The 144,179-nt window shown below is 38.0% G+C and overlaps 1 protein-coding gene across 1 annotated transcript; it reads left to right on the forward strand.

The window, feature by feature from the left end:
• Window positions 1-14,052: 14,052 nt before the first annotated feature.
• CLIC5 (chloride intracellular channel 5) lies at window positions 14,053-70,528 on the forward strand. The gene is made up of 6 exons (XM_081314826.1): window positions 14,053-14,380; window positions 39,048-39,157; window positions 39,500-39,625; window positions 40,828-40,934; window positions 63,340-63,521; window positions 69,987-70,528. Exons 1-6 carry the CDS (start codon window positions 14,318-14,320, stop codon window positions 70,152-70,154), a joined length of 756 nt encoding a protein of 251 aa, XP_081170952.1. The 5' UTR covers window positions 14,053-14,317; the 3' UTR covers window positions 70,155-70,528.
• The last annotated feature ends 73,651 nt before the right edge of the window (window positions 70,529-144,179 follow it).

Below are 144,179 nucleotides of genomic sequence, written 5' to 3' on the forward strand. Positions count from 1 at the left end.
ATTGATTGAACTTTATTTTTAGTCTCTCACAGTGGTGAAGGAAGGGATGGGGGACCGTGTTGGAGCTGGAAACAAGGTGCTGTGTGGGGGTGGGGAGGAGCAGTGGCAGCAGGGCACTTCATGCAGGGGGGATGGAGCGGCGGCAGCAGGGCACTCTGTGTGCGGGGTGGAGGGGAGCAGCAGCAGCAAGGCACTCCGTGTGAGGGGGTGGAGGGAGCGGCAGCAGCAGGGCACTCCATGCAGGGGTTGGGGAAAAGCAGTGGTGGCAGGGTGCTCCATGCGGGAAAGCGGCAGCAGCAGGGTGCTCCGTCAGGGGGGAAGCAGCGGTGTCAGGGCGCTTCATACAGGAAAGTGGCGGCAAGGCATTCCGGGGGGGGGGGGGAAGTGGTGACAGCAGGGCATTCTGTGTGTGTAGGAAGCGGTGGAAGCAGGGTGCTTTGTGCAGGGGGGAAATCAGCGGCAGCAGGGCGCTCCATGCGGGGGTAGCGGCGACAGCAGGGCAGTCCGTGCGGGAAAGCAGCAGTGGCAGGGCACTCCGTGCGGGGGTGGAAGCGGCGGCGGCAGGGCATTCTATATTGGAAAGTGGCAGGGCACTCTGTGCAGGGGGGAAGCAGCAGAAGCAGGGCGCTCCATGCGGGGGGGAAGTGGTGGCAGCAGGGCGTTCCATGCGGGAAAGCGCCGGTGGCAGGGTACTCCGTGCGGGGAAGTGGGGAGGAGCAGTGGTGGCAATGGAGCATTCCGTCGGGGTGTAAGTAGTGGCTGGCGGTGGGGCACTTCTCACTGTGTTTTTTCTCCCAGACCTTTAAACCATTTTTAAAAGCACAAGAGTTGTATGTATCACAGAAAAGGCAACCCATGGCTGAATAGAATACGATGGCCTCCTTGAACTTACCATCTTACCACACATCAGAGCAAAGGCTTTCCCACTAACAATAACTAAGATGGGTGTTCCCCGTTCTAAAGTAACAAGCCCACAAAACCCCCACCCTTCTCCCCCAAAACACCACCTGCTTGCCTGTGAAGCTGACGCTTAATCAGAAATTTGCCCAGACCCCGCCCCAAGGTGAGCGCCCGAGGCTTTGCCACATCCGGAGCTTCAGGAGTGGATGAGAGCTACCTTTTAAATGAAGGCTGGGGGGGAGGGGAGGGTGAAATTCTTTGGTCCATAGCTTTTCTCCTACTCGCGTTCCCTCTGTTTTTAATCCCATGAAGGTGTTTGGTTATTTTATTAAGCCATAGGTGGTAGCCTTCATAGCGCTGTTAACATCATGGTCTGTTTAATAATTTATGTGGTTGGCTCCCATCCCGTCACTCCCCCCATCACTTCTGCTGAGGTACATCTTGGTTCATATTTATTCATGTTTATCTTGCCATTATAAATAACTCAAGCCTAATACTCTTTCCTCGACCTATTTTCCCCACAGCAGTGACAACCTTGTGAGATGAGTTCTGTTGTGAGGGAATGACTGACCTAAAGTCGCTCAGAGTGACTGACCTAAAGTTCATGCCTAAAGCGGGACTAGAACTCGCAATCTCCTTGTTTCTAGCCTAGTGCTTGCCAACAACCCAAATTGTCTTTCATGTTGTCCCCTTGTGGCTCCCTGGTTGAAATTCGAGCAATGGAAGTGTTTTATTATTATTATTATTATTCTGAGATCAGTTTAAAAGAGAAGAACTCTTGATTGTGAGACCATTTTAATCTTTCCATTTAGGATTATTGTAATTTGGGTGAGTTGGAAGTACTGTAGCACTTGCTCCATCCTTAGCAACACTGAAAATTGCTTATTGGTTGGAGAGCTGGTCGCCACTGGTCATTTCAGCCCCTTCGAGGGTCTTGCCCTTGGCCTGCCGGTGGGGCACATTCCCCTTGCACATCTCAGTACCTACCGCGGCCGGTAGATACTGGTATAATTTCAATTTGAAACAAAGGTTAATTTAAGAAATTACATTATATCATAACATTAATATGAAATGAAGTAATTACCATGACTTCATGGTTTGAGTAGGAAGATATCTGTAGGCTTAATTTGAAAGGAGATGGTACATATTGAAGAAATTTTTTACAATCTGGGATTGTAAGGTTAGAGTCATCTAAGACTACAGATAGGAAATAGCGGTTTTCTGAATTTATAGCTTGGTTCTCGGCTGTAGAGGCCTTTACGGAAGGCCTCTGAGAACAAAATAAAGGCCAGGGTTGTCGCACACGTCAATCTGGAGCTCCATTCTCAGCTGCAGAGGCATTTCCTAAAGGCCTCTGACGGTGAAATGGAGGCTGGGGTTGACATGCCCAAGTGGTGGCAAGTGGCTGCAGAAGAAGTGGGCAGGCTGGGCGGGGCTGTTGATGCTGCCACCGTGAGGTGAGACTGTGAAAAAGACACACACACCTTGAAAATAAGACCTGGTGCATCTTTTGGAGACAAAAAAAAAGACCAGGTCTTATTTTCGGGGAAACATGGTATTACTATTATTCTTCTAATCTTTCCTATTACTTATCTCCTTATCTACTTATGACTATACCTTTGTTGCCTGTATCTTACAATTTATATTGTTTTATTTAGTATCCTAGTATAATTTATGTTGATTGCTTATTGAGTTATTGATTGCTTATTGCCTATGACTATTACTAAGTGTTGTATCTTATGATTTATGATGAATGTATTTTTACGATGACTATGATCATGATTTATCACTTATTGCTTTTATGTACACTGAGAGATTATGCACCAGAGACAAATTCCTTGTGTGTCCAATAACACTTGGCCAATAAAGAATTCTATTTCTATTTTCAATAAAGAATTCTATTGCTTCAAATTATCTAACATTACACCAACTTGAACTACCAAAATTCTGGGCATTAACATGTATCCTATGGAGAATCACAACATTTATTTTGAGCAAGCTTCTTCCTATTTATTTTTAATGGACTCATAAGTTATCTTATTTTTAATACAATTATTTAGTTTATTTTCAAAGCCAATTCAGTCTTACATATCTCTCCCATTATAGCCTCCCCTTATCCAAAAAGCCATTTACACTCATTTCCTTTAAAGCCAGGTATATAACCTTTCTCCTGTTAAGAGCCATGCTAGGTTTAATGTGGCATGTTAAAATTTAACAAGTTAAAGTTGGCAAGTAGAAAATATGTATGGATGCACTTTATATACAATTAAGCATCAATAGTACTTTGGAATTAATTGATTATTTTTCATATTTATTTGAAATGCCCTGTGTGATGACGAAATGCTTTAGAGTTTTTCTATGTGTGATTCAGAACCATTACCAGTTAAGGAAGGTCAGATAGACAATGATTGTTCTATTTATCTAGTTCAGAATTGCATCATCATCTCCTCCAGGATTTCTTGGAAGCAAATTACTTCTAGTTTACATTATTTAATTACTCCAAGGTTTACATTATTTAATAATATATGCCAAGAAGTAGCTATTTCTAGCTTTGACTTCAGTCCTTTTTTGAGCTTGGCCGGTCAGTAAGTTAGAACAGGGAACCCCAACCCCCGGTCCGTGGACCAGCAGCAGTCCGTGGCATACCAGAAACCAGTCTGTGCAAACAAGCGAAGACCCATCCATAGGAATGCAGGTAGCACACAAAACCACACCCCCTCCAGTCTACAGAAAAACTTCTCTCCAAGGAACTGGTCCCTGGTGCCCAAAATGTTGGGGACCTCTGAGTTAGAACACAGGTCTTAGGACTCTGGTGGTCACCACCTATTTCCTGAAAGCCACAGGAATTTTCATCTTTTCCTTTCTTGTAATGCAGCTGGAGCTCTACTACAGATTGCTACACCTTTCAAAAGGAATCAGAGGAGTTAGCATAGAGTTACCATACACTTGAGATTTCACTGATAAGCTGGTTTTTAAACTTGAATGCCCATTCAGCAAGGAATTTAAGATCTAAAATGTCTAAGAGGGTAGCACAGCCTTGTTCCCAACCCCTTCCTCTCTTCCTTCTCTTCCCAGGTCTGTGTCCCTCTCTGTTGTCATGGTACAATCTCTTCATTAAAACATATGCCATTCCAGAATATTGTTTTTTATAAAAGAATAATACATGAAAATCCTAACTTGGTACCAAGCAATGAATTCTTCTCTGACTCTCAGATCTTGATCCTTGCAAGATTGTACATCCTCCAAGAAAACTTCAGTATTTGTTTACTGCTCATTTTCTGTGAGCCTTCCTTCCTTCCTTCCTTCCTTCCTTCCTTCCTTCCTTCCTTCCTTCCTTCCTTCCTTCCTTCCTTCCTTCCTGTAATGTATTGGGCTTTGTTTTACTGAGTGTATCACGTGGGTTTTGATTGCTGGAAGGTTGCTTAAGCAGGGAGCTGGCTAACAGCTCCCAGCTTCTCAGACAACCCATCACCAGCGCCGCCATTGGCTGTTTCTAGGGCGGCAATAGGTTGCTTTAAACCTATTGGCCGCCACCTGGAGGCCAGGGTATAAATAGGGTATAAATATAAATACATTCACAGCCCTGTTTCCCCAGTTCAGTTCCTGCAAGCAAATAAAGAATGTTTCTGACTGAACCCACTCGCCTCGTCTCTTCGCTCAAGCAAAGAACTCAGTACACAACACTTCCAACTCCTGTTTGCTACATGCTCACCCTTGTTACAGATAAACTATTTACTGAGAAATTGGCCATATTGTATAAAAAAATGTTCCTGTTTAGGCATCCCACTCCTTTGAATTTCTTTGTTTTTTTCAGACCAATCATTTAAAGCAGTAAAACAGTGCCCTCTGCAGGTGTTATGTTAGACAGCAGCAAAAAAATAAATGAGTTTTTTTTTTTACTGTGATAGAATCTGTTACTGGTACTAAATATTTTCTAAACATTTAATTTGGACATTTTATTTTATAAATACATCGATAACATTCCTGTGGCTTCTTTGTCATGATATGCACATGATCAGAGAATCTGTGTCCTAATTCAGAAGATGGAATCAGAGATCAGCCTCCCCACCTCACATGCATACATAATAAAGAATGGAGACAACTTTCATACAGTATTCATGATAGTAGGGTGCTTTATTTACAATACTTTACAGGGAATCTGGTTAACTGCACCCTTCAATATGATCTTATCAGTTTTTTCTACATTACCTTCATATATGGGATTATAAAAATAACGTGGCTATTATGAGCTTTAGAGTAAGAATTTGATATATTTTTTACCTATATCTGTAGCAAAGTTGGAAGCAATGTTTTTGTTTATTTTCTTTTCTTCTTTTTGCACTTTTAACTTGCTTTTTCCTGACTTTTCCTTTTTTCAGTTCTTTTTCTTCTTGTTTTATCTTTTATTCCTGTATTTTTTTTAATCCAATAAATTACATAGAAAAAACCAATTCACATGAGATGGTGAAATTTTAATGTTAACGATCTTACAAACTTTTGACTATTTCTTAAAACATAAATAAAAATGATTTAATTTTGAGGTTTGCTATTGCCCTTTTAAAATGTTGAGAATCTCTCGTAAACTGCAACAGAAATAGAATTAAGATTGGGCCATACAGTAGATTACGAGAATAAGTTCTCCGCCTCCATCTCTTAGGTTTTCCACTCATGCCTCTGCAAAGTTTAATTTCATTTCCACCACAGATTGAATGCAACCTCAGGATATGGCAGCTCTCGATAGTACAATCTTCACAAATTCTCTGTTGCTCTGAGCTGTGCCACTGTATATTGCTCAAAGAATAAGGGAGGCTGGAAAAAGGCATTACGCTGTTACAGGGTTAATGTTTACCACTGTTGGCTTTTTTTCCATTGCCCAGCAGTTTTGCAAAGCATGAAATCCACTGGATCTCCTCTGTTTATAACTCCCAGTAAAAGATATGCTATTGTTAAAAGGAAGTTGCTATTAAAGTGAATTTATTAGACAATTACATATGTGGCTTCATGCTCACCTTACCAAGAATTAATCTTCACTCTGAAGCAAGCCATATCTTAGGCTCAAGAAATATGAGAGAGCCTTAAAGATAAGATACAATAAAGCTTTCTTGAACAAAATGTTACAACTCCACTTCCAGAGCTGCTGCTCTGTTTTATTATTAATGGGTTGGTGTGATCATGTTCAGTTGTCTACTCCTTAGAGGAGAAACTATAATGAAACTCTTGCAAAAGCAAGCCCTAATATTCATTTGTGATGTGTAATTTTAAACCTTTGTAGTTCTGGATTGATAGGTGATACCCTGTCTTTCTAAATGAAGTTATTTCTTACAGTAACTTGAGAACGCACTATTTGTTTCCTTTCCACATTGAAAGTAATGTGTTGACCAAAGTAGAATTGATTACCATAATGTGGCAAACCTTTTTTTTGCTGATATTTTTACAATTTACTGTTGTTGTAGAAACAAGTCAGGAATTGGCACCAATAAAAAACAGAAGCAGCTACTGTAAATGAATAGACAAGCTGAAATTTGAAAAGGAAAGGAAAAATATGAAGCTCCTTGAAAGTTTGACATGCTCGATTGATGGTCTGTTGGTGGCTGTAACTCACATTTCTGAATTGTATACAAAGTGTCACACTATGCTTCTTCCGGTCCTGTGCAGCAGCACAGCAGTCAAGGCAAGGGGTTTGGGACTCCATGCCCTTCGGCTGAGTTTCTTCCTGTTAGGGGACCCTAAATGGGCTAGAAGCTGCCCCGAAGAGGTGGCGAAGAAGGAAAGAAGTCCCAGGGACCTCGGAGAGATGGCATTTGACCTGATCGGTGCAGGAGAAGCCTTCCAGGAACCAACAGGAGAAAGGCTAGCCTAACTTCAGAGTCTAGCCCAAGCTGCAAGCAACTGAAATCAAAAGCACTATTTTAAGCTGATTGTAAACAGCACATTTGAATCTGAGTAAGAACATAGATTTTCTCTATCCTACTTATCAACTTTTCTGAAGGAAAAAAAAATTCCAGGAAGCAAAAAACCTCCGGAAGTGAAGGAGGGGGATTTTTGCCCCACCCTTTTACTAACGGAAGTGGCTAATTAAACCTTTTATGGAGGACCAAAACTTATTTAAATGAAATAAAATGACTATAAAACCTAAATTTGGGTAAGTTTGAAGTTACTGAATGGTTAAGATTCTCATTTTAAAGCAATTTGTTCATTTTGAAAATTTGAAAAATAAACCAGTGCTGACATCTAGTGGTGGATAAAGACTACAACAGCTATGGCTTTCATGCAGGACTTGGCAAAATCTGGAAGAAACTAATATCTACTTGTGACCTTCAAATCTCTAACAATAGAGGACAGCTGTGACAAAAAGAAAACAATCTGGGCTGCAGACAAAATGAGACTTACAAACTTCAGGTAACAAAAACAACAACCCTTTTTTGAACTTTCTGGATTACGAGTATCTATTTAACTCTGACCCCAAAGTTATTTGCAGAGAAAAGAAAATTTGGATTCTTGGTCATCATGAAAAATCAGAGATTTATAGAAAGAACCTATCAAGAAAAAAATAAATACTTTTCTAGAGGAGACATATGATATGTTGCAACTAATTCAAATAACAATGATTTCAAACCACAAAGAAATCCAAAATAATTTTGAAAATATAAACCAATTCATCTCCAATTTAACTTTACAACAACAAAAAAAAAAATCCCAGGAAACAACAGAGAAGGAACAGATAAAACAGACGACTGAATACAAATTTCAAGATAGAGACTAAAGATGGAACTTAACAAAACAAAGAAGTATGATTTAACCCAAGTGGAAAAATTTTTACAAGAAATACTGGATTTGGAAAATACAACGTACCGTATACTTTAACACCACAAAACAAATTTGACGATAAGAAAAAAGATTGGACAAAATGGACTGCAGAGATGTCAGGAAAAACACTAGAACTGGAGAGAGAAAAAATAATAAGAGAAGCAGAAAGAAAAAGATAGAAAAAGAGTTTCAACAAAAATGAATGGGCAAATGCCTCTCACAAAGATATTGTACTTGACTTACCTTTTATATCTACAGTAACACCTACAAGAATATGGAAAGATTCTTTGACTCAGCAGAACATATTGATTAAGAAAGATACTGGGCAAAAGAAAAAGGCTAAAGTGAAAATTAAGAAAATAGACAATGGGGCCTATCAGAGAGAATATTTTAAAAACAAACACCTGTTCGAATATGGTTAAAGAAATAGAAAAATTTGGGATGAGAATTTGACTTTAAGAGGGAAGAGCTCCTCAAGTAACATAGTACTTTCTTTTTCTTCTTTTTTATTTTATTTCTTGATTTGAGTAATATAAAAGAGTTGGAATGGCTTATATAAAGGAAATGTTTTAGATGTCTAAAGGTGATTGACTTTAAGAAAATTATACTGCTAAAAAAATAAAGGGAACACTTAAACAACACAATGTACTGTATTTAATAGTAGGATGTCTTATTTTCTGTTCCCTTTATTTTTTTGAGCAGTATACAATGGATTAAAAATGTTTTGAATAAGAGTTAAAAGATTAAAGGACTAGATTTATTAAATGGAATATTTAAAGATTAAATATATTTTTAATTATGGTAAAAAAGAACAAAACCTTTTTGGAAATAAATATGTATTAGCTTATAGGAAATAGGGATTTTAAGTAGCATACTATCTTTTTATTTTTTATTCTTATTTTTTCTTTTTTTTAGTCTTATTTATTCCTTAAGAAAGGTAAAAGTATTGGGTTGGCTTACATGAGAAAAAACAGACTCAAATATTTAAATGTAATTAACTTTGAAAAAATCTTAACCAGTAAGAATGTTTTGAACATTGTGGGAAACACAAATGTAAACAAGAGCTGTAAACAGGATCTATGATGAGACAACCAGAATGACTAGATAGAAAAGGTATATTATATTGATGTGATTATTATCTGTAGAAATATTAGAAAACTTTTATACTCAATCATCATTCATTAAAACAACAAGAATTGTATTAACTTAAGGTTGGTAAAAGAGAACATTATGGGGAAAAGAGGAAATCAAGTAAATTTATTATGTGGATTATAGATTATAGAAATCAACTGTTAGTGAATGTTTCTAAAATGTAAACCCAGACAACACACTGTTTACCAAATATTAAGGTGATTGTGTTAAAAATAATAAAATATATTAAAAAAAGATGTCACACTATGCTTCTAATGTAGTCAGATTTGCAAATCCTTTTAGCATCTAGATGTATACAAGCCATATCCAGATGATCTTCAATTTAGAAATGAGCAACATTGGAACAAAGATTCATGCTTTTTCACTGAATCCTCTAAAAGTAACCCATCATCTGTATAAGCATTGTTAAATCTAGATTAAGTAGCTGCCATCTTAGATGTAGTTACCTGAAAATGATTTCTATTGACATTTATAAATTATGCTGTGAACAACATTCTTTCAACATGATACCAATTGGTGCCTTTGTAATGACTTAGTTAAATCTTTTAAATTATCCTTCTGCAGTCATATAAAATAAAATGTTTGTTTCATATCAAGGTACTGGAAGTTCTCTGAAAAGCATAGGGTAAGTGATTTGTGTTGAGGAGATAGGGAGTATTTTCACTTTGCAGGGATATACAAAACTGCTCAGATTAAAGTTCTTGAGTTGTTAGGGAGGAACTCAAGAACAACAGATATTTAATTACTGATCTTAGGTAACTGCTGAATCTTAGCATTCTAAAAGATTTTCTTATTTAGTATAATTGTTTAATTAAAAATCTGATTCCAGAAGAAACATAGAAAGCCCTGTAAGCATTTTGATCTGTGCAGTTTCTAAAAAGCCTTTCAGACTACAGAACTGATTTGGATCTGTTTGGTGAGATTAAAATGAGCTGGACATTTATACCTTGTTCAGCAAGGGACAACAGAATAAAGCAAAAGTGGGAGCACCTTTACTACTGGTACACTCAAATTGAGTATATTTCTAAGGTAGTTTGTTTATACATTTCACTAATAATGACTACATGTAGGAATAGTATGCCAAGATATGCTATATTTTTGTGGCGGTGTAGAATGATGTGAAAAGTTGGATGTCATCCATGTAAGGGTGATACTAGACCTCAAACCTTAAATGACGTATTCCCACAATATCATTAGATAGAACATTAAAATCAGCAACCAACCAAGATATTGAATAAAAGTCCTAGATATCACTTTCAAAACATGCTATTCTTATTTGGTGGGCCATCAGCAATCATTCATGTGCTTTTGGGTTATTGTTGAATTTTTATAAAACCTTCATTCTTTTGGGAGAAGTGATAGATTCCAAATGAAAGTGGTAGTATGAGCTCAATGGGTTAGGACGCTGAGCTTGTCGATCAGAAGGTCGGCAGTTTGGCGGGTCGAATCCCGAGTGCCGTGTAACAGAGTGAGCGCCTGTTACTCGTCCCAGCTTCTGCCAACCTAGCAGTTCGAAAGCACGTAAAAATGCAAGTAGAAAAATAGGGACCACTGCGGTGGGAAGGTAACAGCGCTCCGTGCGCCTTTGGCGTCTAGTCATGCCGGCCACATGACCACGGAGACGTCCTCGGACAAGCGCTGGCTCTTCGGCTTTGAAACGGAGATGAGCACCGGCCCCTAGAGTCAGAAATGACTAGCACGCATTTGCGGGGGAACCTTTACCTTATGCTACTGAACAAACATCTTAATTAAATGAAGAAATTGTGAAGTTATCCTCTTTTCACTGTCTGCAGTTGCTTTGGATAAAAGTAAAAAGAAGCTGTGTTAAAAGTGGCTGTAATATGAGAAAATGGAACATGCAAAGAACAAACAAAGCAGAACAGTGATCTCCAGTACATTTTTTTAAGAAGTATGCACAAGATGAAGAGAATAGAGACTCTTTTCTCACTCTTGAAATTTGTCCTATCCTCAAGAAACCTGAACAATGCTTTGATGATGTTCTTAGCTGATTTTCTTATGGGGATTCCATTAGTTCTTGATGCACTCTCCCTATATATATGCAGATGGATTATACCAAGAGAAAAGTTGGATCTTCATGGTCTTTTGGAAAGCCAATAGGTGGGACCATCCAAATTTCAGGGGTTAAGCTGTTCCAAAGGGCAAGTGCTACAACAGAGAAGGTTTGCCTCCTGAGCCTGATAAGATGACAGTGTTTTATAGAGAGGACACAGAACATGCTCAACTTTCAGATTTTGTGGATAATTAAAAAACAATTGTAAAAAGGCAGTTCCGCAAATAGCCTGGCCCTTGGATCGAGGAGTGTATAGATGGAATTCAGCAGCCTGAATTGTACTCAGAAGCTTAGTGAGTACAATTCATAAAACCAGGATATTACATTGATGTACCAAGATGTGCTTTTAGTGATTCATGTCACCACATTGTATAGTTCAGTTAAGCTTCTGGATGATGCTCAATGACAGTTCCATGTACAATACATTGTAACAGTTCAGTTTGAAGATAAGCAAAGACGTGGATGATTACGAGAAGAGCTTCCTTATCCAGGAATGGCACAATCAATTTAGCAATTGCGCTTATACTTAGCACTTATATACTGCTGCACATGCTTCACACCACTCTCCGAGTGCTTTACAGAGTCAGCATATTACTCCCAACAATCTGGGTCCTCATTTTTCCGTCCTTGGAAGGCTAAGACAACCTTGAGCTCCGTCAGGATTGAACTCCAGACTGTGGGCAGAGTTAGCCTGCAATGCTGCATTCTAACTACTCTGCCACCCGGGCTTTTATTAATTTAAAAGAATTTGTGCAAGGATTTTCTTGCCATGGCTCCCATTTGCTGCTTCAGATATTAAATATATCACTTAGAGTGGCCATTAATCATCTTAAGTAAAGAGGGCACAGCAAAAATATGAGCTTTTTTTAAAAACCAGTTAAACCGCAGTCCCATCTTAAAAAAAACAAACACCAAATAAACTATTTAACTTTAAGCTTAATTACTTTTGCGGTCAGAAAACTCCAATGCTGAATTATTACAACCTACAGCTTGTAATCCTACTGTCAGCCACCAAAAGGAAGAAGTAAGACTTGGAAACTTGTCTCATAGCTCAATCATTTGATTGCTTCATTCACTTGTTACTGCCTCACCAATGCAGTGAGTCAGTCTTGCCCTCACAGGCACTTCTGCCATCCCCATATCTTGTCCCATGGGAAGTCAAGGGAAAGTAAGATGACTCAATTTGAGCTTCAAAAATCTGATTGATCACTACTGTCCCACACAGGCAAAAGGAATTTAAATTTGTTTTGGACAGCACTACTGTCTTCCCTGTGCTAGCCTGATCAATCAGTTTTTTGGTTTGTTTTTAAGTTGCTTGTGGTCCCCTGGGATTCTGACCCACAGTTTGAGAATTGTGCGTTAAATGCATAGGCATCCAAACATCCTATTTTAAAAAAAACTCTTTTTGAAGAGGTACATTTAGACAGAAAAGGCAAAAGCTGAAGACTATCCTAATAAAATCTAATAATAAATAAATAAATCCTCCACCAAAAAATCAGCTACTTACGTAGTCTGTAACAATAATTGTGCTTCTCCCCAAGATCTTCAAAGGATAGAGCTTTATGGGCTAAGAATGTGAGACTGAATCTAAGAATCTGAAGCAGGGCATCAGTTCATTGCTCCTCCATCACTTACTGGCTCTAAAGATACTGGTAGATTTCTCTCCCTCACCTGAATGCCACTTTGAAGGAGGAACTCCTTCAAAGACAGTTTTGAAGGATAAATCAAAACGTTTTTTAGGCTGCTGCAGTCTATCTCTGCTGCTTCAGATGAAGGATATGCTGGTTCTATCTACAGCTGGACTGGCCATGGACTCTTATTTCAGCACTGCCAGTAGAGTGGTGTTGCATTACTCCTGAAGGTAAAGATCAGCTCAGAAGAGCAGGCCACAGGGTTCTGGGAGGTTATGAAGCCTGAGGTGGATTCCTCATTTTGCCTAATAATTCTGATTTTAATGTTTTTGTGAAGTTTACATTTGTAAATCAAAATAATTACCTACTGAAATGTGAAAAAGTCAAAACAATTAAGGCACATCTGGGAAGTTGATTCAGATTTCCAGAGTTGTTACTTGCAATCTGCAATGCAAAGTGGCAGCTTGTATGTGTGGAACTTTCTCCCCAAAGACTTATCATTTCACATTCCTTCACTGGAGATGGGTTGTTGGCCTGCTACTACATGAATAAAGTTACAGTGAGGATACTCTTAGAGAATATAGTCTGGGCTCTATTTAGAAGCAAGCATTATGTTCCATCTTCTGTTTGAGAAGGAGGAAAAGTAGTGTATATATGGAAGAACAGTAACACAAACTATTTTCATAAAGCTTTTACTTGAACTCACCCCATTTACTCAAGCCTGTACCCTCCAACAGTGTTTTTCACCTTACTAACTTAAGGTTCAACAGGTAAAAGAAACCCCCCAATGGCAACCAAAGCGGTAAAAAAGAAGGGATGGAGCAAAGATGTCTACCACCTTCTAATACCAGGAGCATTGCAGCAATTAGACTGAAGGAATCACCCAGAGTTGATGGACTGGACCATAAAAATTATGAATGCAGGAAGAATTCGTGCAGATGATATGTTGTGGAGATGTGGCCACATGAGGGTGTCTTATTTCTCATCTCTGATTGTTGTGAACACAGAGTGTAATTGCTTACCTTCCTTTCTCCCAGTCACATTGTCTTCCATTCCCTACTGCCCAGTTTGATATTTGGATTTTACACAAGTTTTCTTTGATACCAGGATTCAATTAGCACCCTTTGGTGAGTGAGTGAGTGAGTGACTGAGCCTTTGGCTTTTTGCTTTCTGTGCCAGGAAAATGTTCTGCGTTTGCAACGATCAGAGCAATCAAGCTGTGTTTACCTCAACCAAATATGTTTGGAGAGTAAATGAAGACTTGGGGAAGGCTCTCATACTGTTTTTCAAAAGAACTGCATACGAGAATGCTGGAAAGGGGAGTGCAAGAAATAACTATTTTGACAGAATGGGATTAAAAGAAATGGTTTGTTCTGAGGTACCACGGGCTGTGCATTAACCCCACCCTCCTCTCTTGCACTTGGCTATTTTGGGCTGGCAGCATGAGCCAGAGCTCTGACAGATGAGCACTCAGAAACACAACACAGCACTGTAGCACTTGTTGCTCTGAACACCAGTGTAAGCTTCTCCTGCTTTGCCTTTCTTGTCCTTTCTGGTTTATTTTGTTTACAGTTTCATAATTAGGAAAATTATTGTCTGAGTTAGTGGAAGTTTCAAAAGCAGCAGGAGGAGCAAAGGGATTGTGTAGAGAAGGAGCAGGAAGCCTCCCAAGTCCTGTGGGTAAAAGGCGAAGCTGTGTTGGCCCTGGACCCTTTACAGAGCAAGGATAACAGCTCCTTGCCTGGGGCGATCAGAAATGAGCGACTCGTCTCCTGCCAATGGAGAAGGAAAAGACCCTGAAATTGAACTCTTTGTCAAGGTAGGTGAGACTTTTCTCTAGTCAGCTGCAGACATTCACAGTGTCCAGAGTACCATTGTGTTTTAGTGCAGAATTTTTCCTTTTTCCCTCCCCTTTCTTGTTTGCTTTCCCTCCTGCTGTTGGCTTTAGTCTTTGTTGCTCCAGAGCCATCTCCTCAATCAAATGCCAAGCCAGCCACAGTGGTTTCCTCTCTGAATTTACTTTGAGGAAGGAAAGCAGACCCTGAGGCACACAAGAAGCCTTGTAGCATGCAGGATGTTGGGGAAAACCTTTATGTATGCAGTCAAAAATCTATTAGCACAGAAAGCAACATGACATTTGGAACGAGCTCATACTTGCGTGTATATAATCTGATTTTATTCAAAATGTGACTAGTAGCAGTTAATTATGTGGACTATCCGCTCATATAAAGATGCCAAATGAGGCAAAGTGAAAGATTTTTTTAGCAGTATATTTCCAATTACTTGTTTACATGTGCAAGCCATTATCACCTATATTTGCAGTCATTGGGTAATCAAAAATCCCATCTGTCAGAGAAGGATAACCATGTAGGGTATGTGTGTGAGAGAGAGATAGAAAGCCTGTGGTCTTTCAGACATTGTGAACTTTATCTCTCAGTAGCCATAATTAAAAAGGACAATAGGGAACCTTGCTGGAAGTGCAGACTTCATGGTATTTTAACCATCTTCACATAAAAATAGTAACAACAATGCAAAACAGTAAGGATGGTATATGGCATGCTGCCCTCCAAGCATGCTGGAGAGGAAGGGAGAAAATGCAAATGAGGGCAAAAATGAACTCATTTGGAATATGAGAAGGTGCAAAATGTATCATTTCCAATCATACATGAACAAAAGCTGGTGAAATCAGAATCGAATCTAAATAAAATTACTTTGTAACCTACAAGAATAATGCAAACACTCCCCCACTGCATGTTCACACGAGCATTTTACTATTGTAGAATCCATTGCAGGGACGGTGCAGATGCTCTGCTCCTTGAGAAATTGTATTACCCCTAAGAACAAAATTCCCAATGCCACTATTTCTAGAATTATCCATGGCAGCATTTAGGGCAGGGGTCTTCAAACTTGGCCTTTTTATGACTTGTGGACTTCAACTCCCAGAATTCCTCAGCTAGCATGCTTGGCTGAGGAATTCTGGGAGTTGAAGTCCACAAGTCATAAAAGGGCCAAGTTTGAAGACCCCTGATTTAGGGCTTTGGAGCTATTGATCAAGAGACCAGACAAGCTCCTTCTGCCCCTCTGTTCTGCTGATGTCCAATCCTCCCACTCTTTTAAGGAAAATTAGGTAGGCCTTAAGTAAGTAGCAGGCTTGATTGCGGAATTGGATAAAATGTTGTCTTGGTTATACTGCTGGCATTGGTGTATCACCCTAAATATTTATCCTTAGCGAGAATAGATCAGTCAACAAAATATTTTGCTAAACAATGGCAATCTTAGAGAATGTTGGTTGAAAGTGATTCTCTGTCTCCCTTGCCTTATTGGTGGGCCATCTTAGGGTAGATAAATTTAGTCAGTTGAGTAGCCAACTATTGCCAAATAATCTACAGGTATCACTTTGTAGACAGTGGCTTATCCTATTTTAACGGCACCATTTCAATTCATTCCGGTATTTTATTACTGTAAGAAAGGTGTGATTGGTGGTGTCCTAGTTCTGATTCTTTGAAACCAAGATGTAGACACAGTGCAAAAAGAGATTCTTCTAAGAAAACTGTATAGTGGATGGCCATTATGATGACGTTGATGGGTATGTCTGTTTGGGGTTTTTTCACAAAGACTCTAACTGATAGACCTCATCACAACTTGTGGTGTAAAGTGAGTTTGCTAGGTGCTGTGAGCTTCAGAGCTTTCATGAAGAGGTGCTCTTTTCCATCTTCCTGCAATGTTGTTGGCCGCCATGAGTTTTATTTTGACACAAATGCATGTGCTTGCTTGATAGTATTGCATAAGTTACCTCCTCACGGGGATAACAGTGAAGCTGTAGTCAATGTCACAAGGAGATGTTTGTAACTTTACAGATTACAAGAGTCATTCCAGAACAGTAAATGTCACCAGGATCATCTGACTTTGCTTCTCTAAATATGCAGGGGGATCAGCAAGGAGCACTATAGCACATGAATAACCATGATATATTGCTGAGATATAGATAGATAGATAGATAGATAGATAGATAGATAGATAGATAGATAGATAGATAGATAGAGATATAGATATAGATATAGATATAGATATAGATATAGATATAGATATAGATAGATAGATAGATATAGATATAGATATAGATATAGATATAGATATAGATATAGATATAGATATAGATATAGATATAGATATAGATATAGATATAGATATGCCATGGTGAGTCATGGCATGTCATGTTTGAATTAAATGTTAGAAACTCCTGACTTTTTAAAGTTACAATTGCAAATGTAGTGAATATGTGGCAAGGTTGATCTAGACCAGTGGCACATCCTAATTATTCAAGAATACTTGCATATTATTATTGCCCAGATTTGTTACAAGATCACTTCTTATGTCTGCAAACATATATGTAACGATAGCAGAATTGGGAACAATAATACCTGGCCAGATTTGAATAATACTGGCTGTCTCAATAGAGAATGACATGCTTTTTGTGGTACACTTCTATTATTATTATTATTATTATTATTATTATTATTATTATTATTATTATTATTATTATTATTATTATTATTATTATTATCCATTGCACAGTCAGCCAGATGTTCAGACGATTTGGCATTATTGTCCACCTATCGAGTTCTTACCAAGGACCTGGGATAGGCAGATGTGGATGTTTGATGGTATTACAGATATCATTGCAGGATGGAAGCAGTTTCTCGTAAGGCCACCTTTTGCAATTAACTAATGGCGAATTTGTCAATGTCAGTGGTGTTCAAGTGGTGCTCCAGCTGTTTTGGGATTGCACCCAAGGCGCCTATTACTTTTGGTACTACCCTTGCTTGCCTTTGCCACAGTCTTTCTATTTCTATTTGTAGGTCTTTGTATTTTGTTATCTTCTCCAGTTTTTTCTCGTCTATTCTGCTGTCTCCAGGCACTGCCATGTCCACTATCCAGACTTTTTTGTCTTTTTATCAACAATTGTTAAGTCCGGGGTGTTATGTTGCAGGTGCTTGTGTGTTTGAATTCAGAGCAGTTTAATTTTATCATTTTCTGTGACTTTCTTTATTTTATGATTCCACCAGTTCTTGCTCACAGGCAAATGATATTTCTTGCAGATCTTCCAATGCACTATTGTTGCTACTTTATCATGCCACTGCTTGTAGTCACTCTGTATGATCTTCTTGCAGCAGCTTACCAGGTGGTCCACTGTTTCTTCAGCTTCTTTGCATAGGCGGCACTTACTGTCTGTTGCTGTCTTCTCAATTTTGACTTTGTATGCATTTGGTCTTGTGCAGCCAGAATTAGTTCCTCGGTCTCTTTCTTCAATTTTCCTGCTCTTAGCCATTGCCAGGTCTTGTTATTATCTGCTTTCTGAGCTATATTTTTAATGTACTGGTCATGTAGTGCTTTGTTTTCCCATGCCTCTATTCTGTTCTTCATTTGGTCTTTCTTGTAGGCCAGTTTGGTCTCTCCAGTAGTCAGTAAGCCTTCCTGATATACTAATTTCAGTGCATCTTCATCATTGTCCTTCAGATATTCTTCCAAAGCCATTTCTTCTTCTTCAACCATCTGATGTACTTGCTGCATTCTATGCCCACCTATTTGCCTTGATAAATAGAGTCTGTTAATGTCACTGCGTGGATGAAGGACATGATTCATTGTCATTTTTTTCTGGTCTTCCTATCCATTGCTTTTAGTTCTGCTTGAGTCCAGTCCACTATTTCAGCTCTGTATCTAATGACTGGAATTGCCCAGGTGTTGATTGCCTTCATGGTATTTCCTCCATTGAGTTTGGACTTTAAGATCTTCTTCACTCTCTTGATGTATTCACCTCTAATCTTTTTCTTGACTTCAGTGTGCTTGATGTTGTCAGCTTGAAGGATACCCAAGTATTTGTAATAATCTTCCTCATCTAGACTCTTAATGTTATTTTCATGGGGCATCTTAATTCCTTCAGTTTTCACTATTTTTCCTTGTTTGGTATATATACGGACAGTGCTGAACAGCGATTCTATTTCAGATTATGTTTTTCCAGATCATCCAAGTAAAGGAGGTGGGATAGTCTGGCAGATGTTTTTGATGTTTGATAGAGTTATTCAATATTGTTGACAGAGGAAACAGTGCAATAACAAATAGTAGTGGTGATAATGAATCTCCTTGAAATATTCCTCTCTTGATATTAACCTCTTCGAGTCTTTCACCATTGACCTGCAACTGTGTCTTCCATTGTGCCATCGATCTTTGCACAAATTTTCTGATGTTTCTACTGACTCCTGTTATTTCTAGGCACTTGATTATCCAGTCATGTGGCAGAGAGTCAAATGACTTTTTGTAGTCAATCCATGCCACATTCAGGTTGGTCTTCCTTTTCTTGCAGTTTTCCAAGATCATTTTGTCTATTAGGAGTTGATCTTTTGTTCCTCTGCTATTGGGGCGGTTTCCTTTCTGCTCAAGTGGAAAGACATTGTTTTCAACCAGATGCTGTTGTACTGCATCAGCTACCACACCACTTAGCAATTTGAAAGTTGTTGGTGAGCAGGTAATTGGCCTGTAGTTGCCTGGTGTTGCCCCCTTTACTGGATTTTTCATTATTAGGTAGGTTTTCCCAGTTGTTAGCCACTTTTCAATTTCTCTTCCTTGTAGTATATTGTTGAACTGCTTGGCAATGAGTGGGCATATAACAGATGTTTCAACCAAAACCCATGCAGTTCATCTTTACCTGGTGCTGACCAATTTTTGATCTTCCTTGCTCTTTTTTGTACCATTTTTGTTGTTATTACTAGTTATTTTCATTTCAATTTGTTTTATTTGCATCCACCTCTTTTAACCAAGCCACATCCTTGTTGTATTTCTTTGTATCAACTTCCTGAACTACACTGTTTCTTCCTTGTCAGGTACTGACTGATTCATTGCAGTTTCTCCATTGATGGATTGGTAGAAACATTTCTGATTGGATTGAAATTGGAGGTTCTGCCTATAATTTGCAATTCGAGCTTCATATCTACTGATTTTCCTGGCTATAGCTGTTATTTGCTGCTTTATTATTTCCAGTGCTTCCTTGACCTTCCTTGTTTCTAAGTGGTATTTCTTGATTAGGTATTCTTTGGTCTTCTTGTTCTTCAGCTTCTTTTCTTTCATCTGTTCTAGCTTGCTTGCTTGTGATCTTAACTTGCTGATCTTATTTTCTAGTCTAACCTTCCATTTTTGTGGTGCACTGTTTGTTTTTCTTCTTTGTTGATTTTGCATCCCAGGTATTCAGTTATAACTACAGCTGTGCTGTACATTAGTTGGTTTGTTTCTTGCAGTGAATTGGTGCTTATACTTGATATTGCAGTATTTGCATCTTTTAATGCTTGTGCTAGCTGTTTCTTTGGAACAAGCTTCAATGCATGCGGCCTTATTCTGTTGTTTTTGTGCTGTTCTAGATGCTCAGTTATTCTTTGTTTCAATTCTTTTATTTCTTTAGAGGGCCTTGTTCTTCCTGAGGAAGAGGTGCCTGGTTTCCAAATGAGAACAGTTGTATATCTCTGCTGGATTCTTTCACTGCCAACTCCCCCTGGCTTGCCTGTATATTCTGAATTACTTCTGGCAAGGCTTTGATTTCTTTGCCCTGGGTAAACCTTTGCAGTTCGTTCATCCAATTCTGTTTCTGTGAATACTTTATTTCGTATTATAAATCTGCGTTGATCTGCTAGTCTCTGTTCTGTTATTTCTGATTCTGGATATTGTTCTTTCCAGAACTAGTGCATTCATTTCAGATATACTCTTCTTGTTGGACTTGATGTGTAATAATATATCATTATTTCTTTGTTTTCAATCACTGTCTATTTGCGACGGGTAAACACCTTTTCTTCCAGTAGTTCTGCAGCTACTGGCCCTGCTTGCTCAGCCAACAGTCCAGAGTCCTGTAACCCATTTTTCACCAGATATCCAGGCACTCCAAAATCTAGCACAGACCTTGTTAACCCGGGCGACATCCAAGCCGGTATGGCTTTCTGAAATTTACGTCTCACCATAATTTTTATGGAGAGACGCTCTTTGTCTGAGTCCTCTAATGAGACCTGTCCAGTATGGTTGAACCTCTGGCATAGCTCTCATCTTCCTCAGAGTACACAAGCCCCACAACCATGTCAAGATAGTGCTTCACTGGGGGTTGTTGTTGTTATTTAAAGAAACTGATTTCAGTTCACTATTTCCCTGCTGGACAACTCCTTTGAAAACCTTAGATTTTTTTTTTTACCTAGAAAACAAAATACAATAAAAGTTCCAAAACTGAATCTCACCACTAATGTGCACAAAATTAAACAGAAAATGAAACAGCTTTATTTTAAGTTCCATGCTCAAAAGATGTAGGAAATTTCAAGTTGCCATGGTACTGCATGTTAGCATTAGGATATGCTCTTGGCCTGTGATCCACAGGTTGTATAATAATAAAGGTGGAACTTTTTCTTACCGTTTCTCTATACAGACATGTTCAGAAATATTTAGAGTAGCTTGTTAGAATAACAATCAGAGATATTGGCAAGAAATTACATTTAACATACCAGCTAGAGTTGTTCTTAGTAATCCAATTAATTTAAAGTGATTTTTTTCTCATTCAAGTGGATTTTAACCCTTTGCTTAGCCAGTCCTCTGGAGCAAGTAGATTTAAGAATGAAAGAAAATGAAGTGTGTTTCAAATATATCAGCACCTCTGAGTTTCTCAATAACAGCAATCAATGGGTAGTATAATTGATACCAAAAATAATTTCTCAGAAAATATAATCAGTAATTTACTTATACAAGATTACAATTAGTTTTCTAAATGCTTAGATTTTTTTATTATTGCTCTTTATATAGTTTTCTCACATATTGACGTTGGCTGAACTAAAAAAACCCTGAGAAGATAAGGGAAAGAAAAGGCTAAGAAGTATTTAGATGGGAAAGTAGTCAGTAATCACAAGATGATAGGTTAGTCAGAGAAGTTGGAAAAAAAACATTCTGGAATGTTTTTGGGAAGCAGTGAACCACTTCTGTATTGTTTCCAAGTGAATTATATAGCTGTAGGACACAGAGTGTCCATTTGAAGTTTTTTTAATCTAACCTATAATATTATAGTTTTTATTATGTATAACTTTTATTATATAACATACTGGTCTGGAAAAATAATAGGTTCAATTCATATATCATGCTAAGCCATAATGAGGTTTGAGTTTATCTTAGGATATTGTATGAAAGGCAGTCAACTGCATCTTCTTCTGTAAACCTGACTTAGTGCAATGTATAAAGTCTTCTATTGGGTTTAAGTTTCAAAAAGTCTTTGTTTAACTGGTGCCTGAAATTGCTTTTAACATAATATAATGTAAAAAAGAAAGCAATAAGAAAAAATAATTTCATCAACAAAAGCTATCATGACATGCTCCTAGAACAGGAATTAAAGCTTAGTAGAGAATGCATAAAAATGTAGATAACTACCGTAATCTTTTTTTAATATGATTTATATCCAAATGTGGTTGTTCCTAGAAGCACAGAGAGAAAGAGAAGGATGACATTAATAGAGTAATAAGCTATATTCAATTATTAGTTCATAAATCAAAATGATTAACATTAGTATAATTAATACAAACTATAATTCTTGCCTATTCAAGGATCTCTTGCAAAAGTAACACTGAACTGTGGTTTATCACTGCATGTATGAACCTCTGGTTCATGTATCTTTTGGATGCAGTTACACTAAGGAGATTAGAAGAAGCTTTCCCTACCTTTTTCAGTTACTATGCTGTTATGTCAAAATCTTGAACTGGGGTTAATGTTAACTGCTGTTTAGATTTTCTTCCCCCCTCCCTGCTGTCATAAATGATACTGATTTCTCTAGGGTTTCAAACATGCAAATAGACTGAGGTGAAAATAGTGAAAATGGAAGGAAAATCTCAGATCTTTTCTTGAAAACTTTAGGAAATGTTTTTCCTAACCACTATGATACATTTTTGTCTCCTACCAGCAATAAATACTGCTGGTTCAATGCATTCATACTAAGGGCCATTTTCCATATGAGATTTTAATTGTTTTATACAAAATATTGGGCCAGGAGCAAACAGGTGCTACTGGATTCTGACTGTGACATGCTTATATCCACATTAATGGATCATGCCATTGTATTTTAAAAGAAATTTGCTCCATATTTCATTTCCTAATACTCAGATTCAATCTTGAATTATATTTACTGTTGGAAATAGGGTTTTCTTTTCATTACTTGGCTATACTTTCATGTCATGCTTTCATTTGAAAAAGGGATGTTTTAGAGTTCAGCTTTTTGACATGCTGTGCTACAAGTGAGCCAAAGATTGATGTGGAAAAAATGGAAACAGACTTGCAATATGTTAAATCCTGATAAGAGAATATAATTCTGTTCATTCAGAAAGGTGGGCATTTCACATTCCTAACAAATCTGCTACTAATGAGATCAATCTTAATGCATATCTGTACTTCACGTTTAAGTTGCTTCTGTCCTATTCTGATGCCAGCTTGATTCTATACTGATTTATTAAAATCCTGTCTAGACTGAGATGCTTACAAGGTATCCCATTCAGACAAAAACTACCACATCCTGCTGCTGTCCCCTTCCATTTTTCTGTTCAGGAAAGCAATGGACAATTGCCTTCCTTCTTGTTACTGTCTTTACTGGATATAAATATTGTACTTTTATACGGGTGTATATGGATGTATATAAGATAAGATAATCTTTATTGTCATTTTTTACTGTGGGCACAATGGTGCACATCAAAAATGAAATTTAGTTGCCCTCTCTCAAAGTGAGACACATACATGACATATATGTGTGAATACATACACACACACACACACACACACACACACACACACACACTTAAAGCATCCAAATGTATATATGATCTACGCAGGGACAACAATCAGATTGAAAACAAAAGTCCCTTTCTTGTGTTTTCCTGTCTTTACTGACTAAAGTCCACTGCCACGCCTTGTTATAGCAGACTTCTCACTTTCTAAAAGTCCACATGTTTTAATCATGAGACTAGCGAGTAATACTTGCAGTGACAAAGGTTGCAGTAGACCCTGTTGAGGCCAGGGACCACTCCTATGTTTAGAAAGTAGCTAAGTAGCAGTGAGATTAAAGTGCAGCAGGCCAACCTGATGACAATTCTCAAGATGACAGAAGCAGTAAAACTGCTTTGAAAGCAGTACTGGAAACATACTCAGAGGTCATAGGCATAGTGGGTGGAGGGGAATGAGTGAATTTGACTGGACTCCATAGTTGCACCTGCTGTCGCTCGCAGTTTGCCAAACAGCAAGGGGGATGGGTGAATGCCTAAGGAGGGAGGGAAGCTCCGGAATGCAAGAGTGCCTTCTGTTGCCGGTGAGACGTTAGACACCAAAGTGAAGTTTTGAAATGTTTGAGCAACACAGAGAGTCTTTCCCCAAAATAAAAGAACTGAGGAGGAAAAGAGGTTTTAGCTATGGGGTTTTCACGGGAAAAATCCCAGAACTGACTTTGCTTCTGTTGTATCTAGATGGATCTTTCAATAAAGCTGCACTCTTGGTAATTTAAAAGAGCTGAGAGTTTCTTTGGTTGAATGTGCCAAATGGGATGGTTGACAGTGATGTGTGTTTCTACCTTCCAAAAATGATTGCTAGCCCATATTGATGATGGGTCAACCTGGCAGAATAAATAACCCTTAATAAAATCACTGAAAACCATTTTTTCTCTTGCAGTGCTAAAGATTGCCTGTTAATATAATTTACTATTTGAATTTATAATTCAGATATGCTTTTTTATTTATTTGAACAATTATTGGAACAATTTATAATCTATCCCCATCGTTGCGAGAAATGTAGGTGACACACACTTAATAAATAAAAACAAACCCCAAAAATTCAGTTGAGGGAACCCCAATACTGCATTTGCTCTTTTTTAGTTTGAGGCCTGCTTCACGCAGCCTCTGCAGTATGTCTCTGAGCTTCCTTGCTAGCACCTCTGTGGATTCTCCGGCAATAAGCATGTCGTCAAAATAGGGGCAAACCCCTGGAATGCCTTTGAGTGTGCGTTCCATGATTCCCTGGAAAATGCCCAGGTCTACACTGACCCAAAATTGCAAGCGCTTTACTCTGAAAGCCCCCATGTGGGTCACGATTGTTTGTGCTGTGGCCGTGGCCTCATCAACCGGTAGTTGCTGATAGGCCTGCACCAAATCTTATTTCGAATCCTGCCTCTCCGTTGCTCAGGGACTGGTCCTCTGAGCACGTGGTTGCTAGCATGGCTTAGCTAGCCGACTGTAGGGGGGGGAATTGCTTTTCCCCCAGGCATGCGCTGCCTCTCCCCTAGTGACTTTCAGCTCCGATGGAGAAGCAGGTTCCCACCTTTGTCACCAGTGTTGTGTACTGGGTTCGTTGCGCAGGAATGAAGATGAGGCGAGTGAGTTCAGCAAAGATCATGGTTTATTGCTTGCAGGATCTGAACTAGAGAACAGGGCTGCAGATGCAGCAATTTATATCCTGGCCCCTAGGTGGCGGCCAATAGGTTTGAAGCAAACTATTGCCACCCTAGGGGCAACCAGAGCAGTGGTGGAGCAGTGGGCTAATGCCTCCTTAAGTAACACCAGCTGCCTGCAATTAGTGCAGGTTCGCATCCCACCAGGCTCAAGGTTGACTCAGCCTTCCATCCTTCCGAGGTAGGTAAAATGAGGACCCAGATTGTTGGGGGCAACTAAGCTGACTTTGTAATAATGCCGCTTGGTGTGTGTGTGAAAGCCCTAATAAGCAGGCATATACATAGAATGAAGGCTACTGCTAAGCTTGTAAGCCGCCCTGAGTCTTCGGAGAAGGGCGGGATATAAATGGAATTAAAAAAAATAAATAAAAATAAAAATAAAAACCAATAGCAGCGCTGGAGACGGGTTGTCTGAGATGCTGGGAGCCGTTAGCTAGCTCCCTGCTCAAGCAGCCTACCAGCCATTACCATGTGGTGTTAACAATCAAGCCCAATACATTACACCAGGAATGCTACTTTATTGGCTGTAGAGAAGAGTAACAGAATCTTGTCAGCCTGCCAGAACGTCTCTCTGCCTCATCTTAAGCCAAACAAAATCAAGTCAGGGTTATTTCAAGTCTGCTTTCCCAGGAATTAATTGTTTACTTTCTCTCAATGATCTTTCAATGGCCTTTCAGAGAAAACCATTCCTTTATCAGGACTGTCTGAACTCCTTGACTATATTACTAGTGGATTGGATGAGTACTGATAGACTGAAAATAGAAGTAACACAGAAAAATGAGCAAAGCTCATATTGTTCTATTTGTTTTTAAGGAAAATGTAGTTTGAAGGATCAAGTTTGAGAATCATCTTGAATACTAAGTTATGTCAAATCATACACTCCAGACTGCTAATGTAAATGGGGAAAAAACTGATAAGGATTATGTACTGTATTTGTCTTTTCCTTTTTACTGCCTTTGATGTTACATCCATTTCCTGATGTCTTTTGTGTTGATACTAAGATAGCCAAGGCTTGATTGGCATAAGCTTGCTTTTTCTTTGTTCCATCTATAGCACTACTCTATTTGTCAATATACCAGGAGCAAGTATTAAGAATAAAATACCCACAGTGGAATTGTTGCTGGTGAAGAAAACAGAATTTGCAGAGATTACAAAACTGACTTGTTTGATTAGAGAAAAGACAGTAACTACATCAGACTTTTTGCTGAAACAGAAAAAAACCCTACGATTTATAGGCTTGATGATTAGAATGGGTGGAATATGGAAAGAAGGCAGCTGCAGTGATAACCACAATCACGATGAGAAAGAGAATAAAATATAAATGAATTTATAACTATGGTAAAGAAGACTAAAATCCACTTCTCTATATATAATCTTTTCTATTATCAGATTTCTTTTACCGTATTTTCCGGCGTATAAGATGACCCGGCGTATAAGACGACCCCCGACTTTTAAGAAGATTTTCAAGGTTTTTCGTCTTATACGTCGGAAAATACTTACATGCCAGTTGCCAAGTGTCCGACACAAGCCCGATTCAGCCCCGTCTGATGCAGATGGTGCAAAGCCTCCCTTTTGAAGCCCAAAGGGGCTTTTCCTTCCACCCACCCATTTGAGAGCACATTTGCAGACGGAGCAGCCGCGCGTCTGGAGCCAAGCCCCGCCCAGGAGGCGGTCAGCCAGGTGGGCTCGGAAGACGCGCTGGAGAGGCGGGCTTGGGGCGGCCATGCCGAGGCCAGCTGGAGAGGGCCGCTGCGTGGTCTGCGGGCGAGAGGGGCGCCAGGCCCGCCGGAAGTCCCCGGAAGTTCCTGGAACGGGCTGGCAGGCACGCTCTTCCCCGGCCCGCCGGAAGTCCCCGGAAGTTCCCCAAACTTGGAATGGCCTGGCGGCGGGTGGGCGCTCCCTCCCCGATCCGCCAGGGAGCGTCTCCCAAAGCGTAGCATCTGGCGGCCAGGAGTCCGTCGGCCTGGTTGCTGGCGAGCTGGCCCGCGGCTAGGGCCGGGGCCCAGGAACAGGTAGCTGGGTGTGGGTGGGGGGAAGGAAAGCCGGGCGCGGGCTTCTGCGGCTGGTTGCGAGGCCGAATGCGGGCGTCTGCCGGGAGAGATAGCGGGTAGCAGGGCGCGCTCTGCTTATGCTCAGATGCCGCTTGGGTGAGGGGGAGGGGCTTCCTGCCGCTCCCGGAGTCTGGCGTTTGCAAGGGGGAGGGGAAGGGGCTTAGAGGCTCTTGGGGGTGGGAAGGGAGAGTCACGATGGAGGGGGGACTGGACTAAGGAGGCTTGAAGTTGCTTTGCAAGAACGGGGACGCTCGACTGATTTATGGTTTTTTTCCGGCGTATAAGACGACCCGGCGTATCAGACGACCCCCCCCAACTTTTGAGAAGATTTTCATGGGTTCAAAAGTTGTCTTATACGCCGGAAAATATGGTACTTTTTTATGCTTCCTTCCCCTTTTCTTTAAATTTGTATTGTTTTTATTCTGTAAAAGCACATTAATAAAAATAATTAAAACACAAGTGTTCTGGCAGTGGTAATATGCCAAATTTAATATTGTACAAGCCTATCCATGCTGCTATATCTGCATATCTTCTGAAGTATAACATAATTTTCTTTGATCTCTCAATTTCCCTTCAAATGTGCTGTAGTTCAAATGGCAGAATTCCAAGCCTTTGAAGGTTCTGGAACTTGAAACCCAACACTTCTGAAAGAGAACAGATTGTGAGGAAACTGCATTATTTCATAGGGCTCTTAAATGACCACATCCTAGGACAATAGGATTGTACCTTTAGGTTTCAGAATTCAAAGCCAAAACATCGTTTGTCTGAAGCAAATTACACTGAAATCAGGACAGAATTCTAAGGAATTGTTTGAGATAAAGATGCCAGATTAAATAGTAGTTTGACTGTAAATAAAATACTGTTTCTAATTGTGCTAGCAATGTCATGGAATTTCAATAAATAATTCAGTATCTTCTCTTATTACATTTTCAGAATTGACTTTCAGTTCTTGGTTGCCATTAATTTTAGTTTGTCTGAAATAGTATTTAAAATGATTGAAATGTGGTTGAGATTCATTCCCACTTGCAGGGATGCTCAAAAAGCAAGGTGCCCAGGGATTCTAAACCTTAATTGAAATTCTGAAGCACGTAATTTATATTACATGCATAATAACTGTTGCTAGTGAATTCCAGAATTGCTTTGTGAAATTAAAAAATGGTTGCATTAGCATAGTAAATCATCTCTGCTAAAAGTCATTCCTACAATTCGTTCTCATATGAGCATTTTTAGCAACTTAATGCACTTAAAATTTAATAATTGTAACAATAAATAAAATAATGGTAAATGTGTACTTATTTAATCTATATAAAATGCTAATGTTTCTGCTTTTTTTTAGTTTTCTGTTGTCCAGCTACTGTTTGATGTCTTTTCCCTGCTGTTATGTCCAATCATAGCGATATAGGATGCAGAATGCATGATAGTTGTCCTTTCTATTCCTTTCTTATTTGTGTGTGTGTTCTTTGGACCATTCTGAATTAATTTGGCACCATTTTTAGCATAAATCGCCCATTGTTCTCCAAATCGTTTTCCCATTTGTGCCTAACAATCATATAATCGGCCCTATTTGGACCGAGATGCCCTACGTACAGTCACTCATGCGCTCGTGACCTCTTGGATTGACTACTGCAATGCTCTCTACATGGGGCTGCCCTTGAAGTCCACTAGGAGGCTCCAACTGGTGCAGAATGCGGCCGCGCAAGTTGTGATGGGGGTCTCCCGATACTCCCATGTAACACCTCTGCTCCGTGAGCTGCATTGGCTTCCAGTTGTCTTCCGGGTGAGATTCAAGGTGCTTGTGATGACCTATAAAGCCCTAAATGGCATGGGTCCGGATTATTTATGGAAGCACCTTCTGCCAGCGTCAACCTCCCATCGTCCTGTGTGCTCCCACAGAGAGGGCCTCCTCAGGGTGCCGTCGGTCAGGGAATGCTGACTGGCAGCCCCCAGGGGGAGAGCATTCTCTGTGGGGGCACCTGCCCTATGGAACCAACTCCCTGTTGAGCTCCGGATGGCTCCTGACCTTCGCTCCTTTCGCCACGACCTGAAAACTTGGTTATTTGAGCTGGCCGGCCTGGACTGAGGGTTTGGGATTTTAAATTTTTTAATTTTTAAACTTTTAGAATGTGTTTTACTTATTAGGGCTAATTTAATTTAATTTATTTTAACTTTGTATAGTGTATATTGTATATTGTGTTTTAATTGCCCTGTACACCGCCCCGAGTCCTTCGGGAGAAGGGCGGTATATAAATCCAATAAATAATAATAATAATAATAATAATAATAATAATAATAATAATAATAATAATAATAATAATAATAATAATAATAATAATCATGCTGTGTCATGATGACATTGCTGTCACCTTATAACTGATCAACATTTGAGGCACTTCTTAACTGTTCTGATATTCAAGTAGTGTTTGTCCCTTCAGGAAGCAAGCCAGAGCACTTTCACTGTGGCTTGTTGCCAGATTAGTAACAAACTGGTGAAGCTGACATGCTTCACTAGCTACTCACTGTTGCATTCACTGTTGACTTCCGTAGGAATAGGATCAACACGTGACTAGGTTGCTATAGGTAAAGCTCCTCTCATTTGATCTCTGGCCACTCCCTTTAGAGCTATTTCAGTTTGGGCAGGACCAGAATTTAGTTCTTTTATCTAAATTTCCCATCATAATTTTGCATGCCTGGGCACCCTGTTACACTGTAATTTATATGGAGATAAAGTTTCTACTAAATCCTATTAAATCCTGTCTGAAAAATTGACTACTCTTAAATAGTATCATTCTATCCAATATATTTAGCTAGAATAGAGCTGTTAAGAATCTTAAACTTAGATGAGGTAAGTAGAACAAGAATCTGCTTCTTCTGTATATACCCAAATGACAAAATGCTCTTTCTTCTGAGATTCAAGTAGCAGTTCTCTGACAATTTTTTAAAGGACACTGAAGACATAATTATTTTGCAGAATTTTGAAGAGTTGAAGAGAAATTATGTAATAAAATGCCAGGTTTAAGTGAGGATGAGGATGCATTTACATATAAATAAACATGTAAAGTGACCTTCAGATTGAAGTTAATAATAATATTCACAATTTACTTTGTGTAGGGTCCGGACTAGTACTACATTCATGTCAGAAGCACCTACCACGTATTGAAAAGATTAACCTTTCAAAGGGGACACCTGAGAGGTCTCCTTTCATGTCTCTGTTACCTTTCCATCAAAGTGGTACCTATTTATCTACTTGCATTCACATGCTTTTGAACTGCTAGGTTGGCAGGAGCTGGGACAAACTGATGGGAGCTCATTCTGTCATGTGGTTCATGCTCACTGTCGACCTCTCAATGGTCTTCTGACTCAGTGTTCTAACTATGAGAGTCACCACATCCCTTAAGCCTCTGGAAAGCAATAGAAAAATTGTTGGCCAAATTCTTGCCTCTACACCATGGCAAAATCCAGTTGGACCAGGTTTAATTTTTGCTTTCTGAAAAGTCTTTTTGAAAATGCCCACAACCTTTGACTAATGTAAAAAAAAATCCCATGAAAATGTATGATAAATTTTTTATGAATAAATATTCATTTTTATGTTATCAATTCAATCCAAAGAAGAAATCCATATAGTAGTATATATTAGGTTTGTACAAGCCATTTGGAGGGGCTGCAAAGAACATTAATGTAGCTGTGAAGTAGCTGCAATAAAGATTTGACAAATAGCTGCTGTGGCCAAATTCACAGCAAGTTATCCTGTGCAAGGAGGAAGATCAAGGAATTGTACATGCAAGAATTATTTCCAAAAGCTTTGGATTTCATACGCTGGAGAAGTTGGGGGAGTGGAAACCACAGTCTTTCTAATTTCTTATTTCTCTGCCTCACTTATGAGGCACTGAAGTATCCTGCTTTTATAACAGTCTACCATTGTTTATCAAGTGTCAAAACATGCTCCACTGTTTTGACTGTCTATGGAGATTCTCAGCCATCCAGGTCATGGTTGTCCCAAAGGTATGTTTTTCAGGAGGCAATTGGATTTTTGTGTTCTTCTTTCAACAGATGAACTTCTTTGTTAGGACTAAGTCTAAGTCTTCCTGCCAATTTTCTTCTCATTGTTGGTTACAATTATTATTCAATGCAAACCCCACACTTTTCCTTCACCATCAGGGGCATCTCTTAAGACAGTTTCAAACATGAAAAAAGAAAATTAAGGCTGCAACAGGTCAGGGAACAGGAGCAGAATATAGCTTTGCAGATAAAGCAAGATGTTAAACAGCGAACAGATGAACACCTGAAGTAGTTGGCCGAAGAACTGGAGACAGAATGTCAGAAAACACAGGATGAGAAGATGAAAGGTCTGGAAAATCTATACCTGTCAAGTTTAAGAGCTGTGGGAGAAGGGCATAAAGAGGCAAAGGAAAATAGGCCTGATTTGGAGGCACTGGCAAAGCAAGCAGAAGAAAAGAAAGAAACAGCAAAAAAAAGGTATAAGGAAGCACTGGGGAAAAAAAACAGAAAAGTCGGAAGGAGAAATTGCTGAGAGAACAAACCAGGCAAGCAAATGCACGAAAGCATTCATTTGAGGTAGAAAGAGAAAGAGCAGCTAGAGTTGCAAGCCTGTCTCCTTCTCCCCCCCCCTTTTGAAAATATAGAATTGAAGAATATACCTGCAGTGAAAATTAGTGATGTTGATAATTTTTCAATTTGTCGGCACCATATCTTTTGACTCATATGTGGACAGAGAAATGAGCACAGAACAGACGCTCGGTTACTCGTTCAAAGAAAAACAAGAAAGGCCAGTTGCCTCCTGAAAAAGCACCTTTGGGACACTGCTTTGACTGTACTGTGGTTGGCCTGAAGTGTAAATAATAAAATGATGTATCAGGTTTTTTTAAAATGAAAACTTTACTTATGCTTTCTAGAAGAAAATTACTCTAGTATGAATTTCAATGCAGTGTCTCAGCAGGAAATTTCAGCAGTTGTATATTAGTAAGGAGTGGGAGATGGTCCATTAAGGATTGAGAACAAGTGATGATTTCCTACAGGTTCCGGTGCTATTTTTTTGTCCTAAATTATTTCTCTATACTTCTGCTTTTAATCAGCGTGCATCTTGAAAGCCTGATTCAATCAATCATTGCAAATTTCCAGTGTTATTTTCTTCCCTCTCTTTTATTTTTCATTGCTTTCCTTGAATAGTATCATAATTGTTTTTTTTAAACTGTACAAACCTTTTCTATTTTTCCACTATTTATAACACGGTATAATCCAGTCTTGGAAAGAGACAGGAGATTGTTTCCTGGTAGGACTCAGTTCCGCTATCGGAGATTTTTCAGTATACAAAACACTATATTGATTATTTTTAGCTTGGCAAAAAAAGAAGGGTAGTTAATTTATTCCTGTTGCAGTAATCCCAATTATAACAATTGTTGCTCCCTTCTTAAGAAGTTAATCCTTACCCCTATCTTAATTTAATGTTGTTGATGATTTTAAAACATTTAATAGAATGATTTAAATAAAATATATAACATTAAAAAAAAGTAATACAGAATTTTTAGGGATACAATCCTACCCCAAACCTGCTTGAGCCTAGCCACAGAATTTCCATTTTACTTTGAGTTTTATTATATTAGCCCTCATTCTGATCTATTATTAATTACCAATTTTCAACACAATATAACAGCTTAGCTGTACATCTATCCTGATTTGACACCCACCCATACCCCCAAGCATGGCTCTCTGCAATATGAATTTCTAGACACTTCATCCTGAATCTACAGAGAAGAGGAGGCTGAACGGGCAGAATCCCTAGGAGAGATGCCATGAGGTTCAGCTCTGGTCTCCTACTGCCACCTTCTGGAATTGACTCTTCAAGTATGGCAAAGACCACTTAAGGACAGTGTCTCAGTTCCCAACCCAGGCAGGTAATCAGAACAATCGGAGATAGTGTCAAAATCCAAGCTGCTTTACAGATCACCAGCAGTATTACTTTGATTAACCAAAGAACTAAAGTGCAATAAATAATAACTCCCAATTCTTAAAATCAAGCAGCAACCATCAATCTTCCACAGTAAACTGCAAGCAAAATTCTGGAAGATTTGTTGCATTTTATTTTTTTTTGGCAAGAAGTTAGCGTTCATGTTTCATCCATTCAAATGGGAATGATACAGTACTGCTCCTGTGAGTGAAAGAGATTCATTACACCCAAAGATCTTTTCAGAAAAAAAAAGAAATAATCCTTTATTTTTTAGAGCTACATCTTTAAGATTAATTTTCAAATTGGTGCAGGCAACATTACCAGGAGCACAAATAAAAGGTGTAAAATAGAGGAAAAAGATTTTTAATTTCATTGGTTTATATAAGTAGCGAGATGAGAAGAAGCCTTGATCCCAGAAAATGGCTGTTTGGAGCTATGTTAGTTTCTTTTTAGATTCTTGCTCAGTGATTCTTTTTTATATTGGGACATTACGATGGGTAATTTCCAGTTTAATCTGCACTCATCTACTTTAATCAAGCCCTACCTCCAGATCAGAGCAAGTAATCAGTTCAGCTAGCAAAATGATAAGTTCATGTTTCTTTATAACTGGCAAAAGGGCAAAAAGGCAGATAAAAATATGGAGAGACAGATATGACCATTAGCATGAATTTACATTATCTCTATGTCAAAAGCATATAAAACTTTCCAGAAACAGTACTGTGAGTAATGAGGAGACAGTTCCAAAAGGAGCAGCTTTTGGTCATTCTAATAGCAGAACAAAGAGGGAAAGTGTGACCCCAGGTGACTCTTCCTCTATTCTGCACCATTTAAGAAACAATTTGGTTGGGTGGGGACAATGTATCCAACATTGGTATTACAACTGTTCATTTAGTGACCATTCAAAGTTACAATGGCACTGAAAAAATGAATTATGACCATTTTTCACACTTACAACCATTGTAGCATCTCCATGGTCAAGTGATCAAAATTCAAATGCTTGGCAACTGGCATATATTTATGACATTGCAATGTCCCAGTCATGCGATTACCAGTTGTGACCTTCTGTTGTGACTAAACTTTATGTGGAAGCCAGATTCATTTAACAACAGTGTTACTAACTTAACAACTTCAATGATTCACCTAACAATTGTGGCAAGAAAGGTCATAAAATGGGGCAAGACTCACACTGCCAAGCTTAGCAACAGAAATTTTGGGCCCAATTATGGTCGTAAGTCAAGGACTACCTGTATTCCTCAAATAGATGTTTGGAAAGGGTGCAGCTTTCCCTCTCCCTTACAAACTCTTTAATGCTCTTTTCTAACAACTTTAGCAATGTATCTGTAGGTGTATGCAATAAACAACATGCATATTGAAAAATAGAGTGCCAATTAAAAGGGTGATCTTTTGATATTGCTTAATAGTTGAAAACAATTGGCATTCAGTGCTTGATAATTAACAGGTAATGCTAGCTAGACTGCCATTATGTGGCCTTTGAGACCAAGGCAGTGGAGAGCCCTCATCTCTCTACAAGGTTAGAGATTTCTTCCCTGGTGCTTTATGAGGTTGGAAAATTCCAATCTTGGAAAGTGATGAAAGGAAATGTAGAGTCCTGGATAGGGTGGTAAGGAGCTTTGGATCCAATCCTCGCATAGTCTCCCACCACATTCCCAAATTAGGACAGAAATATGGACAGCATAAGAGCTGCTCTAAATTAATTTCTCTTTTCCTGCAAAGGGAGCTACATTTTAGGAGGATATTTCCATCGCTTTGGTCTGTAGCTGACAGAGCATTGGCTATATTGGTGTGCTTTGACCTTGGCATGAGCCCATAACTGCCAATATCAAAAAACATTTCATCGTTGACACACAGTCACTCTTACATGCAGTAAGCATTTGCTTTGGCTGAATCTTCAGTTAGTAACCAAAATGGACACATCAAAGCTACTCCAACCTCTTCCAATATGTCTTTTATCAAAGATTTGGAATCATTTCAGAGCTTCAGAGAGTGCTGTTTTGGTTCCTGTCCACCCAATATATTTCTGAACTGTCTCTCAATTCTTCGTAGAAAGAAAATATCAAGTTGGGAGTAAGGAAACAGAAGAATGTAGTCTGTTGATCAGCCATATCATCCAGCCATATAATTCACTTCAATTTAAATTTATTTATGGTTGCAGGTAAAAATTTTGTTTAAAACATCCAGCAGCAAACCATACAATAAAGTAAAAATGCCTAAAAGGTAAAACGGGTAATTAATTGCTTTTTAACATAGAAAGCAGTCTGTCAGATTTTATGTATACTTAGAGTTTCTTTCTATTTTGAATTTTTTTTGAATTTCCAAAGAATTTATCAGGTAATAGGAAATCAGAGTATTAGTTTCATAGAATAACTAGAGCAGTTCGAAGGGATGGTATTAATTCTGGAGACCCTGGATGGGCAGCTCAACAAATAGGTAGCACTGATTCAAGCACACAGATTCAAGTATCGGGACAGTTAAGTCTTCAAAGGTTACTTTATTTCCCTCCCAGAATCTTGATGAAGCCTGATGAAAGTAAATGTCTATGGTGAGAACAGCAAAGATGTCATAAGCACCCTTAGGAATGGGGGTGGGGGTGGGAAACCAAATTTACAGGGGTAATAAATTCTGCTGCTATTGTTCTGCAAATTTCCATCTGGGACATGTTGCTTTTCTAAAACCCTCAGGCCACAGTATTCTGAAGGATTAGATAAGAATCTACAAAAAAACAAATCTATGCTATTTCCATGAGGAATCAAAACTTGTCGACAAGGATTACCTGGTTTAAGAATCTGTCAGGCCCAAGAACCACACCTGAATAACAGAATAATAGAATTGGAAGGGACCTTGGAGGTCTTCTAGTCCAACATCCTACTCAAGCAGGAAACCCTATACTATTTCAGACAAATGGTTGTCCAATCTCTTCTTAAAAACCTCCAGTGTCACTTATGAGTAGTTTCCTTTATTGTTCTTCACCTGCAGACAGAATCTTGTCAGACTAAAGCAGCTGTTTGCATAACTACAGATATACCCTTAGAACGTCTAGAGTAGATCCGTTTTAACCCTCTTCCTGCTTTCCAAGCTTCACTGACTCTTTGCCTCTGGAAAGCAGCCTCTCCCTCCTGGAAAGCGAGATTATGTTCCACCACAGAATCTCTACTCACCCCAAAAAATAATTTTGGCCAGTATTTCAGAACATAACTTAAGGCTGTGCAATGTGTCCTTGAGTCTGAAAGAGTGTTCCTAGCTGGACTCTTAGGAGCAGAAACTTTGAAAGAGTTGTGACAGTGATAGCAGCTAGTTGATTTTGTGTAATCAAACATGTGAAATCAAGTTTAATTATCTGTTAAGATTTCTAATATTTAATTAGAATATAATAATATTAAGTAACAGTAGGGTGGAGACATTAATGCTAAGTAATCAGCTGAAGACAAAAGCCTTTACTGCATAGCAAATATTTTGATACCATCTGCAGGTTTTTTTTAATGTCATATTCAGTTTTTGATAAAAAGCTAAATAGTCTTACCATAACCATTGATATTTTAAATCATAATTAATAATGATTTAATATTTCTCTCCTTTTATCTTTTATCTAAACATTATTGTTACTAACCTTTAGTCAGTTCTGTACAAATGCAACTATATCCAAATAACATAAAGGATTATGTAGATAGGTTTTACAATAATATAAGAAAAGAATAATTATAACTTGGAAAACCTAGGATCAAATATTTCAAATACAGTTTGAGCCAATTGAATGAAAAACACTTTATGTTCTCTAAGTGTATAGGATTGTTTTCCAATTCTTGAGCCAATGCTCAGCAGCTTTTGTGGAACAACCTGATCTCTATCTAATTTTCTTAATATTTAATATCAAAACCAAATTTTTGTATGAAAGGAAAAAAGTATATATAAAAGAGAGATGCTTCTAATAATTTTGCTTTGAACATCCAATTCTACCTCCAACTTAGATTTATCAGTACAAAATCATACCAATAAACAAAACAGGGCTAGCCAGTTCAGAACCAGACCAGGGGGATGCATATTTAATTAGCAAGCTTCCATAGAGCATGATAGAGCATATTTACAAGTCAAAGAGTGTGCCAGATTAGTGAGTTAGGGAGAGAAGCAAAAGCAGATTGGTGATACGTGGAGAAAAGAGGAAGAATGCAGCGCAAGGGGAAAGGGTGGTAGCCAAAAGCTCTAACCAAAAATAAACTAGCAAACCAGTGGAAAGGAGGAGCAGTTCTTAACAGCATCACAGATTTGAAGGGCAGAAAGAAAGGCATGTTCTCAGATCGCAAGAGAGCTTGAGTTGGGCAGGAGTGAGGACACAGAAGTGTAAGTAGAAATAGGAAGGTCTTCCTAACAAACGTTTTACCTGCCACAGTAAGACTCCATATACAATAATTTACTTGTCCCAGTGAATCAACTAATGTTTCTGTGTACTACTCCTTGTCTTTTTCTGATGCTTTCCCCTTTAGGAACCTTTTCCTTTGCACCATCATTCAAACATCCAGACACGGCACCTTGCTTCTTCTTCTTGGAGGAGAGGAATGCTTTGCGTGATCTTTTAAGGAACTATTTTCTCCAACTTTTCAAAGTATCCATACCTCAGTCTATCTCTACAATATTGCTTTTGCCCGCAGTAGACTTATTTACTCACTCATTCAAATATTCTCTCTCCTCACCCCACCTGCCATTTGGAGACCGCTTTGAACAGCTGATGGGATTTCTAAGCCTTTTGTCTACTGTCCATTTGGCTCAGTTACTCTTTTGTTCACAGTTCTTTCCCTTGTCACTCTTATTCGGTCAGATTCCAAAAGCTTCCTCTTACATTCTCAGCGGAAATCAGACACCAGCTATCAAAGGATTTTCATTTATTTGACATTAGGCAAATCAATAAATTATTTACCGATGAGAGGAGGCGAGACAAATGACAAAGAAGTTCTTTTCCTGTTTTCTATAGAGTGTTTTTTATTTATCACTCCCAGGATCCCCATATGCCAAATGAAATGAAAAAAGGACCTGTGAACAGACAACAATGGGCCAGCTTGGAAGCAGCAACAATTACAACAGAAATACCTAACATCTTGGACTTTGTGTAGAAATTTTTTAAATAAATGTTCTCTTTCTCTTTTTTTCCTAAAAAGCCTAATTTCCCTTCATTTTTTTCCCTTGACTTGAAGCCTAATGTTATATCTACTTAATAGCTGTTTACAACATCTGATCCACCTTCTCCAAGTCTTGAGAATGCTCACTGCCAGTTTATAATACATTGGCTGGCAATGATATGTAATACCTCTATTCTAGCTGGAGTTTTGTTTGGGGAAAAAAATATTTATATGCACAGAATAAAATTAATCGAAAGAATCCATTGTCAGGACCCACCCCAATCCACGTCTTAGGAAAACAAAAACTCTTGGAGTCAGTTCTAGTCCAAAAGGAATTTTTACTAGGACATGTTTGGTTGTGGAAATACAAGACGGGACCTGGTATTGTTTTACAGATTGAGACTTTATAAGGAGTTCCCGGTTCAACCCCCCTTCCCTCAACCCCATTTGGTCAGCCCCCCATCATTTACTTCGTGTCATCCCTTTCGTGGGAAAAAGGGATCTTCGGATCTTTTACGGTTGTTGCCTTCTTCCTTTACAGATTCAAATGGAGACACAGGCCAGATGCCTTCTTCCCTAACCCTCCCCTTTGTTCCCCCAGTTCAAAAGGTTTCCCTTGGTCTTTGAAATAACCTAAGGCAGGCTGAATCCACATTCGCTCCTCCTTCCTCGGGAGATGGCAGAATCCAGGAGGGGGGGATAATGTTTTAAACATACATTTATGAATGTGATATAAATGGATTCTGACATCCATGTAGCTATCTTAAAGGAATCCAGGGTTTACTTTTATTGATAAGTCAAGCTGTGCTTTCTTAAAGTAATTAATTATTTAATTTTCTGTTATTTCCTATTATCTATAGGCTGGCATAGATGGAGAAAGCATTGGGAACTGTCCATTCTCACAGCGTCTTTTCATGATACTTTGGCTCAAAGGGGTTGTATTCAATGTAACCACAGTTGATCTGAAAAGGTAAATGTTATCAATTAAAGTAATACTATAAGTTTCTGACTCTCTTGGAAAGATGTTTGTATAATGATATTACATTAATTTATTCCCATCTTTATTAGGAATCTTGATTTTCTCATGTTGATAAGAAAATCTTACCCTTTTTAATTATATGGGACTTATTAAGATATGCTATTCAGAAAGAGGCAAAGAACTGAATCATTACAAAAGAGGAATAATAATAATAATAATAATAATAATAATAATAATAATAATAATAATAATAATAATAATAATAATAATAATAATAATAATAGAGCATACATGATTAAACATATAATAATGTATTCTTCTTGGTTTCCACAGAAAGCCTGCTGATTTACATAATTTAGCTCCAGGGACCCACCCACCATTTCTGACTTTTAACGGAGAAGTCAAGACTGATATTAACAAGATTGAGGAATTTTTGGAGGAAACTCTTTCACCTCCAAAGTAATATATATTATCTTTGTTTTTGAAATATTTTATTATACTTACTTTAAGATTGCCAGGCACTATATCAAAGTAAATGACAAATATACTAATAACTTTGCTTATAATTAGTCTGCCTTTCTCATAGCTTGTCAGTCAGATTATAAATCTAAGTGTATATCTCTTTTCTCTATCCTCTGAAGTTATATTTTTCTGAATTTGAGTTGATGGCCAGAAACCTTAGCTATGAGCTCTTCTATTTTTAAGAATCTTCATCTGAAGTATCTTGTTTCATATTAAACCACAGTTCCTGGGTCTCCAATTGGGAAATAAACTCAGATTCATTGTCCAAATAGAGTACATAATTAGTTCATTTCTCCAGTAGCTGAATGTCATTCAAGCGTATTAGACCCAGCAGATGTAAGTATGAGTATTTATGTCATGCTGAGTTGTGGGATACATCTTCCCCCAGTATATAACATGACCACTCACCAACACTTTTATGATCTGTAGAATAACTGCATTTGATTTCAGGAACTGCATGTTGTAAATTTTATTCAATGGTCTTTGGTGGCAGCTGGCAGCAGATACTAAAACGTGATTAATCTTTTAAGATTCTGATTCTCAGCCCACAGGAAACTTTTTAAGAATTAGAATGCACTTTTCAAAATTCAATTTCTATGTAGAACTTTAATCACACATCTCTTTAAGTGCACACATACTGGGAGCCCCCCTCCACTTTTTTCTGTTGCTACACTGAAAAGAACTATTATAGCTTGGATTGATTTTTCTCCAGAGGGAATTAAGCAACAGGCTACATTTACAATGAAATGAAGCTGTGTACTGCCAAACTCCTCCGTATCATCAAAGATATATGGCTTATTCTGATATAAAATTACAGTTCTTTGGTTTCTTTGACTTTAAGCATTGGTGCAATTAACCTTGTCATAAAACCATGGCGGTGTGACTTAAAACTAGTTGGCTTCCCGTGGCACCAATCATTCTCAGCAGGGTCCTGTAAGGCTGACCTGCTGAGATAAGAGGCAGTTTTAAAACAAAAATTGGTCCACAGAAACATTGCTTCGTGTTCAAGCAGCACTTGCCAGGAACAAAATGTGTCTTTTAATAGTGTATCTTTTTGTGCATGTATTTGTAAAGTTTTTTTTTACTTTCCTGGGAACATTATTATTATTATTTTTAAAAAAATCTCTTTCTATTTACAGATATCCTAAGCTTGCAGCCAAGCATCGTGAATCCAATAGTGCAGGCATAGACATATTCTCCAAATTCTCTGCATTTATCAAAAACACAAAGCAGCAGGACAATAACAGTGAGTTGTGAGAGGAGAAGCCACTGCATCTGCTTCCTCTGCAGACTTATAGAATACTGTCTTTCTCTGATGATTAAACATTCTCTTCACTTCTCCATGTCACATGTATGCATCCTTTCCCCCTGGCTTCCCTCCCCAATCCTCAGCCTTCTCAGGGTAAAAGCTGCCTCCCGTTTCTTCTCTCTCACTTTTTTGCAGTTCATTAGACATATGAAAACGGCCACTCAGATGGGCATTTTTAGTTGGTGCATGTATGCATAGTGTATTTTGTAGATAAGAGAAGAAATATTATTGCCATTTGTGAAGATGTAGTGAGCATTTGCGAGCCATTTTTAGTTTTTTTTTTAAATTTCTCAAGTTGCTTTCTTATAGTAATTTGGATATGGATTTGATTGCTGAATATGCCTAAGCTGCAGGGAGTTTTCTTCCAACTGCCAACTGTAGGGTTGTGATAGAATAATATTGATTGCTCAGCCAGCTGGACCTTTGGGTAAACCTTGCTTAAAACAGATTATGAACTGATGTTGGTGGCTCTTAAACTATCCTGATAGGGGCAGAATGCTGCTGAGAATGAAATATGCCATGCACACCTCCCTTCTCTTTCTTTTCTTAGATTGAAGGAATTTGCAGCTTCATGTTCTGCATTATTTGATATTTTATTTATATTATTTTTTACCTCTTTTCATAAAGAAATTGTGAATGTTGCCAAATTCTCAACTCAGTCTAACATCCCCATTTTGAGATGGTGGAAGAAGGAACATAATTATGTTCAAATAGTGATAATATGAATGTGATGGTGAATCCACGTTAGGATGATGAAATTACTTTCACTCAGTTGAGCCTTACAGAAATTCATGTAATAGTTTCCTGGATTTTTGGTTTTTCTCTCTCTTTTGTTTGATTAGGTTTGCTGCCTTGAAATATTCTAGTTGAAAGGTCTGGAGCAGCCTGGCTAGGACTGTAAACCCAGAAGCAAACACATATCAAAGTTCTGCAACTTTTAAGCATCTTGAAAGTGAAGGAATTGATTCCAGATTTTTCAAGTTGTGGCAAGCTGTGTTTAAAGAAAGTGCGCATATTTATTATTTCAAGCCAGTTCAGTTACAGCCAACTTGATTCCATCTACCCCCAACATCACCCAAATCATTTTAATAACAGGTTTTTCTAAGGCATGATCTTCACCACATACCATCATAGACTATGCTTTGACATTCTCTGTATAGTCCTAGTGCTGTGGTTGCCATGAGTATAACTTTTTTTTCCATTTCTGATCCAAGAACAAAGAATTCTAGGGAGATGTGGAGATACATATGGGAGGATACTCAAAATCAGTTTCTTAAAATCTCTTTGAGTGTCAACTCCTAGAGTTCTTTCTTTCTTTCTTTCTTTCTTTCTTTCTTTCTTTCTTTCTTTCTTTCTTTTTTTCTTTCTTTCTTTCTTTCTTTCTTTCTTTCTTTCTTGCTTGCTTGCTTGCTTGCTTTTAATGTAGCAGGTCAATGTACCCTTTTAAAACACTAATAAATAGACTGAACAGCCACAACTTATTCATACTTATCAGTCATATTTTAAATATTGTTTATTTGCTGCTAAGGAGGAAGGTATATAGTAACAAGCTCTTTCCAGTTAACTAATCCTTCTTAATGTTGTACTTATCTTGGCATGGAGAATTAGCTCTTTGATTTCATTGGAGGCTGTTTTTCAATTTGCTTCTGAAATTACTTTAAAGGGTGTCCAGTGTGGGTGGCTGCATTCATTAAGGTATTTCACTGGGTTATTTTCACTGCAAACTGAACTGGAAGACCACCTGCATGATTTCTTTCAGTGGACTTTCCAGCTGTCTGACCAGAGGAATCTTCAGGCCTGGCCTGAATTCAAATCAAGGCCTCAAAATAAAAAAAAACATTAAATCATTAATTGACATTGGATTAAAACTTTCTCTCTCCTCCTCCTGTTCTAACAAATGTTGTGGCTACGTGATAAATGGAAGAATTCTTTGCTGCTATATAGAACAAAATGAGGATGTTGGCCAAATGGTGTGGGACATGTTTCTCCATGTAGTTGTATGAATTTTATTCCAGTTTAGGCCTGCTGACTTGGATGTATTTACAAAATGTCTACAAATATTTAGATTCCACTTATGCTACTTCTTTAATTAAGCAATTGCTGGAATCACATATGGGACTGTTTCATGATTAGTTTGAAGTATGACTTCTTCAATTAGCCACAAGATTCAGATTCACACAACATGTTAAATCAAAGGCAATCAGTTGCATCTGTCTTAGGGCAGTGCTTGAGCCACAGTGTATGTCACAGTTATCAACTTCCTAAACCATTTATGATAACTAGAAGTTGGGTTAATGGCTGTAATTAGGGCTGTACTCTTCTGAGTTTCATGGGGTGGGAAATTCTACCAAATACAATTTCTTCTGTCACCACAGCCTGAGATGAAAAGAACTGGGCCTGGAGAAATTCACTACTGGAACTTTGCCAGAGTTTAGATTTGGCAACCTTGCAGAAGGAGCGTGTGCATAATGAATTAAGGTGGTCAGAATCTAAGCATTTTTATTTTCAGGAAAAGAGTTTGAGGTTTCAGTGTATGGATTTGATTTTCAGGCCTTGCAAAATACACGTTTTTCCAAATTGAATCACTGGAGCTCAAACATGGATATCTCTTCTCCCTCTTCCCACCCAACTATTTCTCAAGACTTTTGAGTTTTATTCTCTGTTAGGTGTGTGTCTGATCACAGCAGAACACAGAAAAGGAAGATTTATGAAGGTGGAACATTCAGGGTCATAGGTGCATGTCCCATGATGACAGGACAGAGAGGCGAGCCAGATGAAAATGGCAGTCCAGTTCCCACTGATCCCATTTAGCAAGCAACAGAGGGAGCCAGAGGATCAAAACAAGGAGAATTCTGTTCTGTATATGGTTCTATTTTGAATGAGTTTTTACTCCCTCAGAAAGATCAGGTGCATGGCTTGGGGATGTTCCCAAAGCCATCATCTATTCTAGGCCTTGCCTCTGTGGATTTGCATAAATAGTCCCCCCTCTACTTTTTTAATGACTATCTGATCTCGTATAAGATCATACATTTTTCATTGTATTATTCAATTTAATTTTTTTAATTTCAAACTGCTATAAGATATAGGAGGGTAACAACAAGATAGCAGGCTGACACATTTTCTAGCAAGTACATTTACACAACGATAAAGAGAAAAAGATTTTGGTGGGTTCACCCACTTCCCTCTTGTGCCTGACTTGCTTATGACCTGAGAAAGTGCAAACTTATAGTAGACAGTAGAAAAATATTTATGCAAATCTCTCAGAAAGCTTTGTGCTGTAGAAAAGCAAGTAATCACAAACTGCTCATGTGTAGAAAGGAATTGTTTTTCAGCTTAAATTCCTTTTCTTTGGTTTATGGTTACCGTATTCTTTAGCTCTTACATGAAAAAAATTACAATGCCCTCTGGGGAGAGAATGAGAACATTGATGAAATTGACAATTGATGTAAGCTTCTATGAGCTAGAATGGTAAATTATAAATTAAATATATAAAATAGCCTCTGTTCCGGTAAATTAATATATAGCATCATAAATTATAAATAAGAGCTTTGGCTTAATCTTGGGCCATTAATCATAAATAAGTTTAAATCTTGGCTGTCTGTTTTCAGTTTCTTTGCTACCTTTGAAAATATTTTATATTATTACCTGTGATGCACTCTGTACTTAATATAAATCTAAAATCACTTACAGTATGGTGCCCCTATTGCATTTACCCAAAAGGAAGATCTGAATTTATTACTATTCCTCATACTCCAAGGAGGTGTATGCAGAAAGCAACCCATATAGAATGTGTCTATGTGTTATATGCAACCACAAGAAACTACATACCCAAAAGTTTAATTAATTACTATTTAATTATCTGCAGAATGAGATATCCTATCTATAAAATTAATTGATCCACATGTGCACAACCAACTTTTCTCTTTCACACACAATCTACTCTTGGACACACAAACACAGAAGTACCCACACAGACCTCATCCAGCAAGCAAGCAAGAAAGTAACCTGAACAGAACAGAGATAGGGGCAATGAAGTGGTTGTGGCATTTGCAGTAGGGAAGTAAAAAAAAGGGGTGGAGGATGGAAATGAGGCAAGGGAATGAGGTAACTGGGCAGGAGTGCAAAGATAAGAGAGAGAAGCTCCTCCTTTCCCATCAGGACACAGGATAACTATGCTGATATAATAGCAACATTGGAAGCTGCTCCATTAGCTCAATTCCATTGGCACTAACTGGCTCTCAAAGAATAGGATAGGATAGGATAGGATAGGATAGGATAGGATAGGATAGGATAGGATAGGATAGGATAGGCTCTGGAAGGGACGTTGGAGTTCTTCTAGTACAGCCCCCTGCTCAAGCAGGAGAACCTATACCATCTCAGACAAATGACTGTCTAGCCTCTTCTTGAAAACCTCCACTGATGGAGTGCCCATGATTTCTGGAGGCAAGGAGTTCCACTGGTTAATTGTCCTCACTGTCAGGAAGTTTCAGAGGAAGTCATTTCTGCTCAATCCAGAAATATTGGAGGTTGAATTTGGGACATGCTTTTGTTTTGTTTTTTAAACCTCCAAATTCACCTAGACTCCTATAGTCCTCCCTTGACTCTATGGAATTCTTTGTTCCTTCCTGAGGTTTTGTCCTTCTTTGTATCAGCTTCTCTTCTTTCTTGATAATTCATCCCACTATAGTGCTGTGGGTTTTCATGGTTGGCCTCAGTTCACACCATTAATTACTATTGAATTAATTACTATTTTTTGCTTTCTTCTGTTTTTTGGTCTTTGGCAGTTACATTGACCACCAGGAGGCAGATACTATATGACTTTGTTTTTTGGAAGCTTATGCATTTATCTTAATCCCCTATCTATGAAGTTCAGGATTTCGAAGTGATTCCTGATGTTCTCTTTTAAAATGAGGGGTGTATGCTGAAGATCTTATTGTGGAAACTGGTTGACTTTGTTCTTCCACTTTACTTGTCTTGGAACTCACACGTGAGCAGATTGTGATCTGTTCTACAATGGACCTCTAGTTTTCCTTAGTAGCATGTTAAGTGCAATCTGACCTGAGGGACCCATCATCCCCCTCCATAGTGTCAAGCATTTTGTACTGTCTCTCCTGTATTTGGTAAAGTGCAGGAATGGTTTACAATTGTCTTCTGCTGCGCAGGATGAATTGATGCATTTGCTGTTGCTGCTATCTCCAGCAGTCATAAATCATGCTGCCTGATACACAGTAGGTGTCTGCTTGCTTCAGCAGGGAAGCTGAGTTGACCTTCATGCTCTGGGTGACACTGCTTAGAGTGTATACTCTTGGCATACACTGCCAACATTCTTCTCATTCCTCCTTTCCTTCCAGGAAAACACCACACACACACACACACAGAGAGAGAGAGAGAGAGAGAGAGAGAGAGAGAGAGAGAGAGAGAGAGAGAGAGAGAGAGAGAGAGAGAGAGAGAGAGAGAACACCATGGGGAAGCATAACTAAATTTGAGGGGGATCTAATATTAATGATGCAATACTGAGAAATGCTTTTTGGAAAAAAAAACTAATTGCTGGATCTCTGTCAGGTAGTTTGTATATACCTGTAACTTTCTTGCATGTATTGCAGCATGAAGGATTTATGTCTACTATGGGGTCATAAAAAGTCCCTTTCAATGGTACGTTAGTGCATTGCTTGAAATAAATAGTATGTTGTTTTTTAATGGTTCTTATTATTTTTTTCTTTGTACATGAAACTAACATAAATATATAAAATACAAGAGCCATTCAAAATCTGCTAGAATTATTTAAAAGCAATTTGGACTACTGTACTGCTAAGACGCAAGAGGGCAGCATAGTCTAGGCCAAACATCTTAGAAGCAATTCTATTCTCTCTTGGTTGCAGTGTATTATATTTGGAAAAATTCTAGTTACTTTGGGTGCCTGATTTTCAAGGTATCCCCTGTTGTTCTTTGATCATTTAAATTACACTGCACATTGTGTAAACACACAGCAGCTTAATTTGGAATGCTGTAATGATCATCTTTCATTTATAAATTGCAGTGGCTTTATATTTAGGACTTGATTTCCCTTTATTGCATTAGTATTTGGTATGTGGTGTAAAGAAAGGAAACAGATAAATGCACAAACTATCAAACACAGTTTCTTTAAAGAAACAGATCAACAAACCAAGATTGCTAGTGACAGTTACTTTAGAAGGCCAAGTGGGGCTAGAATAAATTCAAGGTTTGCCTCAAGATGCTTTAGCCTCCAGATAGTTCTCTATTTCAAGCCCAATTTGTGCTTAGTGATTGTTGTGCAGGAATCCCTTGGGGCATGCCAAGTTTTTGGAAGCCCAAGCAACTTGATTTTTGGACTTGGATCACATAAAGTTTGCAGTTCTAAGTAATGCCCCAATGGAGAAAACTGTCCTCGTACATACTGGAAATTGCAAATCCTGTGCTTGGTTGTGGGGCTGGGGTGGAAAAAAGCAGTGCAACTTTGTTCACCATATATGCTTTTACTATAAAAATGTGCCCTATTTGCTTTTTGCATGAATGAGCACTCTGCTGATATAACTATCAGCCTTTGTTTATGAATTCTCTCTCAGATGGTCTATATGTAGTCACTTCCACTGAAAAGTTGACCTTGCCAATCATTCCATATATAAAGGATGGGTAACTTTTTATCCCCAGGGGCTACACATCATATTTTTTAAAGGATCAAAGACTGTAGTGCTAATGTATACTGCATAGGCTGCATTTTATAAATGAGCAGAACTAAGGTTCTTCCTTTTTCCAATTTCAGGAGTTTACATTAAACTGTTTCTCTCAAAAGGGTAGATTTTTGGTATCTAAAGTTAAAAGGTATTGGGGATTCATTAGGCATCTGTTCCTAACTACAGTGATGCTAACATGGCAAAATGTGTAACGACGCAAGCACCAGCCTTTCATGGTTGCACTCAACTATGTAAGGGGAAAAATTGGGCCTTGCTTGCCACCCTGACTTACCTCCAGTAGATGTCTATGTAGAGGGATGCAAAAATGGAGTGCGAGAATTCTGTGTAGCCTTGACATTGTTACTGTCTTACTGTCTTCCAATGATGAAAGAAAATTCCACTTGTGAAGGTATGATTATTTAAAATGGGAGAGTTAAATACGAAAAAACCCGCAGAAAAGCACTAAAGAGCATTTGATTTAGTCTCCCAAAAATATGTTGGAAATTGCTTAGAAGAAAAAATAATGGACTTACTCCAAACTTTCATTTTGCATCAACTTATTCCTGTAATCCATTGAACCTGTGATACAGGAATTAAGACTTTTTTTTTAAAAGCCGGAGCTGTTGTGTGGGGCTTTGGATGGGTGCTCCAGGAGTAGTGTTTCAGAAAGAAAGTGGGACGTAGATAAAAAGTAAAACTGTTTTAAATTTTTTAGGCCATTTCTCCTTCTGTCACATTAAAAATTACCACAAAATTGGATGAAAATTTTGCAAGGATTTGGGGGGGGAAAGAACACTCAAGGCTTTGGAAACCACATGTACCCCTGGTGCTCCAGATTGTGCAATCCCTGTTTAATGGCTGCTAGTTTTAGTCATGCTGATTTCTTCCTTCATGGCCCCTTCTACTGAAGTGGACCACAGGTACTTGCTGTAAACCAACCTTATAAATAGTTCATATTGTCATCCATATGAGAAAATTGCCAAGAATAACTAAAAACAAAAAAACCCTGCCGCTGTTCCAAAATAACTCCTCTTGTAATTCATCTGATTCATCAGACCTCAAAGCTAGAGGCAAAGCAGAAATGTAATACTAAAAATGTCATTAAGACAATTCCCCACCATCACTACCCCAGGAACTTCTATCATCTTCCAAAGTCATCCAACCATTATAGTGCCAAAATAGTAATAATGAGGCAGGCTTTGTATCACTTCAAAGATAGCTGGCTGATGCCAAAAGACACCCTAGGTCTGTAGTGGGGAAACGGCCTAAAGCAGGGGCCGCTTTACAATGTCATGTGATATGTTGTGACATATCACAATTTTTTTTTTCCATTGCCGACAATGGGGTGGACATGGTTTTGGCATGACGCATCCGGCCTGCAGGCCGGCAGTTTGACACCCCTAGCCTAAAGCTTTCATTGAGTTGTACAGATGATGATGAATGGAGAGAATGGAAAGGATATATGCATATTGTGAAAATATGGTTTCAGTGAACTGGAACAACCTGCCTCCAGAAGCTGTGAATGCTCCAACACTGGAAATTTTTAAGAAGAGACTGGATAGCAATTTGTCTGAAATGGTGTAGGGTTTCCTGCCTGAGCAGGGGGTTGGACTGGATGACTTCCAAGGTCCCTTCCAACTTTACTATTATGATTAGGATTAGGATTAGGATTAGGATTAGGATTAGGATTAGGATTAACTAGGCTAGACACTTCTTGGTCTGAACCCCACAAAAATAGTTTCACCTTATATTAACGTAATACTTTTCTTTTAAAAATAAGTATATAACCAATTATACAGTGGGTCTAAATCTCTGAAACATTTGGAATAAAAATGGAGGAGTCGTCAGAAAAAACAGCTTTAGTGTTCTATTCTAATTATTATTATTATTATTATTATTAAATTTTTATACCGCCCTTCTCCCGAGGGACTCAGGGCGGTGAACAGGGCATATGATAAAAATACAAAACTACAAAAGTTAAAATAGAATTAAATTAATGCCCAAGATAAAACAATAAAATATACAAATATTTAAAACCCAAATTAACTCCCCATCAGGCCAGGCCAGCTTGTTCAAACAGGTGGGTCTTTAACCCGCGCCGGAAGGAGCGGAGATCCGGTGCCATCCGGAGCTCCACCGGCAGTTGATTCCACAAAGCCGGGGCGCCCACAGAGAAGGCCCTCCCCCTGGGGGCCACCAGCCGGCATTCTCTGACTGGAGGCACCCTGAGGAGGCCCTCTCTGTGGGAACGCACAGGGCGGAGGGGAGTTGACGCCGGCAGCAGGTGGTCCCCGAGGTATTCCGGACCCATGCCATGTAGGGACTTAAAAACCATCACTAAGACCTTGAACCTCACCCGGAAGACAACTGGTAACCAATGTAGCTCGCGGAGCAAAGGTGTAACATGGGAGTACCGGGAAACTCCCAAGACAACTCTCGCGGCCGCATTCTGTACCAGTTGGAGCCTCCGAGTGGTCTTCAAGGGAAGCCCCATGTAGAGAGCATTACAGTAGTCAAGGCGAGAGGTCACGAGCGCATGAGTGACCGTACACAGGGCATCCCGGTCCAGATAGGGCCGCAACTGGCGCACCAGGCGAACCTGGGTGAAAGCCCCCCTAGTCACAGCTGCTACATGATCTTCCAAGGTAAGTCGTGAATCTAGGAGGACTCCCAAGTTGCGAGCCCTATCCACGGGGGGTAACAGCTCACCCCCCATAGAAAGGGATGGAACATTTTGAATGTCCCGGGATGCCGGAATGTACAGCCACTCAGTCTTGTCCAGGTTGAGTTGAAGTCTGTTCCTCCCCATCCAGACCCGAACCGCCTCCAGGCAACGGGACATCACAGCGAGGGCATCACTGGGGTGGTTTGGGGTAGAAATAAAAAGTTGGGTATCATCAGCATATTGATGATACCCAACTCCAAAACCACGAATGATCTTCTGCATGCTCCATTAAATTTCATGGATTATGACCTGCCCAATAAAAAGTCAATCATAAAAACACATTTTGTTTGCCAATTTAAAAACTGAGATAACAAATAACCTGCTTGTATGTGAATATGGCAGTGTGTGAGCATAATAATTGCATTAACAAACATTTACACCCTACTTTTCCATTTTAGTTATAAAACTAAATTTTTGAATTAAAATTATTTTTATTTTCTTTTTGAAAATAATCTGTGTTCAGTATCATAGTACCCTTATTATAATATTATTCAGCTTTTTCAACTCTAATTTATTAATTGAATTGGAGAAGGCAAGTAAAAAAAGCTTCTAAATGTTGGTTTACGGTAATTTTTATATTGCTTCATATATTCAGTATTATATATGTGAACTTTGTTTAGTTATTATATTTCTATACCAGCTGTATTATTCTAGGTGTTTCATAAAATAGAGCTCATTGCAATAGAATATAAGACAATGTTAACAAACCTTCTTAAAATACACAATAACTAAGAAAACTCATATACGTAAATGTACTAATTGTTCCAGTTAGAGGAGGAATGTTGGGACTAAAAACATTTTCCTGCCTTTGTATGTGTATCCATGACTGAACTCCTTTCTGCTTTAAGTTGCTTCCCAACCAACATTGGAAGAACTGGCTGCTTCTGAAACTACAGAAGTTGCCCATGTTCAAGCTAATAGGATTATTAAGAAACTGAGTTGGGGATAAATGTGACCTTTGATGTGTACTTTTCACCAGAATGGATCAAATTGAAATGTGAATATTAGTTGGTTAGTTTCAGCTAACCAACTGAATAGCCAGTGGGTGCTCCGTCACTGGAGGTGTTTAAGAAGAGACTGGACAGCCATTTGTCTGAAATGGTACAGGGTCTCTGCTTAAGCCAGGGGTTGGACTAGAAGATCTCCAAGGTCCCTTCCAACTCTGTTATTCTGAAAGTTTTAACAAAAATGTGATGGCTTTGAAATCTGGTTAACTGATGAAGTGGATTTGTTCTGTTTTTGAACCCTGCATTTCTTTTCCAATTTGTTATTCCCTGCACATCAGAAAATTCTAACAGACCTCATGCAATATCAATTGCAATGAATCTGGAAGTGATCAAGGAAGGTGGTTTTGGTTTTTTTAAACTTTTTTTTAAAAGAATAAATCTCAGGTTATTTAGGTGAGACTGAATATTAATGAACAGCTTTCCTCTTTCATTCATTTTATATTGCATCCAGTTGATCTGTATGTGTTATGGGATAAATTTTGTGAGAAGAGCAATAAAAAGAAAAAGCATCAATCAGTGGGCTAAGGTAGCAGCAGTCACGATTCATTTTGCACACAGGTCATAGTTTGTTGAACATGGCTCTGCATGACAGTTAAGCAGCCCATAGATTTACAGAGATCATTTCAGTTGCACATTGAAAGGAAGACCAATTGCCTTTAAAACAAAAACAAAAACACATGTGGGATATTGGCACCACTAAATAATGTTCTCTTATATTGCTATGACAGATTTTATTGTCTCCATCATTATAAACTCTCTTGATACTTAGCTGTAATAAGGAGCAATTACTGCACTAAATCTAGAATAATGACCATTAGATTTGTTGTAAAATTGACTTAAGATTCATCAGCCACCTAAGGTGGCTTGTCAATTTTATATTTGGCTTATATATGGTTACATGAAGGCTAATCAGAATTTGCCTGATTGTGCCCCCCCATTTTAAAGCCAGTAGATGCCCCTGCAGTGTAGGCATTAAGTGTTGACATTGTTTAGAAGAAATCTTCTACATAAGAGCCATTAAAATGAGGTAAAATGAGGACCCAGATTGTTGGGGGCAATTAAGCTGACTTTGTAATAATGCCGCTTGGGGTGTGTGTGAAAGCCCTAATAAGCAGGCATATACATAGAATGAAGGCTACTGCTAAGCTTGTAAGCCGCCCTGAGTCTTCGGAGAAGGGCGGATATAAATGGAATTTTTTTTAAAAAATGTAATGGCTTCTGGCGAAGAAAACTAGGTGGTAGGTATGTTGCAAAGCATTTATTCTTTTAAAAAGGGGGCTATTTTGCATTTTAATTTTATGCTTTTTTAATGTAGGCAATATCTTCTTTATCATCATAGAAAATGGTGATTTGGGGGGGGAGTTCAGTTATAGTGTAGCAAAATATCCTTCTAGATCAGCAACCTGAAACAGTGAAAGAGCCACTCGGAACCGGTTCCCTCACAAACGCAAAAACTGGGAGCCGCAAAAAAGGTGTGCGCATGCACATACATGCGCGCATGCGCAGAACAGGGTTTGACTGAAGAGTGGAGCCAAGGCGAGATATGCACCTACCCTGCATATTTGAATTAATTGGTTGAACTATTTTAGTCCAACTTTTTTTTTTGGACTGCACATGGCAAAGGACTGGGAGCCGCAGGAGACGACTGAAAGAGCTGCATGCGGCTCCGGAGCCGCAGGTTGCAGACCTGTGCTCTAGATCAAGAGGATAGAAATGTATTACTTTTGGCTCAGTAAATAGCTGGGCTCAATAGACTGTCCTTATGAGAAATGCTTTTAGCTCTATACTAAAAAAAAATAAGGTTGAGTAAAGTACCCCGAACAAAGGGGCAGAGTCAGTTCACTTCTGTATTTTAGCAGGGGATGAACAGGAATGCTAGTGGGCCATCCATCTTCCTTCCTTCCTTCCTTCCTTCCTTCCTTCCTTCCTTCCTTCCTTCCTTCCTTCCTTCCTTCCTTCTTTCCTTCCTCCCTCCCTCCCTCCCTCCCTCCCTCCCTCCCTCCCTCCCTCCCTCCCTCCTTTCCTCCCTTCTTTCAACTTTTATTTAATAAAATAGAATTAAGAGAAGGGGAAAAAAGGGATTTTTTTCTTTCTCCTGTGGAAAGAGTAGGGGAGAAAATGAAAGGAATTTTGTGGCTATTAAATCTGAGGCATCTTCAGGAAAAGCATTGATCTTTTGCTCCATTGAATTTCAAGCTGACAGAAGGGAAGACAATTCTAGATAACCTCCCAACTGTTTCTGAGGGCTGAGGGAGTTAAAAACAAGGGCAACATGCCACAACCTGTGAAATTTCTCACACTGCATGTAACAGTTAAACAGGAGTGGCTCAGAACTGAACCAGTTCACTGGTAAAGATGAAAGAGTCCATTCCTCCAAGTGATTGTCAAGATTTTAAAATTCCTAAGAAAATGGGTGCTCTTGGTCCCTGGTTCAAGACATGGAGTACAAAGCATGGCTCTGTAGTTCATGCTCCCATCCCACTTCCATTTGGCAATCTGCAACTGAAAATATGAAGCAGATGGTCAAAAGTAGACTGAGAAGAGCCACTGATTGGTTGAGCCAGGATTTCAAAAATCAAATTGAGTTAAATTAAGTTAAATAATAAGTTGATTTTGGAAGGGAGGTTAAAACAAAATAATATGATTTCTTCCTGGCAGTGAGAGAAAAATCTTTCATTCTTCAGGTGCTATTATTCTAAAACCCAATTGATTTTTTAGGATTTCCAGGGTTGCTCTCATAATAGCATTTTAGGTTCATTGCCATCATTACCATTTAATATGTGGCTCGTGAAGAAAAAAGCAGCTGAAGGAAATTATTCTGACAGGAGAATGTCAGTGTAAAAATTCAAGTTATGAGCTGACTAAAAAGAGTTAGTAGCACTTTTGTTTGAGAACCTGGCAACACTTCAATCCTTTTTAGCTTTGCTTTTTAAAATGACAAGTATGACTAGCAACAACATGTGCAGTGCAGGATCCTCCTAAAAGGTACTTCTGGCCATGGCATCATTTGGTCCAAAATCCAATCCTTAGTGTAATCACCAGAGTCTGAAAATAGAAGGGTTTCAAGAATCGGAAAGGGAAAAAGATTTCTCTTTGTTTTTTGGCCCCCTCTCTACCCTACTCTCTTATTCTTTTACCTAAAATATGGGGAAGAAGGCCAGGGAGAGAGAGAGGTTGGCATGGCTGCAGATAGGCCCCCTTGCCCCCCTCCAGTAAAATATATTGGCTCTTGGGTGGGGATATTGGCTGTTAATTGCTTTCTTCCCAGAACAGAGGAAGAACTAATGTGAATTCCAATGCTCCAAGCACAGCATTCTCTGAAAATGTCACACCCAGAAATCATTTGTTTTTCCCTCCTGAGCATGTTTTGTTTTCCAACAACCCTGAGGAGGAGGAAAGAGGGTGGGGAAAAAGTTGATTACTTGGAGTCTTTTAAAATGGGCTACTGCTTCTCCCCCTCCCCCTTCTTGTATTTATGATGAGACAGTATTGATCCTGCTCATAGCTTTCTTCATAAAATTGAAATAAATCAGACAGGTGAAGCTTGAGGTTTATATGCATATGCTTCAGCCTATGTACAAATGGAAGGTTAAATATATGAACACTCCTGTAAATAAATTACTTTACAGAATATAATATTCAATATATTAATGAAGATTCTCAGTCATCCAGGTAGAGTTGTCTGGGAGTTGAATCATGGCAACCGGACTCCTTTCGTATTGGTTTGAAATGTTTCATTGCTTATCCAAATAGCTTTTTCAGTCTGTGCAAGTTGGTGAAGGGTTCCTCCAGGGTGGTATACAGATATATACAACACACTGACTATATATACATGTCTGTCTGTCTGTCTATCTAGAAAGAGAGACAGAGACAGAGAGACTTGTCCACCCTAAAGTTTGGACACCAAATGTAAGAAGAGTAGAGGACACTTTGTGTTGATGGGACAGAGACAGATACGTTCCTACTTCAACTTTTTCAATAGCAATAATCCCAGGAGATTTGTGCTTTTTAATAGCCTCCCTCCCCCAATTTAGCCAGCTTTATCTACACTGCATTGCACTTTTTGGCCCATGAAAACCAGAAGGAACCTGAAGGCAGACTGCAGTCTTTGAAATTATAGGTAGCACATTCTAAATTGTAATTGCTAGAAATTGAAAATAGGAAGGCTGCCTATGCAGATCTGTGAACCTGAATGGATTTGGTTGGTGACTGGGAGATGGAGCTATGAATCCTGGACTGGAGCTTTTCACCTGATCCAGATTTTTCATGTTCTTAGTTTTAAAAAATTAAATTCAGAAAGAATCTACCCAAACATGTGGGTACATGTGCACGTGCATACATCACAGACACATACAGACATTGATGTTCACGAATAGGGATGGAGTAGTAAAAAAAAGTAGATCGCTGGTTGCGGTTTGATCTCTTTAGGGCTGTCAGTTTCTCCCTCTCTGTACACTAATACTCTGCTCAGCTTAGTTTCTCCTTCCAGAACGAAGCCTTGCATCCAGGAAGATAGGCAAAATGCCAGTCAGTGATAGAGGCTCTCTCTCTCCTTTGCTAAGCAGCTATAGCAATTTTTGTTTGTCTTTGAGCAAGAGGCTCAGGCACACGGACAATTAGGCGAGGGGTTTTAGGAGCTTCTGATCACTTGTTCCCTGGCTCTTGGGTGCTTTTCAAGAACTGCTAAACTATCCATTTCTTCTGGTTTATTGTTGTACTAGTAGCAAGATTCTTATCTCTTGCCATGTGTGCCCCTTCAGGCATGAATATGAGTAAGATACTTTCGTAGATTCTGCTGTATGTATGAGCCTCCTGAAATCAATCATTCTAAGCCTGTATCCTCAACAAAGCTAGTAGATCTTTTTAAAATAATCTAATTTTAGATTTTGACATCATTTCAGGTCTGAATTTTAGGTTCAATTTGTACTTTTCTTTGAGGGTTTTTCCCATTTAAAAATTACAGATAAATAACTGCATTATTCAGATATGATGCCTCATTGTTTTTTTCATGGGAATCAAGCCCATGGGAATGGACATAGAATTACAGTTAATTAAATACAAGTTTGAACAGTTACTATTAAATACAAGTTTGTCAATGAATAAGGATCTTTGTGGCAGAAGAGATACCTTGGCCACATTGCATCTTGTTACGGTGAATATGATGCCAGATCAATTATACAGTACTGAAAGTTCTTTGTAAATCGTTACCATTCCAGTGGTTAGAATTTTAGCATCACAATTGTTTGGTATGAAATAATGATAAATATTAAACAGTATCAGTGTTCCTTTTAATGTGAAAATATATTTTACATAATATTTTAGAAAGGGAAGACAATCCTGGAAAAGGAAATGAAACCCAGTTTGCATTTTGAAATATGTCCAAAACTAACAATTCTGTAATACAGTGCAGATGCAATATCCCAGTGGTGCTTAATCTGCATAAGGCAGAAGCTTATTGTTGCAAGACCCAGAACTGCAGTAGTACGTCCAGTATGTCAGTGATAGAATTTTGGATTACAGCCATAGAAATCTGGATTTAAATTTCTATTTAGGCTGAAATTGGCAGACTTTATGCCTGGCTCAGTAATAAATCTCTCCCAACACTAAATCTCATATTCAGGAATTTGCTTGCAGCAGAAACTTGCAGATATGGCATGGCTAGACAAGTTGCTTTTTACAGACAAGATAGCAGTTACGTATGGATAGAAGATGTGCCCACTGGGAAACCGAGAAATCAAATTGTGTGCATTTCTGTTTCAGGATTTAATTTCTTGGCTTCCAACTTTTCCAAATATGAGTCCTCACAGAAGATGGCTTGAAATTGCAGCATCCTAATAGAAGCATGAACCCAGTTATAATAAGCAAACTCAGCCGTAGGTTAGATTATCAGGCCTATTTCTTCCTGGTGATTTGTTTAGCAATGGCATTATTGCTCTAGGTGGCATTTGTCCTGTATGTTTTTCCATCCATTTATGGGGATATATCTTCAGGAATGGAGGATTTTGTCAAAGTGATGAAAGAAGCATCATTTATTATTAATTAATTTATTAAATTTATCATGTTATCATAATGCAAGCTCCACTCCTTTTGTATGTGCATGCAGTGTCTTCAAAGATGTGCAAATGGGGTTTCTGGTTTGCATGCACAGCGCTGGTGGACGTGCGGGAAGAATGCTCTCCCCGCCGTCTGGTTTTCCTTCGTTGGGGGACCCTGAAAAGGATTGAAAGTCACCCTGGAGGGGCGATGACTGTGAAGAGGCCCTCCAACTGATTGCGGAAGGGCGTCAGCCCTCCGTTTGATCTGGAGCAGCTCCTCTGGGCCGACGAAGAAAATCATTAAGATCATTAAGCCGCTCCCTGCCAAAAGCCAAAATCACCATCAAGCACAACGAAGCAATGTGGAGGATTTGGGTGAGATCTTACCTTTCTTACTTCCCTAATTATTTTCCTGTGTGACTCTTCTGAAAATTTTCTCCCCCCTTCTTGGAAAAGTGGCGACTGCCTACTTGGAGAACTAAAACTTCAAAGCCTCAAAAGAAATGGAAATAACTAAGCTAAATAACTAAACAACCTTATTTGTACTTTTGGAATTTTTTGGCTATTAAAAAGTTCTTATTTTTACAGGGACCTACTACCCTATTTAGTTTTTAAGCCGTGAAAGAAGGGGAAAAAACAGATAAACTGGATAAAAGCTCTATATGAGTCTGGAAAAAGATTTTACATGCTATTGAGAACATCTTTTGGCAAAGCCTGGTATAGCAAGAAAATTTGTTCTTTATTGTGAGCTCAGATTTGTCCTTGACATTATCTTTAAAGATAAGAATTTGGAACACCTGGCACTGAAAACAACCTTTAGGAATAGTGGAGGTGGACACTTATTGACCTTTATCAAAAATAGCCTCCACTAAAGACCTATCTGTAAACACCAAAGAAATGGAAGAATACTATCCACAACTTGATTATGAACTTATGCTTGAAACAATCCTGGCAATGACTGAGCTAACGAAAGCCAGACTGAAAGATAAATGTGACAGCTTAAACTTACCAAATGAAGCCTTGATTCCAACTGATGAATTGACAATCAAAAAACCAACAGAAGAGGAAATTAACATCAAAACAGGGGACTTTAAAGAACAACAAGTACAATCTATTGAGAGCTTTGATACCCAAACTTTGATTCCAACTATAAAATCTACAATCCAAAAAGCAACAGAAGCCCAAGAAAGCAACACTAAGATGGAGGAGGCCAAAGACCTTCAAACATAGTACATTGAGAATCTAGCCAACCAAACAATAACTATAACACTGGACATGACCTCTTACCCAAGCCAGATAGGACTGGAAGAAGAAGACCAGACTGAACTAATGACAACTATACTACATCAAACATGGGGATTTGAACTACTAGAGCAACAATTCAATGATTATAAAGGGGTCACTCTTTTTGAAAAATTGATAACTGGATGGTCTCCCTGGATTCAAATAACATGTGTAGGAATGAAGGGAGAGATCACCTGAGAACTTAAAGGCACTGATATGGAAGACTGCTTGGCACAAAAAGAAAGTTAGAGTCAGATTTAAAAAATGGGTTTTTTTCTTTCTGTTGGGATTTGTAATGATAGAGCCTAAAATTTCTCTTAATGGGCTAAGGGAATCTTTAAAAGATATAAACTGATTTTATATTTAGGATCTAGATTTCTAAGGGAAATGAAAATTAGCTACTAGAACATAATTTTGAATTATATTATAGAACTTGGGATGATACAGCAAAAGATACCTTTTTAATAATTGATGAGCTACCAAGATGATAAATAAAATATATTTGTGAAATAAAATAAGAATGCACTTAAATGAACAAAATATGTATTTCAGATATGATAACTACTATATAATGAAATAGGGGAAATGTGGGTTACTCGAAAATTAAGTCTTCTAGATACTAAAGGCTAATTTGAAGCACTGTAATTGAAATTAGGTAAAATTTAAAAACAGGACATGGTTAAGTATAAGTGAAAATATATTGATAATTATTTTAACTGATTGTGTCACAACTAGAAATGTATTAATTTGATTATGATATTGTAACTAAGAGAATTGGAGAGGGGACTTTTATTGATGTGACCTAAGCTATGTACAAAAACATTTTGTTACTGGACTTTTGACTAGCCAATCACCACATTGTTTCATAAATATTTGGATGTAGAATTTTAAAAAATGGAGCGGAGGTTTGTACTACTGTGGCATGATGTTGATTTAACAATTCCCCTCCCAACCCCTCCCTGTGGATGTTTTTGTGATTGTAGGCAATGAACACAAAACAGCTAGAGGTTTATATCCAACAGCTGTACTAGTTTTTTTTCCAAAAAACCTGCCATGAATTCTGTATCTCTTTCAAAAATGAAATGGTAATGCAGCTTGTGGTTTCAGAAAACTTGTAACTAAAATAGATCAGTCATTTCAGGAGAGGAGGGAAGGCACTATGGGAAAAGGTCAGCCACCACCAGAATGATATCCAGGCCTTTGGCATGTGGTAGGTGAAACTATATGCCAAAGCCCCTATGCGGCGGGAATGGATACAACTTCCAGCCAGTTTGTTGGTGAGAAGTTTGGCATGATATAACAGGTGTGGTAACAATAAAGATAGCCCTTGACATCTTTTCAGTGACCTACTGAGGATCAAAAATTGTACACTTTCCTTAGCAGAAAGACACATTGCACTTCTCAGATTTTGATCATTGTTATTTCTTATGCCTTTTTGATCAGAATCCTGCCGAACATCTTCCCTAATCCCCATGTAATTTTTGTATTCAGTGACAACATTCTTTCAATCATCAGACACAGAGTGATCCCTCACACACATCTTAACTAAGTCACACAGCCACTGCCTGAGCAAACCATATTCATATTTTAGCATTTGACAAATTACCATCTACATCTGCAGGCTTACACATTTTTACATCATTTATGACTTGCTTTTCATCTCCTCCCCTGAATACTAACATTTGTAGCATTTGTTTCAATTCCATTCTTTGACGTTTCATTACTATCTTTATATAAATCTCCAAAGGACTCCTTTCAGTTTTTCTTCAGTTTCATCCCAAATAATTTTATCACTTTTATTTTAATTCTATTCATCCTGCTTAAGATTCCTTGTTTAGCTCTTCAGCAACTTCCAAAGCATTTCTTATTTCTGTCAAAATTTCTCTTCCTTTTTTCTGCCCCTAATTTTAACCATTCTTTGTTCTCTTTAAGTACATTTTTGTAATGATCTTGTTCTCTCTATAATACTGTGCAATATTTTTATTCATTATTTGCAGCAATGATTCTCTTATATGTATTTTTTTCTTGTCCATATCCTCTTTCACTTAATTCCACTAAACATTCTTTTTCATCTTCCTCATTACACTTCTGCAGGTGGTGCAGAGTTACTTATGACCACAATAGGAACTGGAATTTGGGTTGCTAAGTGATGCAGTCATTAAGTGAGTCATCATTTTAGTGGACCAGATTTTACGACTACTGTTAACTGTGGTTGTTAAATGAATCACTTGGCCAATTAAAGTTCACTTCAATTCAATACAATTGTCAGAAGCTGACTGGGAAGATTGTAATTCACGACCATTTGACCACATTTTTTCATCAAAAATGTGAGCAGATTACCAAGCGCATGAATTACAGCCACGTGACTGCAGGCATGGTGCTATGGTCATAACTTTGAGGATAGGTTGTAAATCACTTTTTCCAAGGCTGTCCTAACTTGAGTCATTGTTAAGTAAACAGTTGTAATCGAGGACCACCTGAATAGCATTTTGTTCCCAGCAGCTTCTACATCTTCTTTATTTAAGTTTATTTTTTATTCTACCTTGTATTATGTTGAGAGATTGGTCTATCTTTTGATACTTTTCATTTTTTTCATACTTTTCATTCATTTTTTTAAAAGGAACTCTTTCCCCAAGATCCAATCTTGCAGGTTTAACAAAATGGTATGTTTCACATTCAGAAATTTTTATGGTCTGTTTTTTTCCTCACCAATTCTCTTAGTCTTCAGTCATAAAGAAATCAATCGTGCTTTTAGATTTATATTCCTTTGCCACATGTATGTATTAACAGATTTATGCTTATATTTGAAAATTACAAACTAGTTCCAAAGCAAATTGTCCCACTCATCATTCTTGGGTCTTCAAATAGCCCAATTAGTTCTCTCTTTCTCATTCCTACTCATTTTAGGGGAGTGTGATCATTCATATAACAGAATCTTTTTTTTTCTCTACATGGGGTTTATTCAGAATATTGAACAGGTTTCCTCAAAACTAATTTTTGGATTTTCCATTATCATCATTTATTAACAACATACAATTGTTGCCGAACTCTGAATTTCTAATCTGATACTGAAGCTGATATTTATGTTTTTTATGATGTGTATTAATTTATGCTCTTTACCATTTATTGTTCTTACATTTCAAATCACAATCTTCCATATACTGTGATTATCACCAGATAGATTCATAATATTTGACCTTCACAACCATCATAGCCTTGGCCAATCAAAGTTTCACATAATACTTTTTAATACTAAAGAGGGGGTATGCAGTGAATTACGAGCCATAGTTATATCCGTGTTACATGCAACATTCCCTGTTAACTGTAACTCAGTTAAGTTTTGCTCAGTTGGAATTTCTATTAGAAGTCTTGGGATCTGACTCTTATGGGTCTATATTATATACAGCATGTCAAGGTTCTGATAGACAAGACCAAGCAAATCAGAACTCTGAGGCTTGAAACTTCCCCAAAGAACATGTTTATTGTTTACATAGTACCAGCATGGTCAAAAGTGAAACCAAGTCTAAAATCCCCTCCAAAATGAAACAATATAACATAGTTGAACTTCCCACTCTGATGTCATGCAATCACCTATGTTCTCCAATAGAATAGCTTGGCAGGCTTTCTGACTAAATGCTCATGCCCCCATCTAACTAACAGAAATGACCTTGGTTCCCATGGGACAGCAAAATGTTTAGACTAGTAAAAATCCTCTGCACCCTCTCCCATTCTTGTGGCAACCTAGAATGAGCAAAATGGCTGCAGCCAGGCTCATTGTAGAGTTAACATTTATAGAGTTAATCACTAATTTTCCTTTGTAACATGCTTCTTGTATACAGTTTTTGGCCTCTGGCCTTTAAACGCCCTGTGCGTTCCCACAGAGAGGGCCTCCTCAGGGTGCCTCCGGTCAGAGAATGCCGGCTGGTGGCCCCCAGGGGGAGGGCCTTCTCTGTGGGCACCCCGGCTTTGTGGAATCAACTGCCGGTTGAGCTCCGGATGGCACCGGATCTCCGCTCCTTCCGGCGCGGGTTAAAGACCCATTTATTTGAACAAGCTGGCCTGGCCTGATGGGGAGTTAACTTAGGGTTTTAATATTTGTATATTTTTACTGTTTTACTTGGGCAATAATTTAATTTTTTCTTAACTTTTGTATTTCTGTATTTTTATTATATGCCCTGTTCACCGCCCTGAGTCCTTCGGGAGAAGGGCGGTATAAAAATTTAATAAACTATAAACTATAATAAAGTAAGTAAAATATTATTGTTTATGGTTCATTTTTCCCATCCAATCTGATTAATTTTATCTTGTTTTGATCTGAATTTGATTTACTTTTTTTAAAAAAAACAACAAAGTTGCATAGTCAGTGTGTTTTTTATATTTTTTGTAAGTTACTTTAGTGTATCCTGTTTTCAATCCTTGACAACCCAAAAATATTGCTAATAGTGTGGATATTGTGGATATATTGTGGATAGTGTGGATATACATTAGGCCATTGTAATATTACAGCCATTGTCATCATTCTGGTTCATACCTTTCTCTATTTTGTCATAGATTTAACTATACAGTTGATTTAACCACTTTTTCTTTCTAATTATTAAGGTCTTGAGAGAGGGTTAACAAAGGCTTTGAAGAAGTTGGATGACTATCTGAGAAAACCTTTGCCTGAAGAGATAGACACAAGCAACACTGAAGAGGAAAGAGTGTCTAAACGCAATTTTCTTGATGGGGATGAGCTGACCCTTGCTGACTGTAACCTCCTGCCCAAGCTTCATGTTGCCAAGGTGAAATGCTCTCTTATCTATCATGACATACCTGAAGCTCATACACCAACAATAGTTAGTTGATACTAAGATCCATTTATACAACATGTTTCCCACTTCTGTTAGGAGAGAGAAGTTCAGAATAGTCTTAAATAGATAATTACGTTTCTTTTGAATGAATTGAAGAGCCTGTAAATATACAGCAACTTCATTCATCAAGGTACTAGCCAAACATACTGAAGTAAGACTGATGAAACCAGTTGTGTAACTCTTAGTCTTGCTCAAGATTTCCAAGCAACAGTAATAGATCCCCAATCGTGATCTATTGCCTGCCAATCTACCCAAGTCTTACTTAAGTAAGATTTTGAATTTAAGCTTGAGTTAAAGGGGACTTCGCTTCTAAACTGCATGTGAGTCAACAGGATGATATAGCTGAAAAAATATATATATAGGTTTCACATCTTAGGCAATAAGTCTGGTACTTCAGTATTTGAAGTGGCATTTTAATATTTGATGTAGTCAGAGTCTACTTCAAATTTTGTAATTGTTTTGGCTACTATTTTTAAAAAGTGCCAAAAAATTTGCAACAAGTTCAGGGAAATAGAAAAAAAGATAGTTTTCCTTCTTAAATCTTTATTATATTCTTAGAATCAGAATGGTCAGACAGAAGAATTATAGGTAAGCTTTGTACTCTTTGCTGGGCATTTCTTCATCCCTAATATTGATAAGATCAGGATGATCATTGTACTAGAAGCCAAGTCCTATGAAGAGAAAATTAAAAAAACCACAATGTTTAGTTTTGAGAATAGAATATTATATGGTTATAGAACACCATTCTTCAAGTAATGGAAGGGTATAGCAAACATTTTCTGACAGCAAGAGCAATTAATTATGGAACTAATTACTCAGAGAGTCAGGAGGCTCTCCTTCAATGCATGTACTAAAACAGGTATGACAGACAGCCATTTGTTATAGATGCTTCAGTTTGAATCTTGCACAAGATTGAACTTGATATCTTAAATAGCCCCTTCCATCTCTATCATTCTATGTCCCTTCTGACACGTGAAGCATCCTAGAAATTGATGACTTCATAATTCATCTAGTTTCATAAGTCAAGTGTATTTTTCCAAGTTAAATATATTTTTACATGGGATTAAAACAACCTTACCAGGATGTATAAATTTGAAAAATCTCTGAACACCTATTTTTACAGGAGTTTATGGCAGATTCTAGACTAAAATAGAAAGTCATGTCAAACATTTTGGCATAGCTACAGGAAGCTTCCTCAACTAGCTGTCCTCCAGATGTGTGAACATCAGTGCCAAGAATTTCTCAGCCAGCCTGACCTTGTTGAGGGTTCTGTAACTTGAAGTCCACACATCTGGAAGAAGTCAAATTTGGGGGAGGCTTGGCCAAAGGTCATCATGCAAACTATTCAAAAGATAGTTTGTATGATGACAAACTATTCAAAAGAAACAGATCTAACAAAAGAGGAGGTGGAGTTGCATTATATATAAAAGATCACTACAAATCTACAGAAATCCACAAAACTAAGAATGAAAATATAGAATCCATATGGGTCAATATATAAGGAAAAATGAATGACATTGCTATAGGCATATATTACAGGCCACCCAACCAAGCAGAAGAAATAGATGAACTTTTTGCTAAACAACTAACAAATGTAGGAAATATACCACAGTAGTAATGGGAGACTTTAACAACCTTGATATCAATTGGGAGACAAACTCAGCTGCAAGTGGGAGATCAAACAGATTCCTAATCAACTTAGCTGACAACTTTGTCATCCAAGAGAAGGGAACTAGAGGAAAAGCTATGCTAGATCTATTTCTTTCTAATAGAGAAGAAGTGATAAAGGGAGTTGAAGTTGCTGAAACTTTGGGCGAGAGTGACCACTTCATAATGGAATTCAATATAATGCAAACATAAGCAATAAAACATAATCCAACCAGTGTCTTTAAAAACTTTAAATGAGCTGATTTTAACAAACTCAGAGAAAATCCTAAAGGGGAAAACAACTGAAGAAGCGTGGGAAACTCTGAAAAATATGATCACAAAAGCCCAGTCCAGCACAATACCACTGAAAAAGAAAAAGAAAAAATCCAAGAAGAAACCAGCATGGCTGCACAAAGATCTCTCTGATAAACTGCAAGACAAAAAGAACAAATGCAAAAAATGGAAAGAGGGACACATAACTAAGACAGAGTATCAGCAGATAGCCCAAATCTGCAAAGATGAAGTCAGGAAAGCAAAGGCTCAGAATGAACAAAGACTTGCAACAAAATTCAAAGATAATAGTTTCTTTCAACATATAAATAACAAGAAAAAGGTAAAAGGAACAGTAGGTCCATTTAAGAAAGAAGATGGCAAGTAAGTAACAGGCAGTAGATAGAAAGCAGAACTGCTTAACTCATTTGCAAAAGTCTTCATGCAAAAAGAAACTATAGCCTAATCTACCAAAAACCTAACTGTAAAAGACAGACTAAAAATAAAAATAAACAAGAAAATGATTAAAGAACATCTATCTGATTTTCATGAATACAAATCACCAGGATCTGATGGCTTACATCCCAGAGTTTTAAAGAAGCTGACAGATGTTATCTCAGAACCATTATACCATATCTTTCAAAAATCCTGGAACACCAGGGAATTACCTGAGGATTGAAAAGGAGCTGATGCCGTTCCATCTTCTTAAAAAAAAAACAGACCCAGGAAACTATAGACTAATCAGCCTAACATCAATAACTGGGAAGATACTGGAAAAGATAATAAAAAAATAAATCTGCAAACATCTAGAAACAAATAAAATTGTAAGTAAAAGTCACCATGGGTTTGTTAAAAACAGATCAGGCTAAACCAATCTTATTTCATTCTTTGACAAAGTGACTAAATTAGTAGACCGGAGAAATCAGTGGTGAGATTCAAATAGTGAACAACTGATTCTCTGCATGGACACTGCTTCCGGAAGTCCGTTCTGGGCCTGGACCTCCGAGGCCCAGAACGGACTTCCAGAAGCGGCGTCAACGCACTTCCTGCAGGCCATTCTGGGCCTGGGAGGACTCCTCCAGGCCTCTGAGGCCCAGAACGGACATCCAGAAGCAGCATCCATGCACTTCCGGAGGGCTGTTCTGAGCCTTGCGAAAAAGGGCTAGGGATTCAGTGGGTGCCATCCAGTGGTGGGATTCAGCCAGTTCGCTGAACTCAACAAAAAATTAGCTACCGGTTCTATTGAACCGGTGTGAACCGGCTGAATTCCACCACTGAGCAAAATGCTGTGGACATAATACACTTAGACTTCAGCAAGTCATTTTACAAAGTAGACACAACCTACTTCTTGGTAAGCTAGAAAAATGTGGGAAAGACAGCCTTAAGTAACACCAGCTGCCTGCAATTAGTGCAGGTTCGCATCCCACCAGGCTCAAGGTTGACTCAGCCTTCCATCCTTCCGAGGTAGGTAAAATGAGGACCCAGATTGTTGGGGGCAATTAAGCTGACTTTGTAATAATGCCGCTTGGGGTGTGTGTGAAAGCCCTAATAAGCAGGCATATACATAGAATGAAGGCTACTGCTAAGCTTGTAAGCTGCCCTGAGTCTTCGGAGAAGGGCAGGATATAAATGGAATTAAAATAAAAAAAATAAAAAAATCATCACCAGATGGATTTGTAACTGGATGACAAACTGACTATAATTGGCTGACGTCCTTAATGGTACTACATCTATATGGAAAGAAGTAAGCAGTGGGGTACCACAAGGTTCAGTCTTAGGCCTAGGACTCTTCAATAACTTCATAAATGACTTAGGTGAGGGAATAGAAGGGGAACTCATCAAATCTGCAGATGACACTAAGTTGGCAAGACTAGCCAAAACTGAAAAGTCAAGCTCAGGATCCAAAAAGATCGTGACAGACTTGAACAATGGGCCCTATCCATCAAAATGAAATTTAATGTGGAGAAAAGCAAGATTTTACACTTAGGCAGGAAAAGCCAAGGGTACAAGAACAGATTAGGCGAAACCTGGCTCAAAAACAGTAACCGTGAGAGTCCTAGTGGACAATCACTTACATATGAGTTAGCAGTGTGCAGCAGCAGCCAAAAAAGCCAATACAATCCTTGGCATAAAATCAAAATTACGTGAAGTATTAATACCGCTTTATAAATCTTTAGTAAGACACACCTGGAATATTGCATCCAGCTTTGGTCACCACATTACAAAAAAGATGTTGAAACTTTGGAAAAAGTGCAAAGAAGAGCAACTAAGATGATTAAGGGCTTAGAGAGAAAAACATATGAAGAACAGTTGCAGGAATTGGTTATGGCAAATCTAGAGAAAAGAAGGACTAGTGGAGACATGATAGTAGTATTCCAGTATTTGAGGGCTGCCACAAAGAGGAGGGGGTCAATTATTTTCCAAAGCACCAGAAGGCAAGACAAGAAACAAAGGATGGAAACTAATCAAGGAGGGAAGCAACTTGGAATTAAGGAGAAACTTCCTAACAGTGAGGACAATTAACCAGTGGAATAGCTTGCCTTCAGAAGTTGTAGGTGCTTCAACACTGAAAATTTTTAAAAAGAGACTGGACCGTCACTTGTCTGAAATGGTATAGGATCTCCTACTTGAGCAGGGGGCTGGACTAGAAGATCTCCAAGGTCCCTTCCAGTATTCTGATTGATTGGCTTTTTTCACTGAACGATAAGTCAAAGGTTCCAAAGCATCCTATGGGTGAAGCATTTTCTTTCTGAAATTTGGGAGAGGAAAAAAAAAAGATAAGTGAATGAAGACATAAAAGTTACTGTGAAAAGTATGCATTTTGCCCACATGTTAGACAGTAGTGGCAGATGGAGGCATGTCAAAGAAAACAGGATGCACAATAATTGGCAAAACCTGTTTACTTTAAATTATACAGGACCATGGTTATCATTTTGCTGTCACACACATATTTAAAGGTTTTTTATGGTGTAAAGACATAAATAGGGCAGAAAATACTTCAGATTCTGCAAAAGGCATCTAATTAACAATAAATTCAGCACAAACACCTTTTCATGCTGCTCAGGAAGATAAATTATGTAAAGTAAGCCAATCTGTCTAAATGTATTTCCTAATTGCTGAGGTTTCCATAAAGCTAATTATGCATACCAAAGACAGTTAATACTATTATCCTTTAATTAAGCTGATTTCAAACTATTGGTTAAGATTCTTGAAGGCTTACTGGCCTCTATTGGCAGAATTAGGGACATACTTATCTCTCTCCTAATTCAGTTCTTTTCTGTCAAAATTAATATACCATTTCTATGGTTGGTCTTAAAGTTTCTAACTTATTGCATTGTTAATGTTTCATCTAAACAGTGAAAGTACTGCTGTGCCACAAGTCCTGCTCTTTTTGTGCAAGCATGGAGTGCATGTTTTTTATTTTCCCTTTTTGTGTGTATGTGTGCCTTTCAGCCAGTATATCAGACTTGCCTCAGTTTGATCCCTTAGGGAAGTAAAACTCTCAACTCCATTTGAAGTGAAAAGGCGCTTTTACTAAGGAATACTGGTTGCAGTGAGGTCAAGCGGAATCTGAAATTTCCGTGCGGCAATACAGAACTATAAACCCCATTTTCCTTCAGCCCTCCTCCTTTGGTCCATAGCATAACCAATCCAGCACCACTGTGGTATTATGAGAAATTCTGAGGTGTTTAGGCTGGTGAAATTCCACACTCAGAGCAAATGGCCTTGAGGATGCTAGGGCGCCAGCAGGAACTGGATTCCAAGCTGCTCAGTTCTTCTTCAACTGTCAATCCCCCCTCCCAATTTCCCACCATCAAAGTACACAGTAAACTGATGTTTTGTTCCCCCCTTGTTCTCCTCCCTTCCCTCACTGATGACAGAATGCTGGTGAGGTGTGAAGCCAAAGCTGGTGGTTCTGACACAGTGTTGATATTTGGAGGCTGCTTGAATAAAAGTTACAGTTTTCTAGACAATATTTCTTGAAGTGGATTGCCATTGTCTCCTGCCTAGGGCTGAGAGAGAGTGGCAACCCAAAGTCATCCAGCTAGGTGGATACCTAAAGGCAGATCTAGAATTCGCAGTTTTTCAGTTTCTAGTCTGATTCCTTAAACATTACACCAAACTGGCTTTTTAAAAAACTATAAACATTATTTATTTATTTATTTATTTATTTATTTATTTATTTATTTATTTATTTATTTATTTATTTATTTATTTATTTGATTTGTGTAGCTGCCCATCTCACCTAAATTATTCTGGGAAGCTCATAACAATCCAACAAAAAACAAGTTAAAATCCAATATATAAACATATAAAAACATAAGTAACAACTTTAAACAAAAATAAGCATGGTCAGTGGCAAAAAATTAATCTTTTTGTCAAGCTAAAAAAATCATTATATAATGTTATTTCCTTTATTTTATGTTTAATAAAACCAATAATATTTATAAGTATTAAAGCCCTCCATTTTCATTTTAGATTGTAACAAAGAAATATAGAAATTATGAATTCCCAGCAGAAATGACAAGACTGTGGCAATACCTGAACAATGCTTATGCTCGGGATGAATTCATCAACACTTGTGCTGCAGACAAAGAAATTGAAATAGCTTATGCAGAAGTAGCTAAACGGCTGTGCAAATCCTAATCAGAATCAGCAAGATCCATTTCTCCGGAGAATTCCTGTTTTATAGACGCTTCTCCCCAAATGCCTTAAAATATGTATGTATGTAAGTTGGATAACTTTGATGAAATTGATAATTTTTCTGGATGCATCATTTCACTGAGGAAATACTGAGGAAAGACAGTATGGAATAGAGAAAGCACAACTCCAAATTATTATGTTTTATAATTTATGATTTGGTGGAAGTACTTGGAGAGAGGGGGACCTTCCCATTTCTTAGAGAAAATGTAGGACAGGAAAACATTTCTGAAATCTTTACCAATAAACTGGAAGAAATGCTATATGGTCCATTGATATCATTTGACTTTATTCATATATTTGGGCTAAAAATTTAAAGGTAAATATAAAGTAAAACTTTGCCTTATTTCTTGCAAATGTTTTTTCCATGGACACTAATTGTAATCTATCTGAAAATAATGTATGCTGCAATTAGGATTGGGAAGCTTAAATCTGGAAGGAAAGTAGGGATGAGAGTAAGAAAATGTATCTTAAGCAGAATGTTGCTTTAGGACTATTTAGCATAATTTAAGGCCTTCATGCATCCGATTTTCTTCCATGCAGAAGATGGAAGCATTGAAATAGTGATTCAAAAATGTTATGTGTCTTTACGACTTGGGGGATGTTAGAAGGAGTGATATAGAAACAAGATCTAGATAATCTTAAAATCTCACTAATGTTCTGAACTTTATTATTTTGTGATATATGCAGTCTTTGCAGAAAGAGTTGTGCTTTAAGACAATGAGTCTTTGTTCTGTCAATTGCTCACCACTGTATTATTTTCTTGTAATGAAATGTAGAGGTTGAGTTCATATTCTTTTGGCATTTTTGCAAGAGAAAAAAATTGAATATGATATAGCAGGTCTGCCAACTAAGTTGGATAACATCCAGTTGCACTCTTTTAACTTCAGTAAAGGAGAGATTCCAATTTTCTATTATTTTCTTTAAGCCATAAAAACAAAGAAAGATTTTTGTTTATAAAATCTTTATTTGAGACTAGGCTCATATACATGAGACCAGGCTCATATTTGAGACCAGGCTCATATACAGCAGGGTGCCCCAAGGCCCTGTTCTGGGCCCAGTGCTCTTCAACATCTTCATCAATGATTTGGATGAGGGGATAGATGGGGAACTCATCAAATTTGAAGATGACACCAAGCTGGCAGGAATAGCCAACACTCCAGAAGATAGGCTTAAGATACAGAAGGATCTTCACAGACTTGAACATTGGGCCCTATATAACAAAATGAAATTCAATGGTGAAAAAAGTAAGGTTCTACATTTAGGCAAGAAAAACCAAATGCACAGGTACAGTATAGATAGCATCTCACTCAATGGTAGTAACTGTGAGAAGGATCTTGGAGTCCTTATGGACAATCACTTAAATATGAGCCAGCAGTGTGCTGCTGCTGCCAAAAAAATCAACACATTTCTAGGTTGCCTTAACAGAGAGATAAAATCAAGATCACATGAAGTGTTAATACCACTTTATAATGCCTTGGTAAAGCCACACTTGGAATACTGCATCCAGTTTTGGTCACCATGATGTAAAAAAGATGTCGAGACTCTAGAAAGACTGGAGAGAAGAACAACAAAGATGATCAGGGGACTGGAGGCTAAAACATATAAAGAATGGTTGCTGGAATTGGGTATGTCTAGTTTAATGAAAAGAAGGACTAGGGGTGACATGATAGCAGTGTTCCAGTATCTCAGGGGTTGCCACAAAGAAGAGGGAGTCAAGCTATTTTCCAAAGCACCTGAAGGGAGGACAAGAAGAATGGATGGAAACTAATCAAGGAGAGAAGCAACCTAAAACTAAGAAGAATTTTCCTGACAGTTAGAACAATTAATCAGTGGAACAACCTGCCTCCAGAAGTTGTGAATGCTCCAATACTGGAAGTTTTTAAGAAGAGATTGGACAACCATTTATCTGAAATGGCATAGGGTTTCCTGCCTGAGCAGGGGATTGGACTAGAAGACCTCCAAGGTCCCTTCCTACTCTGTCTATTCTATTCTATTCTATTCTATTCTATTCTATTCTATTCTATTCTATTCTATTCTATTCTATTCTATTCTATTCTATTCTATTCTATTCTATTCTATTCTATTCTATTCTATTCTATTCTATTCTATTCTATTCTATTCCATTCTATTCCATTCCATTCCATTCCATTCCATTCCATTCCATTCCATTCCATTCCATTCCATTCCATTCTATTCTATTCTATTCTATTCTATTCTATTCTATTCTATTCTATTCTATTCTATTCTATTCTATTCTATTCTATTCTCATAAGTGGAGTAGAAGACTAAGAAACTGATCTTAAGTCTTAAGCCAGATGTGACATTCAAAGGGCATATAATATGAATTCACATTCATGCTTACTAGAATTTCTAATCTAAAATAAATGATAGAATACTCATGTGATAATAAATATGCAAACCTCTAGATATTAAGAAGCAGATCTATTGACTGATATATCTTTTTATTTAAAACTAAAGTGCACCATTAGATTGGACGGACTGCTGTGCCCAGGTCCCCTCCCAAAGTTATTTCCAGATTGGAATTTTCAGTATGATAGAAGGGATTTATTTCCAGGAAGATTAGAATAATGTTAAATGAGTGATCAAATTTAATTTACAATTTAACTCCACAGACACACAGACATGAAATGTGCAGTCCCAGAATGCTCTCAAGGACCACTTACAACCCTCAACTCTCAAAAGGTGATGCCTCCTGGGGGTGTTTCCATATGGAGAGCTCTGTGTTCTAGCAACAAAACATAATATATAGCTACGTATTTCATCTTGTCCTGCTTAAATGAGATTTCTGTGGAAAGCAAAAAGAAGATAGAAACTACAGAAAGCAGTGTGAGTGAGAAAGGTATAATAAGGACCTAACAGTGACATCCATAAATTCTATTAAGTCAGGGAGCTGCCACAGTAAATGGCTTTCCTTGAAACATATAAGAATTTAAAAAAAATTTTTTTTAAAGGAGCTGCAGAAATAACCCTGCAGCTATGTTCAGAAGGTAAGCAAGCTAAGACAATGCAGATATCATCAGCCTCTCCATGCACTCTCATGCAATTCTCACATATCTACCACTGATTGCAATGAACTTCCACTGGAATCCACAGTAATCTAAAATGAGCCCTTCCATCCAAAATCTTGGCTGCAGAAAATAAAGCTGTGCTGTATCCTTTGTTTATATCCAGCATTTTGTTTTCATTGAACTTTGTAATGCCTTTTTTGAAAGTCCGTGAACTCTCCAGTTTTCCTTCTGAATGGACAAATTAAAGACAGGCTAGACTAGAAAGCAGTGGTTCCTGATTTTAAAACTTTGCTGAGGAATCAGCTGGCTCAGAAAATGCAAGTAATAGCCAGAAAAGTCTAGTGAGATCACAAAAATCTATTCATGTAAAACAAAAGAGAAACCAGGATGGAATTATTTCTATTTTAAATATATGAAGGGATGTGTTTCCAAATCAGCATTCAAAAACAAATGATCCTATACAGGGCTTTTTTTTTCATAGTACGGCCAGAATGGAGTTCTGGCACCTTTTTTGGATGGAACCTTGTAGGGTAGGCAAGGCGGGTTGTATGACGTATGTGAGTTCTGGCACCTTTTTTATTTTTTTACAAAAAAAGCACTGATCCTATATATAATAATCATGACCTGTTTTTATGTAAAGAAGAGTGTCATCAATATTTCTCTCTCTTTTTAATGCTAGCCTCCACTTCTGAAACTGCTGATCAGTTAGTCTATTGTAAATACACTTAGGGCGAATGGCTCATTATTTGTAATATCAAGTGAAGACTTGAATGTATGAAATGAGAAAACACAAATTAATTGTCATAATTATAATTCTTATTTCCCTTGTTATCAAGAAAAGTAATTCAGTCCCCAAAGTTCACAGATTTCTCCATGTATGATCAAATGATAAGGAATCAAATTAATTATATTAATGTGTGAATCAGCTCCCCTTCAAATGGAATTAAAATTGACTCTGCTTCAACACTAAAAGCTGAAAAAACAAGCAGAGGAGAGAGGATTAAAATGTAATGTCAGTACTTCACAACCTTTGAGTGTAGAGAATTTCTCTGGACCCTTCTTTGTCTGCCTGTTGATTTAAAACATTGCTTATCTCAGATAACTCAGGTAGCGTGTAGTTACAGTAGCTCCGTGCTAGGCTTTGCCTATTCCTATCATGTAAAAAATAACTCTGTGTTATAGTAATAAACTTGTCTCAGGAACGCTCATACAAAGACAGAAAGATTTCCTTCCAATAGGGAGCCATAGGCAGATTGGCCAGTCTGTATTTTCTCCTGTCTGAAGTTCTCCTTGAAGTCCCTTTAATTCTTTGGAGGGCAATCCTTAAAAATGCCTCTCAGGCAGAAAAGAGACTCACCTTTGCTTGCAGAGTCCTTGGCTGAATTAGAAGCTGGGGAACTTATGTCCCTTTTCTTTTCCAGATGTTATTGGACTCCCAATTTCACATTCACTAACATAGGTAAGGATTGCAGGTGTCCAGCTACGTTCTGAGGCTCAGAAGCTCCTCAACTTCATTCTAAGGCCTTCTGGGAAGGGAAGAAGCTCTTTTAGCCATGGAAGGAATGCTTATTATCTTAGCTATAATTTTAAAATGTTCTTCAGCACTTTTTGGAAGTAGCCTTCCCCGTACTAAATTTAATAGCTTTGCCTTGCCATTTATCATACAATTGGCTGCTGATACAAGGAGTTCTGAAGTCTGTAAAACATCTGATAATCTTTTTTTTCTTTTTACTTTACATACGACTTCCTTGTAATCTATCAGAAATCTCAATATATCATGCAGTGAAGTGGCCCAAAAGGTTTCTACTAAATCCTCAAATTCTCTCACTTCCTAGCTATTATTCTGCTCTTCCTCCAATGTCAAAGCTTTTTTCCTTGATACATAAGTTATTGTCCACCTGGTTCTCTTTATTTAGCTATTTTTTCCAGATTTATCCACTGAGCAAGAAATGTTAATATTCCTAAAAACTGACTGTTTCACTATCTCATCTCATCTCAGATCTAAACATCCCTGCATCAAATTTATTGGAATGAGGAGAACAACTGTGTATTGTAATTTCACAAGTTTAGCACTAAGAACATGGAACTGCTAGGTATACAGTTGCCGAGGAAACATGCACGTGAATAATATTCCTTTAGCAAAACAAGGTGAAAAAATGAAATTATATTGATAGTTGACAGGGGTGCGCTTTTTTTTTAACTTTTAATAGCAACTATGTTATAATTTTAATTTAATTTAATTTAATTTATTAATATTTCTATACCGCCCTTCTCCCAAAGGACTCAGGGTGGTGAACAGGGCAAGAATAAAAAAACACAGAATTACAAAAGTTAAAAAATGATTAAATACATGCCCACTAAAAAAAACAATTAATACATAATAAAACCCCAATAAAATACAGTAATAACCCCACCAATCCCCCATCAGGCCAGTCCGGCTTGTTCGAACAAGTATGTTTTTAGCTCGCGGCGAAAGGAGCGAAGATCGGGCGCCGTCCGGAGCTCAACCGGTAACTGATTCCATAGTTCCGGGGCACCCACAGAGAAGGATCTCCCCCTGGGGGCCACCAATCGACATTCTCTGACCGGTGGCACCCTGAGGAGGCCCTCTCTGTGGGAACGCACAGGGCGGAGGGACGTTGATGCCAGCAGCAGGTGTTCCCTAAGGTACTCCAGACCCCTGCCATGTAGGGCTTTAAACACCATTACTAGTACCTTGAATCTCACCCGGAAGACAACTGGTAACCAATGCAGCTCGCGGAGCAGAGGTGTAACATGGGAGTATCGGGAGACTCCCAACACAACTCTCGCGGCTGCATTCTGTACCAGTTGGAGCCTCCGGGTGGTCCTCAAGGGAAGCCCCATGTAGAGAGCGTTGCAGTAGTCTAGACGAGAGGTCATGAGCGCGTGAGTGACCGTGCATAAATCATCCCGGCTTAGATAGGGCCGCAACTGGCACACCAGGCGAACCTGGGCGAAAGCCCCCCTAGTCACAGCCACTATGTGATCTTCCAAGGTGAGCCGTGAATCTAGTCATCCTGTTCCCAAAACAATTATCTGCTAAAGGCCCAATATACATGGTATGCTGTTGAGAGAAGGCTAAAGTCCTAATCTTATACACTAAGACAGAACTGGCTGCAGTATATACTGTATTTAGTAAACAGATACTGCAATGCCATCCCAACACTTAAGGAAACCATGGCTTCTATAATTCAAATACTGAATACTATAGTTTTTCAGTGCTTTCAAACGAGATCTGATAAAAAAATAAGGTAAAGTTCTAATATTCTGTATACTATTTTCATACTTTTCTCCTTTATTAAAGCAAGCTATTATTAAAATATGTATTTAAGCTCATTTTTATGAGGAACCGGCTTTCTTGAAAACAGCTTCATTATACCCTGAAGGCTTAGATACTAATTGAGGAAATCTACACATTTCTAGCATGTGTATATTTTCAGCTTCTGACTGACATCAAACAGAACTTCACCTTCTTGTTTCCTTTCCTTTCTTTTCCTTTCCATTGTGAATATGAAGTAGTATGCGTTAATCCTGCTGAAGATTGTTTATCTATATTGGCAAAGTAAGACTGTTGAAAAGAATCTAAATGGTGAGACAGACAGTATGGATTAACAATAACTTTGTTCATAAATTTCTCACAAGATGTAAAGAAAGATGCAGATCAGAGGGGAAAGTAGCCAACAATATGGATTTAATCACTGATGCTACAGAAAATGCAGACCAAATGTCTGTAAAAATGTCAATTGTAGCCAAACATTTCTTAGATATTTGTTTCAAAGACACCAGAACTTCACACAGTATTTCATTCCTAACTGGGATCCACATTGATCCCTGTTTTTGTATTAGTTTAAAAACTGCTAGTGGACACCTTTTTCTGATGTAGTACTTGAGCTGTTGACAGTGTAGGATATCTAAAAAGCCGGGCCATAACATTTTAAGGAATTTTAAACAAGTTCTATGGTAAATGCCTTTTTCAAAGATTTCCACGGGGTAGCTGTAGCCTATCACAGTAACAACAATAAAAAGACATGTTGGTGTCTTAAAGATTAACAGATGTGTTATAACATATGTTTTTTGTGGACTACAGTCCACTTCAGACACATCTGGAAAAGTGGACTACAATCCATGAAAACCTTTAGTATAATAAATCTGTTGGTTTTTAGATTTTTAAAGACTATTTGATTTTTGTAAGGATTTTGAATTCCTGGAAGTATACAGTCCTAAAGTTTGAACAGCTTTCTAATACTGTGCACTTTTCTTGTATCGTATGTATATTTGGAGAATCCAAATCTCTATTTACTTTTTGACTCAGTAACTCCAATTTCCAACGTCCTTCTAATGGCTTAATACAATATTTGGAGACAGTCAGTGTAATTTTTTTCTGAGTAAACACATATAGGAATGAATTTTTATGATATATGTTATGTATGTCTGCTAAAAAGTAGAACCTAATTTGTTACTGGGGCTTAACTGTCAGATAACATTTGGAAGACTATGGTCTCACAACCTTCAAAGATGTCATCATAAGACCATTAGGATTCCTGTCACTCTCTGTTAGTTGTGAAGAAAAAATGTTTAAAAACTATGAAGGCTCCACTGAGCCACAAACTGGTTCTTTTCCACAGTTTGAGATCCTCAGTACAGGTGATATCATTCACTGGGTTGACAGTGTTTTGCATCAATAATTTAGTCTCATTCAAGTAAATTCTTCTGTGAGAATATGGTCCTCTATAAATGTACATATCCCACACAGCCTCAATTTTTAAATGTTCTTCTATTTGCATCAACAAGATTGTGTTTTATAAAACATTTCAAGAGATATTCAGTGAATCCAAATGCTTGAAATCTTTGATAACAATGATTACAATGAATTATCCAGAATTGGAGGATATATTCGAAGGTTAAATATGAATCCATACGTGGAGGAAAGAGCTTTATGTACAAGAATATTACTAATGTTAGATTTTTCACTTTCAAACTATGCTGTAACAAGAGGTTATAATAGATATGCTAGAAATTGTTAATCAAAGCCAATAATCAGTTACTACATAAATAATATAGCAAAATCATGGATAAGGCAGAATGACACTGGTCTCTACTAATTTTCCTAATCACAGATCCCTTATCAAAATATGATTTAAAAAATAAAGTATGATTACTTACCCCAGCAAGAAAAAGTAACCTGTTTTCTATAAAAAGAAGTTTCTTTGTCGACAGCAAATGATACTAGCTCTAATAGGGTTTCATTTTTAGTTAGAAAACAATAGATACATTTGAAGCTTCATGTCTGACTCATCAAGAAACTGTTGTTCCATTTTAGAACTGTTTTGCTAATTTTGGAAGTATAGTCATACAAGATACTTATGAACTAAGAGATCATATATTATGGAAAGGATTTTGTAAAATAAATAACCAAAACCTTATTATAAAGAAACTAAAGTAATCTATTTTGTATGTAGCAGGATACATATTCTTACATATTACATTTTTTACATATTATATGTAATATGCTATTACACATATTACAAGAGTGGTGGGATTCAAATAAGTGAACAATTGGTTCTCTATGTGGATGCTGCTTCTGGAAGTCCGTTTTGGGCCTGGGCAACAAAAAATTAGCTACCAGTTCTGCTGAAGTGGTGCAAACCAGCTGAATCCCACCACTGTATTAAATGTTACATATCATACTTTAGGGTACTTTAAAAACCTAACATGAGTATTGTATTAGGTTTTGTGTACATTTTAAGAGAGAAATTCACCCCATTCACAAATTATATTATCCAAAGCATTCAGCACAGGAGAGATTGGATTATTCTTTACTTCAGGAACCCCCAACCTTTTGGGCACCAGGGACCGGTTCCATGGAGAGAGAAAGGCTTTTTTGCAGACCAGAAGGGGCGTGATTTCACCTGCATCCTGCATCCTGTGCGTGCACAGATGTGGCTTCACTTTTTTGCACTGCCTGGTTTCTGGCACTCAAGAAATGTTAAATATTGTTTAACAGATATTCTAGCCTGAAAAAAGTCCTATCAGTGTAATATACCCAACATTCTTTTATACTAATGGAAAAAATAATTGTGAGGACACTCAATATGAATATAGAAAACTCTAATGAAAGCTGCTGAGTAACACCAAACAGGTTGCTCTAGAAAAATTTCCAAATGTCCTTGCTGCCAATGTATATGAAACATTTGCTACTGTAGACCTTTAAAAATAAAGGAGTCTCTGCGGATTTTACTCTGCTAGTCCTTGCTGGCTTTAAGGGCCAGTGCCCATCTCCATTTCAAGGCCATAGAGCCAGCACTGTCCGAAGACATTTCCATGATCATGTGGCTAAGCATGACATCACGGAATGGTGTTACCTTTCCACTGAAGTAGTACCTACTTATAGTAATAAGTGGTACCTATTTATTGTAGTCCATTATAAAATATTATTTTGAAAGTACAGAAACCACTGCAAATTGTTGGAAACCATTGCAAATTGGTGGAGCAGTGGGCTAATGCCTCCTTAAGTAACACCAGCTGCCTGAAATTAGTGCAGGTTCGCATCCCACCAGGCTCAAGGTTGACTCAGCCTTCCATCCTTCCGAGGTAGGTAAAATGAGGACCCAGACTGTTGGGGGCAATTAAGCTGACTTTGTAATAATGCCACTTGGGGTGTGTGTGAAAGCCCTAATAAGCAGGCATATACATAGAATGAAGGCTACTGCTAAGCTTGTAAGCCGCCCTGAGTCTTCGGAGAAGGACGGGATATAAATGGAATTTTTTAAAAAAAACCAGAGATAACCTATGCTTACAAACACAATCTAAGTTGGTCTGATTCTAAAGTGATACACAGTAAAAGGTAAAGGTAAAGTTTCCCCTGCACATGCGTGCTAGTCGTTTCCAACTCTAGGGGCCGGTGCTCATCTCCGTTTCAAAGCCGAAGAGCCAGCGCTTGTCCGAGGCCTTCTCCGTGGTCATGTGGCCGGCATGACTAGATGCCAAAGGTGCACGGAACACTGTTACCTCCCCCCCCGTAGTGGTCCCTATTTTTCTACTTGCATTTTTACATGCTTTCGAACTGCTAGGTTGGCAGAAGCTGGGACGAGTAACAGGCGCTCACTCTCCTATGCAGCACTCGGGATTCGACCCGCCAAACTGCCGACCTTCTGATCAACAAGCTCAGCATCCTAACCCACTGAGCCACCACGTCCCTAATACACAGTACTTATCACCAATCTTTTTTTTTCAATTTAAAACAACAGCACAGCCCTATTTTGTAACAACACAAAAAATGTAACAGGAGGATGCATTAAACTTGGAGGTTAAAGAAAAGTGGGAGATGGGTGGAATTTAGTATGTAAAATTAACTGCTGTAGCTAATAATGGAAAATATTTTTGTAGCTGATACAGACTTGTCCCTGTTGGCTATCATTTTCCTCTAAAGCAGCAGCTTGTATATTTATAATGCTTAAAAATAAATATAATCAGAGAAAATCTTGGAACTTAAAATATTTATATTATTTGTTGTAAAATTATGTCTGATAGTTTTGCTAGGAGTTATTTTTGAAAGGAATAAGCAAAGTTATGACCTGAAAAATGTATTCTAAACTTAAGAAAGAAATCCAGAGCTAAAAGTGGAATACCCCACATCTGTGTATAATGTTTCATTTTACGTGAAATATAGACTTCTGATCTGGAATGGGTGATGCACTTGTGCGATAATAATGTATACATTGTCATATCTAAATTACTCTTTGTATTAAGTCTGATAAGAAAAAAATAGTTACTGGTCAACAAAGAAAATAAAATGAGATCTTACTGCTTTGGTTAGTGGTTTTTGAAGCTCTGTTAACAGCCAGAAAGTTAGGAATTGAGCAATCTTATTTGCATATCAGATGAAACAGGCCAAATGTTACGAGCCTTTAAAATGTGTCCTGCTGATGTATATAATATTAGGTAATTTCTGTGTTTTAGAGGCATAATAACGATAGCATAAAGAAGAAGGTGTAACTCTGACATTTGCATATAAATGGGCTCAGAGACCAGGAAGGATCAGGTTGAACTGTTGGCTAGACTGGTTGTTTAAAAAAAAAACAACCTCTCAAGAGAAAGCAATGGCAAACAACTTCCAAATTATTGCCAAGCAAGCTACATGGGTACAGCCATACAGTCGTCAGCAACAAGCTTGATTCAGAGACTACTGAGATAAATAAGGGAACAAAATGTAACATAAGCTGAGGAGAATCCAGTCTTGCCATAAACTTGTTGCTGTCATTGTTTCACATTGGAATTTTGCTACTGGATAGCTTGGTCTTGCTGATACAACACAATCATTGATGTTTTAAGGACTATCAAGTTGCCTTTAAAATTACTGCTATGTGTTTATACTCAACTACTGTTAAGTAATGCATTTAAAAAATAAGATATCCAAGGGTAAAATAATGTATTTTTACATTTAAAACAGCTGAGTTCATTTTGCTTTGATAAGTATAAAATTTATTTCCATGATTGTATCAAAAAAGGAAGGACTGTATTTAAAGTGTTAACATTTGTATGTATGTACTGAAAGATAAAACAGAACTTTCCAAAACTGAGATTTTTATAATATTTTCCCCTTTCCTGATTAATACTAAATGATTTCAATAAAAGGGTTTATTTTCTCATATTAAGCGAGCAGTTGTCAGTCTTCTTTAATCACTTCCGGTTTCCCCCCCCCCCAGTATTATTAAGCTTTGCAGTAAATAATAGTATGTTGAGGTTTCTTATCAGGAAAAAAATGGAAAACTAAACTAAGCAAATCAAACTGGATCATCTGGAATTCTTAAAAGAAAGAATTCTTCCTTGAAAAACATCACTTTTTTCTTTTCTATCTAGGCAGGCAACTGTGAATTCAAAGGGCCTACCGGTAGATATTGTATCACACTTCTTAGCAGTTAGTGCCGAGAGAAAGCATTGTAACCTCCTTTTGGTTAGCAGAGAAAATTTAAGTAGATGTTTGAGGAATAAAGAAAACTGCCAGGAACCCCAGTGAAATAATACACTTTGTACAGATGTATTTTCAGTGGTTATCATGCTTTCCATATAATGGAAAGATCAATACAAGTCTATTGTACTGAAATCTGTCTAAGACTGTGTGGTACAGATTCAGATCCAAAAAGGCGCTTTGGAGCATCCCAAGACATGGATGTATTACTGTCTAAAGCTTATCCTGATCCCAGAACAATCCAAGTTGTTTAAAGAGTTGCAGGTAGATGCTATTTTGAAGCCCAGTGTGTTCCTAAATTGTTTTTACAAATTATTTCCGAAGCACGCTGGGATCCTAACCTTTACCAAACCTATGGCTATCCATCATAATGCTGAACAATCCTAATTTCAGGTAATACTCTGTCATGTCCTGTGTAGACACTTTGCAAGAGTACACATGTTTCTGGGTTATGGCTCTTGGGGTGCATGTTTTAAAACAGACATGTCAAACTTGCAATGTCACATGATGTCGCGAGACGTATCGGGACTGTTTTGCCTTTGCCAGCAATTGTGTGGGCATGGCTTCCAAATGATGCGTCCGGCCCATGGGCCAGCAGTTTGACACCCCTGTTTTAAAAGCAGTATTATGGCCTCAGGAGGCTACAATATTTTAGTCAGGTAGAACAACAATTATTGCAATAGGTAAACTTGGCTTCCCCTTTGAAAGAATCATGATATATTTCTGTCACATGATATATTCTCACAGTTTTCTACTGTATATGGGTGGTAATTTTCGTGTTTCCTAATGACAACAGTTATGCGGAAAAAAACTTGTGAATTTCTGCTGAAAATCTTAAGAAGGCATGGCTTGCTCTGTAAAACAGTTGCTACCTCTTACCCTCAAAATGTAAAGGTGCCAATAATATATAACAAGGTAGTAAATGCTAAAATAAATTTATTCATTGGAAACATTCCAAAGGTGATGTAATATTTTGCATAGCATCAGAAGTTAAATGAAGTCTCCATGCTCTACAGAACTCTGACATTGAATATCAAAATCCCATTCTGCTGAAACTATTACAATACCTCATTCAGTTTTTCAGGATATAATTTAACATTTAACAACATAATTTACATATTATAGTATGTTGCAAAAAAAGAAAAAAATTAATGAAAGTTCCAGTTTTGCATAGGCAAAATGCCAATGGGGTGCTTGAGAATGCACGTTCTTTCCAATTCATACCAAATTTACAATATTGTTGCCATCGCCATTTGGAGTGAGTCAATTCATAGTAGGAGATGTTGGAAGAGACCATTCAAGCCATTGCTCATTTCAGACATTCTGTTAAGTATTTCTGACAGAAAACTGTCCAGTCACTGCTTGAATACATTCAGACAAAGGACTTACCACCTCCTTCCATAATTGATTCCACTGTCAGCTTGTTAGGAAATTGGAACTTTGACCTGTCAGGACAATCACCAAACTATTCTGAAACAGTAAAGAGAGAAATACATACTATTAAAGACAAATAGGTGGGAATGCTACAGTGGTAAATATAAACCACCATCATCATTAAAAAATCTCACTAATTGCGGGTTTATTTGTAGTTCAAGTTCTAATTTTTTAAATTCTTCTCTTAACAACTGACATTGTTGTCTCTTTATTTTTTTTTCACCATGTATGTTATCGCTACACCTCAAAAATATGCTTTGGCTGAATCCCATACATTTTGCAATGTTGTATCTTCTTTTTTATTTTCTTTGAAGAAAAATTCCATTTCTTTTGTTGCTAAGTCTATAAATTCTTTCTTTTTTAATATAGATTGATTCAAAGTCCATCTTAATTTTTTCTGCATTCATTTCCACACCATTTTTAAAGGATTATGATCTACCCAAGTACCTAATTCTATTTCAATTTCCTGCATATTAACCCTTAATTCAGGCATCCTCCACATCATATCAATTCTGGACCAAGATTTATGACTATTAGAATAAAATGTATATTGTGATTTTCCTGGGTTCGTTTCTCTCCAAATATCTTGTACACCAATTTCCTCTATCATGTTGAAAAATGTCATAGGTAATATATTGAAAATATTGAAAAGACAAATGGAAATAATAAAACATAAATTTAATAGAATCAGGAAAATTGGCACAGCAAATTAAAAGGGCAAAGCAAAGCTTCTTTGAAAATGCAAACAAACCAGGAAGATGGTTAGCTTATAAACGTAAAAAACAAAAGAAGAAAAAATTGATAAACAATTTAGTAGATGAAAAAGGCTGTTTACAATTTTAAAATGAAGCAATAAAAGGATAATCAAAGAATACTATTAGAAACTGTATGTTAAGGAAGAAACTCCATGGGAGAAAATGACAATATATGAAAGAAAATAATTTACCAAAAATTCCAGAAAAATTCAAGACTATGTTAAATGAAAAAATAACAATGATGAAACTGACAGAGGCAAGAAAAAGACAATAAAATGAAAAAAAAATCAAGACCAGATGGACTCCCGGCAGAGTTTTATAAAAGTTTACAAGATACATTAAGTTCACCATTGAAAGATATATGAAACGAACTTTTATTGGACTCTAAACTCCCAAATACATGGACAGAAGCAAAAGTTACTTTGATACCAAAAGAGGACTCAGATTTGACCCAGATAAAAAATTATAGACCAATATCACTACTGAATGTGGACTATAAAATCTTCACTTCAGTAATAGCTGAGAGGCTGAAAAGATTTTTGACTGAATTTATACACCCAGATCAAAACGGATTTTTGCCGAAGAGACAAATAAAAAATAATTTGAGGGTATTACTAGATATATTGGAATATTATGAACTTCATCCAGGAAACAACTGGCATTAGTATTTTTAGATGCCCAAAAGGCATTTGATAATGTTTCTTGGCAATTTATGATTCAACAACTAAAAACAATGAACTTTGGTCAAAATTTTATAAATACGATTCAGACAATATATCAGAAACAAACAGCAAAAGTGATTGTAAATGGGGATTATGCAGATAATTTTGATATACGAAAAGGCACAAGACAAGGATGTCCATTATCCCCATTGCTATTTATCTCAACTTTGTAAGCTTTAAATAGAAACATTAGGCAAGATCCAGAAATTAAAGGATTGAAAATAAAAGGTGAAACCTACAAACTGCAAGCATTAGCAGATGATTTGGTATTCATTCTAGACGAACCTTTAGAGACGATTCCTAAACTATTGGTAAAGATAGAACAATTTGGAGAGATAGCAGGAGTAAAGATAAATAGAGAAAAAACTAAAGTGATAGTTAAAAATCTTACAGATAAACAAAAAAAGCAATTATCAGAAAAATAGAGTTCCAAATAGTCAAAAAAGGTCAAATACTTTGGAATATATTTGACAGCAAGATGTTCAACAATAAAAGAAGATAATTACATTAAATTGTTAAATCAAATAAAGCTCGATTTGGAAAAAATGGAAGAATCTTCAACTGTCGATGTTAGGAAGAATTGCTACAGTGAAATTGAATATATTGGCAAAAATACTATTTTTGTTTTAAACAATACCTATAAAATTGGAGAAAAAATTATTTGAAGATTTAAACTCTTTAATTCAAAAATTTATCTGGCAAGGAAAGAAAGCTAGAATTAAATTGAAAATGTTACAAGATGTCAAGGGAAATGGAGGTTTTGGCTTGCCAGATTCGGTTTTGTATTATCAAGCATCAGTATTAACATGGAAAAAGAATGGATAACTCTTAGAAATAAAAGATTGCTGTATTTGGAGGGACATGTTCTGCAACTTGGTTGGCATGCTTTATTATGGTATGGAAAAAATAAAATACACAAATACTTCCAAAACCACTACATTAGAAATGCACTATTTTTAACTTGGGAAAAAATAAAATGTAAATTTTATTTGAAAATTCCAGGATGGCTTTCAACAATGGAAACATTTGTACACCCAAATCTAGTCAGTCTTGATAAACTATGGACATACAAAGATACCGGTATTCTAAATTTTGAAGGGAACTTGAAATCCAGGCAAGAGATGGAAAATCAGAGTATCAATTTAACAAGGTGTTCACCTTTACAAATGCAAGTCAGATATGACAAAGATATTAAACAGTATGGTTTTTATAAAGAGCAGACTATGTTTGATCAGACATTATTAACTTCCGATGAAAACCTAATTAAAAAATGTATAATTTCTTATTAAATTTCAAAATGGAAGATGAACAAGTAAAAGAGACGATAGCATGGGCAAAAAAATTTGGATATAATATAAACTTAGAGAACTGGCAAAGTTTGTGGGAAAGAAACTATAAATTGACAATGTCAGCTTCATATAAAGAAAACTTATATAAAATGTTCTATAGATGGCACTTTGCCACCAACAAGATTAGCAAAAATGTTTAAAAATATGTCAGAGAAATGTTGGGAATGTAAACACAAACCAGGTACATATTATCACATGTGGTGGACATGTATTAAAGCAAGGAGATATTGAGCAATAATCCACACTTGGTTAGAAAAAATGTTAGAGAAACACATAGACTACAAACCTGAATTTTTTTTACTAGGTGTAATGCCAGAAAAACATGATAAGCAAAGTACATATTTGATTCTACATGTGATAACAGTGGCAAGAATTATATTTGCACAATATTGGAAAAATGAAGCAATACCACCAGAAGAAGAAATAATTTAAAAAATATTAGACTGTGCGGAAATGGACAGACTTACTTTAAGGTTGAAAGAAAAAGAAGCAACAGATTATTTTCAAACTTGGGACCTGTTTTATTAATGGTTAGAGAAAAGATTTAGGAATTTAATTTGTATTAGTGAATAAGATACTCAGACAACACATTTTTGTTGAATAATTATTACTGAATTCTGTTAAAAATAATAAAACTTTATAAAAAACCTCATTAACTGCTATATATTTTCTATTAATGTAGATTAAGATTGTGAATTCCTTTAAAGATGCAGATGTCAACAGGCAAATTAAGATTCTTCACGACCATAGGATTTGCTAGCAATCTCCTGACTCATTCAGCAGACTCAGATACAAACTTTTTTCCTTCCCTGGTTCAGATATTTTAAAATAGGGAGAGAGGAATCTTTCAATGCTAGGCCAATAGAGAAGTAATATCCTGTGAGGTGGAATACCAGAATTTGTCTGATCTTTACTGCTGTCTACTTCCTCCTACACACTGAAAACTGCATCTCTCTGATACCACTTCCATTTTGAGCTCACCCATCCCAGCTGTGATACAGTCATATAGCAGCAGCAACTAAATCCCACGCACCAGCAGACCAGCCTGTGGCCATCTCCCAATGTGTCACTTTCAGATCTGTTTTGTTTTTCTTCCTCTTCTCCTTTTGCTTCCCTTGGCTGATTTCTGCCCTTCAACAGTGCCTCCCTTAAGCTTTGCAATACATTAGTATAAAGTCAGATTTGATAGCTGTCCTAAATTTGTATTTCTCTTTTGATTTATCAGGAGCACTGATGGGCAACCAGGTGATTTAGTGCTCCACAAATATTCAGGAATGCAATGGAAGGCCATTATTAATAACAACCATAATAACTTGCAATGTCCCTTCTCAGAGCATTTGATGGCCATGCCACTCCATTTAGCATTTTAATGGTGGCATGTGGCCTCTGTATGGCACCTGGTTAGAGCTGATGGATTTGAGCAGGCTAGCCAAGGAAAGGTTATTTGTCAAGTATTCCATCGTTACTCTGGGCTGTTTAGAAAACTCCAGGTCAGACCAACTCCAACTGCATTCCTGTCCATGCCTGAAACTTGTCACATTATTAAGCTGTCAGCAGGACTCTAGTGTGAGATAGATTTTGGCTGTGAATTCCATGCAAATGTTCAGGGCATTCTAGTGGAAACAGCCTGAGGTAAGCATTGCCGTAATTATTACCCTAAAAATGGAAATGCTTGATAGCCACCAAGCTAATGCATTTGTGAGGAAATTCATCTCAAGGAAATACATGAACCAAGGCAGTAACAATCAAAGTAATGCTTTTTATAAAGAATATGAATTTGGAGAGATATAGAGCAACACATTTGCTGTGAATGATAAGAGGGTATCTCATTATCTCCAGTTTCAGATACAGAAAGCAGTGGAGCTGATAAATCTAAAATAAAGTAAGGTGTTTAAATACTCTTTTGAGCTACTAAAGGACTATCACAATATTAGCAAGACTGGATATAGAAGAACATTCCCTGTGGCTCTAGGAGAAGCAAGCTAAATGTCAGCATAAAGTGAATGCTGGTGTTCTATACTAGAATAAATCACCATCTTGCTCCTCCAAAATCTACCGCTTGAAGCAACCATGTTTTATCATGACTCCAAGACTCTCACTACGTCCAATTACCCAACTGGGAAATTGTGGAATAAGGAAACCTCCACAACCTCATCAAGGCTTGATGGGATTGAAGGGGCTGGCTGAGGGCTTCTTGGTTGGTCAATCTGCAGGGTTCCCCAAAAGAAAGGGATGTCTGAATAATCATTTTCTTCCTCTACAGAAGTTTCTTCAAAGTCTGTGTCAGGTGAGGATTGTCCAAGCTAAATAACACAGTCACATGACTATGTGACTTTACAACCACATCACTTAGTGACAAAATTTATGGTCCCAATTACTGTTGTAAATGAAGGATCGATCGGTTAGGTTTATTTATTTGATTTAGGTGCTGCCAAATTCCCAAACAATCCAGGAGGCTCACAATATAAAAATAAGACATTAAATAGCACAATACAATAAACAAGATAGAAATTCAGCCACTATTTTTTTTTAAAAAAAAAGGTAAAATACATGGTACAAAAGTCTTGGCTTTGCATCCTGGGATAGTTTGTACCAATTCTTTTGTAAAGATTCCAAAGCATACACCTTTTCAGATAAATGATAGGTTCAGGCAGATTTAGCTAGCAATAGAATGTCCTATATCTGTAAATTGTTTTCTGGGATTGAACCCAGATCCCAGGAAAACAGCTTTAAATATACTTTGGTGTTAACTCCAACATATCTCTTGTATGCCAGTAGTGCAGTGGTTAAAGTGCAGTATTGCAGTCAAACTCTGCCCACAGCCTTGAGTTTGATCCATATGGGGCTCAGGGTTGACTTAGCCTTCCATCCTCCCAAGATCTGTAAAATGAGACCCAGATTGTTGGGGGGGGGAATATGCAAATTTATTTATTTATTTATAATGCTTCTACCTTGTGAATTGCTCAGACAGTGTTGTAAAGCGCTATGGGATGGCATATAAGCCTAAATGATATTGCTATCGTGCTGAACCATAGAATCATAGAACTAGAAGAGAGCTTAGAAGTTGTGTTGTCCAAGCACCATGTTTGAAAATACAGTATCCCTGCCAGATGAGCTTTCAGCCCCTTTGCTTAATAGTTCCAGGAAAAGAGAGCCAACCATCTTCAAGACTAGACTGCCACTTCCACCTACAATCAAAAGAAAATGCCTACTTTTGCTCTAATAGAATACAGAATAAAAAATTGGAGATCTTCTAGTCCAAACCTGTGCTCAAGCAGGAGACCCTAAACTATTCTAGAAAATTGGCTGTCCCATCTCTTCTTAAAAACCTCCAGTGATGGAGCACCCACAGTTTCTGGAGGCAAGCCGTTCCATTGATTAGTTGTTCTCATTGTCAGGAAATTTCTCCTTAGTTCTAGATTGAATTTATCTTTGATTAATATCCATCTGTTGGTTCTTGTCCTGGTCCTTTGATGAATAGTTAGACCCCCTCCTCCCTATGGCAGCACCTCAGATATTACAAGACTGCTATCATGTCATCCTTAGTTCTTCTCTTCGCTGGATTAGACTTGCCCAGTTCCCACAATTGTTCAACATTTATGAACGTTCATTGATTATGCATCATTCATTCATGCTTTAGCCTCTAATCCCCTATTTGTTTTTTTATTAGCTCCCTTGATTTCATATCTTTAGATGAGAACAGAGGAGGGATTACTCACAATTGATGTATATTTATTTATTTATTTATTTTTATTTTATTTATTTAATTAATTTTCTATACCGCCCTATTCCCGAAGGACTCAGGGCGGTTTACAGGGCAATATTTAAAAGACAATATAAAATTAAGATAAAAATAGAATTAAAAAGAATTAAATTAATAATAGCCCAACAATAAAACAATGTTAAAAACTTAAAACTAAAAACCCCCTCAGTCCAGGCCAGATAGATCGAAAAGCCAGGTTTTCAGGTCCTGGCAAAATGAGCGCAGGTCGGGGGCAGTCCGGAGTTCCACAGGTAAATCATTCCAAAGGGCAGGCGCGCCCACAGAGAATGCCCTCCCTCTGGGGATCACCCGCCGGCATTCCCTGACCGGCGGCACCCTAAGGAGGCCCTCCCTATGGGAGCGCACAGGACGATGGGAAGTTGATGCCGGCAGCAGGTGTTCCCTTAGATCAGGGGTCGGCAACCCGAAAAAGGAAAAGAGCCACTGGGAACCGGTTCCATCACACATAAAAAAAGTGGGAGCCGCGTGCGTGCGTCCATGCACGCGCATGCACAAAAACCATTTCTTGCGCATGCACGGATGCGCGTGGTTGCCTTTTTTTATGTGTGATGGAACCGGTTCCCGGTTGCGCGACAGCGACGGCCCATCTGCAAAGCTGCCGAAAGCGGCAGCTTTGCAGACGGGCCGCGGCAGCTTTCGCAACAAGCGGGGCCGCTGCCCATTCCAAGAGGTGCGCGCGCACCTCCCCAAACCTCCCCAAACGTAGGCAGGTTTGGGGAGGTTTGGGGAGGTGCGCGCGCACCTCTCGGAATGGGTAGCGGCCCCGCTTGTTGCGAAAGCTGCCACGGCCCGTCTGCAAAGCTGCCACTTTCGGCAGCTTTGCAGACGGGCTGCGGCAGCTTTCACAACAAGCGGGGCCGCTGCCCGTTCGCGCGGAGGTACGGAGACCTGCTGACGTTTGGGGAGGTTTGGGGAGGTGCGCACGCACTCTCCAAACCGCCGCCATCCCTTTTGCACAGCTGCCGTGTTCGTCAATGTTTGACGAACGCGGCAGGTCTCCGGACGGGATGGCAGCGGTTTGGCGAGTGTGCGCGCACTCTCCAAACCATCGCCATCCCGTTTGCACAGCTGCCGTGAACGCGGCAGGTCTCCGGACGGGACGGCGGCGGCTTGGAGAGGTGCGTGCGCACCTCCGCCCTTCAGAAAGGTGCACGCGCACCTCTCAGAACGGGCGGTGCCACTCTCCATTTGGAGAGGTGCGCGCGCACCACTGCCCGTTCAAAGAGGTGCGCGCGCACCGGGCGGCTGGGAGCCGCAGGAGATGGCTCAAAGAGCTGCATGCGGCTCCGGAGCCGCGGGTTGCCGACCCGTGCCTTAGATAGTCCGGACCCAGGCCATTTAGGGCTTTATAGGTCATCACCAGCACCTTGAATCTGTAGTGTGGCCAAACAATTGTAGAAATGAAAAAAAAATGAAGAAGTTGATTAATGTTTAGCTTTGTGCTTTTATTTTTCAAGAGAAATGCACAATGGGTCTGAAATTGGGACTCTTGCACAGAACAGTTACATGAGCCAAATGATCCATACTCTACCATAAACTTCAAATGTGGAGAAGTGATCTGGAGCTGCATTTAAACTGGTTGTGAAACCCTTATGTAGAAGCACACTCACAATTTTGAAAATCTCTTCAGAATTCTTTTAAAGAAAATACACCCAGATATATTTCAGAGAATAGGAATTGCCATCTGCATCCTGAGTTTACATATGAGATCTCTAATATTGCATTGTTTCAGTGAAATGTTTTATGTTTATCTAAGTAAACATGTAGTGGACTTTGAAAAAAATGATCCTTGAAAGAAGATTTTCACCCTCTAATGGGTAACAACATGGGTGTCAAACTCAATCATGTCACATGATGTGTCGTGACGTACTGTGATGTTTTTTGCCTTTGCGGAGCGGAGGTTTGCGTGGCCTATATGTGACGCATCTGGCCTGTGGGCCACCAATTTGATACCCCTAGTCTAAAATAATGTTCTTCACAATTTAAACTTGTTAAATTGATACTAATAATCTTGGTTTTGGTTTGCTTTCCATTAGGAAAAACATTTAAAGCAGAACCAGGTCTTAAGGCTCTTAGGGAAAAGCCAAGAGGTTGGAGGCAGATCTTACCTCAAGGGGAACAGTGTTCCAGAGGGCAGGAGCCATGGCAGAAAAGCCCCTTCTCCTGGCCCCCATTGGCTGGAATTCCTTGGCCAACCGGTCTTCAGCATGCCCCTACTGCCAGAAAGAGTGGGGTAGGCCAATCCCATTGGGGTGAAACATTTGCTTGAATAGCCTTTTAAATTTGCAAACCTCACTTTCTAATCACTTTTGGAAATTGCTTATTAACCATTTCAAAATTATTAGAGGCCTTCAGAATCACAAGTTTGAAAAGTCTTCAATGGGTGAGTTTATTTTCAACCCTGAATAAAATAAAAAAATAATTATAAACTTAAGAACTTAAAGAATCTGAAATAAACATTAAAAAGCTAAATATAATTTTGATTTTAGGAAATTTTAAAGGACTAAGGGTCCAGATAAATTTGAAATATTGAAATTTTTACAATAAGACTTTGGAATTAATTGTAATGAACAAACAACTTTTCATGCTTTGGTTTTTGGAAGACATAACAGAGATAACCAATTTCATGACTTAAAAACTGGACACAAGACAGGACTAAAGATTGTAGGTACAGGGGAAATGTAAACATAAAATGAAAAAGAACAATGAAAATACTGAAGAAGGATGGAATCAGAAATCAATAATCATATCAATAACAATGCCTGCTTCTATGACTAGATTATGTCTAAAAGATATTTTTGAAGAAATGAAGTTGTAGAACAATTTTTTTTCTGACAAGATAGGGATGATATTGAAATTCAATTTAACAACTGACAGGACAAGAAAATAATTTTAAAAAGAATGTTTTACTGGATCTGCAAAGGAAATTGGTTGATATTTTAAAATTAAAAAGGGAAATAAAAGAGAGTGATAAATCAAGTAAGTTTATCTGGACAAGTTTTTCATCTTGGATTTACAAAAGAGGCTTGTTAAAGCCTTGAAGAACTCTGTGTGATGGGACAAAGAAAAAATAAAGTGAAATAAAAACCTACAATAATATGTCAATGAAGTAAAGATTAAGACTGTTAGAAGTAAATGAGAAGAATATAAAATTGGTTTATTTGATCAAATTTAAAAGAAGATATTTTAGGAGAAGAGCAGGCAGCACTGGGGGATGGGGTGAAATGTATCATTAGCTTAGAATCATTGTATTCCCACAAGAGGTCCAAGCCCAACCCCTCCTGAATTTTTTTGACCTTTGATCTTGTGCCAATTTAGTATTGAACTTTAGTTGACTAAATTCTTGTATATAGACTTGAATATATCTTCTATGCTGCAGCCTAACAGATGGTCCTGATTCTTTCCCCTAACAGATATGTTGTTACTTCTGACTACACCGTTTGGACTTTCTGCAGTCACCAGGACTGACAAGATGATGCTTCACGGATTTGTCTATAGATAAGTGATAGGATATGGGATGAAGAGATAAATGTTTGTACCCTTAGAAGGAGATAAAGAGTCACTAAATTTGTTTATGCTTTTGAGAGTTGGAATTCTTTATGTGTTTCTTTTCTCTTTATCACATGTTTACTTTTTTCTTTCTCTTTTTTCCCCACACTTTTCTTTCTCTTTTCTTTCTTTCTTTAGTTTGTATTAGATTTTAATATTGTAATCAAAATTCTGGGGGGGAAAAACTATTCCTCTATAGATGCATCAGCATTGTGTTATATAGTTCAGACTGATTTGCTATATGGGCTGAAAGAAGAGGATACAAACCCTTTTGTTATGAGAGTTACTTGAAGCCTCTCAATGTTCAGGTTTTTTTCTCTTTACTCCCTTACAAGAATCTGGCACTGAACAAAATCAAGATGTCCTTGCTTCACTGCAGCAACTTGGCAACTACTTGCATGAAGAGACTGACAACAAAGAAATCCATGATTACTGTTACATTTCTGTACCTTTGGACTAGACACATTTGTCAAAACTGTTATAAAAAGAAATGCAAATCTAAAGAATTTCAGTCACCAGAAGGGGGAGGGGGAGGAAAGTAAACACTGTCTGGCAGCTTCTATGTCTTTTGATCATGTTTGCCACATTCTTACTTGTCTTATAGAGGGATTGCATATAGATTTATTGCAAAAGATTTCCATGCATGTCTCTCATTTTCTTTTGTTCCACGGTGTCCAATTTCCTGAAAAGATGTATCTGATAAAACAATGTTAAATTACTTGATAAATCTCAGTTAAAAGCATCTGAATTTTCTTAATAAAAAAAAAGATCCAGAATCTACTTTTCTGGCTCATACATAAATTTGCAGCATGATTATTTATCTTGCTTAGTTTTCATCCCAAAGATATAGCTAATAATATACACAGAAAACTAAATATGTTGGAATGAAATAAGCTTGCTAAACACTGGCACTCAAATCACATGAAAGATGCAACCAGAGGGTAAAAAGAAGGGCTTGCACTGAACTTATAATTATTACTCCTCAAGAGTGATTATTGCTATTATGAGCAACTCTCAAATGGACTTATACCATCAATGCATATGACATTGGCAAAATATTTTTTTTAAAGAGAAAGTTTAAAAACTGCATTGAAAATGATCCTAGAATTGTGACAGAAATATTCCTGTCTGTTCATCAGATTCTGCTCTGATGATTCCCTTGTTCTATCCATCCTGTTTCCAATTCCCTACTAATTCTTCTCCCTTCAGTGCCTTGATGTCCATTGAGAAGTCAGAGATCCAATTCAGGGCCTTCTATCAGCAATTAAGGCAGAAATCTAAATATGCCGAGGTGGTTCAATGACTTTCCATAAATTAAATTTCAGAGGCTGGTCTTCAAACAGATGAAGTGAATATTCCGGCTTTATGTTTGCTCCATCTACGGCCAGGAAATAATTTCCCAGAGGTTAGTTTGGCTGGAGGCTGAGAAGCAGGGGAAGGGAGGGAAAAATGAAATACTTGCTATCTACTGTAACATAAAACTTGGCTCACATGCTTGAATGATCTGGTGTTATTTGCTCAATAGACACCTTTCATGCAATGCAGCTGTTTTTGGTTTATGGCACAATGCCTGATGAATAGTGTAGGCAAATGAGTACTGAAACCAGGCAAAAATATGTTTCCTACTTTGGCTGGGGGCAGGAGAGGTTGTGTGGATCTGATAAGATTTTGGATAGGTTGATATATTATCCAAGATCACAGGTCCCAACATTTACACTATATGCAGAGGTTGGAAGTGATGTACCTCTTCCACAGGATGTTTTAATTTCTTACTTTATTGGATCACTGCAAGACACATCCACAGAAAAATAGCACCAAACTATTCGAATAACATCTGAATTAAGTGAACCCTCCCTCTTCTTTTCAATCTGAAGCAGATAGAATGGTTTTATTGTCTAAGGCTGACTCAGGAGATGATTCCCCATTGTCATCAACATTGGAAGCTGAACTATGTTGGAACAATAAAAGCTAAACAAGACTCCTAGGCAGAAAATCCAAATTACAGATGTCAAGCAATAGCCACCTCTGCCTGTTAAACTGCAGAAGAAAAGCCACAAACCCAGGGTGTTGCTTGTTGAATTCCTTAGTTGGAGCGTTTGTGGCTAACCTGGCTCCTTGGGTTTTATAAACTATTCAGTCCCAATCCACTGGCTACTGTTCTCTGCACTGAAATGTATTATTTTGCTATCAATAAACAGCCGCAAAGTCAAATTAGTATTGTTTACTGTCAAATTAACATGGAAAGTGATATGTTCTGCTTTGTGTTTATAGCTTCTGCACAGCCTACTCCAGCAGAGAATTGACTAAATGAGAACGGACAACTTCCAGTGGTAGATGCTCTTTGAGATCAAACAGAAGGCAAACGTTGTTTGTCTTATAAAATAAATAGTATTTTTTCAGGTTCATGTGTTCAGAATAACAACTATTATATTTCAACAGCTGTTTTTTATTCTGCAACTAATTGAATGGCTCATTCTCCACTCAATTCACAGACCATTGTTTCCATTCCTCTAGTGATTCAGAGAAAGAGAGAATGTCTTCCACAAGGAATGTGGCCCTGGGATGGGGAAAAGGCTGACAAATGCACTCCTCCATTTGTTGTACCCGGAGCTCCTGAAGACCTCCAAACATTTCAACAATAATGTCTGTGATGTATGTGTGTAGGGGAATGTAATTTTCCAAAGAAATTGCCTAGTGATAAATTCCAAAGACTTCTCTGAAATTACCAAATGCATTGTCTTCTAAAGATTTCTTTTTTTTTACACTCCTAAGCCATTGTGCCATTTGTATTTTCCATTTCTGAACTTTGGAGTTCTCTTCAGTTGTGACACCATTCAATGTACTTCTAGTGATACTATTAATGTGGTGGATTTTTTCACAATGATACTTTAACCATTTATTAATCTTTACATAAGAATTGCTCCTTAAAATGCTTTTTGTGTGATGAGGCTCCTTACCATAGAACACAAGTGGAAACAGTGGTAGAGGTACCTGTCTACCCCAGGGGGTAGGCAACCTTGGCTCTTTTATGTCCATGAGTCATAAAAAAGCCAAGGTTGCCTACCCCTGGTTTAACTAAAGTCCTAGATAAGTATTCAACATTCAAACTCTAATGTAACTTTCAAAAGAAAGTTTTAAGAAATGATCTGCTGGGCCTGGCCTATGGTCCATCCACTTGAGCATTTTGTTTATCTTGGTGGCCAACCAGGTACTACTGTAAAATTTATATTGAAGTGATGAGGGCAAGAATCTCTTCCTGCTTTTACTGGCCAGAAATAGAAATAAGATTGTAGTACCTCTGATCCTGGAAGCAGATACTTCTTTTTAATTACCGGTACTTTTTTTCAAAACAGAATGTTTTCAGGACATCTTTCATGGATAACTGAAAACCAGGCCACTATACCTGTTTTGAATATAGCAGAGCAGATTAGGTCATTGAGTAGTAATAATATAAAACTAGATGCACATATACTTTTATTAACTATAATTTAATTTGTTGTCTGCGGACACTGATTTGCAGGTATTATCAAACATAAGCAAAATGACACAAACGTAATATGTATTTTAACACATATCTTTCTCATCAAATTAGAATAGAATAGAGCTGGAAGGGACATTGGAGGTCTTCTAGTCCAGCCCCCTGCTCAAGCAGGAGAACCTACAATACCTCAGACAGGTGAATGTCCAGTCTCCTCTTAAAAATCTCCAGTGATGGAGCACCCACGATTTCTGGTTGATTGTCCTCACTGTCAGGAAGTTTCTCCTTAGTTCCAGGTTGCTTCTCTCTTTGATCAGTTTCCAACCATTGGTTCTCATACTCCCCTCTGGTACTTTGGTGAACAACCTGTCCCCCTTTTCCTTGTGGCAGCCCCTCAGATACTGGAATACTACTATCATGTCTCCTCTATTTCTTCTTTTCTTTAGACTAGCCAAACTCAAGTCCCGTAGCTGTTCTTTGTATGTTTTGATCATCTTAGTTGCTCTTCTCTGAATTTTTTCCAAACTCTCAACATCTTTTTTGTGATATGGTGACCAAAATTGGCTGCAGTATTCCAGGTGTGGTCTCAATAGGGTTTTATAAAGTGGTTCTAATACTTCATGTGATCTTGATTCTATGCCTCTGTTTATACGACCCAGGATTGTATTAGCTTTTTTTTTTTGGAATTTTTTTCATTAGTTTTTGTAAGGTTAAGGGGGGGGTAAGGGGGTGGGAATTAGGGTTAGGGTACAGGGAAGGTTGGGGGTAAGGGTTGGGTTTTCCCCCAATAACAGCATATTGTCTGGGTAAATATATATAAATAAAAGTAATAAAGCTAATAATTGATAACAATGATAGGTATAATAGATTATCATAAACAATACTTAGTTTTCAATGTATAGTATTTTTCTTACTCAAATAAATTCAAAATTGCATATCACATTCCTTTCTCTCTAACTCGCTTATCTAGCCACTGATAGAATTTATTCAAAGTTCTATAGTAAACTGAATGCTCTTTCTCTTTAATCTCTAAAGTTAATCTATCCACTTCTGCACAATCCAATATTTTCTTGATTAATACTTCTTTAGTCGGTAACTTTTCATTTTTCCAATATTGGGCATACATAATTCTCGCTGCTGTCAATACATGTAACATTAAGTATCCGCTCTCCTTGTCATAGTTGGGGGCCTATCATTTTTTAACAGAAACAATTCTGGTTTAAATTCTATTTGTTTTTTAATCATTTTCTCCAACCATAAATGTATCTTAAGCCAAAACCCTTTAGCTTTAGGACATGACCACCAGATATGGTAATAAGTACCTGGTCTTTGGTTACATTTCCAACACACATTTGAAGTATTTTTAAACATTTTTGCTAGTCTCACTGGTGTCATGTGCCATCTATAAAACATTTTATACAAATTTTCTTTATATGGTACAGCTTTGGTTAATCTAATATTTCTGTCCCATAACTTTTCCCATTCTTCAAGCTCTATAGTATGTCCAACGTTTTTTGCCCATATTATCATTGTTTCTATAACTTGTTCCTCCTTAGCTTTTTTGGTTGCTGCTGCACACTGCTGGCTCATAGTCAAGTGATTGTCCACTAGGACTCCAAGGTCCCTCTCACAGTTACTGTTTTTAAGCCAGGTCTCGCCCAATCTGTATTTGTACCTTTGGTTTTTCCTGCCCTAAATGTAAGACTTTGCTTTTCTCCAATTGAAACTCATTATTAGACATGTTTCATGGAAAATAGGAACAAAAGTCTAAGCAAGACGATATGAAAATTAAACTTAAGGAACTTTTGAGTATATATGCAAGACAATCTTTACCAAGACTATATATAACTTTTGTCAGTTAAATTGAAACTTAATTCTTTCGATACGTTAGATAAAGAATATAGAAATATCTGTGGCATAAGGAAAAGGTTTTGGAACTGAAGACAAAATCTAGTGAATTTCTGGATTCCTCACTGAAAATAATAAGCTGAGTACACAATGATTCAACAAATCACATGATAAAAAAATTATATATGACTTTTAAATTCTGATTCAAATTTTAGAAAGGAATAATTTTGTAAATAATATAGCTCTTGCAAAAAATACATATGATCAAGATGATTATTTAACTGTCTCACTATCTCTTCAGAAAATAATTGAGATCACTCAATCTATCCTATTTTGACTCCTAAATTGTTGGAAGTGTTTATGCTTTTTTAATATTTTTTTATTTCATCTAGTGAAGCTTTTATGATGGTATATTAAGGTAAGCAATGTTTAGCCTGTACTAATGTGCAAACCATTGCTGATTTCCTTGTTAAATATTGATGCTATGTAAGAGTGACCTTGAACACAGATTACAGATAATATTTACACATGATTGTCCATCCTGCATTATCTGGCTTTATAAATGTGACAAATCTCAGATAATAGTAGATATTAGTATTATATTTGATATGTTGCTGTTAAAAATGTGGAAAGAATGTGTTTGGAAAACAATTGACATGGCTTATTCCTTGGTCCAATGAGCTTTAAACTAAAATTGGAAGGGGAAGGAGATGAATATTTAGTAAACATAAACCCCAAAGTAAACCTTTTGATAACCAAGCAGACAAAAAGGAAAGAAGTCGTGAGAATGAAAGGGAACTCAGGTGTAAAACAAGAGAAGGAGGAAGCAAATGCAAGGTCAACTATAAAGAGCTGAGATGCCTATAAACTAATGTTCAAAGTTTGGGGAACAAACAGGATGAACTTGAAGCCCTAGTACACGAGGGTAGATATGGCATTAACAGAACTTGGTGGGATGGAACCCATGATTGGAACATACTGGTAGAAGGATATAAATTGTTCAAAAAATAAAACCCAACAAAAGAGGAGAGAGAGTTTCATTATACGTGAGAAATCACTATATCTCTATAGAAATACATAGCATAAAGGAAAAAGAAATGACATTGCTATCAGTGTACACTACAAGTCACCTAACCAAGCAGAGGAAATAGATGAAGTTTTGCTAACCAATTAACTAAAGTATGCAAGAAACACACTACAGTAGTAATGGGGGGGGGGCTTTAACTACCCTGACATTAACTGGGAGACAAACTCTGCAACAAGTGGGAGATCAAACAGATTCCTGACATGCCTACCAACAACTTTGTCACCCAAAAGGTAGAGAAGGGAACTAGAGAGTCAACTATACTGGATTTAATTCTTACAATAGGGATGAAATGATAGAAGAAGTAGAAATTGTAAAAACCCTCAGGGAGGATGGACATGTCATATTAGAATTCAACATAATGCAGGCACAGGTAATTGAACCAAGTCAAACTAGTGTTTTAGACTTCAGAGGAGAGCTGGCTTCAACAAACTAAGAGAGAGACTAGAGAGAGAGAGATTAGGAAAGATTTCATGGATGGAAAAACTATTCAAGATTTTTGGGTGGCTGTGAAAAATAATACCATAAAAACCCAAACAAATACAATACCACAGAAAAACAAAAACAAGAGACCCCAGATGAAACCATCAAGGTTGCATAAAGAACTCTCTGACAAACTGAGGAACAAAAAGGACAAGTATAAAAAAATTGAAAGAGTATCCCATAATCAAAGCAGAATACCAGCAAATAGCATGAATCTGCAAGGACAGAATTAGAAAAGCTAAGGCTCAGACAAACCTTACTGCCTTCTTTGACAAAAAGACTAAATTAATGGATCAGAGAAACACGTTGCATTGAGTATACCTGGATTTCAGTAAGACATTTGACAAAGTAAATCACAATCTACTTGATGAGACAAAGCAATGTGGGACAGACAGTATCACTACAGATATACTTGCAATTGGTTGACCAACCACACTTAGTGGGTAGTCCTTGATGGAACTACATCTATATGGAGGGAAGCATGCAGTGGGTTACCTCAAACTGTTGTTATGTACATACGTATACTGTTAGTTTTGTCATTGCTGCATATTCTCCAAGTTTAAATACCCAATCTGATACTGAGGATACTATATCTTTTTCTGCCTTGAATTATTTCCTCTTTGATCAAAACATCTCACTAAACTCATTGGGGATATTCTTTATCAATTATTCAATGTAACTTGATATTGGAACAATGACCTTTGCCTGTTGTATCAGGCAACTGACATGAAAATCACTCATATTGCAGACAGGTTACTAAGTTAATCAAGAGTAAACGTAATACGCTTGTTATAGGCTCTAATGTATTTTTGGAAATGTGCAAAAAAAATTACTTGGTGTTTGAATTCCTGAAATATCTTACCTCAAATTGCTGTAGATTTAAATACCTCAAATTGTGTATTTTGGGTTAATGCTGATATAAATAGATGGTTAACAATTCCAATATTGTTAAGGAGAAATGTAAAGGTTGTAAAACTGACTATTGTTTCAAGACTAATGTAAGTACATGAGGTATACCATGTTTGTATTGCACATGGATGGATAATTTATTAAGAAAATTTTATGGGAAGGACAAATCCTTAGATTACCCTTGTCAAAATTATGGTTATCCAATGTTGTTTTGGGGGTTGGGAGTAATTTTCTGAGTTCTCACTTGTATCATTGGAATGCATTTCTACTTCTAGTTATCTCTGGAATCCAAGCAATCAAACTTCCAAATTATTATTTGCATGAATAGAAATTATTAATAAACTGTCTGATATGGCAGAGCTTTTGGAAAAATAATGAAATGAAATGACATATCAGTGGTTAAGAATCTTAGAAACATTAAGTTTTTAAGTATTTAAGAAGAGACTGAGTCAACAAAAGATTTCTTGTACACTTATTGGATACCCCCCATTTTTTTTTTACAAAGGTTGGTTGACAACTTTGTGATGCATATTAGTGCAAATGATGGAAGGGACACTTAAACACACACTATGGGCTTGTTTGATTGTGTTTTGCTTTGGTGAGATATGCATACATTGTTGCTGTGGTTTTTGAAAGAGTAATAAGGATTAAAGATATAAAAGTGATTTTTAATTGGATTGCATTAATTTATGAAGATCTGTGGGTTTACACAGGAGGTGTAGAAAAAAAGATTACCCTTTTATGTTGAAAAAGCAGTGCCATTACAGATTTATATTCTTATTGCTTATGAACTGGCTGTGTAATGGAAAGCTGATCAATACTTTCTGTGCAGCCAAGGTTTAATGCTTTGTTTAAAAATTGAGCATTTGTTTTTGTCTCTCCCTTTTTTTCCTCTTTCTTCTTTTCTTTTTGTAATTTTTTTCTAAAATTTTCTATACTAAAGTAATAACATTTTAAATTTATTTTTGAAAGAACAGCCAAGCCTTTGAAATAAAATCCTACTCTTGCCAACTGAGTTTTTTAAAATGAGTCTGCTAGACTGGGCACAATGCGCTGATCATATACCACTGCATTCCTTGGGATGACTGGAAAAAGCACTGGAATTGACAAAATCCTTCAGCATCATAAAATATTAGAGAAAGAACACTGACAATTGTCTTTCTTCTGCTTAGCAAGAGAAGCACCTGGGTGGTTAAAGCAGAATGATCAAAACCGTGTTATGAATGCTCTAATCAACTTTTTCCAGTTCATATATAGAAAATCCATATGGTGACAGCGTCATTAATAGCACAAAAATGTAAACATAATAAAGGTGGTCCATATACCAAGGTAAAGGGGATAGTTAGTAGTATATCTTCTCTTTGATCTTTGTTAGTACATCCAGCAAGTCATAAGATTTGCAAGTTCTTGTTGATTTGATGAAGGCAACGGTGTACCATACATTACTCACAAAAATGGCATTTTTTTAAAATTCCCTATTTAAATCTAATTTTGCAGGTCATCCCCAGTTACCATGGTTGACACTTTGGTAGATCCTTTTCTATAAACAAAGTTTATTCCTGCTAGATGGAACAAGCTTTATCAAAAGGCTAAGAAAATGTATTTTGTATTATCTCAGAAAGAGTCAAAAGACTCTTTAATAAATGCACAGATCCTGAAAATACTGTCTGAAATGTGAGCGTTTCATCTTAAATTTAGAATGAAAAATGCAAAAAAACAAACAAAAAACCACCCCACTAGAATATTTTCCTGTACGCAGTGCTAACAGATTTCTGCTTCAAGAAAATATTTACAAATTTGGGTGATCATCTAAATTATGTATGTGCAGTTTTGTAGGGGCTGAGAACTGTAATTGACTTTTAAATACCATACTAGGGATTAAAAAAATAACTAAGTATATGTTGAATTTAAATTAAAGAAATCAGCGAATATGATACCTCCTTAATAATTCTCTCACTCTGCCATACTGTAGTTTTTAATGCGACAGCAAGGCAGATATAATATTAAAGACTGTCTACTACTCCTGAGATTTCTGCTTACCCCATCTATGGGCCTTTACAAAGTATCTTGCCCAGCAATAGCTGACATAATTATATCATCTTTCTGCTGCAAAATTACTGAGAATCTTATCTAAAAATGACCCTAGTTCCCACTACATCTTAAACCTCAGTTGCAGCGGTAAGGCTCCAAGATAAAGATGCATGAAAGCTAAGCCTTGCTTAGCCCAATACCGGACCATGCAAGAGTGTAGAATTGTCTCCTGTTTATTATTTATCTATTTGTTTTTAGAGATTTTTATTCCTCCTTTTTTCATGTACAACTTAAGACAGCAAACATACCAAAACACCTCCTCCTTCTATTTTACCTACTTTGTTTATCAGATTTGTATAGCAGAGAACAAACATTAAGAAGGTGAGTGAACTTAAGAGTTCCCATATTTTTAATGCATTCATAAAATTGTAAGCATCTTAAATGTTTCTTCCTCCTCCTCCTCCTCCTCCTCCTCCTCCTCCTCCTCCTCCTCCTCCTCCTCCTCCTCCTCCTCCTCCTCCTCCTCCTCCTTCTTCTTCTTCTTCTTCTTCTTCTTCTTCTTCTTCTTCTTCTTCTTCTTCTTCTTCTTCTTCTTCTTCTTCTTCTTCTTCTTCTTCTTCTTCCAGTTTTTAATTCTCTTTAATTCATTTTGGATGGAGACAACTTCAATTACTCAGATTGTTTTGAATATCAAGCCCAGTCGCATGCTTGCTGGCATGCTCTAAAACTGGTTTGGCTGTATCTTCCTTCTTTCACATAAGCTCAAAGTTATTAAATTTAAAGCAAACATTCAATGCTTCATTCACCAAGTCAGAGAACATATTTTAAAAAGCTATAAAGGACCAATCCAAATGGAACTGTAGAAGCTTTTCTGTCCTGAGGCATTTGGAAAGCTGTTTCGGAGAGTGGAGTGGCCATGCTGATAACGGTGCACAAGGCCTTAGGAAGGGGGGTGTTTCCTGATCAATATTTATTTACTCTTCAGTATGTAAATTTCACACACATTTCAAATGTTTTTTTTTAAAAAAATACACAGATGTGCACATTCTTTAGCATTTCCATTGCACAGCAAGAACCTCAAAGATACATGTGTCATTTTTATTTTGTAAATATTTTCTTCTTTGCATCAGAAGCCCTCCTGCAATTCTTCCAGGGCATCTGCAGTGTTGCACTGCTCTTTTTTTGCCCATGAAGGTGCAGCCTTTCCGCAGCCCGTTACGGGGAAGAACCTTCAGTCTGGAACTAATTGGAACCATCCGCCACTGTCCGTGCCGACTTCAAAAAGCATCTGAGGATACCATCCCAGGACTGTTTGCTCAGTGTCAGTCTGAATTTAATTCCACACCATTTTGTTTTGCTTTAATTTGACATTATTTCTGTATTTATTTTATCTAATAAGCAACGTATTTAACTCTAAAAGCTTCATTCAGGAAGGCTAAGGAAGAAATTAAGAATGGGTGAAGCTTAGAGTTACCACTGACCTGCTCAATTACTTTGCAGTACAGTGTGAATAAGGATGTCACATCAGCCACAGAGATGAAATTGGTAAGTGATAGAGGGATCTGCCACTCAGTGGAATCGCAAATGCTGTTTTAACTCTTTTGGGAAAGGCAGCAAGCAGTGGAGAGCTTCCCTTTTGAAGTGTACACTGTTTATTCACAAGCGAATAAGTATAAAAGTGAAAAGTTTTCATTTTTTTTGTTTAGAATTTTATTTTTATGTACAGAAAAACTGACACATCTATCCAAGCTTGGTGGCCAGCTCTTTAGCCTTGGCTTTTTCGAGTTTAGCAATCCGAGCGACCGATTTGGGACCCAGGATGTCCCCACCCCAGTGATGACGAATCTTAACAGGGTCTACGTCGTGTGCGATCACCACCAGCTGAACCTTCTTGTTCTCCACCAAGGTTGTGACTGTGTTGACACCTGCTCTCAGCACAGGCTGCCTTTTGGTTGGAACATCACCCTTCCCCGCGGCTTTCTGCTCTGCCCGGGCCAACAGTCTCTGCTTTTTCTCTTGCTTGGTCTCAGGCCTGTATTTGTGAGCCAGCTTCAGAACCTGAGTCGCTGTGGAGAAAGACATTAAATTAGAACTGGGGGATTCTGAAATGAAAAAAGTAAATTAAGCTGTTTTTTAAAGACAGATTTTCATTCTTTATGTTTATTGGAATGATTTGATTTGATTAAATTTATATGCTGCCCTTCTCCCTGAGGACTCAGGGCGTCTCACAACAATAAAAATTAAAAAACATAGAGTAAAAAATTTAAAAGAGAATTAAACAATAAATTGAAAATTACGAGACAATTTAACCCAGTAAAAAGCCTAATTAAAAAACATAGTCAGTCCAGGCCCACTTGTTGGGAACAACCAGGTCTTCAGGTCACGGCGGAAGGACCAAAGGTCAGGGGCTGTCCACAGCTCTGGGGGCAGTTTATTCCAGAGGGTCGGCACGCCCACAGAGAAGGCTCTCCCCCTGGGGGTCGCCAGCCGGCATTGCCTGGCCGACGGCACTCTAAGGAGGCCAACTCTGTGGGAGCGAACCGGGAGATGGGAGGTTGACATTGGCAGCAGGTTGTCTCGCAAGTACCCTGGGCCTAAGCCATGTAGGGCTTTAAAGGTTATTACCAGCACCTTGAATCGCACTCGGAGGGTAACCGGAAGCCAATGCAGCTCGTGCAGGAGTGGTGTAACATGGGAGTACCGAGATACTCCCATAAGCACCCGTGTGGCTGCATTTTGCACCAGTTGAAGCCTCCGGGTGCTCTTCAAGGGCAGCCCCATGTAAAGAGCATTGCAGTAATCCAGGCGAGAAGTGACAAGGGTGTGGGTAACCGTGCATAGGGCATCTTGGTCCAAAAAGGGGAGCAACTGGCGCACTAGGCGAACCTGTGCGAAGGCTCCCCTGGTCACGGCCATTAAATGATCTTCCAAATTAAGCCGTGAATCCAGGAAGAAAACCCAAGTTGCGAGCCCTTTCTGAGGGGGGCAACACCTCCCCCCATCAAAAGAGATGGAACTTGTTGGGCAATACGAGATGCCAGTATCCACAGCCACTTGGTCTTGGAGGGGTTCCTTCCCATCCAGACCCGCACCGCCTCCAGGCACTGGGACATCACGTCAAGGGCATCACTGGGTTGGCTCAGGGTGGAGATTAACAACTGGGTATCATCCGCATATTGGTGATACCTCACCCCAAAGCCATGGATGATCTCACCCAGTGGCTTCATATAGATGTTAAACAGGAGGGGGGAGAGAACCGACCCCTGAGGCACCCCACAAGTGAGGGGCCTCGGGGTAGATCTCTGTCCCCCTGCCAATACAAACTGTGAGCGGCCTGAGAGGTAGGAGGAGAACCACCATAAAACAGTGCCTCCCACTTCCAACCCCTCAAGCCATCGCAGCAGGATACCATGGTCGATGGTATCAAAAGCCACTGAGAGGTCAAGTAGGACCAGGACAGAAGAACAGCCCCTGTCCTGGGCCCGCCAGAGATCATCCACCAGTGCGACCAATGCCGTTTCTGTGCTGTAGCTGGGTCTGAAACCGGACTGGTATGGGTCCAGATAGTCCGCTTCATCCAGGAATTGCGGGAGCTGATGCACCATAACACTCTCAACAACCTTTGCTACAAAGCGAAGGTTGGAGACAGGACTGTAGTTATTCAATGAGTCTGGGTCCAGGGCAGGCTTCTTGAGGAGAGGCCTCACCACTGCCTCTTTTAAGGCAGGGGGAAGACACCCTCCATCAAAGAAGCATTGACAACTGCCTGGAGCCAGCCCCCTGTCACCTCCCAGGTGGCCGAAACCAGCCAGGAGGGACATAGGTCCAGTAGACAAGTTGTAGTGCTCAGTCTATGCATGATCCTGTCCACATCATCCAGAGTCACAGGGTCAAACTCACCCCAAATGGTATAATCAAGACCTGCCCTCTCCACTCCGCTGGATTCCGCCCAGTCGGAGTCCAAGCCAGTCCAGATCTGAGCGATTTTGTCCTGCAGATACTGTACAAATTCCTCTGCCCTACCCTGCAAGGGGTCATCCCTCGGTCCCTGATTAAACAGGGAGCGGGTCACTCTAAACAGGGCGGCTGGGCGGTTATCTGCAGATGCAATGAGAGCGGAAAAGTAGACATGCTTTGCCGCTTCCATTGCCACTAGGTAAGACTTAAGATAAGTTCTTAGCTGTGTTCGATCAGATTCGGATCCGCTGGACCTCCAAAAGCTCTCTAGGCATCTTTTCCGGTGCTTCTTCCCGGAGCTCCTTGGTAAACCAGGGGTCCACCTGGGATCTGCGCCGGGTCAGAGGCCGCAAAGGCACAACTTGATCCATGGCCCCAGCAGCCACCCTCTCCCTGGCTTCCACTAGGGCCTCAGCAGAGTCGTGAGCAAGGGAAGCAGGAAATGTCCCAAGCTCCGTCTGGAACCTTTCAGGGTCCATCAGGCGCCTGGGGCAGAACCACCTGGTCGGTTCCGCCTCCCAGTGGTGGGGGGTGGCGTACTGAAAGTCTAGCTGGAGAAGAAAATGATTGGACCATGACAAGGGTTGGATGATTAAATCCCCCCTACCCAGATCATTAATCCACTGCCCAGAGATAAAAACCAGGTCGAGTGTGTGCCCTCCATTATGGGTCGGGTCCTGAAATATTTGAGTCAGGTCCATGGCCTTCATGGAAGCCATGAACTCCCGGGCCAACTCAGACGCCTCACCTGCGGAAGGCAGATTGAAATCCCCCAGAACTATAAGCCTGGGGAACTTAATCGCCAACCCGGACAAGATGTCGAGAAGCTTGGGCAGGACCGATGACACGCAGCTGGGAGACAGGTATGTAATCAATAGGCCCAACTGAATTCCAGGACCCCACTTCAAAAGGAGAGACTCACACCCGCCTATCTGAGGGACAGTCGCCACTCGCAGACAAAGACTCTCCCTAATAATAACCACCACCACCACCCGCCCCTGCCCTGGGTCTGCGGCTGGTGAAGCACCCGGAAACCTGGTGGGCATAATTCCGAGAGAGGGACACCCCCTCTTCGCCCAACCAGGTCTCTGTGATGCAAGCCAGAATAATAGAGTGGTATGATTAGCAATAGTTTGGGCTGTGCCAGACATTACACATGCACAGAGAGACAGATATACATTATACACAGAGACAGACAGACAGACACACACACAAACCTACATGCCGCCCAGTGAGAGACAACTTCCCCAACTAAAATCCCCATTCCTCATCTCTCATTTTTTGTCTGATTTAGAGTTATGCCTCCTCAAAAACAACAAATGGTATATTAAACTTAGTTTTCAAATTTATTTATTTATTCATGAAATTTATTTGCCATCCATCTCATATCTAAGGTCTCAGGATGGCTTATATCATTGCACTTCAAGCTGAACTTGATGGGAGATCACATAACTTAACTTTTTAATAAGCTGTTTCTTCTTAACACCTGGGATTATTCCAAGATTCAACAAAATGGCTTATTTAAAAGGTATTCTGCAGAACCAATTTTATTGCTCTTTAGGCTGGAGATTCTATTGGTCTGCCAAAACCCAGTTTTAATATGAACAAATGTATTTTTCCTTGTCCATTATACAAGTCAGAAGCCAGTTGTTACAGGAAAACTTGTATCAAATAAAATAGATTTATCTTTCGTGTATTGACATTGCCTTAAACTGTCAACAGTGCTGTGCCACAGTAATCTGATTCACAGACATTACAGAAATGGATTTTGGCAGTGATTCCTATATGGCCACATGATCCAACTGGTACAGTGCTACAGAATCGTGAAAAATACATCCTTTGTGGTTGTGGAAAGGGCAGTGGGTTCACATAATGACATTCGGAGGAAGACAATTTCTACTGTGGAGAAATTGACCAAAGCTGTGTGGTGAATGAGGCGGGTTCTTCCAACTTCAAAGTCTAAGAAGCCACTTAACAAATAATAATATCCACTTTCTTCTGCTTTGCTAAATTTACTCACCAAAATGGTTGGAGTTTATTTGTTTGCTTTTTTTTTTACTGTGAGTGACCCCAAAGGCAAATTCTTTTACTGGAAGAATAGTAAGAGATGTGGCATAAAATCAGCTCCACCAATATTTATATTGGCTATTGCGTTTGTCAAGAAAAAACAATTCTTCACTTTCAAATTATAAAAAGAATTATTTTAAATATCTGGTGGCTATTTTAGAAGTTAATTGAATATTCAGATGAAAGGGTACACACTCTTTCTTTCTAACTGCCAACAAACAAGTAATTAATTAATGATAACTTTTAATAAAGGTGCCTCAACCTGATTCATCAGCCATTTGTTGAACTAGCAGCTCTCATACCTAGGAAGCCTTGTATAGCAACTGGGCCATCCATAGTCAAAGTCATAGTTCTGCTCTGCTCTGCTATTGTCTTCTGAAGTGGATTATTTCTTTAGAAGAATTAGTGGATCTGACAGATACCTTTGCCTTCTTCTGGCATACTGAGCAAGCAAGGCATCTGATTATGTTCATCTTCAGTATTTCTATGATTGTACCAGAAGCATTGAAGATGAGCATGATCAGATGCCTTGCTTGCTCAATGTGCTCGAAGAGGGTATCTGACAAATCAACAGATCAGCTTGTTTGACGGGCTAAAGCTCCTCCTGTTCGCTTTTGTTTACTGATCATACTGATTTGGAAAGAGAAGCACGCTGGGACTCGATCCGTTGAAATGGAGGGAAATGAAGAACAAACTAGGCCATTGACCCTATGTTTGAGGGATCTGTGTGCATTTTTATGTGCCCCTGTGTGTCTAGGGGGATGTGCAATGGCTCAGCGGCTAAGATGCTGGGCTTGTTGGCTGGAAAGCCAACAGCCCAAGGTTTGAGACCTGAGCACTGCATGAGGGTGTGAGCTCTTGTTACTCACCCCAGCTCTTGCCAACCTAGCAATTCAAAAGCATGCAAATGCAAGTAGATAAATAGGTGGGAAGGTAATAGTGCTCTGTGTTTTGCCGCATGCTCATGCTGAACACATGACTGCAGAAATGTTTTCAGACAGTGCTGGCTCAATGACCTAGAAACATAGATGAGCATTCCCCCCCCAAAAAAAAACCTGGCTATGATTAGTGTAGTAAAACACACAGGGCCTCTCTTTTTTTAACTCCTGTATGTATATGTGTTTAATATACAGATTGATGTGAGAGAAAGGGAGAATGGATGGATGGATGAATGAATGGATGGATGGATGAATATGTTCTGTGGCATTAGAGGCCATTTGGGCTCAAACATAACCTTCCTGTGAAGTGAACCTTTGATTTGTACATGGCACAGATTAACTAATGCAGATTATAAAGTGCTACCACTCACTTAGACAGTAGTCTTCACTTTCTGCATAAGGCTTGCTTGCATTCTGAGCTTATTGTTTCAGAAGTACCTCTTGGCTTGCGTCTACATTGCATTTCCTGAATGGGTTTGCATTGATCTTTGGCTCTTCTGGCCTATTCTTTGGTCTTGAACTCTTGCTTTTGCTTTGCTTTTGACTTGCTTTTCAATGTTGGTTATTGGTTTTGTCACCAACTTCAAGTACTTGGCTTACCTCATATATGACCCAGCCGCAAGAGTGACACCTGAAGTCATTTTGGCTCTGTACACCCCCTTAAGTGCAAGGACAGCAAACATCCAGAATTGGACAAACACAGAAATCCCCACAACTAAAACTTAGACGAAAGTATATTAAACAACTGTCTATTGTATATATATCCAGTCAAAACCAAACAAATTGTATTCTATAGACCTTCATTTAGAGCCGTTGTGGCACAGCGGTTAGAACTCACTGCTCACTCCAGGAGTTTGATTCTGACTGGCTCAAGGTTGACTCAGCTTTCCATCCTTCTTAGGTGAGTAAAATGTGGACTCAGATTGTTGGGGGCAATATGCTGACTCTGTAAAACTGCTTAGAGAGGGCTGTAATGCACTGTGAAGTGGTATATAAATCTAAGTGCTATTGCTATTGCTATTTTTACAGCTATTAGTATTTCAGGCTAGTTTACTCTTAGGGAAAAGAGAAATGACTTAAAACTGATATAGGGCTGTTTTCATTGCAGCTGCTACCTCAATTAACGTCAGGTTTACTAAAGCTAAGGGAGGTATTCCACCAAATATGCCAGAAGCTTATACATGTACAACAACCCTTTGGCTACTGAGATAACTTGCATTAAGCAAATAAGGTACTGTATACAATCTAACATATTAAAAATGATTCCCACCTCCACATAAGACAATGTTGAGATGACCATGTTTCTTTCATAGTACTAGATAACAACACTGCCTTTGTCAGATAGCTAAACAATTTCAGAGAGAGTTCAGTTGCTGAGGGGCTTCAATGATCTATTTTTCTTAAGTCTTTTCTACATGCTTCTTGCTTTGCCTTCAACTCTATACAGTAATTATGTTTTCACTACTTTTTGATGCCCAGCAGCCAATGGGATTACAGCAAATGATGAGAAGAAAATCAAAACCAATCTTTAATTTTCTTCACTGTACCTGACCATGCTAGCTTTTCACAGTAAGAGGAAGAACATAAATGCAAGTGACAAACTAAGAAGTCATGCTTATGTTGTTTCTTTGTGTGTGTTTGTGTGTGTGATCTCATGGTTGAGAGGTGAGCTTTGCAGCTCTGGAGGAAACACTGCAGAATTGTTGCTGTAGCTCTTCATCTGGAGGCTGTTCATTTGAGTTTGCTGATAGCTGCGTTGAAAAGTCTCAGTGCTATGGTTCTGACTGTCGGTGCTGATTATTTCTGACTCAGACACAAAACTTTGCAATTAATTTCATATTTATTTAACCTCCTTGTAATTGTTTTAAAAAGCCTTTTAGCATATGGGTGGAGAAGCTATGAAATTCCAGTTATGGCTGAACTATCACTCCAAGTATCCATCAGTATAGTCATGCTGCCTGAGTTTCTCATTCTTGCTTCAGATAATAATAATAATAATAATAATAATAATAATAATAATAATAATAATAATAATAATAATAATAATGATGATGATGATAATGATGATGATGAACTGACATTGTTAAGCCCCAAATCCAGGCAGCAAAGTCAACAAAGTGAATTTTATCATTTTGTGTCCAACCTTTGATTCAATCAAAGCATCTTTAAGACTAGACTTTCAGGCTGCAGATGTATTCTGCAGCCAAATACAGCTATGTATTTCAGCAAGCATGATAATAACAGGGTATAGATATGAAGCAGCCATGACTGAAAGCAGAAGTCATACTTTTATTAGAATAGAAGACACATGTTTGGGCTACTTTTATGAGAAATGAAGAGATGAAATGATGCTTCTCTTGCAAGTCTCTGGTCTTATGTTTTCTTAGTGCCAGGAATGATTTATTTCTTGTAAACAATTTTGTTCAAATGGGACATCTAATTACTACAGAATTTTGTTTGGTATGAAAACTAGCTGCACAGAAAAATATATTTCCTTAGCAAGGTTTTTTGAGTTGTCAGCTCACAGATGTGGCCAAACATGAATTCCTTTGCTTAAAATACCCTCAAGATGCTTCATAACATCATAATGTCAAGAGAAGATTATAGTCATCACTCCAAGTGAGGCATGACTTAGAGGCAGGATATGGCGAGAAGACATTTCCAACAACAGCACAGTGTGGAAACTGAAGTGCTGGAAGTCTTCTCCTTAGTTGGAAGAGGAAGCATCTGAGAATTCTGCCTCTTAGACAAAAAAGCTCAGCTTTGGCTAGAAACACCAGAAAAAGACACTTTAGACCAACCCTTACACTTTGGGTGCAGTACATTTCATCATGTACTTCATTTGTGGCTTTTTATTTCAGATACCTGTATAAAAATCAATCTTTTTAAAATGAGAACTTTCAATAAATTTTAAAACAGAAAGTGGTTTTGCATGCTTTGCAAAAAGTTTGCTCTCTGCATATTTCAGATATTTTGGACAGTATGGAAACATTTAGCAATGGAATGAAGAGAATCAACTTCAATGAAATGCTTATAAAATGAAATATAAAAGAAATGATAATGTTGCACTAACCATGTTTAATTCCTCCTGTGTAAGTGTTGTTTAATGTAAATAAACTGAAGGATTAAAGTGTATAGCTAGATTAACTACATGACTTATTTACTATGTAAATGACATGCATGTTTCTCTATTTCTGTGATTTTATGCAATTCCATCATGAATTTCTCTTGTTTCAAGAAGCGCAGGGCCTTATGGTCCATAAAAGTGCATTTTTTAAGGATAGAACCTTACCTACATTACTTCTTTTGAGAATACTACTAATGCTGCCTTTTTCATAAAACACTTGGTCACATGGGATTTTAAGCATAAGCAAGTTTGTAATTCTTCTAAACTTGTAATGTTACATACTAGACAACTATGTGTGCATAAGGTTGGGTTTTGAATATTAAACAGTGACATATGCCTCTTTTGTAAGCCACAAATAACTGTACATTCTTTGTTTCTTGCATTACAATATATTTTTCTCCTTGTGATTCAGTTTAGCCTACAAATATGCAATGATATTCCTTCAAAGTCCCATTCATTGTTTCATAACTTTAGTCATTATTTTGGATTCATATCCAAATTCCACTTAACATCTCCCATTACTAAGTTTCTGCTGGTTTCTGTCTCTATTTTCCACTTCACCAGCAGCAGCTTCGGGATTCCTTCACATATAATTAGATGTCTTTCTGCAATTGTAGGGTTTCAGAAATTTCAAAACAATATTTCAGTAATAGCACTAAGTGGTTCTGATTATAAAAATGCTAGTTGGGAGGGAGGATCAATGTGCCAAGTCTGGTAAAATATCTTTGTTTAGAACAAATAAACAAAAATGTACTATTTATTCCAAATCATGTATTGGAAGTAAAATTGTCTTGTGGCACATGGCTTTGGGATTGGCTCTTGATCTGCTGATGCCACATCTCCCAAACTGGAGCTTTCAAAAAAAAATGGCAACCACATCCTTAGAATACTCAATAGCATCTTAGTGTGTTTTATGTATTTATTGATTATATTGTACTTCAGGGGAGACTATAAAAACTGTACCTTCTTCCAAAATCTTCCTCTTAACTTTTCCATTTCTTTCTCACCTCCAGCCTCTTAAGGAAACTGTTTGGGTTCTCCCAGCTCTCAGAGATAGTCTTTGTGAAAGAGTTAATACTTCTCAATCAAAATAATCAGAGAGGAATGGTAGCCAAGATATGTAAACTATTACTAAACAAGGCAATGGTTTAGTAATTATTTAGTTTGAAATAATTTGGGAAAGAGGTTCAAAGGAAATATTAGGTCTAAAGCAGAAGGATCTGGCCTAATTGCTGTAGAGGAAATCAAGACAAAGACTCATTGATGCAACTGGTCCAAAATAAAAATAAAGAAATAGATTGCCTTTATTATTAGATCAATAATGCTTATGATTGTCTGAGAAGATTATCCATTTTACATTGGATTACAAGCCATCATCTGAAGAGTTCCTCAACTCTGCAATGCTTCTGGGCCTGACATTGCTTATGAGTGATCTGTTGGCTGCTTAACAAAGAGCAGTTTTGCACAGCTAAGTCTATCTTGGAGAAGGCAGGCCTGATCAGGATGTAGAGTCACATTTTTTTCTTCCATTAAATCATAGCTGATTCTCAGGTGGAGTAGTTAATCACAGGCTTTGCCCTACATGAAGTTTTCTTTACACAACATTAGATGGTTCCATGGTACACAATGCTGAAGTGGTTTCTTTGTTGCTTTTTAATTTGGCTTCAAATTCATATCGAAGTGTAATTGAAATGCTGGCTATAATCACTAAAGTTCTAGCTTGGGAATAAAACAACTTGTAGTGGGCAAAATGTATAAATACAATTATAGCTATTGTATTGGGGCTATAGATATCCTGGCAATCATAGGACGGCAGCAAGGAATTAGTTTTGTTATGACTTTGCTGCCCCTTATCTTACATTCCAAATTTTGAGGCCCAGGCATGGTAGCCTTAATAAAATAATAACTGTATTGTATCTCTGGTGTGTGTGACTAGCTTTCAGAAGCTCTAGAACAGGCATGTCAAACTGCCGGCCTGCAGGCTGAATGCATCACACCGAAACCACACCCACCCCATTGCCACCAATGGAGAAAAAGTTGTGATACATCGCATGATGTCACGTGACATTGCGAGTTTGACATGCCTGCTCTAGAAGAAGAGCATGGAAGCCTTTGCAGACAGGACAGCATATACTTACAGTTTTGCTTCTATTTATTTTTCCATAAAATTATAAACAATTCCAAACAAACTCAAAGTCAAGCAATAACATTCGATGTTCTCTAAAAATAAATATACTAGCTCAATGCATTTTTTTCATAATCTGCAGTCAAAAATGTAAACAGAGCAATTACAAACAGTTATGAAGTTTAGCATTATCTTAAATTTATCCCATAACTGTAGTTATCTATAAACTTATTATTGATCATCGCACAGTCAGCCAGATGTTCAGACTGGATTTGGCATTTTTGTCTACCTACCAAGTCCTTACCAAGGACCTGGGATAGGCAAATATCGATGTTTGATGGTATTACAGATATCATCGCAGGATGGAAGCAGTTCCTAGTAAGGCTGCCTTTTGCAATTGACTAATGGCGAATTTGTCAGTGCCAATGGTGTTCAAGTGATGCTCCAGTTGTTTTGGGATTGCACCCAAGGCGCCTATTACTATTGGTACTACCCTTGCTTGCCTTTGCCACAGTCTTTCTATTTCTATTTGTAGGTCTTTGTATTTTGTTATCTTCTCCAGTTCTTTTTCGTCTATTCTGCTGTCTCCAGGCACTGCCACATCCACTATCCAGACTTTTTTTGTCTTTCTTATCGACAATTGTTAAGTCTGGGGTGTTATGTGGCAGGTGCCTGTCTGTTTGAATTCTAAAGTCCCAGAGCAGTTTAACTTCTTCATTTTCTATAATTTTCTCTATTTTATGGTCCTATCAGTTCTTGCTTGCAGGTAGATATTTCTTGGAGATCTTCCAATGCATCATTGTTGCTACTTTATCGTGCCATTGTTTGTAATCACTCTGGGTGATCTTCTTGCAGCAGCTTACCAGGTGGTCCCTTGTTTCTTCAGCTTCTTTGCATAGGTGGCACTTACTGTCTGTTCCAGTCTTCTCAGTTCTGGCTTTGTATGCATTTGTCCTTAAGGCTTGGTCTTGTGCAGCCAGAATTAGTCCCTCGGTCTCTTTCTTCAACTTTTCTGCTCTTAGCCATTGCCAGGTCTTGCTGGCAATGCAATCTGCTTTCCCTGCTATTTTTTCATGTACTGGCCATTTAGTGTTTTGTCTTCCCATGCCTTCATTCTGTTTTTCCTTTTGTCCTTCTTTTGGGCCACTTCAGTCTCTCCAGTAGTTAGTAAACCTTCCTGATATACTAACTTCAGTGCATCTTCATCATTGTCCTTCAAATATTCTTCCAAAGCCCTTTTTTCTTTTTGAACCATGTGATGTATTTGCAACATTCATCTCTAATCCTTTTCTTGACTTCAGTTAGTATTTTTATTCATAGTCCAGGCAGGCCAGTTTGAAAATATTTTATTGTCTCTGCCACACAGAAAAGCAGCCCAAGAGGATTTTGGTTTTTCCCCCCTTTTCCTAGCTGCAGTCTTCAAAAGTGAAAGTTTCTGAAAACAACAAGAGTCTTATCAGAGTCTCGGCTTCCAGCCAAGTTTCCTTTAGGCATAATAAATTGTAGTGCTGTAGTTTGCCACTAGATGTCATTGACGCCATCTTCCAGCTTTTTACATCTAAACTTATATTACAAGCTTTTTAAGTCACTTTTTTAAAAAAAATATCTCAAAAGCACTTTTAGTCCCAAATTTCAAAGTTATGTATGTGTATTGCTTCCAAATTAATCTTGTAATTTTCTCTATTTTCCCTCAAGCGATTAATTTGCAGCTTTTCTTTTCCTGAAGAAATGGGGTAGAAATTCCCCTTCCCTCTCTCACTGGGGAGGATTCTTTGCTTTGGGTGGTTTTTCCCAGGAAAAAGTCTTAAAGTCATAAAGAGAAAATAGGCTCTCACCCTGTTCGATCCACATTGCTTGAAAGTTGCTGGTTAATGCTTATTTTCTTTGGTTGTCAGCAGCTTCTGACTGGCCACACAAATGTAGCCAGTCTTTCTCCTGCCAGTTTGGAGGGCTTCCTTGGATCAAATGGAAGGGCTGCCATCCTCTCGTGATCAATAAGGGTCCCTTCCTTCTCCATCGCCTCTTCAGGGTGACTTTTGACCCTTTTTAGGGTCCCCAGCAGGGCAAAATTGAACATGGAAGATGAAGCCATGTATTCCTGCACCCATTATACTGCGACGTCAAATGGAACCTCCCAGTTTTCACTTTTTTCATTGTTTGATAGTGAATGTGGCACATTTGTCCAATCCAAACTCCATTGCAGTATCTTGGCTATATATACAGACAGTGCTGAGCAGTGATTCTATTTCAAATAGTGTTTTTCCATACAGCTTCAGATCATCCATGTAAAGGAGGTGGGATAGTCTGGTAGATGTTTTTGATGTTTGATAGCCATGGCCTAAGTTATTCTGTATTGTTCACAGAGAAACAGTGAAATGACAAATAGTAGTGGTGATAGTGAATCTCCTTGAAATATTCCTCTCTTGATGTTAACCTCTCCCAGTGTCTCATCATTGACCTGCAACTGTGTCTTCCATTGTGCCTTGATCTTTGCACAAAGTTTCTAATGTTTCTACTGACTCCTGTTATTTCCAGGCACTTGATTATTCAGTCATGTGGTAGAGAGTCAAATGTGTTTTTGTAGTCAATCCATGCTACATGCAGGTTGGTCTTCCTTCTCTTGAAGTTTTCCAAAATCACTGTGTCAATTAGGAGTTGATCTTTTGTTCTTCTGCTATTGGGTTGGTTTCCTTTCTGCTCAGGTGGAAAGAGATCGTTTTCAATTAGATGCTGTTAGACTGCATCAGCTACCACACCAGTTAGCAATTTTAAAGTTGTTAGTAAGCAAGTAATTGGCTTGTAGTTGCCTGGTCCTGCCCCTTTTGCTGGATCTTTCATTATCAGGTAGGTTTACCTAGAAGTTAGCCACTCTTCAATTTCATCTCCTTATAGTATGTTGTTAAACTGCTTGGCAATGAGTGGATATAGAGCAGTTAGATGTTTCAACCAAAAACCATGCAGTTCGTCTTCACCTGGTGCCAACCAATTCTTAATCTTCCTTGCTCTTCTCTCTACCATTTCTGCTGTTATTACTAGTTCTTTCATTTCAACTTCTTTTTTATTCTTATCCACCTCTTTTAACCAAGCTGTGTTGTTGTATTTTTTGGATTATCTCATATCTGTGCCCAGAACTGCACTATTTCTTCCTTGTTAGGTACTGACTGATTCACTGCAGTTTCTCCATTGATATTCACAATAGGAGCATTTAAGTTGACCTAAATGTGTTTTAGGGACGCGGTGGCTCAGTGGGCTAGGACGCTGAGCTTGTCGATCGGAAGGTCGGCAGTTTGGCGGGTCGAATCCCGAGTGCCGCGTAGCAGAGTGAGCGCCTGTTACTCGTCCCAGCTTCTGCCCACCTAGCAGTTCGAAAGCATGTAAAAATGCAAGTAGAAAAATAGGGACCACTACGGTGGGAAGGTAACAGCGTTCCGTGCGCCTTTGGCGTCTAGTCATGCCGGCCACATGACCACGGAGATGTCCTCGGACAAGCGCTGGCTCTTCGGCTATGAAACGGAGATGAGCACCGGCCCCTAGAGTCGGAAACGACTAGCACACATGTGCGGGGGAACCTTTACCTTTACCTTTAAATGTGTTTTACCTACATATTGGGTAAAAAAGACTGTCCAATAAGTAGCTTTGGGTTACAAAGGAAGAAATTTAGGAAGCACTGCTTTAATTGAAGATCTAATTGGTCCCACTTCTGAAATCCTGTAATGGGCTTTTACATTATTTTGTAAAAACGTTTCTAGGTTCTAGAAGCAAAAGCCTACAAACTCTTCCAAGTCTCTGTCATTTTCTTTGAACATAATACAAATGCTACTGAGAACTTCAAAGGTTAATCCATTACAACAAGGCAATTAGATTTAGTGACTGTTTGAAAGATAAAAGCACAGGTCATAATCAATCCTCAGAACCTAGGCATGATAAATAACCACAATTTCCTTCTACTTCATTGAGTATGATAAAGCATGTTAGGGTGGAATTATTACAATTTGTGTCAGAAAAGCTGGAGAATTTTTATTTGTATTACACATCTTACTTCTGAAAAAACAATCTTGCCCCCATTCTCAAATTTGACAGACACCATGTGGTAAAAATACCAGTTGAATGGGGTGGGGGAAGAAGATGTAAAGATATTTTCTCAAAAGGCCAATGTACTTGAAATATTATTTGAGATTCTTGGCCACAGACCATGTGAGTAAATGGCACCATAAGAACACAAAAGGGCACAGCATCATAACATTTCAGTGTTGGTGGATTTCTCTAGAGCTAGTATCTCTAGAGGCAGAGAAGGAAGGATATATTCCAAGAAAGATGGTAAATTTCACAGAAAGTGAAGGTCACAGGTTGTTATGGAGATACCGGCCATCCCTACCAAATATTCATTTCTAACACATCAGAAAAAAGTTTCAGCCTGAAAAATACAGTTTTATAGCACAGAGCATCCACACAGACATGGGTTTTGCATTTCATATATAAAAGGCATCTTAGAATTCATTCCCAGACTCCAACAACATATAAATAAATAAAAAGACAAACATTTGCCCCATTTCATGCAATTTTTGAGATGTCTTGCAAAACTTTGCCCAAAGGCACCCAAACTTTTCATTCTCCCTGACTTGCCCTATTGAATTTGGGTTTCTTTCCCATTCTTCATAATGCATTTTCTCATTAACCCTAGATAACAAGCATAGAGACATGATGCTTTAATTTGGATGTAGCATAAATTCTTATATTACAGCAGTAAGATTAATGCACCATATAGCTAAGGTAAGCCAGCAGGCTGCTAGCTGGTCACACACTATTGACTGTAGTTTGAAAAACTTTAAAGAACTCTGTCAATATTCTTTTCTTTCTCTCTATCTCCCTTCCACCCACCCCAAAAGAGGGCCCCACCGTGTTGGTGTATTTGTGAACAGTCCAGTGTTGCCTAATAATAAACAAATAATTTACTCATGGAATACTGCCTTGTTGTGGTGAAGGGGCTTGCATAATTCAATGAATCTATGAGCTATGCCATGCAGGGCCACCCAAGATGGACAGGTCATAGCAGAGAGTTCTGACAAAACATGATCCACTGGAGAAGGAAATGGCAACCCACTCCAGTATTTTTGCCATGAAAACCCCATGGACAGTACCAAAAGGCAAAAAGATATGATGCTGGAAGATGAGCCCCTCAGGTCGGAAGGCATCCAATATGCTACTGGGGAAGAGCAGAAGGCTAATACTAGTAGCGCCAGAAAGAATGAAGCGACTGGGCCAAAGCCGAAAGGACGCTCAGCTGTGGATGTGTCTGGTGGTGAAAGGAAAGTCCGATGCTGCAAATTTTTTTTCTCCATAGGAACCTGGAATGTAAGATCCATGAATCAAGGCAAGCTGGACGTGGTCAAAAAAGAGATGACAAGACTAAACATTGACATTTTAGGAATCAGTGAACTAAAATGGACAGGAATGGTTAAATTTAATTCAGATGACCATCAGGCAGTGCTTTTTTTCTTTAAAAAAAGGTGCCGGAACTGTCATCTTGGCGGGTGCAGGAGGCAGGGGGGTGGGGGGCGGTGCTGCTGCAGTCACAGGTGCGAAGGGTGTTGGTGGCAGGCTCCCCTCCCTGGGGCCAGAGCTGGCGCAGCTGGTGCTGTGGGAGCAGCAGAGCCCACTGTATATGGCAGGGTTGCGCAATGCGGGCAGTGGAGGCAGTGCAGGCCAGGTGATGTTTTAATCTTATGATTTTAAAAATATATTTTTTCTATTGAAAGTTTCCCCAAACCTCGCCATGTGGATTGCATACAAATATTATATAATTGGTAAATAAAGGTAGAACATATGTTAAATATACATCAAATGATAATATGCTTCCCTACAAAGTCAATTCTTCCTCAATGACAGACCAAGGAGTTAACTCGGAAAGGCAAGAGAAAAATCTAGAAGAGGTCTGTGCAGCTCTTCAACATCTTCATCAACAATTTGGATGAGGGGATAGATGGGGAACTCATCAAATTTGCAGACAGCACCAAGCTGGCAGGAATAGCCAATACTCCAGAAGATAGGCTTAAGATACAGGAGGATCTGGACAGACTCGAACACTGGGCACTATCTAACAAAATGAAATTCAATTGTGAAAAAAGTAAGGTTCTACATTTAGGCAGGAAAAATCAAATGCACAGGTATAGTATAGGTGGTACCTTGCTCAATAGTAGTAACTGTGAGAGAGATCTCAGAGTCCTAGTGGACAATCACTTCAATATGAGCCAGCAGTGTGCTGCAGCTGCCAAAAAAGCCAACACAGTGCTAGGCTGCATTAACAGAGGGATAGAATCAAGATCACGTGAAGTACTAATACCACTTTACAATGCCTTGGTAAGGCCACACCTGGAATATTGTATCCAGTTTTGGTCACCATGATGTAAAAAAGATGTTGAGACTCTAGAAAGGGTACAAAGAAGAGCAACAAAGATGATTGGGGGACTGGAGGCTAAAACATATAGGGAATGGTTGCTGGAATTGGGTATGTGTAGTTTAATGAAGAGAAGAGTGAGGGGTGACATGATAGCAGTGTTCCAATATCTCAGGGGCTGCCACAAAGAAGAGGGAGTCAAGCTATTCTCCAAAGCACCTGAAAGCAGGACAAGAAGCAACAGATAGAAACTAGTCAAGGAAAGAAGCAGCCTAGAACTAAGGAGAAACTTCCTGACAGTTAGAACAACTAACCAGTGGAACAACCTGCCTCCAGAAGTGGTGAATGCTCCAACACTGGAAGTTTTTAAGAAAAGACTGGCCAGCCATTTGTCTGAAATGGTATAGGGTTTCCTGCCTGAGCAGGGGGTTGGACTAGATGACCTCCAAGGTCCCTTCCAACTTCTTCTTCTTCTTCTTCTTCTTCTTCTTCTTCTTCTTCTTCTTCTTCTTCTTCTTCTTCTTCTTCTTCTTCTTCTTCTTCTTCTTCTTCTTCTTCTTCTTCTTCTTCTTCTTCTCCTCCTCCTTCTCCTCCTCCTCCTCCTCCTCCTCCTCCTCCTCCTCCTCCTCATTATTATTATTATTATTATTATTATTATTATTATTATTATTATTATTATTATTATTATTATTATTGTTATTATTGTTATTGTTATTATTATTATTATTATTATTATTATTATTATTATTATTATTATTATTATTATTATTATTATTATTATTATTATTATCTTGTAGAAAGGAAAGGCCACACTGATAAATTAAAAATCTTTGTGGTCTGCAAAGGAATGCTGGTGGGCTAATCAATGATTTGGTGACTAGAGGAGCATCTACAGTGTTGGAACTTGTGGTCATGGTAAGCCATGGAGGCACTAGGCAACATGACTTTCAGGGCAGTGGTGGTGATTTTATTACTTTAAAAAAAAAGTCTGTGCTCTGTCCAAGGGTGCTTGGTAGGCTGCATCTAGGCCTGGTCTAGAATTTATTTTGGAGCATTCAACTATCTAGAGCAGGCATGTCAAACTCATTTTGTTTGAGGCAACTTTTTATAAAAGAATTGCCATTAATTTGTTTTAATAAAATAATTTAAATCAATTTTTCACTTGATTTCAAATTAAATGAATGAGAATTTTTTTTAGTACAATTGCCAAATGCAATAAACTGGTTTTAGGTATATGTTACTGGAAGGAAAAAGCAATCCCTGTTGCATTACTGATCCCAGAGAAACATTTGCATGTATGCAGGTATCCTTAGGGTGCCATAGTTATGGATGAGAAATATTGGTTGCAAAGTTAGCATTTCTGGATGTAATACAGATATTTTGGACCTATTTTTGTTTCTTTGCATGTTTGATATTTTTAAAAAGGCATATGCTACTGACTACGCTTATGCACATATGTAACATGATCACTGCTTGTCCAAAATTTTACTATACAGATAATACCCCAGAAATTATTTTAGCCTTTTTAATAAATGTTGTCATTGATGTTAAGCTCACCAGGGAAAACATCATATATTGTTATGTATATACTAGGTCACAGGTCTGCAACCCGCGGCTCCAGAGCCGCATGCGGCTCTTTCGGCCGTCTCCTGCGGCTCCCAGTCCTCTGCCATGTGCAGTCCCCCCAAAAAAAAGTGGGACTAAAAAAGTTCAACCAATCAATTCAAATATGCAGGGTAGGTGCATATCTCGCCTTGGCTCCACTCTTCAGTCAAACCCTGTTCTGTGCATGCGTGCATGTATGCACATGTGCACACATTTTTTTGCTGCTCCCAGTTTTTCCTTTTGTGAGGGAACCGGTTCTGAGTGGCTCTTTCACTGTTTCAGATTGCTGACCCCTGTACTAGGTTAATTATTTAAAGACTGAAGTGCAGCATAACTAGATTCTAAATCTATTTTTCAAAACACACAACAGTCCAAACAGTAAAAGTAAAGTCCAAATTAAGAATATTTCATTCTTAAGAATTGTTTAGATTCAAAATAGTTTTCAAGAGTGTACAAAAGATACTATTTTTTTTCTAGAATCAGCTAAATTAGACATATTACATTGAGAAAAATGTTTCTCATTTCTTTCCTGTTACCTTTGATTTCATTGCAGAGATGTTAACATAAGAAATAGATTATTTTGTTATCTAATTTTACCTTCCAAAAGACAGAAGCAGATGAAAAATGTGAGGTTCTTTCCTGTTGGCTTTTCTGAATTAGCTGTTTTAGATTCTAAAAGTTTAGTTCCTAAAGAAGTAATACTGTAAATAATTTTAATGTACTCTGTAGTGCAGGCTCTTTTATGACTCAAGGACTTCAATTCCCAGAATTCCTCAGCCAGCATGGCTCAGCTTGGAAACCTCTCTCTTTCCCCTCAGCATGGCTGGCTCAGGATTTCTGGGAGTTGAAGTCCACGAGTCATAAAAAAGAGCCAAGATTGCTAGCCCTGCAATAGGCTTAGGAAAACCAATAAGGGAGCTGGGTTGGTTTTTGTTTTTGTTTTTGTTTTTGCAAAAAAAAAGGTTCTGGAACGCCGTTCTGCTTGTTCTATGAAAAAAAAAGCCCTGCCATCAGGTATACTACTGCGGGCAAGAATCCCTCAGAAGAAATGGAGTAGCCTTCATAGTCAATAAAAGAGTAGGAAAAGCAATACTGGGATACAATCCCCAAAATGACAGAATGATCTCAGTTCGAATTCAAGGCAAACCATTCAATATCACAGTAGTCCAAGTCTATGCACCAACCACCGGAGCTGAAGAGAATGAAATTGACCAGTTCTATGAAGCCCTACAGCACCTTATAGACCTAACACCAAAAAATGATGTCCTTATCATCTTGGGGAATTGGAATGCTAAAATAGGAAGCCAAAAGATAACCAGAATAACAGGCAAGTTTGGCCTTGGAGTACAAAATGAAGCAGGGCACAGGCTGATAGAATTTTGTCAAGAGAATACGATGGTCATAGCAAATACGCTCTTCCAACAACCCAAGAGATGGCTCTACACATGGACATCACCAGACAGTCAACACAGAAATCAGATTGACTATGTGCTCTGCAGCCAAAGATGGAGAAGCTCTATACAGTCAGTAAAAACAAGACCAGGAGCTGACTGTGGCTCAGACCATGAGCTTCTCGTTGCAAAATTTAGGCTTAAACTGAAGAAAGTAGGGAAAAGCACTAGGCCACTCAGGTATGAACTAAATCATATCCCTGACAAATATACAGTAGAGGTGACAAATAGATTTAAGGAATTAGATCTGATAGACAGAGTGCCTGAAGAACTATGGACGGAGGTTCACAACATTGTACAAGAGGTAGCAACTAAAACCATCCCAAAGAAAAAGAAATGCAAGAAAGCAAAATGGCTGTCTGAGGAAGCTTTGCAAATAGCTGAGGAAAGGAGGGAAGCGAAAGGCAAGGGAGAAAAAGAAAGATACACCCAATTGAATGCAGAATTCCAGAGAATAGCTAGAAGAGATAAGAATGCCTTCTTAAATGAACAGTGAAAAGAAACAGAAGAAAACAATAGAATAGGGAGGACCAGAGATCTCTTCAAGAAAATTGGAGAGATGAAGGGAACATTTCATGCAAAAATGGGCATGATAAAGGACCAAAATGGCAGGGACCTAACAGAGGCAGAAGAGATTAAGAAGAGGTGGCAAAATTACACAGAAGAACAAGAACGATCTTAACGTCCCTGATAACCACGATGAGGTGGTCACTGACCTCGAGCCAGACATCCTAGAATGTGAAGTGAAGTGGGCCTTAGGAAAACTGAGCAACAACAAAGCTAGTGGAGGTGACAGTATTCCAGCTGAGCTATTCAAAATCTTAAAAGACAATGCAGTAAAAGTGCTACATTCCATTTGCCAGCAAATTTGGAAAACTCAACAGTGGCCACAGGATTGGAAAAGATCAGTTTACATTCCAATTCCAAAGAAAGGCAGTGCCAAAGAATGTTCAAACTATCGAACCATTGCACTCATTTCACATGGTAGTAAAGTTATGCTTAAAATCCTACAAGCTAGACTCTAGTAGTATGTGGATTGAGAACTACCAGACGTACAGGCAGGATTTTGAAGAGGCAGAGGAACTAGAGATCAAATGTATTTGTTTGTTTATTTATTTATTTATTTATTTATTTATTTATTTATTTATTTATTTATTTATTTATTCGACTTATATACCGCCCTATTCCCGTAGGACTCAGGGCGGTTTACAGGGCAATTAAAATCATACCATACAAAAGTTAAAAAGTTTCATTTAGCATTTGAATTACTGGATCTATATGATGTATAACTAGTTAGTAGTTATTTTATTAATATTTTGACAATGGAGAGTTAAAGTGTGACAGAATTTAATGTCTTATTATTGTTAGCATATTTTAGATTATGCTTGTTTGTATTTTTATACCCTGTATTCAGCTCTGGGAAGTCGGGGAGGGGGGAGGGTAGGGTAGGGAGGGGTTGGGGAGAGGGGAGGGGGAGGAGGGGGGTTGTATTTGGAAATGTATTGTAAAACTTTTCAATAAAAAAGTTAAAAAAAATAAAACAATTAATTAAATTTAAAGCCCAAAGTTTAAAAATTAAAACATTTAAAACCCAATTAAACCCCCTCAGTCTAGGCCCGACAGCTCAAAGAGCCAAGTTTTCAGGTCCCAGCGGAATGAGCGGAGGTCAGAGGCAGTCCTAAGTACCATCGGAAGTTGGTTCAAAAGGGCAGGCGCACCCACAGAGAAGGCCCTCTCTCTGGGAGTCACCCGCTGGCAATCCTTCACTGGCGGTACCCTAAGAAGGCCCTCCCTGTGGGAGCGCACAGGATAATGGGAAGTGGATGCCGGCAGCAGATGCTCCCTCAGATAATCCTTACCCAAGCCAGCACCTTGAATCTCACTCAGAGGGCAACCAGAAGCCAATGCAGCTCGCGGAGATTGCCAACATATGCTGGATCATGGAGAAAGCTAGGGAGTTCCAGAAAAACAATTACTTCTGCTTTATTGACTATACTGAAGCATTTGATTGTATGGATCACAACTAACTGTGGCAAGTTCTTAAAGAGATGGGAGTACCAGACCATCTTATTTGTCTCTTGAGAAACCTATATGTGGGTCAAGAAGCAACAGTGAGAACTGCACATGGAAACACTGATTGGTTCAAAATTGGGAAAGGAGTCTGGCAAGGCTGTATACTGTCGCCCTGTCTGTTTAACTTATATGCAGAGCACATCATGAGAAAGGCAGGTCTAGATGAATCAAAGGTTGGAATTAAGATTGCCGGGAGAAACATCAACAACCTAAAATATGCAGATGATACCACTCTAATGGCAGAAAGTGAAGAGGAACTAAAGAGCCTCTTGTTGCGGGTGAAGAAGGAGAGTACAAAAGTTGGGTTGAAACTTAACATTAAAACCAAGATCATGGCATCCGGCCCTCTCAATTCCTGGCAAATAGATGGGGAAGAAATGGAGGTAGTGACAGATTTTATTTTCCTGGGCTCCAAGATCACTGCAGATGGGGACTGCAGCCAAGAAATTAAAAGACGCTTGCTCTTGGGGAGGAAAGCCATGGCAAATCTAGACAGCATACTAAAAAGCAGAGACATCACCCTGCCAACAAAAGTGTGTATAGTCAAGGCTATGTTCAATGTATGTCTGTGAAAGTTGGACCATAAGAAAGGCTGAGCGCCAAAGAATTGTGGCCTTTGAACTATGGTGCTGGAGAAGACTCCTGCAAGTCCCTTGGACTGCAAGGTGTTCAAACCAGTCAGTCCTAGAGGAGATCAACCCTGACTGCTCTTTAGAAGGCCAGATCTTGAAGTTGAAAGTCAAATACTTTGGCCACGTAATGAGAAGGACGGACTCACTGGGGAAGAGCCTAATGCTGGGAAAGGTTGAGGGCAATAGAAGAAGAGGACGACAGAGAATGAGGTGGCTGGATGGAGTCACTGAAGCAGTAGGCGTGAGCCTACGTAAATAGACTCCAGAAGATGGTACAGGACAGGAAGGCTTGGAGAAACGTTGTCTATGGGGTCACAATGGGTCAGACATGACTTCGCAACTAACAACAACAAATTTACTCAACTGTTAGAGCATCATGGGTCACAAAAAGTTCCATTTCTTTGTAGTGAGGGAAAATCATTGCTGTGAATAAGACATAGTTTTAAAAATAAGTTAAATGTAGAGTCTACTGATCAAATGTTGAGAGGTGAGTATATAAAGTAAAGTTGTCTTGTTCCTATGTTTCTATCAGAGGAATGTATACATATGGCTTTATATTTTCTATCACTTGAATTCACTTACATTCTAAACTGAACTTAATGAAAAGCAATTCCTGTGTTCATATGGCTAAATAAATTATTATATAGCTTAACATGAGGTTCTAATTCACATGACATGCTGAGTTCCCACAACCCCTGAACTACCCACTCCATTTTATGCTAACTTAGCATTTATTCACCCTTCTTAGCTGCCCCATCACCAGAAGGGGATAGAAATTTTTGAGGAAAGCAGAAATGAACACTAATCCTTTATTTTTTTTCCTTCCAAATTTAGCCTCCATGCATATTTTTCAATTAACATTTTGCAAGGAGTTTTTCTCTGCTTTTACGGGAGTCCTTTGCGTCTTTATAGGTTACTTGCAACATTATTGGGAAAGGGTTATTCCCCTTTGCAGAGGAAGGAAGGCCTCTTTTATTGAGCCAATATTTACCATTAGTTCTGGTTACCCTAAATTTTTCAATACCAATATCAATATACTGTAACTCATGCCTTGTAAATCCAATCTTGCTAGGTCTAAATCCAGTGGAATGGTCTTTAAATTACTATTTTTTTTCTTTCTGAGCATCCTTCCTTCCATGTGATTGATAGATGAATAGATTTAATTTAATTTAGATAGAATAGATAGAATGTGTGCATGTCCATGCATGTGTGTGTGTATCTGCGTGTGCTTGTGTTCTTGTGTGTATGTGTGTGTATTTTATCACATTCTTTTTACAGGTCAGTAACCAAAACTAAATACAATTTACTAAATAAAATGTATATTTTAATGTTATTATTAAATATAGCACATAACACTTTGTAGTATGCAGCTACAAAATAGAACATTCAGAATAAAGCAAAGTATACATGAGAAAAAATGGATAATTATGCCTGCACTATTTATTTTTTTTATTGAAAAGTTTTAACATACATTTTATCTTTAACAATCCCCCCTCCCCCTCCCATACCCATCCCTCCCTACCCCTCCCCCCTTCCCCCCCCCCCGGACTTCCCAGAGCTAAGTACAGGGTATAGAAACAAGAAAAAAACAATCATAAACATCCAAATGCTAACAACCACAAACTCTAAAATCTATCACTCCCTAGCTCATATAGGATAACTACAAACACTATTACTATTAAATATAAAAAAAAGAAAAAAGAAAAGAAAGGAAGACTTATTCAAATGCTACATGAAACTTTTTAGTCCCATATTTGTTCTGGATATACTCAATCCATTTTCTCCACTCCATAATGTAACGTTCTTGCGAGTGATCTTTCAAATAAGCCGATATCTTTGCCATCTCTGCCAGGTCTGAAACCTTTAAAGTCCATTCTTCTATAGTCGGCAGTTCCTCCTTCTTCCAATACTGACCTATTAAGAGTCTTGCTGCCGTAATTAAATTCAACATCAACTTAGTGTCCACAACAGTAGCTTCTGTAATTATACCCAACAGAAAGAATTGCGGACAAAACTTTATCTTTTGCTTGAAGATCTTCTGCATATTCCACCAAATTTTTATCCAAAAGGCCTTAACCTTTTTGCAAGTCCACCATATGTGAAAATATGTTGCATCTTCGTCACCACACCTCCAGCATTTGGGCTGATAGTTCGGATACATACTTGCAAGCTTTTTAGGATCTAAATGCCATCTATAAAACATTTTATAAAAGTTCTCTCTTAAATTTTGAGCTTGTGTAAATTTTACGTTCCTCACCCAGATCTTTTCCCACGTGTCCATTGTAATAACTTCTTGGATATTTTGGGCCCTGCACTATTTTTTAGTCAGCAATGCACAAATTCTACAAGCTGCATAAACAAACATTGCAATGGCTAGACTTACCTTATCTGGGACTAAATCTGAACCTAAAATTCTTCCATCTGTCCCCAAAATGAGGTTTACGTATGTCTTAATACAGTACACTACAACAGACTTGTGTGTCATCATGCATCATTATGCCTAGCACTAGAGGAAGAAGGATTCTGTGGGGCTTGGACTGAATTCCCTGCTGCCTGTATCCACAAAGTCTCAAGTCTAGAAAAGAATTTTTAACTTGGTTTAAAATCAAGATGACAAGAATCCCAATGGGGAGCCTACATCAATAAAACTGGGATACATATACATATATGCCCTTAGTTAAAATCCAGACTATTCTGTAACAACAAAAGATAATGGATATGAAAGATGGATCTGGTATAAAACAAACAACTCATATATTGCAGCTGATGGAAATATTTTGAAATTAAACATGGGAAAATATCATTTATCAAATTATGGGATAGCCTTGGAATGTCAGAAATGTCAAAACAATAGGAAGTATTCAGTAGATAGACTTAGTTTCTCCTTGGTTGCCCTTTATCACATTGTTGAAAGATATTGTTTAAAGAGATTGAGTTTTTCAGATACTTCACATTGGGGTGAAATGGTATATCAACTCTATAAATAAATTTAAGAAAGAAATATATTTATGAACTTTAGGATGTTTATGGTATTGTCAGTATTTAATCTATAGTTATTTATGGTATTTTTGCTAAATTATGTATATTTAAGTTATTTCTTTAAAAATATCTTTAAAAATGCTTTTTTTTTAAAAAAGGGAAACAAAACAGTATAGAAGATCTTTACACAATTTATTTATTAAAATATATCTGTCACCTAATCTTCTAATTTTAGGTAGTTTATAAGCTCTTAATATTTGATAGAATATTAGAAAATGGCCTAGATTAGAAAATAGTATATAGTCAAAAGTTCAAACTATTGACTGATACGAGCTAATAACATCAGCAACTTAAAATCCCAACTATGATAATTAATACATCAGGAATATTTTATTTTTTAATCTAATTGTATCCTGCTAGCCTAAACTATTTGAAGGTCATATCAGGAAATCAAAATTCCATGGTTAATCCTTTCCCTCTCCCTCCGTATATTAACATGTTTATCTCTTTTTCTTTTCCAATATATTTTTGTAGTCAACAAAACTTTATCTGGAAATGGCTTAACTGTACTCCTTGTAACTGGTATTTTACAATTTATACAGATGTTCAATAGAATCTCTCTGAGTAGGAAGCAAGAACACAATACTTTTTACTGTACAGCTATGCATACACCAAGCATATTATGATATGCAGGGGTCAAATAAGCTCACCACTTCTTAATTTTGAAACATTGTGTTTTTCTCAGAAAAGAAAGGAATTTCAGAGACATAGACTAGATCACTTCATCTTTGTAAAGCAAACCCAAAATAAAACCTTGTTACTCTGTTCTGAAAGAACCATAGGTCTGAATATAGAATTATGACGTATCATTCTCACAAGTTAAGTCTAAGAGCTAAAGGCATTTTGACAGAATATTACTATTCTGTTTTTTTGTTTGTTTTATAGAACTGGAAGGGGTGGGATGAGATAGGATAGGCTAACCAAGTTCAGAAGCTTGTCTTCAGCAGTTACATGTCTGTAATTCAAACCTTAAGGATTGTAGTGTCCTTAATTTAACTGTAATTATGATCTTTCAAAGTTAGCTTCTGAGTTTATTCTAAACTACAGCAGAATGAAGCTGAATTTATGTATCTTCCTGACCTGCTAATGATGTGGCTGTAAGATCTCATTTAAAAAAATGGAACTGCAAAGAAATCTCCATTTCTTTCTTACAAATTTCCACACAATTTAATGATCAACAACCTTGGGAGATACACAGATTTCAATTGTCCTTTATTAGCAAGAACTTTTCCAACTCCTACTCTGATCAAAAGATTATTCCTAATAATTTTTGCTTTTGAGAGATGCATTTTTAGAATGCATCCAATCTATCTACGGGAGTTCTCCTGAATTCAGCTGAATAGTTAAATCAGTGGGTAGACTAATTATTGATTTCCAGTATATTTACATGCACATGGAACACAATCTGTGCACTACTTCATATCTACTTCTGTATTATGCATAAGCCAGTCTATGAGCTTGCTTGGTTGCTGAACATACCTGACTCGAAATGTTTCCATGATAAGGGTATAACTAGATATTTTGTAGATTTAATATTACTTCTCTATTTCTAGATTCTAATAAAAAGAACCTTTAGCAATGTGAAGCTAGTTATGTGTGCTTTTGAAACATTCCTGGTTTGTGAATACTGAACTTAGAATTAGCTGAGTCGGCTGGCTCTAAGTGTTAGAGTTTGATGAGTCCCCTGCAATTTAGGTAGGTAGCCTGCCTGTCACTAGCAGCATAGTACATCTTGGCCAAGCTGTGGTCTTAGCCTACAGGTAGAACATAATTGTGCAATAAACATTCAACCTGATTTAAAGAGCAAGGGCAAATTGCAAATTGTTGGTTGTATTATTATTTAATTAATCCATCTGACTTACAGACTTGTTCACTCATAGCTAAATATTTATTTCTCTGACCTGCCAGATATATGGTCTTTTCTTGGTTGATGCACACATTTTGACAGTGAGGGCTCTTCCTCAAAATTTTCATTGTCATTTCTAGATCAGAAAGCTTTCTCAAAATATCTTTGCCCAAACAGTGCAGTCACCAAGGCTTATATTTTAGAGCAGGGACAGGAGAGATGACCAAAAAAGAGAGAGTACTTTATGGATGTTCTCATTCCTTCTCACCTCCACAATGTTCCCAGATATTTTTCTCCCATACTTGCTACAAATGCATACACACACATTTATTCTTAGGAAGGCTATTTCTTTTCTTTTTTTTAAACGGTGCTAGTTAAAAAGATGGATGAGACTACACAAGGAAAGCATAAAAAGATTAAAAGGGGAAAGATTAAGGATCATTTTGCTGACTTAAAGTCCACAACTAGGGTCAGCAATTTGAGGACACAAGTAATTTGGATGTTATGCTGAAACTTTTCTGAAACTGAGCAAACATATATTTATACTGAGATTTATTGCAGTTGGAAATTTTTTTTGTCTGGGATGTTTGATGCAGTAACTCTGATGTGCAATTACCCTGCTGTTTATAAGATCACATGAATCAGATGACCATAAGGAATCAATACATGGACAGTTTTACAGGATTAAATATAATTTTGCTTTTCAGCATTTATACTCCAAGCTTTTGTTTCCTTTCCAAAACAGATATACTTTCCCAAATGCTTTCATCATTATTTTTAGCTGCCTCTGATTTTTTAAAATAGACTTATTACCAAAAGGCTGGTGCTTATGAAAATCTCAAATGCAAAACTTTTACTCATTTTTTTTTTGCAAAGTAACCAACCTAATCAGTTCAACTTCTAGCATTTTAAAACAGAATGCTTCAGTTTTCTCTGCTTAAAACATTCTAGAATCTAGAATATCAAGCTCGGGCCTTAATATTTTAGGGAAGGTTGTAAAGACTATGAGATTAATATATAGAATATAATAGCCCCATTAACTTCAAAGCAAGAAGATCTCAGAATACCTGCCCAGTGTGGTTGTGAAAACCACTAAATTGCCTATAGATTCACACTGGGACAATTCCTGTTTTGGCATTATCACAGATCCTATAGAATTTTACAGAATTTATGCAGAAATAAAGAAAAGATGCCTCATCATACATTGCCATGGGGATGGGGACAGAACCTAATAATCCATCTGGTCCAGGCACCTTTCCTAGTTTTATCCTTTTTATAGCTTCAGAAACTTCCCTTATTGTCATACGTCCATTCATAATCTGTCTCTGTTCCTCTAATTCTCAATGCATTTCGTTTCTTTAGATATTCGTCTATTTTCTCTAGAGAGATGTCATTTCCTTTATACCAAGTGGAATAATATTGATGAAATGCTTCTCGTATGGCTGCATTGTCTATTAACACAATGCCTCCCTCTTGTAATTTTAGTATCACTTTCTTTTTCTTTTCATTATTTATATGTTAGTCCTTTCCCTGTGTTATTTGGCAACTTTTTTTTTGCTTTACATAATTCATTTTCTACCTCCATTTCTCCTATGGTTAACATAGATAATTATCATCGTAACTGCTTTGTTGAAAAATGTTATCTTCTCTGGAAATTTTGTTACTTCTTTTTTTCTCTTAATTTCATCCAAAATAGCTTGGGTTTTCTCCTTCTTTTAAATTCAGTATCATATTCTATAAAATATCCTCTGCTAAATTGTTCTTAAATTAATGCCATTACCTAAATTATTTTCAAAAAATTCTTTTAATTTTCTTTTAAAATCCTCCATCATGACTTCTTTCTGTAGCAAAATTTATTTAGTCACCATCTAAGAGGACCAGATTTTGTTTCATAAATCAAACTCACCAGTTTTGAACTGAAAATGTCTTCAGCAATATCCTTACTTAGAAAAACTTAGTAGTCAAGTTCTTTGAAATCTATTCTTGAAAAGAATTGATATTTTCAGAAAAGTAAGTATATTTTTTTGAATTGCCACTTTTCTTTCTTCATATATCAACCAGCTTTAAATTGTCCATTAAATAAAAGAAAACTTTTGGTAATTTGCCCTGATATTAATATTTTTCTCAGAAATTCTATCCACTTGTGGGGAGAACCCTATATACTAATCAACCACAAAATACCGTGGTTTTCATAAGATAAATCTGTACATCTCTTCACAAGTTCTTTATAAAATGATACTTTGTCTTCATTTGTAGCATAAATTAATAAATAAAAAATTGTAGGCTGCCTAGAGTAACCTCCAGGTGAGATGGGTGGCATTTAAACGGAATGAATGATTAAATAAATAAATAAATTTTCAGTAGCAAAGTCCCTTGCAAATTAACTTCAACCCTACCAAATCTACCACCCTCATGAATCAGAACATGTTCTGGTTTTAGCTGGGGATTTGCATACAGAAGAACTCTTGGTGGTTGTTTTTTGTTCCTGCTAAAACAAATATTTCATCTGATTTTACGTTCTTTTTTCTAATTTGTCTCTCTTCTAGGCAAATTATATATCTTGTTTTAATTTTTTTTCAAATAATGATTTTTTTTCTTTTGAGGAACATTTGTTACATTTATATTCCATGTTAAGTATTTATAAACCATGGTCAATAAATAAATAAATAGAAAAACCTATTCTGGTAGTGCTTATAGTATTATCCCTTTTAGTCTCATATTGTACCATGAAATATTTGTGTAGTCTTCTCTGACTACACTTAACTCTATTTGAATCTCCTTGAGTTCCTTCTTGAATTTTTATAGAAATTCTCTGGGCAGAATTCATTCAAAACTTCCAGATTTTGAACATATCCTGTAACTTAGCCAGTTGCTCATACATTTTCTGAAGCAAATCTGATGTGATTCCTCTCTGCAAGTTGCCCTAGTGATCCCAAAAGTGCTTTTTACCGAGGCAACAGGATTTTTTGTTTTTCTTTGAAAAACAGTGAGAGGATTTGTCTGTGCTTATAACTTTTTCTCTACATATATTTTTATTTGGGGAAGGTTGTCTTAAATGGAGGGTCATCTTTCAGGTAAATCCAGGAGTAGAATTGGCATGGAGTAAAGTCAGGGCTTAACAAGGCAAACTGTAAACACAGCTAAACTTCCAGGGTGAAGGTTGGCTGGCTGGCTGATGGATCTTCAGAAAGGCAACCTTTTCTTCTAGTCAGATCCACAATTAACACACACTCTGGCTTGTCAGTGTATCTTCTAATTAATAAACTTCACATGTTAAGTCCTATGCCTTCTATCTCTCCTTTAAAATATTCCAACACATTTCATTCATTTGAAGCTTGAGCCTCCTGCCAAATAGGCTTACATTTGTGGAAGGGAAGGGAAAGGATGACCTGTCAAAAGTACAAACAATTCTCTGTTCTACTTAATTCAGTTTGGTGGAATTTCAGTTTGTCAAACGACAAGATTCTGTGTTTTGACAGTTGCCCATTTATGCTAAACTGGAAGCATAATAAAATCAGTTCGGCATCTGGCATGCTCTGTCTGTAGCTTTTATTTAGGGTCGTGATGCTCCCTTTAAACATTTGACTGACGTTGGCATTTAGGTTCTGCTTTTCATTTCTAGCAAAGCTAAGAGAGCAGCAGTATTTTGGATCAGCTCATTTCCAGCTGCACATATGAAGAATTAACATAAGCAGAACGGGCAGCCTTTTCCCATTTTTCTCCCTGTTTTGTGATTAAAGTTTTATACTATGAAAAGTGAGGGCCTAGAAAGAAAAACATATTTATATTTAATATTTAATGTTTCTAATTTGCTTTTCTTTAAGTACCAAGGAAAATGTTCCAGATGCCTGGAATAAGTCACGCTGCTATCACCAGGCCCAGAACTCCACAATGAGGCTGAGACAAAGGAGCAGACCTGCCCAGTTTGCCTGCCCAGCTTTGGGCATTAAGCATCATTAATTGGTAGAGTGGCAAAGCTCAAATAAGTTCAAAAATACATTTTCATTGGACCTAAGACATGATATGAACATGAAATTGGGTGTGAGGGGAAATAGCAGACAAAATTCTGCAGGATCCAAGCTAGGTCGGTCACGGCCGGGACCAGAGGTTTTTGTCTTCTGAGCTTTTAGGCTCGTGGTGAAGCTGCCATCCCTCAGGGAACTCCTCTCTAGCAGAGTGTGTGCTGTTCTGGGTGCAGTATTTATAGTGCTGTTGTGTGTGGCTTTTTCGATGTTGACTGGAGTGTCATCTAAACATCTAAAAAGCCACATACAACAGGCATTATGAATACCACACAGAGAACAGCACACACTCTGCTAGAGACAAGTTCCCTGAGGGATGGGCTCTGGCACTAGTCCAAAAGCTCGGAAGATTCAAATTCTGGTCCTGGTGACCAACCTGGATTGGATCCTGCCACATTACCCTGGGACACCTCTATTCGCCTTCATTCGTAATAATTCTGCATACTTGGCATCATCCTGCAGAATTGGATAAATATGTCTTATTTCCAGTCCATGTCATTTTCCTCAGCTTTTGTCATTAATATATTCTGTTTCATTTCTGCATTTACTACTAGCTTTAAAAAACAAAAATTCCTTTGAGAATTTAAATGTATTTTCTCCCAAAGTAAAATTGACCCTCATACAATTTAAAATGGATCTCTGCTTCTCTAGTCGTGCATATTTTTGCAGTTAAAGGAAAAAAGAAATAGGTAAACTGCAAAAATGGTAATAGTAAGTAGCTGCTTAAGCTATACTTTCTTACAACTAATTTTTTAAAAGCATTTGAACTGAAAATGTCAATTTTTAGCAGTTCTTAGACTTTTGTACCAATCCTCTGTATTCATTCTCCTAAGTTTTACTGGGACAGAAATGACAGAAACCCTTCTGTTTTGTTTTTCCCCCAAAATCCTACCTCCTTGAACAAGCCACTCTCCCAACTCCTTCACTACTGGGGTCTCTTCTTTCCCCAACCATCTAAAACAGAGCTAAAGAATCTGTAAGAGTTTGTGCCTCACTTGTGGGGTCCCTCCAGATTTGACACTCTCACCTCTCCTGCTGAACATCTACATGAAACCATCTGTTTGGGTTGGTACACATCTTGGAGATCTTCCTAGACTGGCAGCTCCTGATTGAAAAGCAGCTGTGACCAGGAGGACCTTTACAAATGGGGAACAGTTGTTAACTTTTCTTGACTGGAAGGCCCCTCAAATGGTTACTGATGCCCATGTCACCCTACAATTGGACTATTGTAATGCTACGAAAGTCTACATGGGACTGCCTTTGAAGACTTGGAAGCTACAGTTGATTCAAAATGCAGTAGCACAGGCAGTAGTTGATACTTCTCATTATGTTTGTGAGTCATTACTTCTATGTGAGCCCCATTGGCTACTAATGGGCTTCCATGTGTAATTCTTAATGCTGGTTGTTGCCTATAAAGCCTGCTTATATGAGGGGCTGCCTGTCTCCAACTTTTTCTGAGGGGGTGTACTTCAAGTCCCTTCAATCAAATGTGTGACTGAGGAAGCATCCCTTCTCTGTTATGCTCCCGCCCTTTGGAACAGCATCTTCCTGTCTAATCCATTAACCACCTCCAGGATGCCACTCCCCCATTGGGGCCACAGGCCAGCTGGCAGACCCAGATCTTCAAGCCCTTTCTGAAGGCCAAAAGGGTGGGTGCAGACTTCACCTTAGGAGGCAAAAATGTTCCAGATAGCAGGCACCGGGGCAAAAAAGGCTCTTCTAGTGGACCCAGCCAGCCAAAATTCCTTGACTAACAGGGTTCACAGCATGCCTTTTCTGCTGTCACATTTTAACATATGTTTTGGGCATATTGTAAGTTGCTTGGAGTCTTCCTGGAGGTCAGGCAGCCTTAAAAAATTCTGATAAATAAATAAAAATAAAATATCATCTTCAGACTTTCTCTGAAAAGTTCACACCAGATCCAAATTTCTCCCTTGTTTTACTATCCCAAGAATCATGTGAGATAGCTTAGAATAAGAAAATAAAAGAAAAGTTAATGGCTCCTGTCTGTCTGTCTGTCAAATTTACATAGCCTTCATCTCACAAAAGGCAACTCTAGGTAGGGCACAACAATGGATAAAACCAGGGCTTTTTTTGTCATAGAACGCTCAGAATGGAGTTCCGCCACCTTTTTTGGATAGAACCTTGTAGTGTAGGCAAGGTGGGTTGTATGACATGTGTGGGTTCTGGCACCTTTTTCTTTTACAAAAAAAAAGCACTGGATAAAACAGTACACAAAATATTAAAATTCTTACTTAGTCACTTAGCCTATATACTATATGGGCTTCTTAATCATTAATATGAAAGCATTTCCTTATGAGATAGAACTTTAAATTATTCTGGGTTTAATGGTAAAATTGAACACTGAGCATTGATATCTCAGAAACATGCAAAGTACTTTGTTTATAATTGCCATATAGTAGTATATTTTCTTATTCAACAGCTAAATATGACAAGAAATATTCTTCCCAGTCTTCAACGATTAACCACTAGAGGGTTCCCAAAGCCATCCAGAAACCTCATTCTGCCTCTAGCAAGTCAAAAGAGTGTTCCATAAATTTTCTACAAATGTGGTCTGAAGCAAAAGTCTAGGTCAGAGAAATTTAACTAACTATGAGTTGTGAAACATTAATGAATGAGATTTGTCCTGCATAAATTCATTAAATTATTTAGTTAAAATTGTGCTGTAAAATCTCTTGCTTAGGAAACCTGTAACTGGACTTCGTTTCAAATCCTAGCTGAGCTCTTGAGCAGTGATCTCAAATGTCACCCCTCACTAGTGGTGAGATATTTGTGTGTGCTTTTGTGTTTGTGTGTGCAAAGAGTTCTACTTACACTCTTGCTCTTTATTATGGAGCCTGGCGCTGGTTCAAATTACTTTTTCTCATCATTTCCTTCACCAAAAAATGCCTTATGAATTAATGGGATCTCCTACTGTACCAAAGGTTTCTGTCAGGGCTTTATGGTGCTTTAGATTTGATCTGCAAAGATTTGAAGTATATAGGAATGTACTGTAAAGTCCTATCTTTAGTTGCCATGCAACCCCAAGTACAGTCACAGCTGCCTCAAGGTATTACAGACAGGTGCTAAGTTCACACTCCTGTGTGCTCCTAATCACTGTTTGGAGATTAGGGTTGGTGTTGGTGAGTTTGATTGGGTGCATAGTTCTTGAGGAGTGGACCTGGCAGAAAATGATAAGTGGAGGCGAGATTGTTTTTGCCCTTTATTGAATTCAGTGTTTCTCATTTGTAACTCCTAAAACAATCATCCTAAAGTCCATCCAGTTTTGGTAGCAGATTCTGAGCAATTTAGGATTTAGCATGTGTATACCCTTCCCCCAGAGATGGGATTCAAATATTTGAATAACCATTTCTCTGTGTGGATGCTGCTTCCAGAAGTCCATTCCGGGCCTGGGCAACAAAAAATTAGCTACCGGTTCTGCCGAACTGGTGCGAACCGGCTGAATCCCACCACTGCCTTCCCCTCTACCCTTCCCCATGAAGTTGTCACCATCCAGTTTGGCTCACTCTGTGACAGGAATGGTACAGGTGGTCTTGCAAAATGTGTGTGTTAAAGCTGCAATTTTATAACAGCATTCACCAGCTTAGTGTCTTCTGGCTGTATTGAGACAGCCTGCAAGAAGCTTATGCTTGTAAACAGCATATCTACATTTAGCAAGAAATATATAGAAATAATTTCTGTCATATCCTCTGACTCACCTATTGGATTCTGCCACATATGCAGTTGACATACATGGTTGACCTTTTCAACAAACAAGTCTAGGTCAGAGAAATTTAACTAACTATGAGTTGTGAAACATTAATGAATGAGATTTGTCCTGCATAAATTCATTAAATTATTTAGTTAAAATTGTGCTGTAAAAGATAGGCTCTTTTCAGTCAAAAAATGAGTATAGTGATTAATAATAATTGATTATGTTGTTTTAATTATTTTTATTAGCATTATTATTATAACAAAGAACAAATGAAAAGAATCTGTAATGTTTTTGAAATTTGAGTCTAGGAGTCTAGCTGTTTTAAGATATAGGATAATAATAATAATAATAATAATAATAATAATAATAATAATAATAATAATAATAATAATAATAATAATAATAATAATAATAATAATAATAATAATTTGGAAGGGACCTTGGAGGTCATCTAGTCCAACCCCCTGCTCAGGCAGGAAACCCTATACCATTTCAGACAAATGGCTGGCCAGTCTCTTCTTAAAAACTTCCAGTGTTGGAGCATTCACCACTTCTGGAGGCAGGTTGTTCCACTGGTTAGTTGGACCCAGCAAGTTGTTTTGTTGTAAATTCCCAGCTGATAGAGCCAAAATATTTAGTTCTTTTAAAAATATGTTTAATCACTCTAATACATCAATTACTCTAGAGATGACTTTGCAAGATCTTTCCAATAATCTACCCAGTTTGTTTATCTGTTTATCTGTATATTTGTAATCCCTTTCATTTTTTCCCTCCATTCTGCTCTCCCTAGGCATTGCTACTTCTGCAAAAAGATTTCTTATTTTTTCAATTATTGTTATATCGACTGTGTTGTATTCTAGTTTAATGATCTATTAAAAGACAAAATCCCATACATTTTTAACAGCAACAATTCTTTCAATGTTATTATTATACCAGGTTCAGGAAGCTCAGAAATTATAATTTTTGTACAGATACCAAAAAATTGTGGTGGCTACACTGTCATGATAGTGATTATACTCAGTCTCAGCAATTTTATTGCATCTACCAATTGCTGACCCATTGTAGGGCAATTGGATGGCTTCTCTTCAAATTTAATTGAAGTATGAAAAATCAGGAAGAGTATAATCTGCTGCATGATGAAAAATAGGACAGACATCTTGCTTATCTTGGAACCAGGGTGTCCACAGGTGTGCAAATGATGACAGATGTGACAAATGATGGCATCACATACAATACTATGATTTATATATCTGGGCTAGGTGTTATGAACTACATATGTAATTGCTGCATTTGTGTGATGATCATCTATTTGATGTCATTTTGGTTTATCTGGATGTGGCTATTGAGAACCAAGTAACTGAAATGACTCCACCTTTCACTGTGAGAATTTCATCCACATGTTCTTAGTCACAACTTTTCTTTTGGAAAAACTGTAGAAAAAATCATTTTTAATAAGTTCTTATAAATTACTTTTCACTAAACAGCACCAGATGTTAAAAAAGAAAAACAAATACATGAGAAACATAAAAAACAAATGCAATATTTCAAAACCCATTATGAACCATTAGGAAAAAAAATCAAATTAAAGGTTCATGTCTTAATTTCTATCCACACTATTCCAAAATCTCATCCACAATTCATGATCAAGGCAGAAGAAGACCTTGACCATGTATCTGATAAGAAGGCCATTATGTGTCCCAGAAAGGGTTATCCAGCCTAGTTGTACCCTCAAAGCCCATGACCATCAAATAACCTGACCCTATATTATTTAAAATAAAGTTCAAGAGTAACTTGTAGAACTGAATCAAGAAAGCAGTTAGTTATCAATGTAGACGGTTCTGAATTGGCAATATATGGTTTCAGTATCTTTCAACAGTTAGCAGTCAAATGCCTCATTTTGGTTCAGTTAAAGTTTCCCAATGTTCTTTATGATAAACCCAATTGAAAGCAAGCTGAAGTATTCTAAACATCTAACCAGTGCCTAGGAACCTTGCTGGCCTGGCTAATTTCAGGCCATGTCTGTCTTCCTTCCTTTTATGCTAGAAAAGATAAACCCTTTGGAAGTCAGTATTTCAAATCTATTTTCTAAAGATTCCAATTGGCCACACTTTGCTACCCCCAAAAGAAGACTGCAGAAAGATTAGAGTTTGCTAATAGTGTCACTTTATCATGTTTATTTGAAAGCAATTCCCATCAGTTCAGTTTTATTTCCTCTCCTGCATGTACCAAAAGAGCTGTCTTAGGGAGATGGGGATTGGAAACACTGCCTCTTGTCTCTTATTCTCAAAGTCTCCTGCTTCTATCCAAAGGACAATGGTTTAAAAGCAGAATTACAGATATTGCCCCACATTTTTCTTTCCTTCAGTAATTCCTACTTTTATAACACAATAAGAATCTAAATATGAAACCTTGGCTAAAAAGTTATACCCGAAAGAGCAAAAAGCAGTAGATCCATCATAATAAATTTACATGAGGAGTGAAAGGTGTAGCATGATACTGCACTTCATACTCCGGTATCAAAGGCAGATTATATTAAAATGTGTTTTATAAGCCAAAACTATGCAAAGATAAGTAACTCAAGTTCTCCGGCTCTACAGTACCTCCCAAGGGAGTTACAGTACATGTTGATGTAATCATTCTGTTACTGTAGTTCATGATTTTAAAGTAACATTAAAATAGCAGCCAGAATAAAAAGCAAGTCCTGGCTTAAACATCAACAATTTTCTTATCAGTCCCAAAGATAATTAGACATGAGCACTTGCTCACAGTCGTGAAAGTGCATTGGAATTCTGTTGATTAAATGCACACTACTTTATAACAAAAAAGCTTGGGGCATAACACCCTTGTATTTAACGTACCAAGCTGGCTTGTCAAAGCTTTTTTAAAGCAGGGGCAGCTGTTGATAAAAGCCAGACTTCAGATAACAAAAGGGTGAGGGAAAGTGGCATAAAATAACAGCTTTGTTGAGATCTATTTTTTAGAATGAATCTCTTTTTTTATGTTCTGTGCAAGTGCCCCAGTCTACACATGTAGTGTATGTGTGTGTGGGGGGGAAGCATGCACATAAAGCCATTCTCTATTTCCAAGTGTGGAGACACCTCTAAAAATGTTCGTACTTAGAGTGCTAAGGTCTGCAGGGCCTTATAAGAGCAGGGTGTGTTTACAGTTTCCTGCTAAGTCAGTGTACAAGGATACGTAGAAGAACCAGGTGCAAGGGTCTCCATATTTTTAAAGTCAGATATATCTGCTAAGGGCCATACTCATGCCTGATGCTCAGGTCATTGGTGAGATGAAAGAAAAAAAAACCCACTATTGCCAGCTAGCTTAGCAGCACTGGATAGAACCAGTTTTGCTTCTGGACAGATCTTTGGGGAAAATGAAGTAATGCAACCTCTGGTATTATTGGTCTTACTTTGTTAGGAATCATGAAAAACAAAGGGTATTCAGAGTTATTCAAAGATTATCCAAGTTATCTCTGATTATCAACTGATTTTGAATATCAGTTGATATACTGGTTATTAATTGCAATACTG

Source organism: Vipera berus (genome assembly GCF_964194415.1).
Source record: "Vipera berus genome assembly, chromosome: 1".
NCBI lineage: Eukaryota > Metazoa > Chordata > Lepidosauria > Squamata > Viperidae > Vipera > Vipera berus.

Excerpts from the sequence above, each read along its gene's own strand:
- CLIC5 (XM_081314826.1), top strand. The coding sequence starts at position 14,318 with ATGAGCGACTCGTCTCCTGCCAATGGAGAAGGAAAAGACCCTGAAATT. Across the intron at positions 39,158-39,499 it reads ACCACAGTTGATCTGAAAAG|AAAGCCTGCTGATTTACATA; the intron begins GTAAATGTTATC and ends TGGTTTCCACAG. Across the intron at positions 40,935-63,339 it reads AAAGCAGCAGGACAATAACA|GTCTTGAGAGAGGGTTAACA; the intron begins GTGAGTTGTGAG and ends CTAATTATTAAG.